This window comes from Barbus barbus (genome assembly GCF_936440315.1).
Source record: "Barbus barbus genome assembly, chromosome: 15".
Classification (NCBI taxonomy): domain Eukaryota; kingdom Metazoa; phylum Chordata; class Actinopteri; order Cypriniformes; family Cyprinidae; genus Barbus; species Barbus barbus.
The window spans coordinates 16367019-16511197 of NC_136743.1; the positions used below are offsets into that span (position 1 = coordinate 16367019).

The 144179-nt window shown below is 38.6% G+C and overlaps 1 protein-coding gene across 1 annotated transcript; it reads right to left on the minus strand.

The window, feature by feature from the left end:
- Positions 1-17520: 17520 nt before the first annotated feature.
- LOC306881471 (cadherin-7-like) lies at positions 17521-81177 on the minus strand. The gene is made up of 12 exons (XM_079435589.1): positions 81003-81177; positions 73650-74117; positions 55024-55318; positions 48712-48831; positions 47180-47347; positions 46503-46690; positions 44047-44300; positions 42944-43080; positions 38752-38873; positions 32023-32140; positions 31627-31878; positions 17521-19341 (listed from the first exon to the last, which is right to left on the minus strand). Exons 2-12 carry the CDS (start codon positions 73890-73892, stop codon positions 18833-18835), a joined length of 2406 nt encoding a protein of 801 aa, XP_079291715.1. The 5' UTR covers positions 73893-74117; positions 81003-81177; the 3' UTR covers positions 17521-18832.
- Between the last annotated feature and the right edge of the window lie 63002 nt (positions 81178-144179).

The window sequence follows — 144179 nt, forward strand, 5'->3', positions numbered from 1 at the left end:
TCTATCAGAACAGAAAGTTAAAAAGAAAAGCTTTTGGTAGCTGGTTATATTACAGTATGTGTACTTCCCTGGTACATACATGGTAAATATCTTGTAACACAAGGTAATTACCTGAAGTGTATGTGCATGGTAATAAATAAGAAACACGGATGTACTTAACAGTCGTACATGCATGGTAATTAATTTGTACATACAGACAAGTGTGGATAATAATGGTCACTTACAGGTAAATGGTAATTTAGATATTTTACTGTACTTACTAATGTATATACATGGTAAATATGTAGTACTTACAGACAAGTGGGTACAAACAGGCACGTCCTTATAGTATCCATATATGGTAACTAATAAGACACATTACTGTACATACTAATGATATGTACATGGTAAATGTGTAGCACTTACGGAAAAAATGTGGTATTATGCAACCCGGTCTCATCCCAACTTGTCACATATTGACGCTTGGTTTTGGCGTCGCTTTTTGACGCTCAAGGTACCCCTTTAGCGTCACTTTTCGGCATTGATATGCTAACGCGATATTGGTAATTGTATCGTCATAATAAGGTTTCCATTATTGCATATATGTAGGGGTGTGATTTTTCAATGTAAACAGTCAAAATAGTTTTATTTATATGACTTACCCAACACCTGCCCCTAAACCTACCATCTGTGAACAAAACGCAAGATATAGGAGGCAGATGCAACTACTGTCATAATTTATTTAAAAATTATTAATATACGCTAAGTGTTTCCTATTTAAAAAAATGGAGGACCCTTCACGTCGAAAAGTGACGCTAAAGGGGTACCTTGAGCGTCAAAAAGCGATGCCAAAACCAAGCGTCAATATGTGACGAGTTGGGATGAGACTATGTTATATTATGTGGTAACAAACAAGACATGTACTGTATATGGTATACACATGCTAAATATGTAGTACTTACAAACAAGTGTGTGTAATAACGGTCACTTCCAGGTAGTGTCAGTATATGGTAACTAATAAGACACATTACTATACTTACTAATGGTATATACATGGTATATATGTAGCTCCTATGGAAAAATGTGGTATTATATGGTAACAAACAAGACACAATGTACTTGTGTATATATAGCACGCTTGGTAAGTCCATGTACAGTATGGGTCTTGTTTGTTACCACATAATACCACATAATGGGGAAGTCGTGGCCTAATGGTTAGAGAGTCGGACTTGTAATCTAAAAGTTGCGGGTTCGAGTCTCCGGCCGGCAGGGATTGTAGGTGGGGGAGTGAATGTCCAGCGCTCTCTCCACCCTCAATACCACGACTGAGGTGCCCTTGAGCAAGGCACCGAACCCCCAACTGCTCCCCGGGCGCCGCAGCATAAAATGGCTGCCCACTGCTCCGGGTGTGTGTTCACGGTGTGTGTGTGTTCACTGCTGTGTGTGTGCACGTTGGATGGGTTAAATGCAGAGCACGAATTCCGAGTATGGGTCATCACACTTGGCTGAATGTCACTTCATTAATACCACATTTTTCCGTAGGTGCTACTCATTTATCATGTGCATATCATTAGTATGTACTGTAATGTGTCTTATTACTTACCATACACAGATACTGTAAGGACGTGCCTGTTTGTACCCTCTTGTCCATAAGTACTACATATTTACCATGTATATAAATTAGTAAGTACAGTAAAGTATCTAATTAGTAATGTAACGAAGTAATAATACCGAAGTAATAATAGCACTGTAAAACTTTACTGTAAATTTACAGGCATTTTCTAACAGTATTATACTGTATTTTTATAAAACAGTAGCATTCTGTATATTTTACAGAATGTCTGTAAATATACAGAAGTTTTCTGTTTTCAGCCCGCTAAATTTGTAATACAGTACCATACTGTAAACGCATTGCATTGTGGGATATATTTATTTCGCGCTCCAAAGAAGAAGAAATGTGAACAGTGTATTACAGGCAAACTAGATTCGTCAGCGGGAATTAATTGAACAAAATAATTATTCGCGTTATTAAGATAAGCCAGTGGTTTGTGAATCTGTGCGTAGATAAGCTTTGTGAGCTTCGTTTCGCGTTTCAAGCGTTAGTGCCTGTGACGCAGCAAACAATGGACGACGCTGCCTGAGCAGACGCGGAGATAATTTGTCATCTGAATCATCTAACCTGTGCCTGAGATGATGCTAATCGACTGGAGCATGAGAAGATGGATTAATGTTCGACTAAGTATCGATACGGTAAGCTTGTCTTTTTTTCATTCACATTTCTACAGTGTTTCCACGCATGGTTTGATTTTGGGAACGTTAAACTTAACTTAAATCCAGAGTTAGCAATTCACTTGGGTAAAATTGGTTTTATATTCGCACATTCACAACATTCACATATTTCCGCGTTCAATAACTTTCTAATTATCTGTGCAATAAAGTTATTTTTTGCGGACTAAGCCAGAGCGCGCACAGACACGTCACACACCGGATGCGTGCGCGCACTCAGATCACTTGGACATGGTTGTGTACAAGAGGTAAAAAACTGTATAAATACTAGGGGTGGCACGGTACACAGATGTCACGGTTCGGTACGTACCTCGGTTCGGGGGTCACGGTTCGATACAATTTCGGTACAACAGGGGAAAAAAAAGACATCTACTTTGCTCAGTTTCTTTTATTTTGATGTGAAAATGCTAAATATTATTACATGTTATATATATAAAATCTGTTTTGTTTTTATTGTGAGTGTACACAAATAAAAGCAGACCTTTAACTACAAGCAACAGCACAAATAAAAATACAATAGAGTAAAGATACAAATAAAATATCAGTGATTTTCAGGGGTTTTTTTAGGTACAGAAATTGAAGTACGATTAAAGTAATCAAAGGTAAAACAGCATTGCATATTTGACTGTATAAATTAAAGATTACTCTTTATTACAGTTACAAAAGCGACTCAATCAAGAGCAGTGAGTGATTTCTTTGTTGTTGCTGTTTATTTAATATTAACTGTCACTTTAAGAGAAAGCACTGATACTGTACGCCCAGCCGGCTATGTCTGCTATAGGATACTTACCAAGACGGGCATTTTGACAGAATTTTGTGTGAATTTATCCATTAAAACACAATACTCCAGAGAGAGCTTCATATTTGCGCGCGTTCTGAGGCGCAGGTTTGTGCGCTTCTGATGAACGCACGCACAAATCTTCTCACTGCGCGCGCGAGCTCGCGTCCTCTGGCTCTTAAATATTTGAGCTGGCAAAGCTTACATGACTTTAGTCTAAACACCGATATCAACGTGTGCTGTTCAGGTCTCACCTGTGCGCGCGCTATCAGCACCGGGTGATGACGGAATAAATGCTCATATTCCAGCATACGGCACTCGCATTGAACAAGAGTGAATGATTTGTCCACTTATTTTTTTTCTTTTCTTTCTCATCGATGTTGTTATAATGTACTGGGAAGCCAGAATGCGCATCCATTAACAGAAACATACATTAGCCGAACCCTATTTGTTTTACGTGTTATTTATAACAAACCACATGCGTTGTCAGAATTCAGTTGAACCGCGGTCCTAGCGCGTGCCGAACCGTGTGTGGAGAACCGTGCGGTTCGGTTTTTTTCCGCGAACCGTGCCACCCCTAATAAATACTGTTCATTTTCTCACACAAACCGCTCGTTTCGTGTCTTAGGCCATCAATGTGTAGTTACGATGGGGAATTGTTTAATTTTGATTTCTCTGTGCATGTTCTTTTTCCCTCTTATAGAGACAGTGACCTATACCTGCCATTATATGACTGACAAGCTAGAACGATTTGACCTAAACATATCAAAATTGGATCTACTGAAGAAAAAAAGACACCTACATCTTGGATGCCCTTGGGGTAAGCTGATAGATACCAAATTTTAATTTCAAAGTGAACTATCCCTTTTAAGATGTTTATGCACACCTTCCTTTAATCCAACAATCAAAAACAACTCAAATAGCAAATAAGACACACATTCGCATGACCTGCTTCTGATTATAATTTTTTTATTATTATTATTTTTCAGGCTGAACAATCTGATGAAGATCCGGTGCTAATGTAAGTGCTTCCCATTTGTAGTCCATGTTAAAAAAATGTCAGTTCTATGATCGTGCTTTTTAATGTGTTATAATTTTGCCAGCACATGTAAATCCATAGTCATGTTCCTAATGCTTATTTCAAAAGTAGTATTCCTGATTGCTTCCATGTCTTCCATGGTCCTACAGCTGCTCCCACACTTGCAGAAATTAGATGATCTTACCCTTCAAGCAGATGTAAGTAGAGATTACTTAAAGCATGTTGCAAATAAATGTGATTTGTTATGTCTTGGTTCTGTTAGTGATGGTTGTGCTGTCTTCTTAAAAATTGTTTCAGGTATTCACCACTCAATCTGATGTCCAGCAGTGTCTACATTTGCCAGAGAACACAACCTATAATTCTTGGTAAGTAAACAGTAAAGGTTTAGTACACCCTAAAATGAACATTAAGTCATCATTAACGCTATGGAAGCATATGGGTAGCAAAATTCAGTTTGAAATAATTTCAAATTCAGTTAGTAATATGCAAAATGGCAATGCATTTCTGTATTTTAATTGACATTTTACCCTAAATATGTGCAAAATGAAAATGGAAATTCAGTTATATAATTTACATATGATATTTTCTACAATTGTGCATCCTGTTGCCAAGCCCAGCCTTGATGTAGCCTAAAGATTGACAGGTTGGGGGTGTGTTGCATTTTCAAATACATTTCGAATGCATTTTCAAATCCACATTGACTTTATATTCATCATGGGGTATTAAATGAAAATGCAATTGAAACGTCTTATATATGTGTCAATGCATTTAAGAAAAATAAAAGATATTTTAAATTACAATTTTTCTACCTTTTTACTGCACCTTTGGATCAGAATGCATTCTGAAATTACAATTATCATGTGGTATTGTGATGTAAAAACAGTTTTTGCTTGGACATGTTAAACATCTAATCAATTTGGGTAATACATTTTAATTTCCATTTTGCAACTTATAAAGCATTAAAATATGTTTTTAATTTGTGTATTAAAACTAGTGTAGGAAATGGCAAATGTAAATTTTATAATTTAAATAAAATTTATGTGATATACAATAAAATACATATGTGCACTAAATATTGCACATATGTATAAGAAAATGTAAATTGAAATATATCACCATTTTACGTATTGCATTTCAATTGAATTTTGCTACCCATATGCTTCCATGCACCCTGGTGTTGTTCTAATGCCCTATGACCTTCTTTGTTTTTTGGACCACTAAAGGAGAATACAAATTAAAAAAAAAAAAAGCCTGCTCACGCTTGTCCATATAATGGCGGTGATAGTGACCAGCATCAAGATACAATAGTATCTCAGAATGTTCACATGCAACATGTCATGTATTCCAAGTGTTCCGAGGGAATGCAATATTGTTTAATGAAAATCCTGACACTGACATTGGTCTTTTGTGCTCGACTGTGCATTCATGAGATACTATTATTATGCAGTTCACAGCTATAGTTGTGAACCCTGTAAATGGGATTTCCCTGCACATATTTCAGATTTAGTTTAATAGTTATGTTGAGTTGAACTATGTATAGACAACTAAACAGAACTGCAATGGAACCCACAATAGTTTATTTGAAGTATTTTCTTTCTTTTTTTATTTTCAGGTCAATCTCTAAGCAACCAGCGGTAAATGTTGAGCAGCCCAACTTTGTCTCTGGCCTTGCAGTGCTGCTTGTATTACTGTATGATTTCAACCTCCAGTATCAGGAAGAGGTGGCATGCACCCTTGCGACTGAGGTTAGCATATTTGCCATTGATATATATATGATAGAGTGAATTGTCACTAACTTGTTTTGACAGTATTTGTAAAGTACTTAAGTATATTTTAACAAATATTTTATACAGTTGATTAAAGAGCTGAATGACATATTGCATATTTAACATTATCATGTAGTCATGTAATCACATCGTAAGTGTTGCAATTCTCTGTGCTGTCTCACAGAACTCACTTCTGTGAGATGCTGTGTGTATATATATATATATATATATATATATATTAGATATATACATAATGTTCACTTTTTTTCTTTTCTGTCTTTTAGATCCTTTCTCAACATCAACCCTGAATGTGCATCAAAAACCAAGAAAGGAAAAGTGACTTACAAGAAGACTGGACATGTTGTGTAAAAAAAGAACAGTACTGTAAACCCACAGGTTTCCTCTCTTCTGAAAGACTTTTAAAAAATATATTTCTGAAAAACCTTTCCATTCTTTAAAAGTAAATAAGATTACTGTATTTTGAATTACTTGCTAATTGTTAATTGCATTTTACATGTTTTATATTTAAAATTAAAAGGAAAAAAAAAAAACTACAGCTGGCATTTCAGACAGTAAATTCAAGGCAATTGCCTGGTCTTTTCTTCAAAATAAATAAAATGTTTTAAAACTCAGAAAATATAATTTTCTCTATTTTTTTGTGAATACTGTTATGAAAAAGTATATTTTTAATTTTGTAAATCCAAGAGTACTGAAATAAAAGCAGGATTTACAGTATTCCCTGTAAAGAGCACAGTGTAATACTGTAAAAAAAAGTTATATAACAGTATAATACTGTATTTCGTAAATACAGTACAGAACTGTAAATGTTGAGTACAGTAGTAGTACTGTAAAAATACAGTATGTGGCTGGCAACCCAGCTGCCAGTATTTTACTGTAAATTTACAACGAAAAGTTTTACAGTAGGAGTATCTCTACTTGAGTTTTTATATTTCAGCCAACTTTTCCTTTTACTGCACTACATTTCCTAATTAAAATGTATACTTTTACTCCGATACATTTCCCCGAAGCATATTTGTTACTTACAACAAAATAGTCAGAAGTCAGAACATGGACTGCAGGAAAGCAGGTTTGACGAATCAGTGGTCTGGCGCATGCAAGTTAGAAAAACACCTTTGCTCAAGTGCAATCATGTGCGTGCACAACCGGATGATTTCAGTTCCCACTCAAGTCGAGTCAGTTGTGTGCGATATACAGTATATCTTCTGCGATAATATGGTAAGTGTTGTTTTAACGATGTGCGATCTGACATTATTATCAAGTAGGCTATATCACCAAATCACACACAGAGTGCACGGACGTTGATTTATTAGTCTATTAAAACTAAAAATTCCAGGCATCTTAAATTGTAGACTGTGCTTCTGTATGCTTTTTATATTTATATTAGTGCTGTCAAACGATTAATCGCGATTAATCGCATCCAAAATAAAAGTTTCTGTTTACATAATATATGAGTGTGTACTGTGTATATTTATTATGTATATATAAATACAAACACATGCATGCATATATTTTAGAAAAATACATTGTTTATACATTAAATATATTTATATAATATAATAATATAAATATATAAATGTATATACACGTAAATATTTTCAAAATATATACTGAATGTGTGTGTATTTATATATACATAATAAACAAACACATTACACACACATATATTACGTAAACAAAAACTCTTATTTTGGATGCGATTAATCGCGATTAATCGTTTGACAGCACTAATTTATATCATTTAATATAGTTAACTTAATCTATATCACACAAAGAGTACCGCTTTTCTGCATATATCAGCATGATAACAAATTTAATAATCATTGTTCAGTAAAGAAATATGTGACTTACATTTTAGACATAATATTGCTAGTTTTTGCTCAATTTTGCCAACGAAAATAGTTCCAGACAAAGAACACAGCACTGTTTTGCGTCTCTGAGCAAGTAGGTTTACTTGGAGGGTGTTTACTTATTGAATGAATCGGCTTTTTGAAGGAATCAGTTGATAAAAATGATTCAGTGATTCACTTATTAACACAGTCAAATGCTTTGTTCCTGAATGAATCAGCCGTTTAAATGAATCGGTTGAATCTCAATGACTCACTCATTAACAGTCACCTACTGGCGGTTTTAATTTCACATTTCTACTATTTCTACTTTTACCATGCATTTACAACTGTTAAGTACAGCAGTGTTTCTTATTTGTTACCATGCACATTCAGGTACGTACTTTGTGTTACCACTCATTTGCCTGTAGGTACAAGATATTTACCATGTATGTACCAGGTAAGTACACGTACTGTAAAATAAATTGCTATCCTGTCTCTGCACCTTTTGTTCATACCACTGAAACTGATATGGAATTCATTCACCATGTCAGCAAGAGTTTCTTGTCCTACATCTAACGGCAACAATGTTCCATATGAATGTTGATTGTGGTGACGATGGCTCATCGAGTACACTGATGTGATGCAGCGCTCCATACAGAGGAGAACTAATGTGGCAGAACTTATGTTGCTTGTGTCTGAACAAGTTACCGCAGCTGTATTTCACCCTGCATAGTCACGCACGCCTTAAGACTGGCTCCCCATGCACAGATTAACCTGATTATGGCCATTCTACTATAATCCTGTATGGTGGGGTGGGAGCATAGAACCGTTCTGGGATGATAAACAGAGCTGCAGTCGTTCGACAACAGGAGCCCATTTGTAGACAATAGGGTGGTGATTGGTGCTACTCAGCATTAGCAGTGAGAAAGCTCTTGAGTATGACAGGCACTAAGAGGACCTGAAAAAAACTGACAGTGTGTATTAAAGTCAATATTCATTCTCACCGAGGGCTAATGAAGGGCCGCTCGCCTTTATTTCTGTAGCGATCCAATCAAAGTGACTTTGCGGAGGGTCTTTTTCTCTACAATGTCATTTGCACTGCAGATAGAAGGTAAGATTTAGAAGGAGACATATGGCATCACAGTTGAGAGGCTTCTGTAACAAAAATAAGAAATAGTATAGCATCACGTTGTTATGCATCTAGTCCGCTGCTGCCTGCCCATTCTTAAATATTGTCATCCACCATCTTTGAGGGTGATTAAACTCTAAGGGTTTTTGAATTCCTGTAGGAGGCTTCAGTCTGGCCGGCTAATCCATCAGACCAGTCTAGATGAGTCGTGTGGATCTGTGCCCTAATCAGAATGAATGATGCTGCAGTGATCAAGGATGCAGGTCAATCTCTTTCCAAACTTCATTTACATGAAATGTTCCAGCCTCCGGTATGGCATTCAAACGCCTGGCTACAAGCACAGTTTACCAAATATCTTGTGCCCTTGAGATGTTGTCCCTGTAGATGAAGATGCAGAATTCAGCAGAACGCCCCCTGGATCATTAAAATTTTGGCATTTGATTATGGTACTACACATTATTGCATGGTTTCTAAAGTATAAGAGACCACCCTATATATGACAATGAAATTACTTAATATCCTAATGATTTTTGGCATAAAAGAAAAATAGATAATTTTGACCCATACAATATATTGACAGCTATTGCTTAAGCTATTGTAAATTCCCTACCGTAAATATATTAAAACCTAATTTGTGATTAGTAATATGCACTGCTACGAACTTCATTTGGACAACTTTAAAGGCGATTTTCTCAGTATTTGGATTTTTTTGCACCCTTAGACTCCAGATATTCAAATAGTTGTTTCTGCTAAATATTGTCCTATCCTAGCAAAGCATACATCAATGGAAAGGGTATTTATTCAGCTTTTAGATTATGTATTCTATGTGCTCTATCATTGAAAAGTCTGGGTGAATATGATTATTTAGTAAGAATGCATTAAAAATATCAAAAGTGTCAGTAAAGTGTTTTATATCATTACAAAAGATTTATATTTTAAATAAATGCTGTTCTTTTGAACATTTGCAGCAGGTTTATCACAAAAACAAAGGCAGCTCAACTGTTTTCAACAAGGATACAAAAAAAAATGTTTCATCAAATCAGCATAGAATGATTTCTGAAGGATCATGTGACATTGAAGACTGGAATAGTGGCTGCTTTGCATTTACATTAAAACTTATTTCAAATAGTAATAATTTTTCACTGCAACTTTGGTCAAATAAATACAGTCTTGGTGAAGAGACTTCCTGCAAATATATTAATAGCAAATTTTATTAAGCACAAACTTTTGAACTTAAAATTACATGTTTAAAAATACTATAGCAGTAAATAACATCACTGTCTCCATCAGCAGTACTTTCACACCTGTTACATTAGACCTGATTGATCACTTCTAAGTTTGAAGGGTTCGTATATGACATCATTGCTTGTGGGAAGAGCCTCAACTCAGCGATTACATGTGCCCCAAAGATTTGCAGTAGACCGCAGGAAGAAGTCTCTTCCCCAACTGATTGGTTTTAAACTGCTTGCAGGCTGTGTTTTAATTCCAGGAAACAGAATAAGTAGGAGCTCAGAGTCTGCATAGGATGTGAATTGGTATGACAATGTTCACATTCTCTTGTGGCTTGCCGACAATATTCTTCACAAAAGAATGGTCCATTTTGTGGTATGGCACTTTTCACTTAACATCTCTTTTGAAGATGCAAGAAGATGTATCGTATAATGACACGCTTTTGATATGAAGTGGCAACATTTAACAGAAGGAAAGCAAGAGATCTGGTTGAAGAATGATGACAGAGTATCAAAGCAGATAGAGCACTTAAGACTCAACTATAAATGAGAGCCTCTTACAGCTCTCATCAGATGAGCCATGATCTAGATATGACATTCCTGCCCGCTGCCCCTCATAAAAGTTTTCTGCCAGCCAACACAAAACTCTGCAACTGTGACACACAGCTTGGCGGCCTATCTCCAAAGATAATTGAAAGAGTTTTACGAGGTTCGAAAACTAGTCTTGCTCTGGCAGTGTAGAGAACTCATTTTCTGAGTGGCAATTTACAGTTGATTTGCGGACACTTAAGAAAGGCATAGACGGTCTGTTTTATCCTAAAGTTGTGCAGCCTGAGGCCTGTCTGTCCTAATCTGCAGATTGAGGTTCTGATAGCTCTATGTGTGTCTGATTGCTCTCGGTTTCCCAGAGGGAAGCTGCCCTCCCCTAAGTTACGCCCCCTGCTCTTGATTGGCTATTTTTTATTTTTTTTCCCAGTCGCTGTTCAAGCACCCTATTTTGATCATAACAATTGACTGAGAAAAAATAAAATAAAAAATAGAAGGCAACCACAAGGCAAAAACCGGTAGCTGTTCCTTTTGTCCTCAAGTAAACCTGTGAAATTGAAGTGTGTGTTAATGATTTGCTGTTTTTAAAGCAAATACAAGAACTTCTCCCAGCTCTGTGCTGTACTGTGTTCTTGTGAGATGTGAAATGTGCAAATGTAGCTGCAGCCTTAATAACAGGCACCGAGAGCAGCTCTGGGACTGTTTTGGTTAGATTCACACTATCAAATATATTTAATGTAAAAATAAATAAATAAAAACAGCCAATAACTTTAAAACATTTCCAGAGATGTATAATATCTTATTTATTCATCAAAAGGACGCAAATGTATGCAGTAAGATTGCCAGCTTCCCATTGGAAAACAGATAATTCTGTCAATAGCAGCATATTGTCTCAGCTTTAGAGTGAAGAAAAAAATTGAAATATACATACATATATAAAATACTATTGAATATGAGAAAGATCTACTTTTCAGGAGCGAATACTCCAGTCTTCACTGCCATAATATCCTTCAGAAATCATTCCAATATGCAATATATATTGTTTTATGTTAGAAAACATGAAAAGGCCAACTACTGTGAATGATCTACAGCATTTAGCAGCTCTGAATGGAGTCAAGGTGCACTAGTCAATCACATAATGAATTCTGTAGAACACTGACTATGGAGCTTATAATATGACAAAACGATTTGAATTTGAATTGTGTAAATTTGAATTATTGACAGGTGTCATTTAACAAAACTGAATATAATGTGGCATTTAACATAGTTCTGAATTTGAATTTTTTAAACTTGAATAATGAACATTTGAAATTAAACAACTGAATTTTTTTATGGCAGATTTTTTAATAGACATATTGTTTGAATGCAAATATCCAGTTTTAAAAAATACAGCTTCAAGTTTTCAAGATGAAGAAGAAATTCGGAACATTAAATTCAATATTTAAAATTCAAAGCGAAGAAATTCAGATCGTAAAGAAAGTAGGTCAGAGGTCATCCACAGGAAAAATTAGATGATCTCCGAAAAGTCGAACGAAGCATTTACTGCGACCAGGGGATTTGTTCGGTTCACTTAGGCTAGTTTTGTCATGGCCACAACATATTAACTCGTGGGAGTGTGATAATACGTTGGGGCCACCATATATACAGTATATATGTATGTCTATGGAGGGAACAACCATAGATATACTAAATGCCTCATTAGCGACTGTTTCTATGGGCCACTATACGTAAGCCGTCCGCCATATTGTAGCGGTATACTTAACATCATTCACCATAGTAATAACTGAATATTTGAAAGGTGCCACAATCATATACAGAACGGCTCAACGGCTCTGTGCGAACCCACAGTACGGTGAATGATGTCAAAATACCGTTCCAAGATGGCGGCCGCATCTACGTGCCTGGAGCAGTCTTTTAGGGCGTCTATCTATGTCTATGGGAACAACATCCATTTTTCGTGGCCACGAGTTTAATGTGTATAATGTGGTCAGAAGTTACAGTTTTAATTTCTTTCTGCTTTAACAAAATGATCGAAATGACAGAATCTATCATTTTCCTGTCAGATTTCATTTCCTGTCAGATTTTTATTTCATTCAGTTGTTTAATTTCAAATGTTCATTATTCAAGTTTAAAAAAATTCTAATTCAGAAATGCCACATTATATTCAGTTTTGTTAAATGACACCTGTCAATAATTCAAATTTACACAATTCAAATTCAAATCGTTTTGTCATATTATAAGCTCCATAACTGACCTGTATATAGGAAAGTGGCACAAAAGGCACCATTACAGGCACATCTGAAGATTGTCAAAAAGCATAATAGAGACTACATTGCAGTGTAAAACGATTTCATGGTTAAATCACACCTAGATAGAGCTTCCCAGCCAAAATTCAAAGCCATGCATGTGGTGCTAATATAACACTGCCCACACCTCCAAAAAGCACCATACCTTCAGAGAAGTGTGCTGGTGGGGGTGCATCATACTGTGAGACTGATTTTTATCAGCAGGACTGGGCAGCTTGTTAAACTAAAGAGAACAATAGATGGTGCAAAATGCAGAAAAATACAGATACGTATTTCAGCCTGCTAAAATTCATGAGAGCATTTTTCAACATGACAAAAAATTTACAGAAATGAGGCAAAATTAACATTGGAGTGGCTAAAGAACAAACAAATTCAATGTTGAAATTGGCCAGTCAAAGCCCTGATCTCACTCCAATTGAGAATCTGTCAGGCTACTTGAAAATTGCAGAGCACAAGCATCATCCAACCAATTTGAACAAGCAAATCTGGCCGTAAGAAATGCTGAAATAGCACTTGAACTGTGCGCACAGCTGTCAACTGCTGCAAAAGTATTTTTTTAAATATGCTTTTTTATAAAATATTAAACAGCAAAGTTCCTTCAAAGTTGTTTTTTACAATAAACAATGTTGTAATTTATACTGTGTATAATGAAGACAAAGCACTGTATATAGACAGAAAGCGAGCAAGAGAAGGACCAACACAAAGGAGAGGTTTTTATGTATGTGTATATGACTGTTTTGACAGAATCAACACTTCAAAGCGGAGCATCACAGTCATCCCAAGGTCAGCTCAAAGCAAATAAAAAGCACACTCAGCAATGTGAAGATATGTGCATGGGACTACAGCATACTACATTAAGCATACACAAGCCACAGAGTCAACACTCAACCTAGGGCTCAGCTTTAGAGGACAAACCCCCGCGAATGTCAATAGACGACTTGAAAACAGCAGTCAGATCTACATTTGGCCGGCACTGGATGTGCCTGATTGTGAATACAGATCTAAGACGTGCTCTTTAAAATTATCGATCAGAACACCATTAGAAGAGCCCTTAAAGGCTTTGCTTTGCATATCTCTCTTATTATTTTATTATTATAACCTAGTTTTAAAAACAATATTACGTGGTATTCAATCTCATCCTGAATCCCGGATGTTTTCATAACATTTGCGAATTCTTCGTTTGCCTTTTGCTTGGTTTAAACCAGCCATTGCTTGCATAATTATCCTGGCTGTTTTAATGAGTTTTCCACTGGCTTGAAGCGGTAATTGGATTTTTCTTGGAGCAATCTTGTTAAATGCATAAAATCGTATATTTAATTTAGAGAGGAAATCGATGGTGAAGTGAGTGTCGTTGGCAGCGATCGTGCCGTTGTGGACATACAATGAGCGCCGCTGAAGAGAAGGAGGCGGCAATATATTAACACTCACACTAACATCTCGTTACTGTAATGAAAGCTGTAAATCCAAAGCGTGAGCTTTATAAGTGTTTCATGGGAACCGTATAAGCAAGAATCGAGTATTCTGTTGTAAAGGGAGACTTTATTAATGTTGTTAATTTTCTAAATGGACCGCAATTTTTCACAGAATGCCTGAAGCCATCATATTTTAGTCAAACAAGAACGGACATTTCCAATCAATATTGCTGTGCTCTGTCTCTGACATTTGTGTCTGTCAAACTGATTTAAAATCTGTGAGGGCAGTGAGTTGGAAAGCTGAGGTGGTTTGACTCACAGCTGCAAACACCTCACAAGTGCTGCGTGAAGATGACATGCTGCTAGCTGTGCTCTTTCAGCTCCAAGTTCAACTGAGTGCAGGCACCTTTTAAAAGACCTCAAGAAATCAAAACGAGTGATGTGAGTTTGTGAAAATGATGACAAATTTTGGGGGGCCCTTGGTCCGTTCGCAACAGGGCCCCCTCAAAGCACGGGGCCCGGTGCGACCGCACCAGTTGCACCGCCCAAAGCATGTTGTAAAGATTATGGATTGTCGACTTAGTCTCTGATACCTGTACATGACTTTCTTTCCAAAAAATCCTGTAGGCTACATATTCTGACAGTATGCGGACACGGCTGTGGTTCATGGCTGACATAGCTAAAGCCCATAGAGTGCAGCAGTCAGGTTCCAGAAGTAAAAATCCCATTCATTTTATCAATAGGAGAATTGATTTTGAAAATGAACTTAAATCATTAAAAATAGACCTACTGTGAGCTACAAGATGGTTAATCGATGGTATATTCTTGTGTGGAAGCCATCATTCCACACTATTTCAACTTATTTTTTAAATAGTCATATTCAACAGAGAAATTCCTGGTGAAATACAACATTACCCAAGAAATCTCCATTAATCAGATAACTGCAAAAAAAGAAATCACACCATAAGAACACTTTAACACCCATAAGCACCGCAAATGATGAATATTTTCCCCACACTCTCAAAATACATGCTTATTTTACAATAAACAAAAAATACATTGTTTATATATACAATCAGCATGTTCAACAGTTTTATTTCTCCACTGTTTTTAATTAGATTTTGTCATTCACAGCGCTTTATGAGGTTGTCGTATTTACTTCCCTCATTAAAACCACCATTAAGGACAGACTTCAAATTTTGCAATGTTGTTATTAACCTTCTAGCTGTTTTTAGTTCATGTCATTTGACTCTTAAACACTTTTTTAAAATCCCTATGGGAAAATTGCTTCCATGTCTGGCAATATCCCTCACTAAAACTTCCTGTTTCATATAAAAACATCACTGCGCTCATCAAGACATTTAATGGTATAAGTGCCATTTCAAAACTACTTGTTAAATCATGCTAATCAACTAAAGTAAGGACTACTTCTATGGTGTTAAACTTATTTTATAAGTCATATTAATTCCAAGTAATCAGCAACTGGACTGGAGTTATCATTATCACACTTTTAAATCAGTCAGCTACTGAGCAGCTGAAATGACCTCGTGCTGTACTCTCATTGAAACAATATCAATTATTTTATAAAAAATTATACATACAAATTGAAGAGGTTTCCTTTACAAACATGAACATGTCCCTCCGTACACTGTCTTTGAGAAGAAGCTGTTGAATATCAGGGCATTGATTGTCTGCCACAATAAAGATAAGGCATTCACTCTCAGCCTGACACTGAGTTCACATTACTTAATGAAAAAAGTATATGAGGCCATTAAGAAAAGACATAACTCAATGTGAAGTAAATAAAAAAGAAACAGAGGACAGGATGAGCAGGCTTTCTATTCAGAGCTGTTCTTATAATTATTCTGAATAAATTATGAATGTCTGCTTGAGATCTTGAAACAGTGAATGAATGATTTTTCTTTTCAGTATGTTTTATTAAGCTCCATTGCGTTCGCCAGCCACATGTTCCTTATGAGATAATTTCCAAATAATGACCGTGATCCTGAATCAAACAGCGTCCAGTTCGGAAAAGTAAACAGAATCAAACTTATGAAAAGAAAAAGGCAACATTGATTTTCAGTCCCTTTGATATGTGTTATAGAGTCTCATGTCTGTAAAGAGAACAATGATGGGGTGACCCTATCCTTCTTTGTTTGCATTATCTGCTCGCTGCAGTGACTTGCTTAATTAAAACTGTATTTATTATTACTTAGTGCCAAGTCAAACGAGATTTCAATTGCCCTTTTAGTTTTCATTTAGCAAGCCAGTTAACAAATAATTAAATTTGCTTTCTGATAGCAGCTTCCCTCTAATGATCACAGACAGTATTCTCAGTCTTTATGACCCTTAGTCAGATAAACAAACAAAATGACAAGTTATCGCTCGAGCTGAAAGCCAAATCCATTATCGACGGCATAAAATGATCACTTTATAATCATCCGGACTTGACATAAGACAATATATCCTATTGAATTCAAACCGAATTTATATTTCCGGCTTTGGCAGGCACAACAGCAGTTGAACAAAGTGACAAATTGAAAGCGTGTATTGTTTGGACACTGAGATTCAATCTCCAAATGCTTATGCCATCAGAAAAAACAGTTTACAGCATCTATCCGAATGCCAGAATTTGTTGGGGAAGAAATCAAAATGGAACATGTTTCATGACAAGATCACAACTATCTCACACTGCGATCGCGGAGGCCAGGCTGCAACAGGCATTTGTGGAAAAACTGTCATCTTAACACGTCAAGCTGTATTCGAGTCCAACAGCGAGACTATGCTCAGTTTGAATGCGCTCATTGGAGGGATCTAACTAGCCTGGGCGAGACAATTTATAGGCTAAGCTTCATGTTGTCGCACACCCAGTCTTCCCGCTTTTAGACGCGTAATCGTATTTCTGGATGTATGCTTGCGTTCACTAACTGAATCATCAATCTGCTCTCTCTGAGGCTAATTTAGCCGAGGCCTTTTAAATGCTCTGACAAGCCTTGTGTCATTCATCAAACTCAAGGCTCCGTTGGCTCCCTCGTCTAGCCTTGATTACACATCATGTCTGTGTGCAAACCACCCTGTTCCACAAACAAAAGCAGACAATTTAGCAGTGAGATCTTCACATCAAAATATGCACCACCGTCTGGCTGTCCGAATGAATAAATGAATGAATGAATGAATGAACGGAAATGGCCACACCATATGTTGCGATTTGTGTGCTTTATTACAAAAATCTGTACAAAATGTCTTCCCAGCTTTAGGACTGAGCATGTGTTACTGTCATTTCATATCGTTACAATTTGAAATCATGATAATAACCTGTCGGACAACAGCTAAACATTGAATATGCTGTAGTAGTAGTAAAGTCTGTGTTGTCCGTATGTTACACCATTTCACACGTCGCCAGATATTATTTAGGATAATGTTTTTACATTCTTTTTTCCCTTAGTTTGCCATTCATATCGACAACAGGCCTGCTTTAAAACAAACAGCTCTCACAAGATATTCAGCAAGAACCACTGCGAAAAAAAGAAAAAAGAAAAAAAAAAAAAACTGTACAAGGGACAGCATAGAGCACTACAAAAACATTTCACCGCTTTGAGTTTCTCCACTGAGACTGAGGTTTTCGAGAAAGGAATAGGCTTAATACAAAAGACTCCCCTTCAAACGCTCGCTGTCATAAGGGTTCTCTCTACAAACTTACAAAATAACATCTCAAAATAACTCAGGTTGACAGCCTCAACTGAAAGGCAAGTACTATACATTTTCAATGATTAAATCCACTCCGGCCTGTCCTGCTCGATACATCAAAGTCTATTCACTACGAGTTTGACTTGTGTTTTGGTCGGCGTAACTGCAGGATACTTCAGAGGTTGTGATACCGATGCGCCTCGACCCAAATTTTGCCATGGAACTAAGGCCTGATAACAGAAGTGAAGCTATGCGTAAAGGATATTTTACAAAGCAACAGTTGCGGTTCCTCGCTAGGCAATGCGTTCGGAAAGGATAGTTGGTTGCTGAATTCGTATTGATTTTTTTCGAAGAACCTATGAGTCATAGAAACATCTGATAGAACAGAAACATTGATCTTTCGAGCATCGCTGCTGTATGGCTAGCTGGATGGCACTGTTCTCATTTATAACCATGGGGAGAGCACTTCAAATGTCTCTTCGAAACAATTGGTATTCCTGGACCAGCTCACATGGCCCTGCAGTCCACTGTCCATTATTCTCTTGGGCCTGAAGATCACTCTTTGGGCGCTTGCAACCACACCCTGTGTCCAGTCTTGGCATCTAACTGCAATTTAAATAGAAGTGCTTCCGACTCGAATCTCAACCGTCTATTGGTTATCAAAACCGCTGCTCTCTGCAGATATAACTCCCCCCTGCGCAATGAATGTTCCCCTTTTTTGCTCCCCTCTTCTGTCAAGCATCAATGAGTCAGTGGTATTCTCTTGATCATTGTTCATTTCCATTATGCCCTTGATTGAGCAGACCTTGGCAGGAATTTTAATCCCAGCTAGGAGGAGAATATATTGCTGCTGTCGGCGTGGCCGTACAGGTCAGCTAGCTTCCTGAAGCGAGGTCCCCAGTCACTCAGATAGTCATAGTTCTGCTCCGAGTCTGTGCTCAGGGAGTCTAGGGAGCTGAGGGATTCGGCCACCGAGCCGCTGCCCTCGAAAGCGTATGTCTGCAGGGAGTCGTAGGGAGGCGCGGAAGGATCGACATCGGCGTCCTTCAGACGGTCCCATATAAACTCCCGGAAGATCCCGTTGTCTGGGGTGATTTTGTAAGGGGGAGGGCGGGAGCAATAAAGGGTGGGCACCTCCGGGGTGACGTCTCGGCGGGTTTTGCTGTCTCTCACTACGTTGAGGTTTCGCAACGCCACCATGTCGAAGGCCTCTGTGTCTTCCTCGCCTCCACCTTCATCGTCGTAGCGCACAATGTTCTCCCGTACGTCTCGGTCTTCATCCAAGATCAGAGGCTCCTTCTTCCTCCTCCTCATTGTCACAATCAGCAGCACCAGCACTGCAAAGACAAAATAATCACATGCTGTTAGTGAGCAAATCAGAGTTATCATCAGTGACACGACATTAGCATTACACTATAGTTCAAAAGTTATTTGTTTGAAGAAATTAATACTTTTATTAAGCAAGGATACATTAAGTTCGTCAAAAAGGGATAGTAAAGACATTTATAATGTTAAAAAAAAGATTTGTATTTCAAATAAAGATGCTTTTCCTTCGAACTTTCTATTCATCAAAGTATCCTGGAAATAAATATCATGATTTTCACAAGAATATTAACCAGCGCAGCAGTTTTAAACACTGATAATAATAAGAAATATTTCTCGAACACTAAATCAGCATATTACAATGATTTCTGCTGAAAATCAATTACCGGTATATGCAATAATTGTCATATATTCATATACACATATTTTATGTCATAAATATATTTTATTACATAATATATCAAAATTGAAAACAGCTAATTTAACTTGTAATAATATTTCATAATACAGCCTTTCTGAGTAGAAAGCGGACTCCAAACATTTGAATGGCAATGTACATATTGCCTTACATATGCATAGCCTACTATTTACTGTATACTCTTTTTTTTATAAGAGTATATATAGTAAAATAGTGTGGGTGTGTGTGTCTACCATTATATCATATGTTTTATAATAACATAGTCTTATGTAATATAATACCACGCACATTGCCTATAATACAATTACTAATAGTATAAATAGTTTGATTTTATTATTAGTATTATATAAATTTATATACACACTGTAACTGTTTAATTTTTTAAAGTTGTAAATAAAAATATTATTTTATTGGTATTTTCAAATAGTATTTTACAAAAAAATAAAAATACTATTTTAGTTTTGTTTCAAAATTTCATGTTTAATTCAGTGTGTCACTTGGCTATTTATTTTACTATACATTTATTTATTTTTCTTTTTAATTATAGAGACAGTAAGAGTAGATACTGGATAGATAAGTTGGTATGTGGAATTACAAGTCAGATTTGAACTTGTGTCACAGAGAAAAAAAAAGAAAGAATTCAAGGCCGCTTCTCTGACAGTGCATTTATTCCTAGTTCTGTCGGTTTCCACCAGACTATTGGGGTTCAAATAGCTGCACAGTGCTGTTTACACCTTGTGCAAATAGTCATTACGATTAAACATTTTGCTAACAATATAAACAAAAAAAACTTTTATATGGGAGTAGAGTGTTTAATAAATTGCTTCATTACAGATTCATGCCCTTGCCACTGTAAACAACAATTCCATGAAATATCAGGCATCAGGTAAGATTTAGAGGCACCAAAGCTTTAAAACACACATACACACACAACCACACACCTCTCAAGCAGTCCATATACCCTCCATTCAAGATAAGCAAAGACATAAAAGGTGTAGAATCAGATAGCACTCGACCATGACCGTATCTCAACAATATTTATGACACTGGACCAAAATATTACTTTCTCATTGTTTTACACTCTATAGAACGATCGCGCCTCAAGGCCTGACACTTTAAGCTACAACATGAAAGATAAGCTGAATTATCTCTACAGTTCAATTAGGGCAGATCTGGTACATTAGTTTTTATCAATAAATTCATCAGATTGGGTTGTAGTGATTTTAATAACGCTGCTGACAAATCCCGAGCAGGAGGTGTTTCATCATGGGAGGTGCTCCTGGGAGCAGGAGGTGTTAAAGGAGTTACAGTCTGATCTAATCTCATCCTGCATGTTTGTTTACAACGGTTTACAACCATATCCACGTAGAAAACACATGCACGGCTGAGAATTAAACGCACGCTAGCACGTTTAGCTCTGTCATGTGTGAACATAAGCAAACAGACAGAGATGAACACATAGATGCACAAAGAGCGAGATTTAGAGCAGGATGTGTGCTGTAAATATAGGGCTTTAACGGGCACTTGCTTCCTTCCCGCTCATACACTAGCTGCTTATTCGGAAAAGGCCAGCATTAAATCCTTTTAATGAGTGCGGCATATGCCTACTGTACGTGTAAAATAAGACCGGATTATATGTCAGTCAGAAAATATCACCCTGCCCTGAAAGCACAGACCCTGTATACAAGCACATCAAAACTATCAACGAGAGGCAAGGCTGCACCGCCACACAAAAGACGTGTGTCTCGGCGATTCAAACCGGGGATCAAATAATGCACAGAAAAAGATGGTGTGAAAGAAATTCTGTCAATACAGAAAAAAGAAAAGGGGAAGCGCACACTAGCGAGAAATAACTAACATAACAAGACACATGCAAAAAAAGGGAAATAAATCAATTTTTTTGTGGTGTGTGGAATGCAAAAACCAATCCTCCGTGTTGCCACTCTCAGACACATGAATGTGAGGGATCTTACAGTACAGCCACAACATAGTCCTCCCACGGGAGTCTATATCTCTCTCTCTCTCAATGTAGATAGCGCATATGTGTATTTGGCTGCCAATACCGAGCTCGAGAGGGAGGGAAGGGAGCAGATAAAGTAGGGAGAGAGAAAGAGGAGGTGTAAGTGGGAGCAGGCTGAAATGAGAGAGAGAAAGATAGAGTGGAGGGAAAAGGGAGGCAAACGTCTAATGATCCATCCTTCAGGCCTGCCACAGCGAGTGTGAAATATGGTGCCAAAGTCTCATACTTCATCCTCAGGCCTAGTGTCGTTTTGCAGGGGCAGACAAGCTGGGTGAGTGGGCTGACGAGGCAGCGGCTGCATGTGTGCAGTCATAATCTCGCACACACACACACACACACACACACACCGGGGATGATATAAACAAAAGAAAAGCCAATATCAACCTTAAATTCAAGAGCAACAGTCTTACAATGTAAAAACAAAGAAAACACTATAAAACTGAAGGTAAAGAAATAGAAAAATTAAAAATGCCATGTCTTTTTTTTTCTTCTGTGGAACACAAAAGGATATTTTATGCAGAATGAAATTGTAGTCTTCTCCTCACATAAAGCTATTGTATAGGCAGTGTCTAGAAAAACAAGTCACTTGAAATAATTGTATGGTGCTTTTTTGCCCTTTTTGAAGCTTGACAAAGACTTTAACTGAAGTAGTTTCATGGATGTTAAATGTTCTTCATAGAACCATAAATTCCATAAAGAACTTTCATATTGAATAGTGTATGCTGTACCAAATACAGACAATTCTGTATGATATGACAATAGCAGAGAAATCTTAAAAATATGGAACAAAATGTTTGGACCAAAGTTTGAGACATCGCTATCAGAGTAAATTTGATATGAAAATTCTGGGATTTTCCAGAAACTGGGAATCGTTTTTTTTTTTTTTTTCTTTTGTAAATCTTGATTGTGATCATTGTTTCAGTAAAAAAAAAAAGCTCAGGTTACTTTGGATATGATTTCTAGGGTGTAACATAGAATATAAAACATGAACTGATGTGCAATAATGAATACACTTTTCATTACTGGGTAATATACTACAGGTGCATCTAAAAAAAGTTCATTTTTTCTTGTAACCTTTTTCAAAAAGTGACAATTTCATATTCTAGGTTTATTACATGTAAAGTAAAACATTTCAAAAGTTTTTTGTTTTAATTTTGATGATTAGAGCTTACAGCTCATGAAAGTCAAAAATCCAGTATCTCAAAATATTAGAATATTTACATTTGAGTTTCAATAAATGACCATCCCTACAGTATACATTCTGGGTATCTCTTGTTCTTTGAAACCACAATAATGGGGAAGACAGCTGACTTGGCAACGGTCCAAAAGACAATCATTGACACCCTCCACAAAAGGGTAAGTCACAGAAGGTCATTACTGAAAGGGGTGGCTGTTCACAGAGTGCTGTATCAAAGCATATTAAATGCAAAGTTGACTGGAAGAAATTGGATAGGAAAAGGTGCACAAGCAACAGGGATGACCGCAAGCGTGAGAATACTGTCAAGCAAAGCTGATTCAAACACTTGGGAGAGCTTCACAAGGAGTGGATTGAAGCTGGAATCATCACGCTCAGACGTCTTCAGGAAAAGGGCTACCAACCAATTGGTAGCCACTTCTGAAATAGAAACAACGTCAGAAGCATCTTACCTGGGCTACGGAGAAAAAGAACTGGACTGTTACTCAGTGGTCCAAAGTCCTCTTTTCAGATAAAAGTAAATTTTGCATTTAATTTGGAAATAAAGGTCTGGGGGTGTATTACAGAAAGATCCTAACTTTAAAATCTTATCTTATCTGTTTGATAACCATGGTAATTTCATTTAGGACCACATTTAGGACAAAAGCTACTACAGAACAACATTTCCTAAGTGCGTTATCTTATCTTAACTACAGAAAGGGGTATTAAGCCTGGTACACACCAAGCCGACGCCGACAAACTAGTGTCGACGAAAGCAGACTGTGGGGTCGGCTCACGTCGGCAGCGTCTGGGTCCAAAGTTGCCCTGACACACCAAGTCGACGCTCGACACCCGATGGTCAAGTAGCACGTCCGTTCTGCGCCTTTCTCACGCACTGGTTCGCCAGCTGAACAGCCAATCAAAATGATCAGATGGCCCGACTGACCGACGAGCTCTGACGCCGATTCAACATGTCGAATCGGCCGAAAAAAAGGCGACGAGGACCAACTTCAGCCGACGGTGCGGAACACACTGAGAAAACTTAGTCGGCCGATGAACAAAAACTGCCCGACGGCCAACCATCGACTTGGTGTGTACCAGGCTTTACAGAAACCTCCTAACTTGACAAAAAACCCTAAAAACTGTCTTAACTTTAGGACAACCCCACAGCTGTCCTAACTTCAAAATTATTTGAAAGCTTATGGAAAAAACACTTACAACTGTGCAGTGCAAGTGAATAATGCCTTAATTCTTTTTTTGTCGCAAAAGGCGATTTTCAAAGTGAAGTAGCTTCCATTATTTTGTTTACCTCATCAGCAGTGGTGGTTGCTGGGTAACAGACCTGAGAGTGGATTGTCGAACTTGATTATGCCATTTAAGATTTCCTAACTAGAGATAAGATACTATTTTGTAAGATAGGATAAGAATCCCAAATCAAGTTAAGATTTGCTTCTGTAATACGAATTTGCGAAAAATCCTAATTTAACATATACCCCCGGTTTCACAGACCAGGCTTAAGCCTAGTCCTAGACTAAAATGTAAGTCTGAGCTGTTTCAAATTAAATAAACTTGCACTGACTGATCTTAAAATATATAAGTGCCTTTGATTTGTCTCAAGATGCACACCAGTAATGCTTTATTCTAAGGCACGTTTATTAAAAGGACTTAAATGTCCTAATTGAACCATGGCCTAATCCTGGCTTAGTCTAATCCATGTCTATGAAACCAGGCCATAATATCTTAAGTTAAGACCTAAGATAAGAAACTTTCTGTAATATGCCCCCTGGAGTCTGGGGGTGTATTACAGAAAGATCCTAACTTTAAAAATCTTATCTATTTGGTAACCATGGTAATTTCAGTTAGGACCACATTTAGGACAGAAGCTACTACAGAACAACATTTCCTAAGTGTGTTATCTTATCTTAACTGCAGATAGGAAAGGGGTATTACAGAAGCCTCCTAATTTGACAAAAAAACCTAAATACTGTCTTAACTTTAGGAAAACCCCACAGCTGTCCTAACTTCAAAATTATTTGAAAGCTTATGGAAATAACGCTTACAACTGTGCTGGCCGACAATGGTATTACATTTATTAATAATTGAAAATGAAGAACGAAGATGTTTAATGGTAGAAAGACTCTTGGAGGACCCTGAAGATGTGTTATATTTTGATGACAAAACACTTATAAGTAGTTACAGACTGCCACACAACATATTACAGTTAGCACAGGAACTGCAACCAGCATTATAGAGACCAATTGTCACAGAGCATTACTGGTTGCAGTGCAAGTGAATAATGCCTTATGTTTTTTTGCAAAAGGCGATTTTCAAAGTGAAGTATCTTCCATTATTTTGTTTACCTCATCAGCAGTGGTGGTTGCTGGGTAACAGACCTGAGAGTGGATTGTCGAACTTGATTATGCCATTTAAGATTTCCTAACTAGAGATAAGATACTATTTTGTAAGATAGGATAAGAATCCCAAATCAAGTTAAGATTTGCTTCTGTAATACGAATTTGCGAAAAATCCTAATTTAACATATCATATCTTAAGTTAAGACCTAAGATAAGAAACGTTCTGTAATATGCCCCCTGGAGTCTGGAGGAAGACTGGAGAGGCACAGAATCCAAGCTATTTCCGAAGTTTCCGAAGTCAGTGATGATTTGGGGTGCCGTGACGTCTGCTAGTGTTGGTCCATTGTGTTTTATCAAACCCAAAGTCAATGCAGCCGTCCAGCAGGAGATTTTGGAGCACTTTATGCTGACAAACTTTATGGAGAAGCTGATTTCCTTTTTCAGCAGGACTTTAACACCTGCCCACAGTGCCAAAACCACTTCCTAGTGGTTTGCTGACCATGATATTACTGTGCTTGACTGGCCAGGCAACATGCCTGACCTGAACCCCATATAGAATCTATGGGATATTTTCAAGAGAAAGATGAGAAACAGTGGATCCAACAATACAGACGAGCTGGAGGCTCAATAGTGCCTCAGCAGAGCCACAGGCTGATCGCTTCCATGCCACACCTCACTGATGCTGGAGTTTGTGCTAAAGCAGCCCCGACCAAGTACCGAGTGCATAAATGAACATACTTTTAAACATACCTTTTCATAACTTGAACTTTTCTGTTTTGCAAATCCTTTTTTGATTGATCTTAGGAAATATTCTAATATTTTGAGATACTGGATTTTTGACTTTCATGAGTTGTGAGCTCTAATCATCAAAATTAAAACAAAAAAAAAAACTTTTGAAATGTTTTACTTTACATGTAATGAATCTAAAATATATAAAAGTTTAACTTTTTGAAATAAGTTACAAGAAAAAAATAACTTTTTCACGATATTCTAATTTTTTGAGATGCACTTGTATAAGTTACTTGATAATGAAATGTTGTATTATGTTTTATAACTTTTTTGATATATTATTTGTGTCAGTATTATTGCTTGTGTAACTGGCATTATTGGGTGAACTATCCATTTATAATGTACACCTGCATATCATTTTTTATGCAGTTGTGTGAATATTTTCTAGGACAAAAACAAAGCATGTTTTCAACATGAAAACATTTCTCTTTTAAACTCAAAACAACTCAGTTAAAGCTAAAACTTATATTTTGCTTAAATCTAATTCTGTGCAAAGCCTTTTTATTAGAAAAAAACCTTATTTACCCCTAAAAGGTGCATATTAGTACCTTTGAGTGGTAATATCTACCCTCAGGGTACTACTATGAACTTTTTAGGGGAAATAAGGTACGAAGAAGTCTCTCTAAGTGCACTGCTGCCGTGACGAGCTGTTGTATCCCTAAAGTGAAAATTTTTTTCAGATTTTTTCTGCAAGGTTTGATTTTTAAGCCACTGTTATGTGATTACAAGGATTTATATATATCTAATGCAGTCTTTAGTCTTAACTGTTACAAACTGCGCCCACTTTAAGGGTTGATTTACCCTCTCTGCAATTTTGACACAAGATGGATGTTCATCGGGAGCAGCAGATCAATTTAACATTATCCTCAATTTGCAGTAATTGGATTGAGAAAACAATCCGTCATCCAGAATCAATTAAACAACAAGTGGGATATTTTGTGGGGCCTCGTTCTCATCGACCTCTTAAAAATGAGGCAGCGACTACTAGATTATGCACTGCCCTTCATTTTCTCTTTCGCTCCCTCCCTCTCTTTCTCTCGCTCGCATGCGTTCCCTTCACATATCTCAACTACTGCCAATAGCCCAGGGCAGTGAAGACTAATCAAGATATACTGGCGATATGCGGATCTATCTGGCTGTTGACATTTATGCCGCTGCCCAACACAAGGTGTTTGTGCTTTATGACACCTGTCTGTCCCTGGGTTTTCACAGTGGCGACATTATCTGCAAAATAAAATATGATTTATTCTGGGTGATGCAAGAGCACACTACATTGCCTTAAGGTGCCCTCATAAGTATTACTGACTGCTGTCCACTTGCACTGTCGGAGGCCATAGGGGAGGCACGCCTGGAAGACAAGATGCCCTGCAATCGGTCGAGCAGAGATTGAAAAGGTGATGTCACCATTGTGAGGGTGACCCATGGACATGAATGTATCAGAGTGCCTCGGGCTTACCTGACCTCTCTGTGTTCCTCCACCTAAGCCTGAAATAATGAGCACAAGGTTTCCCTCAGAACAACTAGAGCGACGCAGCGGCTGTCATCGTGTGATATGCGCTTCTAAAATCCTTTCGATTACTTTATGCAAACACTGATGAATAGCAATGTGTTTTAGGATTTTCAATGGTTTCCTCACACAAAGCTATCATGTGGTTTCAGAAGCCTTGGACTATGTAAGTCATGGACTACTTTTATGATGTCTTTGATGTCCTCTAGGCACCATCTTTCATGCTTCATTAAAAATAAAGGTTCTAAAGGGGGGGTTTCACATTGATGCCACAGAAGAACCATTTTGGGTTCCCTAAAAACCTTTCGTGAACAGTTTTTTTTTTTCTTAGAGTGAAGAATATTTTAATTCTAAAGAACTTATGAAGGTTCTAAAATATTCTTAAGAACCCTTTTGCGCTATAAAGAATCTTTTGTGCAATGGAAAGATTCATATGGACATTAAAGGTGTGAAATAAACAACTCAATTCACGAAACCACTGACACCAACTAAGAACCTTTATTTTTAAAAGTGTATATGCAGCATGAACATTCTTCTAAACATATTTTATGTTCAACGAAAGAAAAACAGTCATGCGGGGTGAAATAACATGAAGCTGAGTAAATAATGACAGTATTTTCATTTCTGGGTGAACAATTCCTTTAATGGAGAAAGTCGTTTGTATGTTGTTAGATTAAAAAAAGACAAGACTCAAAACTGACATGTCCTTGTGTATCATTCATTTCCTGGCATAGTTTTAGTTGTGCGCTGCTTTGATAACTAAAGCAACAGCAGGCAAAAAGGTTGTTGATTCATTACTCCGAAAAAAGATAAAAGCAGAAAAAGAAGATTCTTTTTCCCTCCTCCGTCTCCTCCTCTGAAGCCATCCTCCTCCGTCTCCTCCTCCCCTCAACCATGAGTGAGCAGTCTCAAGCCCCTGGGGCCGGACTCTCTTTGCCAAAAATAACTGCATTGCTCAGATCAGGCAGTGCAGTGGTCTAATCCAACTCATGTAGTTTGGGAAGAAAGGAGGGGTAGGGGTGGCAGTGGAGAACCCGACATTCACATGAGACGGCAAACCACAGGAATGAATATTTCACATCAGTTACAGCTGTTAGTTGAGCTCACATTCAGATGATAAACGCTTAAAGACAAACGATCAATCAACACAAGGATGGAGTCTGTTATTGTGGCCCACAAGCTGTGCTCTTTAGTTTAGATGGCATTTCTCACAGGTTCCTGTTGAACCTGAGGAAGGACCACAACGCAAGAATCAATTTTAAAAACACTTCTTAATGAGTTTTTTGTGTGTGTGTGTGTGTGTGTGTTGTCAAGTGAAAACATTCAAAATGCCTTTCAAAAAGACAAAATGTACGAATTAAGAAGCAAAGCTATGCAAGATAGTAACGTGTTTTCTTATATTCTGAGAATTTCTCTCGAATGACTGTTTAAAAGTTTGGGGTCAACAAGATTAATCAATGCTTTTATTCAGCAAGGACACATCAATTGATCACAAAAGTGACAGTAAAGACATGTATAATGTTAGGAAAGATTTCTATTTCATATAAACAGTGTACTTTTGAACTTTTTTTAACAGTTTCTTTTTGAAAGAATCCAGAAAAAACACAAATCACAGTTCACAATAAAACAAAATAATAATAAAAAAAAGAAGAATAACAAGAAATTGTGAGAGCTTTCTGAAGTATTATGTGACACCGAAGACTGGAGTAATGGCTGCTGAAAATTCAGCTTTGCCATCACTGGAAGAAATTATACATTTTAAATTATATTCAAATAGAAAGGGGTTATTTTAAATTGTACTAATATTTAAAATACTACTGTTTTACTGTATTTTGATCAAATAAATGCAGCCTTGGTGAGTGTCTTTTTTAAGTTTTAAACTGAAGTATACATTTTATTTTTTAACCCATTTATTAAGTTGTTTTTCTTCAGTATGTTTATGCTGAAAACATGCTAAAAAAAAAGCTACTTGCCAGTGGGGTAAGAAAAATAAACTCTGAAATCAAATCTTGTGCAATTTTGCTTCTCTTTTTTTCTTTTTTCCTGGAAAATATATATATATTTTTTTTTTTTGAAGTGATATTATACTGTATATGGTGCTCCAAGTCATGTGTGAGAACAGTAGAGTTCTTAAGGAATGTGAAATTGAAACATATTGCACTTGGCTTCACTGTGGTGTATTATTTCAGATCTACCATTTAGTTGTAACGTCTCTATGGAGATAGAAATGAACTAGTTCATACTTAAATGTAATGGCACCAAGGAAGCAGAAAGAGCTTCCTTTGTTACTTATTCGTCATCTGTGCAGTCAGGAAAAAAAAAATTACTGAGGCTCGGTTCAAGATGTGTGTGTGCACACAAATTCCTGTCTTGCCACAATAACAGCACTCTTTTTCAAAGAAAGAGACAACATCTGTCAGCAAATAGACTTGTGGTTGTGTCCGTGAACAGAACTCCACACTGCCAGCACAGCCAGAGAGACAACCTATCAATGGTATAATCAAGAAATCAATCAAACCAACAGGACTGCATTCACTCCCTCTGTGCAGTCTTCAGGTCAGCAAATCAACACAAAGACATGCCAGTCAACCATTCAGACCAAGTGAATGGTACATATTGGGTAGAGGTCACTCATCAAACAATCAGCTAATAAGGCCTCAAATAATAAGTAATCATACAGACCAGCAGCCTCCCTGGAGAGGGTAAACAAGTCAATTGTGGCCAAGTAGACCTCTCGACGCACGCCGCATCCCAACTGTTGGAGCTGTCGTGCCAACGCTTCTAAAGTAACGGCAGCCTGACTGTGTGCTAAATGTCAGTACGGGGGAGGTGGAAATGCAATAAAGCTCTTCAAAGATGGTTTGGAAAACAATAATAAAAACTGGCCAAATATGCTGTGATTGCAAGCTGCATTCAGAAAGCATAGTAACTTTGTCTTAAAGACAACATGAAATCAAAATCAACCCCATATGCTTTATTAATAAATGTCCCTGGTCCTGCTGTGCATGATTTATCACGTTATTTTAAAGAATAAAAATAAATAAATAAAAATACACTACTGTTCAAAGTTTAGGGGTATTTTTTTGGTTGTTTTGAAAGAAATCTCTGCATTGAGGATGGCAAAGCTGAATTTTCAGCAGCCATTACTCCAGTTTTCAGTATCACATGATCCTTCAGAAATCATTGAAATGTGCTTATTTGAGGCTCAAGCAACATAGTATTTTCTATGTTAAAATCCGTTTTATTTAAAATAGAAATCTTCTTTTGTAAGGATGTAAAAGTATTTACTGTCATTTTGGATCAATTTAATGCATACTTGCTGAACAAAAGTAAAAAACAAAAAAAAAAAAATACTGACTCCAAACATTTGAACAGTAGAGCATTTGAACAGTAGAGCAAAATGTAACGTTTCAGCCCTTGAAACAATTTTCTTTTCTTCACTCAAATCAAACCCTGATGAACACATCAAGCCCCTACATCCTTTCTGGCTGAATATTCAGTTTTTACTCTAAAATAATTCACATTACAAAAGCTGAATGCTGTTTTATAAAAAGCAATTTGCATGTTGATTTGTTCATCTTGACCAGCAGGACAAAGCAACCCTGGTTCAACCAATGGTGTGATTTTGAGGTTGGACTGTCTATTTTTCACATCTATGCCAGACCGAGGAAATGTTTGGCAAGCAAACCAAAAAATGCAGCATTTTGTCAAACTCTGTTCATTTCATTAAACAGGCTTATTAAAGGGATAGTTCTGTCAGCGAAAATTCTGTCATCACTGAAGAATGTGAGTAACCAAACAGGTGACGTGAGCCATTGATTTCCAAAGTATTTTTTTTCAGCATACTATGGAAGTCAATGTCTACATCAACTGTTTAATTACATTATTCAAAATATCTTCTTTTGTGTTCAGCAGAGGAAAGAAACTCAAACAGATTTGGAACAACATGAAGGCGAATAAATGACGACAGAATTTTTATTTTTGGGTGAACTATGCCTTTTAACCATTGCTTCAAAAGGATTAAATGTATTTCCTACCAAGTAAAGTGATGATGCAGGCCAGGATGGCAACGAGAGCTCCAGTGCTGAGTCCAGCTGACAGCGTGAAGGCCTCTGTGCCACATGACTGGGGCGTCCCATCAGGGTCACAGTCACACACTCTAATAGACAGCGTGTTAGTGCTGCTGAGAGCAGGGGTCCCGCTGTCCACTATCAACACCGGCAGTCGATACATAGACTGTTCCCTCCTCTGAAAACCACCCCTCTTAGTTAGAATAGAAGCGGTATTGTCTGTACAGAGAAAGAGAAAGATATCATGTGAAAAGTGAAAAAATTACTTATACGAATAGATAAAATTAAGTCTTTTTGGTCTTATTAGGAGTAAGAACTGAGTTTCAAGGATTCGCTAAAAACTGACTTAATGAAATCACATACCTTTATTGTCTCGGAGGGTGAAGTTCATGTTCCCAGCTGTCTCTGCAGTGAGGGAGAAGAAGAAGCGATGCCCGCTGGGTGGTTCATCTTTATCCACTGCACTTATGGTTTCAATGACCTAAGATAGTGTCGAAGAGGGAGTAAAGAACAGGAAGATGAATACTGATGTTATAGACAAAATAATCCACAGTTTTCTCACTCAAAACACTGCAGTCTTGCCATAATAAAGAATGTTTGAGATTATAGGTAAATCTCAGTATTTCATCACTGGAATTAATTACTTGATATGTTTATTAATTATTTAAAAAAAAATATTGAAATAGCATATATCAGTATTTGATCAGAAAATCCCCAAAAGTAAGATTATTTAAGACATCACAGGTTGAAAGACTGAATAAGCCAATTAATTATGATTATTGAATGAAGTCAATTTTCAAATAAGGAATATTTTATTTCCATTTAATTGAACATACAATGTACAAAGATATTCACAGCTTCTTCAAGTAGCTATATCTATCTGACCTGACCATTACTGCTTTTCTTCATGTAACCTAATGTAATCAAACTGAATCAGTCAAACAAACTAATATTTTTTTACTTGCTTTAATTATTTAAATGATGCTGAATAGTTCTAGATAATTTTGACTATCCACGACAACCTGTTTTGCATTTTTCATTTATTGGTTTATGTATACATACATCGGACAAACATCTTTGGTGGTTGTGTTGTATCTCTCTGGCTTTTTAGCATCTTCTGCCATGAGAGCCACATTTAAAGACAGTGAGACAATTAAAAAAATATCTTTTAAAAATTGACCTCAAGACGCTAGCCACTAAAGGTTTAAAAAGGGTGTTTTGCAGTGATGGAAAAGAACCTTTTCCCCAAAGAACCTTTCAGTGAACAGTTCCTAAAAGAACCATTTTGTAGAACATTTTAGAAATTTAAAGAACCTTTTTTTGACTATAAAGAACCTTTTCTGCATTTTAAAGGTTCCATGGATGTTTAAGGTTCTTTATAGAACCACTGATGCCAATAAAGAACCTTTATTTTTAAGATTGTAATAACGAACTACTTTAACATTTTGAATTGATGCCCACATTTTATGTTTTAACACAGAAAGAATTCAACCATCAGCCGAATTCAAGGTGGTGAACTTAGAGGAAAAAAAATACCCAATTCACAAGTTTAAATCATGCTGAAAACAACATTAGGAGGATAGACCAAGCCCAGGAAGCAATCAGTGTGAGATGACGCTCATGCAGTATCCAGGGATTTAGCAAAGTAGAGGGCCATCCCGGACTAAATCTGGACCGAAACCCCCAAAGCTGGGCAAAGTGCTGCGCTTTAGAGATGAATATCAGGGTGACCCATCAGGTGGTACACTAAGAAGATTCTACTGACACACTGTTGTGGCCTAATCTGTGGGCTTTGGCTGGGTTAAATACTGTGTGCACAGCTCTTCCCTTGCAGTCAGCACAAACTCAATCTGCTTGAAAAATCTCCTAAAACCTTACGCACAGGATAAATTCAGCGGAGCGGTGGCTAACGGACACTCCTGTATTATTTCCTAATTCGTCCGAGGAATATGACCTTGTACTCACCAAAAGCTTTTCAGCGCTTTAATTCTACACTCAGTTATTTTTATTTAACACCACCCTCCATTTACGCTAAGTGAGTATTTGGCAATGGGAACTGTGACGGATTTATCATTTATCTGTAAATATTTTTGAAATCGTAAAACGTTGTGCTATTAAAAACCTGCATAAATGACACAAGCAGAGCAGGATGTTCCCTCAGCACCGAACGCTGATTACAGTAAACTGTGACAAAATTAATTACAGATAGTCCATTAAGGCGAATGCAAAGTGTATTGATTAAATCATTGAGGCAATGGGTTCATTTAAAATGAATAAGAACATCTTGCCAAGGCCAAGCGTCTTAAACCAAACCTGATTCCACATTTACCAACCTGGGAGACGTGGAAAAGTAAATTGTTTTTAGAGTAATAGTGTAAAAACACAAAATGTCTCTTGTGCAGCCAAGAAGCGCATTATATGGAAAAATATGGGTGATTTAAGCCTTTTTGCAGTACATGTAAAAATGGCTGGAGGGCAAGGAATGTCTCCTGCACCATCTGATTTTACAGAGGGGAAAATCTTCACCGTAGTGAGACCGCCCGTGGAGAGTTAGCAGTCACGAGAGCTTTAAAACACCAGTCTTTCAGCCTGCCACTGCTGACCATGTCTCTGAGGCATAAAGAAACAAGACAGAATATAGACGACCTTAAAGAGATAAAAACCCCTGGGAAAACACTCACTCCTCATAATCTAATCTGCTAAATCACCTGTAACAAATCACCTGGCTCATTTAGAGACCGCAGCTTCAATTCATATTAAGGTTCTATTAAATTCAAAAAGTCATATTAGGAACAAAAGAGAAACCAAGGGCACAGAGAAAAGAGCTTTGCGCTAGGAAACGAAGGTGAAGACATACGTTTGGTGCCTGTGACCCCATTACAGGCACTTGTTGGATGGGGATCTGGGGACCTTTTTCAACAAGCCATCTGTTTTAGACTCGTATGCAATGATGGGTAATATTCCCTCTCGCATCATGTACATCGGGGATGGGTGATTATCATCGCCTAGTCATCCAACAACTGACTTCATCTAGATATTTTTAGAGTTTTCAGAATTTTAGAGGCTAAAATACTTTAAATGCTAAGGAATCATCAACAACAGCGAAGACACCAATGCACTAATTAAACAATACTGATAAGGAAAATAAGATATTAATAATGCACTAACAATGTTTTCAAATAGAAATAATTTGATTACTATGATTTAAATAATCTAGCCATAAGTAATCAAATCAAATTTTCTATTTAAATTAATTTAATAAAGTTAAAAATATTTTTAAAAATGTACCAATTAAAAAAAAAAAAAAAAAAAAAAAATGCATGCTAAGACCCCTGCATTCTGGTTTGTTACACTGTGGTAATTGCTTTTTAATGCAAGAACACATGGCTGATTGGGATCAAGTGAACACAAAACTATTTGACTGATTTGTTGACTAGTTATGGATGCAACCCCTTCTTTGAAATAATGTAGTTTTTGCTCTCTCTGTGTAGGAAAGAAGTGAAAAGAAATTGCACTCAAAAACTGGTTGCATTTGCTCTCAAAACCTGGCAACAGGTTTTCCACGCAACTATATGCAACGATTCATTCTTCCTCCAGGCAATTCTGAAGAGTTCATTCAAATTCAAGAGCTCCATACAGTCTTTTTCAGAGCGTCTGGCTTCTTGATGGAGCAGGTGTGAAGCTCTAAATATACAAATGTGCAGATGAGCCGTATAAAAACAACGAAATGGAGATACACCCGTAGATAACAGTGTAACAACAGGCACGAAGGCTGGCTGAAAAAGAGCCTATTTCGCCTCAGATGCAAATACGCAAACAGCATTTGCGACTATTTTGCAAGGCACTGAAGTGACAAAGAGCGTAAAAGTGCCATCACTGTTTGTTGATGATATTGTGCCTCACGGCAAACATTCTGTCTGATCAAAATTCTTTGTCTAACAGCTCCAGAACGCCTCACTCAAAGGCTTTGACTTTCAGATCCAGTCTCCAAAAGCACTTCAGGATGTCTGAGAGCCTATGTTTTGGAGGTACAACGCTTTAAGGGCCGTTAGAAGGACAGACTCATCGTGCTAAGAATCACAAGAGAGATCTGCGCTATCGAGACAGCATTTGACTATCACTGCAGCATCGCTCAAGTGCTCCCATGGCTGAAGATATGGAAGTGAACATGAATCACAGGGAAACTAAATCATTATGAAAACATACAGGCGCTTTCATCTCTATTCAGAGAAAGAGAGACCACTCTACTGTTCCTCGGAGAGGTGGGAAAGTAATTTAGCCTCTAATATGAGAGAGAGCTCTGAAAGTTAGAAGTGATGGAAGTCTGGGGTGTCCAAAACACATAGAGAGTGTTCTTGAGGGACTATGGTAATGTGTTTCAAGGCTGAGATAGCATTTGTGAAAAGAGCCCACCAGCACCTTTTCACTTAGGCAAAACAAACACGGTTCCCTGTGACTCTGGGACACAGGCAGGCCAGGACTAATTGTTATGGCTCAGACAATCATGCCACTACAGGGGATTGTATCTCATGCTCAGTAAACCCTGTAGCCTTGTTCTGTTCTCTCTTTGTTTTGAGAGCTCTTGTGGGAGGGATTATTTTTCTTAAGAAAAAGAAAAACATCCTTCAGTACTCTTTCACTGCTCCCAAAAGAAATGATCAGATCAAGTCAATTTCTGATACACTAATAAAAACAACACTGTAATTGAGTGAGTAGGAATTTCAAACACCTCTGCAAATGCTTGACTATTAACTCTCCTCTAAACAAACACCGTCTGTCAAAGATCTAATGAAATAATTACAATTACTAAGTAGGATTTCTATGGAAGCTTGTTTCTTACTCTGTTTCTGATGTTTAAAGTTTACAGTTTAAAAGAAACTCACATTGCAAAATATAGTCACCAATACAAGAAATAATCACAGTTACATACTGTAAACCTGCAGTCTTGAGACAATCGTATTTACAAAATCCATAACCAATAAGTTACAGATTACAAAAAAATAAATTTGTAGTTGCAAGATATTAAATTGGAATTACCAGAAATGGTAAGTGAGTTATGAAATCAGAAATTATGAAAATCAGAATTATGAGAAGTAGTCACAACTGTGAGATATGAAGTCGCAATTGTGAGATAAAGTCAGAATTATGAGCCAGTCACAACTGTGAGATATTAAATCGCAAGCGTGAGATAAAGTCTGAATTATGAGAAATTGTCACAACTGAGATATTAAGTCGCAAGCGTGAGATAAAGTCAGAATTATGAGAAATTGTCACAACTTAGATGTTAAGTCGTAATTGTGAGATAAAGTCAGAATTATGGGAAATAGTCACACTTAGCGATATTACGTTGCAATTGTGAGAAAGTTGGAATTATGAGAAATATTCACAAATATGATGAGACATGCAATTGTGAGATAAAGTCAGCATTATGAGAAATAGTCACAACTGTGAGATATTAAGTTGCAACTTTGAGATAAAGTTGGAATTACTGTGTAAGAAATAGTCACAACGGTGTGATATTAAGTCGCAATTGTGAGAAAAAAAAAATCAGAATTATGAGAAAAAGTCAAAACTGGGAGATATTAAGTCGCAATTGTGAGATAAAGTCAGAATTATGTCAAATAGTCACAACTGGGAGATACGGAGTCACTATAGTGATCACATCTGAAATGTGCAAAATACTAGGAGATATGAAGTTGCAAATTAAGAGAAACAAGTTATGAGATATGAAGTCAGATATAAGATATATGTGAAATATAAGTTAAAATTACAAGACAATAAATTCTGAATTAAAAAATAAATTGGAGTATTTGAACAAAAATGTACTTCTTTCCATGTAGCTTTTATAGAATACCAGTGGTAATGCAGCAGATGCTCTCAAAAGGAAAGGCACCTCTAGTTGAGTAAAATCAGTCATGTTTTCACTACAGGTGTTGGTCCTCTGACATTACCCAGCGCTTTCAAGATCAATGGTGCATCATGTCATAGAATTTGTCAGTGGCTTTTATCATTCCCATTAGGACTAAGGTCCAGACTGTTTCCTCCACGCACTCATAGCAAGTGTTTAGTATGTGGCATTCGTATTGCCCTTTATACCACATTCATCTTAGTAATGACGTTCTGACAAACATTGGAATATGAATGCGACAAAAAATGTGTTTGAATCAGGGCATGTTGCTGACTCGAAAATGAGGAACCCATCGGTTTGCTTTTGTTTGTGTGTTCTGCAATTGCCTGCTGAAGGACTTCACATTTGGCTACTTGACACAATGCCACGCTACCCAACAAACCAATTTCATGCCACAGTCACCTCTGTCTCATTTGCATCGGTGTAAAGCTTTTTCTGCATGAGCGCACAATGTTTTGATCCCCTGATTAGAGTGATCTGCAGCAGAAAGCCAGTAGAATCCTGTTGTTATCATTTTGTCCATCTGTGGCTCTCACTGCTCTTTACTGGCTATGGATCCAGGCCCAGAATCTTTCTAGTTGAGCTTCTGATGAAGGACAGCGACAGATATTCATATAAACTAATGAAAATAAATAAATAAATAAATGCAGTACTATAACCTTGGTTCAAATCAACAAGCTGCACACTGCAGTACATAATCTGAAAATGAGATCTATTCTCATTTATTAGGTGCTTCCAACAGTAATACTGCACAATTAATTTCATCCAGTATCAGAAATGTTGAGAAGAATAATTATTTCAGTTCCCTTTCAGTCGCTCACGTTCGACGTAACGTCGAAGTGACGACGTAATTGGGATCACTTCAGAGAGCCCTATCCACTTCGATTATCTACAGAACAAGCCAATGAACGTTGGCGTGCGTGAACGCGTCACGCGCCCCCGCCCCGCCGCGCGGGTATAAACAGGAAGCGGGCGCACGCACACATTGTTTTTCGCTGAGGAGCCGAGATTTGTGACGGCCATGCAGCGATGGTCAGCAACAGTGGCGACGGGACGTTACGTCTCCCGTTCCCTCCTTCAGGGAACGAGGGTTACATTAGTAACCGAGACGTTTTTTTGTACTATACAGGTTTGAAACATTTGATATGAAAGCCTTTCTGATGAAGAATCAAGAGCCACAATACCTGTCCTGGTCCAACACTTTCACACAGGAAGGTCTCATACTCTATGGCAAAGACTGGCGCGTTGTCATTAATGTCCATCACTGTGATCAGAGCCACTCCTTTCCCAACCTGCAATGGATCCACTGAAATCACAGAGAAAAAATATGCATGCATGAACAGGCTAATAGATGAAAAAACATGAGGGCACCAACACATTTATTTCAATATGTTTTATTTATTTAAATGTGTTACATTATTTAATAGGTTGCATTAATTTCCTTGCCATCGTTCCGGCCACTGTTGGCTTGCTCACTGGGAGCATTTAATCATCATTTTCTGTAATTCTGAATTGAAATGATTTGTATTATGAAAAGATTTTACTTCACAAAGCAAAACAAAGTTGATCTGAATACGTAAAAAATATTTGACATAAATATTACAATGAAGTACATACATTATGTATAATAAAGGTAGAGATCGGGGGTGGGGGGGGACTGAAGCAGTTGTCACAAAAATGATCTAAGTAGCCGTTTAGCTACATTTGCATTGAGACTGACAGGATTAGACGAACATGCTCCTCCTGAACTTTAGAGCTCAACTTAAATATTCCCATTGATGTTCTTACAAGTGATTGCAAATATGCTTCTTCTACTGCGGCTGCCTAAACTTTGTTCACTCGGCTCATTTTATCCAGAGAAATAAATCAGAAATCATTTATATCTGACAACTGTTCAGAAGCTGGAGTTACATTAACAATTTCACCCTTTGTATGCATAAAAGGACAAAGCCACAATGAGAAGTAAATCTTAGAAATGAAAGTCACAACGATTGATGCAATACAGGAAACTGAAGTAGGAATTAGCTGCTGGGGTTTTTTTTGTGTTGCTCTCTGTTCCAATGAGTGCCGAGGACCATAAAAACACTCCGGGAAATTTACTGCCGCAATACATGCAATAGAGTTTTATGTGACTTTGAATCAAATTTGAGCTGTCAAAATAAACAGGCCGATCGCAGTAACATCCCATTTATCAGCAATCTGATCCAAAACAGCAGATGTGAGGGCCTTTCTGGTAAGACCCGGGTATAATATAAGCGTTTTAAACACACATCTGATTTCTGTTTTCATTCTATTTTTTTAGCAAATAAGGTGATATTTTCAACCACTAGGCATGCTGCACTTGGCAATCAACAAATTAACAGACTGCACAAGGACGTGAGGTTATTTTTGTTGTGTAACTATGCAATGTAGATATTTCAAATGGTATTGGCGCTTAAGCACAAGCCAACAGCAAACACCTGTTGAGGGCATACTGCCTCTAGTCAACCAGAACAGACACAGCTGCTAATATTCTTTGAGTAGAATGACTGCTGTTTGCTAGTACATTCGGTGCATGCTCACAATGCACTACAAAACCAATTAAGAGCATTTCAGTTGTGAGCTAATCGGCAAAATCTCTGAATTTTTGCAAGCTGTCCTGTCATTATGAGCTTTCCATAATTTTGGCAGCGGCGATGATATCGAGGGCATTGAGAAGGACAAAACGCGATCATGGTCTTCATCCAAATTAGTTGATGGAGAGCAAAAATAAATCTATTCTGCAGGTGTGAACATGCAGCAGCAGTGGGCTGGAAATATGCTGGCTCATTCGAAGTTGATTTCCATCGAAAACCCAGTGATTTATTGTACGTTCCACACTAGCTTGACTCTTTACGTGGCTAGCAGAATTCAGCTTAACTGTCTAATCCAAACGGTGCTCTGGTTTAGAGAAAACGCATATCCCAACAAAACCGCACTAGTAAATATATGACTCACGCCTCCCAGTATCTTCCGCCCAAGATATATAGAGCCCAGCTGCCTCCGTGCCATACACACCTGCAGGAAACCTGCTGAGTTGCAGGCGGGGAGAGAGAAACGGCGTGCACTTTGAGCTAATTCATCTATTAATTTGACTTTTTAGAGGATGAGGGATCTACCGTGAATTAAACTCAGGCAGACTGCCATCGCTGAATGAGTATCATAACTTGCTTTACAATGCTCTAAACAATAAAACGGGTAATAAGTTACCTCAGCGTCGATGGCACGGACAGTGGCTGTTAAGCACATTGTCATGGCGGTGACTATAATGTCACAACTGACGCCCCTGGGCACTGGCTCATAATTCGCCATGTTAAGTGCAGTCACAAATGTAATAGCGCCACACTTTTTTGACCAATGAATTTCCTTGACCTTTCCAAGACCTTACCAGTCATTTGTGATTACTAGATAAAGACAAATCATTTTAGAGAGGTTACTGGGTTCCTTCCAGGTACTCAGATTTGTCAGGAAGCAATGTTGTGGACTAACAGTAAATATGTACTGATATTAAATGTCTGGTCAAGGTAATGCACGTTGCTTTTATAAATACAGTGCTAAAACCAATCTTAAACATTTAAAGGTATAAGTAATAATTAATGCTGCACAACATATTTCTTTTTTTTACTTTAGAGTAATAGTAATAGTATTATTACAGTATATTTCTTTTTTATTTAATAACTGTGTTTAATAATAATGACTATTTGTTTTAGATTTATATCGAATGGGTCAAAACAGTGAGAACATGGCCTATGATACCCCAAGTGGACAAGTTTTTTTTTTTTTTTTTTTCTTTTTTTACTCTGTATGTATGCACGCATTTCTTTCTTTCTTTCTTTCTTTCTTTCTTTCTTTCTTTCTTTCTTTCTTTCTTTCTTTCTTTCTTTCTTTCTTTCTTTCTTTGCCTATCTATCTATCTATCTATCTATCTATCTATCTATCTATCTATATATATATATATATATATATATATATATAGTCTGTGCAGATGCACCCCCTAATTAATTATTTCCTGAAAAAAAATCATAATGCAGTATGTATTACAGAAAAACAAAACATTGCAATGTAAGTTTTTCCAATATTGTGCAGCTCTAGGAAGAATTAATAAACAGTGCTTCTGTAATATAGTCAATTCTCCTAACTTTAGGCTGTTTACAGTAACTAATATAGCAAATTGCACATCAATATAGCTTATGTGGGCACATTTATAGTCATTTCTCTTAAGCTTCTGAAGAGATCCTGGCACACATAGAAACTTTATTCTGAATGTGCCTTTCAAATATGGTTGCCCTTAGAATCTAAAATATCCATTTTCAGAAACTGAGATTTCCTCCTTTATGATTTTCAGGGCCATTAACACTTTACCTAACATTGCGCAAAGACAAATGACTTTGAGGCTACCTTTTGGTAGCTAGCAAGCCTCTGTCTCATTCTTACAGACAAATAGAAGAGGACATTTCAATCTTCTCTGCCAAAACCCATTTTAGAGACTGTGGATGCCTCTGACAATGACTGATTGTCTATGAGGGTAAACCTGCAAACTTTGGTTAAGTGCGTCCACGTTTATGGATATGGGTTAAAAATGTAACTACATGATGGATATTATTCCCCTCTATCACTCAAGTCAATATGGTTATGGCTGTCTGTGCGAAGACTGCAGGGGATCAAGAGAACAGATGCACTTGAGTGAAGGTCAGGGTGAAAATCAGCATCAAAAGTTAGGCAGGCAGTTCTGCCCATCGGCTACAATCAGGACAAGACTCGATCAAGCTACACGGATTCTGGAGATGCCAGTGGACAGCGGTCACCTCAGCGGTGCAGCATCTGTTCACAGCCTGGCCAGAGCTCTCGTGCAGATTGAATGCTTATGCTATATGTGCCGTGCGGCAATATAGACAGACACGTCATGCACGAGGGGCACGATTTGAAATATTGTTCACCAAGAGCAGTGCTAACTATTAGCCCCAGCAGTCTTGGGATAATGATATTTATTGTGAAATTAAAGGCTCAAATTTTATGAAGGATTTCATCCTAATAGAATTTGAGCAAAAAACAAAATGCAGCTGCTCAAAAAAATCTTTCAATAAAAGATCCCTCTGAATGGTTCACTTATGAAGGGCAAATCAAGCAGTAGCAGTTTCTGTAACTGACAGACCTTGTTGGACAATAAAAAAAGAACACCACAGCATATCTACTGCAAATAAATCAGGCCTCTTTCACATTTCGTATTTTGTGTTTAATTCTTTGTTTCAGCCAAAAAACATAATTATTGTCAGTGTAACCTTCACAAAATTTCATAAGACCTTCAAACCATAACAGCAACCATATAAACAAGTTCAACAATAATTTGAGGTCACTCACAGCTTTCAATAGCCAGGATGGTAATGTTGTGTACAGCATTAGCTTCTCTGTCTAAAGGCTTAGCCGTGCTGATGACTCCTGTTGTTGCCTCAATGTTGAAAAATCGCTCCAAGTCTGTGTTTCTGTCTATTGAATACCTGGGAAAAAAGTTTTAATGAATTTCAAGCTTTGACTTTTAAATGTATTCTATAGATATGACCTGAAGTCACAGCCCCAACAGCAATCATTATTTTCAGTGGCTCTCACAGAACTACTTAATTATGAGCATTTGTCTTTCAGCACAAAACAGCTGAGTCCCACAACTCATTTACAGTCAACATTTGCATCCACTCCCACGTAAACAAATAAAAGAATTTAATGCAATAATAATAGCACTAATGAATTGCATATGTATTATCTTAGGCCTGTTTTACATTAACATGCATTTATGTGATTGGCTTGAAATCCGATAGCACTTGACCCTATTAAATGTGTAATGTAATGTGGAAATATACTCGAGACACACTGTGACGCATTTGCTTTATTCACATGTAACTATGTGAATAATATTATGTTCACTACTGTATGAAAGTTTAGGATCAGTAAGGTTTTTGTTTTTTTTCAACATTGATAATAATAATAATAACAAATGTTTCCTGAAGGATCATGTGACACTGAGTAATGATGCTGAAAATTCAGCTTTGACATCAAAATAGAAAACAATTATTTAAAATTGCAACAGTATTTCATAATATTACCAGCTTTATTGTATTTTTTATCAAATAAATGCAGCGTTGGTAAGCATAAGGGTCAAAAACATGAAATCTCACCAACCCCAAACCTTTAAACAGCAGTGTATGTGACTTTGCAAGCTTTTTGCAAGCCATTTTGCACAGATAACTGTGATCAGATTTCTATCCGTATATATTAGACTGCAAGGGGAGAATGCAATACAGTTAAAGTCTGACTAGATATTATCTTGATACCAAAATTTGGTATTATTTTTTTATTAAGGTTTAAAAACTTTAATTAAAAATGATGTAGTCTTTCTCAAGATTTAATCTTGCCTTCATAAAAACCAGTATCACTGCGGTGTAAAGTCATTCCACGAGGCCATGTCCTACCTAATGGGGCTATTGGTGGAGTCTGGGTCCAGAGCAGAGACGGTCCCTATGATGGTTCCCACTTTAGCAGCTTCAGAGACGACCATTTTGCTGAGCGGAGAGGAGAAGATAGGAGGCTCATCTACATTCTCCACAGTCAGCCTCACCATCGTCGTATCACTGAACGGTCCTTGAGACAAGAACCGTGGGTCTATGTTCCTGTTGGATGCCTCAATTTTCAGAGTGTAGCTCGACTTTGTTTCAAAGTCAAGATTCTGAGGTAAAGAGCACAAAAGGAGGGAGGGAGAGCAGAAGAGAAAGTTTAGAAATAGTTCTGAAATTATAAACAAGGACAGAGAATATGTGGTAAGCATCCAGGCAAGTCATGAACAGGGTTCACATTTGAAATCTAGCTGTGATGTGTGTACGTAAATAATGCATCCAAGAACCCTTGATCCACTCCTTTTAGCTCTCATATTTCATTTAAGTATTGTTATCGATTGACAGGACAGAAAAGAACAGCAGTACATTGATTTTAAGACAGAGATACATGATGCCGAAAATGTCTTGTGGAATACTTTCGCATATAATCATTTATCACTCCTGTCTGCTGTAATATGCAGCACATTGAAAACTACCTTCCGAGCCTCCTTCATATCACTGACAAAACATAACTTCCCTGAGGGTGCAACAAAGCCAAATCCAGCACCTGTGAACGTTTAGCTGTAGTTTTAAAATGAGAAGTCAATTCTATCCTATATAGTTTCCCTGGAAACCACAGTGCAAATATAAAACACTGTACTGTATATACAATATACAGAGTTCAAAATGTAAGTTTTCAAAAAAGATTATCTTTTTTTTTCATGCTCATTGCATATTTTTTAGAGAACGTTTTCTACAAATATTTCAATCTAATTTCTCTGTGTAAATGTCAAGTGGTGTAACCAAGTAAAAGTAATAAAATACTTTCTTTATAGCTTACACTTGAGTGCACACATCTGTTCCAGATATTCCAAAATGCTGTTTTAATTTAACTAAAAATAATATTTTTCAAGATATTAAAAAAAAAATGTTTTTAAATCATTGTGTTTTCTTGGGATTTTAGAGTTTATTCATATTTTACATTTTATTATATATTAATATTTTCAAACAGAACTGATGCATACTAATGCATATTTGTAAAGAAACAATAATAAATGACGCATCATTGACGCATATAAAAATATATACATGCATATATGCTAGAATCAAAACACATTACACTATAATAGTAAAAATGAAACATTATGCAGGGGATAGTTGGAAAATCTATTTGGCTTGAAGTTAAAGCAGCAAACTTAATATAAAACCCCCCTAAATGTACAATACGCCTGAAAGAAATTCCTCCGTATGAATTTTTATATCCATAACATATGATACATAAGCATGGGGGATGGGTGGGAGTGAGGTGGGTCAAAGCAGTTGAGGAGCATGATCGCCTGTGGGAAGAAACTGTTCCCAGGTCCAGTAGTTCAGGAGTGTATATACTCCTGAGGCTTCTCCCAGAAGGAAGAGAGGAAGAAAAAGCTGAAGGTCAAAGTATTGTCCTTCATTCTGTTACCGACTTTCTTTAGACACTGCTTCGGGGGAAATAACATGCTGAGCAGTCTGCACTGTAGGGGCTTCCAGTGAGAGGAAGAGCAGTTTCCAAACACTGTTGATTTCCTGAAGTCAACAATTATCTCTTTTGTCTTGTTGACATTAAGAGATGGTTGTTGACTCCTCAACATTTTTCTAGGTCTCTCATCTCCTCTCTGCATGCTATCTCATCATTGTTGTTGATGAGCCCTGCGATGTCATCTCTAAAGTTGATGATATGGTTGCCGGGGAGGTCTGGTCATGGATCCTGGCTGCCCAAGGTCTGTTTGTCAGGAAATTTGACAAACAGCTGTGATGTTTATTTTTGAAGAAAAAACCTTCTATTCGATATCTGTTATCCAAAAAAAATATATATATATCAATAAATAATGATTTGTAAGATAAGTGTTATTCATGCTGGACAGTTTTGCCTTTAAGCAAAATGTCAGGAGTCAAGTGTAGGTGGGCTGGAGGTCTTGGGTCATGACCAGCCGCTAACAGCACTTCATTACCATGTGTGTGAAAGCGTCAGGATGCTAGCCATTAATATGCTAGCCATTAATGCATGTTACTGTTGAGTTCTTCAGCGTTCTTTCGCCAGACAGGCACAGAGTAAATGACTCTGACAGGAACTCAAAGCGGTCATATATTAGAAATGATCCCAGTGGTTGTTAGCATCTTCTATACGCATAGCCTGAGATTAACCTCTGACTACATCTAAAGATACATGCTTTTTACATCTAGCACATTTTCTTATCGCACCCCCTTTACAGGCATGAAAAATTTATCGCCTTCAATTATTTCCTGTCATAGCAATGGAGCCAAAAGTACATATAAGGTTTAACCTGTCTCTGGCCTACCTTCTGTAGAGTTATGACTCCTTCCTGGGTATCTTTGTCTGGCACGACCCTGAACACCCCAAGGCCGTCGCCCTCTATAATTCTGTAGTCCATCTCAGCATTTGGTCCGATGTCAGAATCCAAGGCTTTTATCTTGGCCACCACCGATGCCACAGGCAGGGATTCAGGCACAGCAAACTGATAGGATTCTGCAAAAGAGGCCCGGCAAACACACACACCCACACGCAGAGGTTATTGATGATTCTATTTCTCTTTTTTCCTTCCTTATCACCCAGCTGTTAGGGCCAGGTCTGAACTAATAATGTATCTCTCTGCTCCGTAGCAGTTAAGACACTCTATAGATATAGCAAGCATGAGGACAGACTAAGCTCCACACACTCCCGGACACATACTGATGCAGATGATGGTATCATGCAGCTAAAAATAGGGACAGAAATAACTATGACAATGATCTAAAAAATCCTCTATTATAAAATAAGATTGTTAATTTCTATTCAAAAGATCATCTACCTAATAATTACACAGCAACTACAGTGAGCGCTTGATCTCTATAATACAAGATCAGCCTGAGCCATTAAAAATCTCAGCTTACTCGCATGCAAATTAAATGGGAAGGCAGCATGTATTAATGATGGATCGGGTCCATATTTGCTTTATAGCCAGTGGAAGAATCATACTCCGTGAAAAACGGGGCGGGTTGTTGTTAACATCCGTCAGCATGACCGTCACCAACGTTGTGCCTGAGAGTCCTCCCATCTGACCAACCATGTCTTTGGCCTGGATTACCAGCAGATATTGGTTCCGTGCTTCTCTATCCATGTTGGGCAGAGCCGTCCTCACAATGCCTGCACAGAAAAAATGTTTAATTGTTTTCCTACACGTAGTGTTAATTAAGTTGTAAGAAACATGGAGGGTTGTTGATGCATGAAATGTACTGTGTAATGATAACATCCTCCTGGCCTGTAAAAGCTGTGAAAAAGCATCTAGATTACAATATGGATCACTTCCCTTCTACATTATAGGGAGATGGAGTGTGCATCAATTAAAATAGGATTACCATTTAGTAAACTAAATAGCAAGGACCTTTTCCAGATTTGTTAGGCCATATCATAATGGATCTTTCATCGATGAGTCAAATTCACTGAAGCCAGTACATGACTGCAAATCAATTTCCTCTCGAAGTCATTGTTGTTTTGGAATTATCATTGCTTGGCACATTCGAGAGTGATTAAATAGTACCTACTTCCCTTTTGCACACAGGAAGCTATGATAAGTCCTATTCAATAAGCACTGCTATTTGCTATATCTGGCTTCATTTTCCTCCACATGTTGTGGTGGCGTCTCTAAAATTAGCCGCATAATTTAAAAAAACAAGGAGAAAAAGTTTAATCCAGGTTTGTAATTTACCCTGTTGATTGAGTCCATATGTGGAAATGACCTCAGTTACAGCTAGAGTGCTGATTACATTAAGGATTTCATTCCCTGTAATCAGGAGGTAATGTGCGCCAGTAACTTCATCACAAGTCCCATCAACTTTTTCTATCTTTAAGTGAGTCAATCAAAACAGCGGTCTCTTGACGTTTGCATGTTTCCATTACAGGAATTGGTGGTTACCACATCATAGCTTTGAAAAGACTTGTCGCTCAAGTGACAGCAGAAAGTGTGTGGTGCTTTTCGTTTTTAGAAATGAATCTGAATTAGATATTGTACACTGAAAGTGAAAAAAGTCGTGACGTATTGTCAAGTATGGTGACCCATACTCGAAATTGGTGCTCTGCGTTTAACCCATCCAAGTGCACACACACAGCAGTGAGTAGTGAACAAATGCACACACACACACACACACACACACACCGTGAACACACACCCGGAGCAGTGGGCAGCCATGCTGCGGCGCCCGGGGAGCAATTGGGGGTTCGGTGCCTTGCTCAAGGGCACCTCAGTCGTGGTATTGAGGGTGGAGAGAGCGCTGGACATTCACTCCCCCCACCTACAATCCCTGCCGGCCAGGGACTCGAACCCGCAACCTTTCGATTACGAGTCCGACTCTCTAACCATTAGGCTAACCATTAGGCTCTAACCACGACTCCCCCCACTGTTTACCTAAAGAGCTTGATTGGAGAGAATGACTCAAAATCTTCCTGCTGGATAAGATTTTAGTGCTTAAATATTTTGCTGCAATGTTTTAACATTTGTAATTTGTGCGTACCTGTTTTTGGTTCCACTGAGAAGTAGGGTTGTCCTTCAAGGATGCTGTACACGACTCTGGCACTGTTTCCATATGTGGGATCATCTGCGTCAGTCGCCTTAACCTCAACTACAGATGTGCCTGGAACAAATTATCCACGCAATTTGGTCAAATGGTACCAGACATGCATTGGCATTGAGCCTCACTTGATTACAGAACTGAAATCTGATGAAACCTATCAAGAAAACATGGACAGGCTCAAGTAAACCAATAAAGAAACATTAGGATGCACATAAGTAGATGTCTATTGTTCTGTTCCAGCAGATTGTTCTTTTTTTCTTTTAAATAAGTCTCTCCAAGGCTGTATTTACGTGATCAAAAATTTGATAAAAACAATAATATGGAAATATTATTACAACTTTAGATAAATATTTTCCATTTTTTATATAGTATATAAAATGAAATGTATTCCTGTGATATGCATTAAAAGAAGCCTCTCTTGCCTCCCTGAACAATCTGACACGCTGTCAGTCACAGAAACGAGGCATCTGCCTCTGATCACTAGCATACATGAAGCTCATTAGAGCATTTTATAAGTAATTACATTTAATAAAAGAGCCACGTAGCCACGAGTGACAACAACTTTCATTTCCATTGTGTGTCAATTTCCCCAGAAATTACGATTATGTTATCTGGAACACATGGGATGGAAACGCTGCTTTATCCGTAAATTATTTTCACGATTGTTTTTCACATTTTTTGGCATAAATTAAAAACGTAACTCAGATAGAAACATATCTTGTGTTGGCTTCTGCAGTATTGTGTATTCTTGTGCCTGTTTTGATTACAGAGTACAGAGCTGGTGTTGCCTCAGTTCTCATTAAGCCATGCATCCTTGCAAAAAGCCCAGAAGGACAAAACAAATCTAATCGGAAACCAAAGACACATTTTAAACAAAATTCTGTATGTGGCCTGCACTTGCTTTTCTTTATCTTATATTGGCTTTCTATTGTTTTATAGCTTTTGTCACAGTGATAGAAACTGGAGAACATACACTATCGTTAAAAAAGTTTTGGGGACAGTAAGATTTTTATTGTTTTGAAAGAAGTCTCTTATGCTCACCAGAGCTTATTTGATATTTGACCAAGAACACAGTAAAACAGTGATATTCTAAAATATAATTACAATTTCAATGAACTGTTTTATATTATAATATATTTTAAAATTTAATGTGCAATGCTGAATTTTCAGTAACCATGACTCAAGACTTCAGTGTCACATTATCCTTCAGAAATAATTTTAATATGCTGATTTAGCATTCAAGAACATTTCTTATTATCAAAATTGAAATCAGTTGTGCTGCTAGAAATTTTGTGGAAAAGTGATACATTAAAGAATATTAACGAATAGAAAAAACAGCAGTTAGTATTTTGTTATTATAATTATTTTTATTTTAAAGTGTTTTAATGCATCATAGCTAAATATAAGTAATAATTTCTTTCAAAAACTTAAAAGGTAGTGTTGATTCTGTACCATTTATTCTTTAGAACTGGAGCATGAAGGGAAGTTTAGCTCTGCTTTACTGGCTTACTGATATTTCCCAGATTTGATTTAAACTTTAAAATGGCTAATGAAAAGTGTCAGGCCTTCATTTGAGCGCAATTTACAGACCACTCCAGACTGCGGTGTTCCTCAGAAATGCAGATTATCCTTAAATGCGTTTGCTTGTAAAAACGTAAAGGAGACATTTGGGGACAGGCCCAGATGTTGTCATATTGGTAACCTAAGCATCTGGAGGCACAGCTGAGTGTATGCAATGCAACACCAATGGCAACACCTCACCGCAGGGACCGAGGCCAAATGAGTGTTACTCTTTATCTGATGGCACGATGTGATTTCATCTCTTATAGGTAACCTTGTACCTCTGCAGAATCATTTCAGACTCTTTAGATTCAATAGGCTGGCACATTTATAGCCAGTTAAGGAAACCGGCATATGGTCAGCCCTTAAATACACATCATAGCGAAACCGCAATGTGTGAAAATGATTGGATGGGAGTATAAGGCATATGTTGTGAATTTCCATTCGGCCTCATGCTGACGTCTGGCTTGAGGGAGAGGTGTCTGGGTCAGGTTGTGGTCCTCACACTTGCAAACAATCTCCTGTTTCTTAATTACCAAATTAAATTAATAATTTTCTCGTTAATCAAATCCATTCATCACCGGTTGACTGCTAATGAATTTAAATGGATCTATAAAGCAGTCATTGAGAACAAGGGTCGCTTGCATTCACAGAGGCTAATGGCTTTGTTCACGCCGGCGGACAGACAGTGGCAGCCAGCATGTTAATTGCTCTTATAAAAAAGCATGTCAATGCTTGCGTGATTGTCAGCTACTACGCTCTGCGTGGTCGAACTGACAAACAAGGGTCTCGTACCGAGGGCATTCATTATGTATATCACTGTTCTTATGTGATCCGCAGAAAACCCCAATATCTAAACAAATACATGACACAATTACCAATAATCATCATGAAATTGAATGTCAAAATATCTCTTATGGATGCACCAATATTTATAACCTGGCTGATATGATAAGATGATATTTGTTTAATCTTTTCATCTGATTACTGATAAATGTTATACTATTTTGTCCATTTACAGTCATTTAAAACTTAAAGAGTAAAAAAAAGTTATTCATTTTGAGATTTGCTAAAGATAAACTTAACAGCTATTGTTATTAAGGTAAGACACCCCAGGTGAATATGGTATTTTTTTTTTTACTAATAGGTATCATCTTCTTCAGCTGATTGATTACATTAAAAACTGCAAAACAATTTTTTGTTTTGCAAGTTTTCTGAAATGGAACGTTTAAAAATGCAAATGAGGCATTATCTAATTAAATATATAGTAATTTGGATACATTTCCAAAACAGAAATCTCAACATTTGATAAAGCCAAAAATCTAGCTTTTTTTTTTTTTGACATATTAGAGTCAGGATTTTGGATATCTCTTTTTATCACTCCATAAATCAGAAAAATTTTCTGTCAGCAGCCAGAAAAAAAGGAATAAAGCAATAAAATGTTGTATAAAACCAGGCAATATGATATATGAACAACCCCCTCATTCAAAATCTTCAGAATACAGATAGGAATAAACCTGTAAAGTTTGGTGTTTGTAAGTGCTACTTGTCAGAGAGTCAACACAGTCGTACTCCACCAACGACACTCACCAGATCCCAATCCCCTCATTTCTCATCACCGCCACCTGTCAGCACTAATCATCAGCACTATATCCCTGCGCTCCTTCCATTCACTCACTGTCTGGTCTCAAACTTTCCATGTTGACTAACCTGACCCACTTACCTTTTGTCTACTTACCAGTTGCTCCAGTGTTCCTATCCCTGTTCTCCGCCGCTCCAGTTCTCCGCTGTCTCCACGCTCCACTGTTACCTCCGGATCCCCTGAAAAAGGAAAAAGGAAAAACGACGTTCACACTCAGATAAGCCCCTAGAGACATTCCCATTCCCCGCCTATTTACCTGGACATTCTGCTCATCTCATTCCCCTCTGCTACTACTCAATAAACCTGTTGATTGTATTGCACTTACCTCTGTGTCCTGTGCCTATCTGCTGACAGAAAACCAGACCAGAACCGACGACCAGAGATGGAGTTCCCGAACTCCACCGCTGCAGATCCCCTCGAAGAGCAGGTCAGTGCTCTTCGAATAGCTCTCTCTCCGGTCACACACCCTCAGTCTGCCTCTGCCAGTCCCATGGCCATCCCTGCAAATTATTCGGGTGAGGCGGTTGAATGTAGCAGTTTTTTACTCCAAGTTACACTCTACATAGAGATGCAATCCCATAAATTTTCCAGCGAACGGGCTAAAGTTGCCTTCCTGATCTCCCTGCAAACCGGACGGGCATTGCTCTGGGTACGAGCCATCTAGAACTCACAGATCACTATAATGAACTCTTTCGATGCTTTCTCTTCCCACTTCAAGGAGGTCTTTGGCCTATCCACCGGCTCGCTCTCCAGACCGTCCTTGTGAGTCCCATCCGGTGGGCCCTGGATGAACAGATCTGCATCACCTCCATCACCGAACCCGCTCCGCTGGGAAGCCCAGAGGGCAAAACCTACATGCCCTCCTCCTTGAGGACTTCCCTTCTGGGCTCCCTGCATGTTTCCCCGGGCTCTGGACACCCAGGCAGCCAGCGTACTCTCTCGCTCCTCCAAGCTCGGTACTGGTGGCCCAGAAAGGCCTGGGATGTCTCCCAGTACGTTCGTGGATGCTCAGTCTGTGCCATCTCCAAGACTCCACATCACTTCCCCAACGGAAAAATAGTCCCATTACCCATTCCACGTCGCCCCTGGTCCCACGTCGGAGTCGACTTCGTCACAGATCTCCCCAAGTCAGAATGTTATACCTGCATACTCGTTGCAGTTGACAGATTCTCCAAAGCCTGCAAGTTAATTCCCCTCAGGGGTTAACCCACAACCCTCGAAACAGCAGAGGCCCTCTTCCATAATCTCTTCCGCACCTTCGGCATCCCGGAAGATGTTGTCTCCGACCGTGGGCCACAGTTTGTCTCCCGTGTCTGGAAGGCATTCTTCAAACTCCTCAATGTCACCGTCAGTCTCTCCTCAGGGTATCACCCCCAGACTAACGGCCTGACTGAGCGAAAGATTCAGGAGATTGGGAGATATCTCCAGGCCTACTGTCATGACAACCAGCACAGCTGGAACCACTTCCTCCTGTGGGCCGAGTATGCACAAAATTCCCTTAAGCAAACCACCACCGGCTTCACCCCTTTCCAGTGCATACTCTGCTACCAACCCCCTCTGTTTCCCTGGACAGAAGAGCCCTCCGACGTTCCAGCTGTTGACCGCTGGTTCCGAACGAGAGAATTTGGGACTCAGCTCATGTCTAACTCCAGCAGGCAGTGCGGAGACACAAGACCTATGCAGATGCCCGTCGGTCTGCCACCCCCGTCTGTCATCCTGGAGATAAGGTCTGGCTCTCCACCTGGGATCTGTGTGTCCGCCTGCCCTGCCTGAAGCTAAGTCCCCGCTATATCGGTCCCTTTTCCATCAAGAGGCAGATAAATGAGGTCACCTTCCGTCAACAACTCCCTGCACGGTATCGTATCCATCCAGCATTCCATGTCTCACTCCTCAAGTCTGTCTCTCCCTCTGTCACAGAACCCGACGAGCCTGCAGTACCTCCTCCTCCCGAGATTATCGCGGAGCCACTAGTCTACAGCATGCGGGACATCTTGGACTCTCGGCGACGGGGTGGTTGCCTGGAATATCTTATTGACTAGGAGGGATACGGGCCGGAGGAAAGATCCTGGGTGGCCCGGGACGATGTGCTGGATCCCTCTCTCCTGGCCGAGTTTCACCAGAACCACCCTGACCGTCCCGCACCCAGAGGCCGTGGCTGACCCCGTCACCATAATAGGGCATCAGGAGCCGCCCCTGGAGGAGGGGGTACTGTCAGAGAGTCAACACAGTGACCACAGTCTCCACCAACGACACTCACCAGATCCCAATCCCCTGATTTCTGATCACCGCCACCTGTCAGCACTAATCAGCAGCACTATATCCCTGCACTACTCCCGTTCACTCACAGTCTGGTCTCAAACTTTCCATGTTGACTAACCTGACCCACTTACTTTTTGTCTACTTACCAGTTGCTCCAGTGTTCCTATCCCTGTTCTCCACCCCCTCCAGTTCTCCACCGTCTCCACGCTCCACTGTTACCTCCGGAAGCCCCTAGAGACATTCCCATTCCCCGCCTGCTTACCTGGACATTCTGCTCATCTCATTCCCCTCTGTTACTACTCCATAAACCTGTTGATTGTATTGCGCTTACCTCTGTGTCCTGTGTCTGCTAACACTACTAAAGTGGATATTTCTGGCTCAGTGTATGCAAAAAAAACAACTTAAATACGTATTGTAATTAAAATCCGCAGGTGTAAATAGACAAAGTGTAATCAAATAAACACTTAAAAGTGTATTTTGAATGTTTTCTTCCCTCTACTAAGAAACAACACATTATGACAAGCCAAAATGTCAAAAGTGACCAGTGAATAAAAAAAAAAAGAAAAGTTTTTGCCTGTAGTGTCTTGCCTTAAGTTTATTAGTGTTTTTCAACATTAATTTACTATGTTTAGAATGCCTTTGCCATCATTTAAAGCAAATGAGCATGCACAATTGAATGTCCAAAATCAACCAATACTAATAAATAATACAAAAAATCTGCAGATATATTATAAATTCCTAACATCCCTCTTTGATGAATTGTTTTGTATAAACAAATCAAAGTCACTTACCAACAGGAGACATTTCGGGTACTTGAGCATTGTAAGGGCCATCCAGGAACTTGGGCTCATTGTCATTGATATCCTGCACTTTGATAACAAATTCTGACTCTGGTTCTACTGGCAGGTTGGTGGCCCGGTCTCTGGCCTGAGCTCGCAGCGTGTAGTAGGCCTGTTCCTCTCGGTCCAGGCGCTTCGTGGCATGTATATCGCCTGTGTTCTCATCGATGGTGAAAATAGATGTTGCACCTTCGCCATTGAGCACGTATTTTACTTTGCCATCACCTTTGTCCACATCGGAATGAAGCTACAGGGAAAGAAGAAATGAGAAAACCGTCATTCATATCCATTATAATTGTAACAGTTGTCTAATTAGCATAGTAATGAATAATGCCAGTAATTGTGTTTATTCATGAGAAAGTACTTTTGCAGTGTTTTAAATAATAAATGGGGATAAACCATCTCCAGCAGATTTGTGCAAGTCAACAAAAGGGAATGGACTGAATAAATGTCAAAATTCACAAGTTATTCTTCCTCACACATCTCAGAACACACGGATGGATTAAAAAAAATCCATCTTTCATTTTTATACAGAATATGGCTTGAGGTGCTGTTGCTGTGAGTTACTTTTCTGACTAAAAAAGACAAAGAAAAAAAAAAAACATGAACGTCAGTGGGAAAATCTCAGAAATCTCACGGTCAGTCGCTCTTTCCTGAATGTTTAGTCAGATTTGCAGGGTATATAGTTGTTTTGTGAGAAGCCTAACAATTATACATGGTTTTATATTAACCATTGTGCTAAAATAGTGCCAAAAATGCACATTTGTAATAAACCATAAAACTGGCCAATTTAGTTCACAGTCCAGAAATCCTCATCATGAGCCCTTTTCTCATGCCGTTACCATTTTATGGCAACTGACTTGGTATTTCCGTCACTAGCAGTGAGTGATTTTATTTACTTGTTTATTTCTTGAAAGACTTTATTTCTCTCTCTGGGGGATTATAAGCCAAGTCCTTAGCGCCTTTTCCTCCCTTTGCTTTTCTTTCCTTTATATAAATCTAACATTTTTTGTCTTCAAATCCACATTTCTCAGGAGCCTGTCTTTCACTGTGGAACAATACTTTCATGTACAGGATCTAGCCTGTATGAAAAGACAACTTGTTTGCTTAATTTAAGCAGTCCTGTCATATCATAAGTCTTTATGATGCTGTTTTTCACAAACAGACTCACAATGATTGGCTGGTGCGTCATATCTGTATTATTTTCACGGGACAAAGTGAACCCACGACTGAATTTGATAAGATGCCAAGCAGTGTCCTGTGGTGTGACATGCTATAATTCATCTAAAACCATTTTAAACAGCATTATTCTAATGATTTTATATTACGCATGCAGTTTATGACCACATTCTCTATACGGAATTGTATTTTTAATTCATTTGTCACACCACAGGACTGCAAAAAGGGAAAAAATAGCTTCCATTTAGTCACATCTGGTTTAGGTTGCTGTTTACTTGCCAATAAAACAGCGTTGCTCCACATATGATGTCAGTTAATCAAAAATTACAATGGTTTCAGTGCAGGAACCGAGTGTGCTAATGACATTTGAGGCTAATTAATCAAAGTAAATGTGTGTTTGGATGTCAGTGCTGGCAATTCTCCAAGGCCAACTCCGGTCTGATGACTGTTGTGTGGCTCGGCACTGCATTTATTTTTTCAAATGTTTGTTCTGACCATAATTCACCGTGATGAAGACTGCAGATCATTAGATTCTGTTTGCTCAGCTATACCGCTCCGGCTCGCAAACTCATCTAAAATGATTACGATAAATGTATATATATCTTTTCATCTGAATAAAGAAGTCAAACGTATTACTATCTTATTACCATTCTCAAAAGTTCAAAAAGTTGTCATATTAACAACATTTATAATGTTACAAAAGATGCCATTTTAAACCAGTGTAATTAATTTGAGTTTTCCATTCATTAATGAATCCTGCAAAAAAAAAAAAAATTTAAATTGTGTTTCCTTCACAATAATAAGCATCACATCATTAAGAATAAAAAAAAAAATATTAATCTTGAGCACCTGAGTAATGAATTCTGAAAATGCAGTTTTGCTATCACAGGAATAAAATACATTTAAAAAATTACAAATATAGAGAACAATTTTTTTAAATAGTAATTAATATTACTGTTTTACTATATTTTTAGTCACATAACTACACCTTTTGTGAGCATAAGAGCATAAGAAAATAAAAAGGAGCAGTGTATTGTACTCCTACAAGTTCACAAAATTGACTTTCAAACACGTGTAAACTTTGAAATTCTGGAAGATCTGAGCAAAAAATACAAACCCGATTCCAAAAAAGTTGGGACACTGTACAAATTACGAATAAAAAAGGAATGCAATAATTTACAAATCTCATAAACTTATATTTTATTCACAATAGAATATAGATAACATATCAAATGTTGAAAGTGAGACATTTTGAAATGTCATGCCAAATATTGGCTCATTTTGGATTTCATGAGAGCTACACATTCCAAAAAAGTTGGGACAGGTAGCAATAAGAGGACGGAAAAGTTAAATGTACATATAAGGAACAGCTGGAGGACCAATTTGCAACTTATTAGGTCAATTGGCAACATGATTGGGTATAAAAAGAGCCTCTCAGAGTCGCAGTGTCTCTCAGAAGTCAAGATGGCAAGAGGATCACCAATTCCCCCAATGCTGCGGCGAAAAATAGTGGAGCAATATCAGAAAGGAGTTTCTCCGAGAAAAATAGCAAAGAGTTTGAAGTTATCATCATCTACAGTGCATAATATCATCCAAAGATTCAGAGAATCTGGAACAATCTCTGTGCACAAGGGTCAAGGCCGGAAAACCATACTGGATGCCCGTGATCTTCAGGCCCTTAGACGGCACTGCATCACATACAGGAATGCTACTGTAATGGAAATCACAACATGGGCTCAGGAATACTTCCAGAAAACATTGTCGGTGAACACAATCCACCGTGCCATTTGCCGTTGTCGGCTAAAACTCTATAGGTCAAAAAAGAAGCCATATCTAAACATGATCCAGAAGCGCAGGCGTTTTCTCTGGGCCAAGGCTTATTTAAAATGGACTGTGGCAAAGTGGAAAACTGTTCTGTGGTCAGACGAATCAAAATTTGAAGTTCTTTTTGGAAAATTGGGACGCCATGTCATCCAGACTAAAGAGGACAAGGATAACCCAAGTTGTTATCAGCGCTCAGTTCAGAAGCCTGCATCTCTGATGGTATGGGGTTGCATGAGTGCATGTGGCATGGACAGCTTACACATCTGGAAAGGCACCATCAATGCTGAAAGGTATATCCAAGTTCTAGAACAACATATGCTCCCATCCAGACGTTGTCTCTTTCAGGGAAGACCTTGCATTTTCCAACATGACAATGCCAGACCACATACTGCATCAATTACAACATCATGGCTGCGTAGAAGGACGATCCAGGTACTGAAATGGCCTGCCTGCAGTCCAGATCTTTCACCCATAGAAAACATTTGGCGCATCATAAAGAGGAAGATGCGACAAAGAAGACCTAAGACAGTTGAGCAACTAGAAGCCTGTATTAGACAAGAATGGGACAACATTCCTATTCCTAAACTTGAGCAATGTGTCTCCTCAGTCCCCAGACGTTTGCAGACTGTTATAAAAAGAAGAGGGGATGCCACACAGTGGTAAACATGGCCTTGTCCCAACTTTTTTTAGATGTGTTGATGCCATGAAATTTAAAATAAACGTATTTTTCCCTTAAAATGATAAATTGTCTCAGTTTAAACATTTGATATGTCATCTATGTTGTATTCTGAATAAAATATTGAAATTTGAAACTTCCACATCATTGCATTCTGTTTTTATTCACAATTTGTGCAGTGTCCCAACTTTTTTGGAATCGGATTTGTATAAAGAAATATAATAATAATTGAAGACCCATTCTGCACTACACAGATTTTTGTCTAATCAAATCTCTCTATTATGAGATTTTCACTCACCCTAACACTAAATGCAACCAACTACCAAGAAGCAAATCGTGATTCATTTCTATGTCGTTACAAAAATACAATTGGTTATTTAAAATAATAATAATAAGTTGTTTCAATAGGAAATACTGCAACACAGGAAAGAAAACAAGATTATAATTCAAAATGACATATTATCCATGTTCTCTGACAGCTCTCTGAGCACAGCTCATTGTATATTTGTGTGCATGTGAATGAGAGGAAAACATGCGAATCATTCTCCTATGCAGGAATGCAACTCTGACGTTGTCTCTAGACTTAGTTGTCTATCTTTTGGCCTTTGGCTCTTTTCAGAGAAAGAGAAAGAGATGAAAAAGAAATAAGAAATGGAGAGAAGGAGAGACGAAAAGGTGCACGTTAATGGGCTGCTGAGAACGAGAACAACTGGCTAAAATAGGAGCGAGAGGTAGGAGGAACCGAGCCTGAGGAAGAAACTACTGGAGGAAGCCAGTTAGGACCGTGAAGTCTTGGGATGAACGCTCACCTTTTCTCTCTCAGCCTTTAGTTAGACTTGCCGGCAATCTTGCCGCCCCTAACGAACTGGCTGAGTCATGCTATGTCTGAGTGTGTAAATCAGCAATGTGGGTTGCTGTTGACGGGGATGATAGCACAACGTAACATTTCCTTCATCTGGACCGGCACCAGTCTCACGCTGCCAACGCATTCCACCACAATAAAAAAGATAAATGAAGACTGTCATTACAACCCTGTCATCTGTCTCTGGTAAACCAGCGAGCCCAATTACGTTGTGAGATTACAAACGCTGCCTGTTTTACACACAGCTAATTTATGTTCATCTGTCTCCTTCTTGGATCCTGCAGGGGTGCCCTTAATATGACGCTCTGTCTCTTATCCACTCTCACTCCCTCCAAATACGGAAAGATTATGGATGTGGCAAATGTGGAAGCGTCTTGCCTGCCAGGGCACATCAATTACTTTCCTCACAATCCCACCTAATGAGTAACTTTCAAACTGAAACGAACTTTGTAATAAATAACACAATTGATATGAGTGCCGTTGCTTGAGTGATCGGCACTGGCAAGGCGTTCTCTCTGATTTAGTGTAATTTCTCCATAGCGATTCAGAAGCTGTGACTAAAATTGCACAGCAAGATATATTACAGATGGTGCCTCCCTTAATTAACTACATCTACTCAATTAAAGCAATGAACATGCCTCTTGTCTGTAAATTAAGCACTGCAAAATAAGCTGCATCATATAGCTGTGCAGATATTACTAGTTTTATAAAATTTCAAATATATACAAATAATAATACAAAATATTAAGCTGCAACATTTAATTTCACACTGATAATAAATGTTTATTAAGCACCAAATCATCATGTCCGAATGATTTCTAAAGGGTCATGTAACACTGAAGACTGGAGTAATGATGCTGAAAATGCATAACAGGAATAAAATATATTTTGTAATACAATAAAATGGAAACACTGTTTAGAAAATTCTAATAATATTTCAATATTTTTACTGTATTTTTGATTAAATAAATACAGACTTCTTTTTTTTATTTAAAAATCTTATCAACCTTAAACTTTTCAGTGGTATTATATACTGTAACGCCACGTCAGCAGAGGGAGCCCGAGTACTGACTGGTACCACTCCCTCTGCTGCTTCTGTGATCACTTCCTGTTTGGCAGCCGTTTAAGCATGGCCAGGCCAAACAGACCTTGCGAAGTATTGCCAGTTTCACTGCCTTACCGAGGGTTTCCATTGTCTTATTTTGTTTGCTACGTGTATGATTTATCGGCTGTTTCTCTGGATTTTTGCCTTGTGGATTACCCTCTTGTTTGTTTGCTGATTGGACTGAATACTGTGATTTCGACTTCTTTGCCTGTGACCACGACTCTGATTTTTGCCTCACGATTTGGATTATTGAATTGTTGCTCATTAAACTTCTGCAAATGGATTCTAACACAGCCTCAGCTTCACCCTCATTACAGAATACTTCGCCTTCTATGAATCCAGCGGAAGTTTCCCAGCTTCAAGCGGCTTTTGCTTATCAAAGTGAAGTGCTCAAGGGTTACCGAGAACAGCTCAACAAGCTTCAGTCTGCAAATGAGCATCTGACCCATTACATTTGATCGCTTCCTCCTCCCACACCACAGACGGTAAGACTGGCTATGCCAGAAAAATTTCATGGCTTAGCTGAGCAATGCCGGGGCTTTATTCGTCAAGTGGAGATTTTTTTTTTGATAACCAGGAAGAACAGTTTTACTCAGATGAAAAGAAATGTGCTTTCCTAATGTCACTGCTTTCTGGTAAAGCGATCGATTGGGCTTCAGCGGTCTGGGAGACCGATCGTTTGTTTCGTACCTCTTTTGAGTATTTTGTTGAACAGTTACATGATGTGTTTGAATATCCCGCTGGGGGCAAGGATATATCTACACAATTGCTTCATATGTCTCAAGGTAACCGCACCGCTGCAGATTACGCTATCGACTTTAGAACGCTCGCTGCTCAAAGTGGATGGAATGACATCTCATTAAAGGCTGTATTTCGACAAAGTTTGAACCTCGACCTACAAACTGAACTGGCTTGCAAGGGTGAAAACTGTTCATTTACTGAATATATAACTCTCGCTATTAAGATCGATAACCTTATGAGGAATGCTCCCAAGAGAGAAATTGTCCAGCAATCACAGGTCAGCGCTCCAGTCACACACCAGCTCTGCCATGTTCCTCAAATGCCTAGCCAGGAGCCCATGCAACTGGGGTTCTCCAGACGCAGAGACTAAGAGGAGAGAACTCGACGACGCCAACTCAATCTGTGCTACTACTGTGGTGAAACAGGCCACCACAGCATAGCATGTCCACACAAAGCCCGGAGAAACACCAAGATTACTACCCGGGTGAGTGTTGAACAATTTTCTTTCCTCCCTACCAAATCATTGACTTTTCCTGTTTGGATATCTACTGAAAGTACTTTCATTGATTTAACAGCACTGATTGATTCTGGAGCTGCCCTGAACCTCATCCACAAGGATATCGTTAGCCAATTCAACATTCTCACTCAACCCTGTGTTCCATCCATCAAGATCACTGCTGTTAACAACACCCTCATAGGAGATGGCATCAACCACCAAACCCAACCACTTCAACTATTTGTTGGACTATTCCATCAAGAGACCATCTCATTCTACGTTATTTACTCCCCCAGACATTAAATTATCCTTGACTATCCCTGGTTGTCTGTTCGTGACCCAGTTCTGTCCTGGCATCATGGTGAACTAACCCATTGGTCTAGATTCTGCCAAACCCATTGCATGCAAACAGCCATCATCAAGCCCTGTTTGATGACAAGCATTGAAAACCCTAACACTACTTAAACCACTAAGATACCTTCCTGTTATGATGAATTTAGTGAAGTTTTTAGTAAAACTAAGGCCACACAGTTACCACCTCATCGACCATGGGACTGTGCTATTGACTTGTTACCCAATGCCATACCTCCTAAAAGCAAAGTCTACCCTCTGTCACGCAACGAGACTCAAGCCATGGAAGACTACATAGAAGAAGCCATGAACTCTGGATTTATTCGTTCCTCCACTTCACCAGCTGCCGCAGGATTTTTCTTTGTGGAAAATAAAGATGGAGGTTTACGGCCGTGCATAGATTACAGATATTTAAATAATGTGGCTGTCAAGTTCCGCTACCCCCTTCCATTGGTTCATTCAGCACTGGAACAACTACGTGAGGCCAGGATCTATACTAAGCTTGACCTCAGAAGTGCATACAACCTGATCAGAATTCGTGAGGGTGATGAATGGAAGACTGCCTTTCTCACCACTAGGGGGCACTATGAGTACCTGGTCATGCCGTATGGACTTGCTAATGCCCCAGACGTCTTCCAGTCTTTCATCAATGAAATCTTCCGAGATATACTGAACCAGTGTGTAGTGGCATACATTGATGACATCTTAATTTACTCCAAGTCTGAACCTGAACATATCCAACATGTCAAGACAGTACTTTCCCGCCTGCTGAATAACCAGCTATATATCAAGGCCGAGAAGTGCGAGTTTAATGTCAAACAAACATCCTTCCTTGGGTACAACATCAGTCATCAAGGTGTCGAAATGGATGACTCTAAGGTCAAAGCAGTCACAGACTGGCCTCAACCCACTAGAGTAAAAGAACTTCAGAGATTTCTCGGCTTTGCAAACTTCTACAGACGCTTCATTCGTAACTACAGTCTGATAGCATCCCCACTAACATCACTGTTAAAAGGCAAACCATCAAAACTCAGATGGACTGAAGAAGCTACCCAAGCCTTCATAAAACTCAAGAACAGTTTTACCACAGCCCCAATTCTCAAGCATCCTGATCCCAACCTTCCCTTCATATTAGAAGTAGATGCGTCTGATTGCGGGATTGGAGCCGTTCTTTCACAGCGTCATGGTCAACCAGGTAAACTCTACCCTTGCGCATTCTTCTCCAGAAAATTGACTTCTGCTGAGTGCAACTATGATGTAGGCAATAAAGAACTTTTATCTATGAAGGCAGCGATAGAAGAATTGAGGCATTGGCTTGAGGGAGCAGTCCATCCGTTCCAAGTTATCACCGACCATAAAAATCTAGAATACATCAAGAGTGCCAAACGCTTGAATCAATGTCAAACCCGTTGGTCGTTATTCTTCACCCGTTTCCAGTTTACCGTCACCTACAGACCTGGCAGCAAGAACAGTAAGGCTGATGCTCTGTCCAGATGTCACGATCGCACAACAGACAATGTCACACCTGAATCTATTCTTCCACCATCTGTTATCATTGCTCCAGTAACCTGGGACATTATGGAAGAGATCCAACGAACCCATCAGCAAGAACCACCACCAGACAACTGTCCCCCAAATAAACACTTTGTGCCTCAAGGCTTACGTCTCCGAGTCATGCAATGGGTTCACACATCTCTGAGCTCAGGACATCCTGGAATTTCACGCACTCTCCGTCTATTACAGAATTCCTTCTGGTGGCCATCGATGACCAAGGATGTGGTAACCTATGTCATTACTATGTCTGTAACGCCACGCCAGCAGAGGGAGCCCTCGCCCGAGTACTGACTGGTACCACTCCCTCTGCTGCTTCTGTGATCACTTCCTGTTTGGCAGCCATTTAAGCATGGCCAGGCCAAACAGACCTTGCGAAGTATTACCAGTTTCACTGCCTTACCGAGCGTTACCATTGTCTTATTTTGTTTGCTACGGGTATGATTTATCGCCTGTTTCTCTGGAATTTTGCCTTGTGGATTACCCTCTTGTTTGTTTGCCGATTGGACTGAATACTGTGATTTCGACTTCTTTGCCTGTGACCACGAATCTAATTTTTGCCTCACGATTTGGATTATTGAATTGTTCCTCATTAAACTTCTGCAAATGGTACAAATAACACAGCCTCAGCTTCACCCTCATTACATATACAAGCAGTATGAACTGTATGGAGACTAATGCACATTTACTATGTTTTACCATACTCATTGCCATGGTGTAGACTCATTTAAAAAAAAAAACTGATTAAGGAAATATACTGTATTTTGCAAACATAGCTTTTAACTTTATTTAGGCTACCAGTTGTCACAAAACAGCAATGCTTACTTAGGCCTATCATAAGAAATAACAGAACTTTTTCCTAGCCTCTCTCTCTCTCTCTCTCTCTCTCTCTATATATATATATATATATATATCTCATTTGTCTACCTTCTCTTTATAAAATGCCACAGTTAGATATATGCAAGACCTGTGGTAAATTATCATAAAATAACTCTGAATGGCAACAGTAGGCCTACTTCATGTTCATGTTTCTAGTTGTATTAGCTTCAAGTACTGGATCAAACAACCTTCATACTTTCTGTCATTTCCTGGAGGAGAGGGTAACCTATTTTTGCAGTGATAGCATGATTAGCTTTGCTCTTTGAGGATGACTGTGCTCTGTTGCAGGCTGATGAACAGGGGAAACTCCCACCACATCAAGGTTAGCACAGTGACTCAGCATCTGGTTTGGAAAACTCATAGAATCATCTATGAGTTTTCCACATGGCTGTTGGTTAGCATTATTGCAATTAGCTTTTGTGCTTCATTAGCATCACCATTCTAAAGCTAAGGGATTTAGGCCTAACTGATAGGAAGCATTAAAATGTCATTATCTATTTTGTATCATAAAATTGTTGGGGGAACGATTAAGAATACATTTTTAGTTTTTAATATCTGATGCCAGTCTGGCTTTATTTCCATGTTGTCTATGAATGAAAAAAGATCATACTGAAAATTGTCTTCAACATGAGTACCACCATGAGTGCTAGGCAAAGCTGTAGCTAGGTAATATCTCAGGAAGGGAAGATGCCACTCCACTGTTTTATTCATATCTTTGTCACCTTGGATTTAGCCCTAAAACTTTAAGTTCCAAAACAGCACTTGCATTTGTCTGCCATAAATGCATTGCAAGACACGCAAAGGATGTCAGCTGTTATCTTGAGACGATCAGAGATGGGAGGAGTTTTAAACTATAATTAGCATGAACAGGAATGTGCAAATTATGCATTAACAGGACTCCATACTGCAACTAAATGGTTACAAGTTTTCTGGAACAGGAGAAACATTGTGCCTTGAATGAACAAATTGGAAGGTTGTTCAATACATAAATCACCAATATTTGTCTACTTAACACTAACTATAACCATGGTATTTTGGAAAAAAAATTGGCATATTCATAATTAATGTTGTTATATTATTGAGACAGTCTTGTATATTGTATTAAATATATAACAGAAGTAAGGGAATATAATTGCAGTATTTAGTTATTAAATAGGTTTTTTGTTTGTTTTTTGTTTTTTACATTTCTTACGGATGTTACTGTTGCTATATACAGCGGGTAAAATAAGTATTGAACACGTCACCATTTTTCCCAGTAAATATGTTTCTAAAAGAGCTGTTGATATTATATTTTCACCAGATGTCGGTAACAACCAAAGGAATCCATACATACAAATAAAACAAAATAAACAAGTTCAGAAATTAAGTTATGTGTAATAAAATGGAATGACACAGAGAAAAAAGGATTGAACTACTGAAATTGATTTAATACTTTGTACAAAAGCCCTTGTTGGTAATGACAGCTTCAAGACGCCTCCTGTATGGAGAAACCAGTCGCATGCATTGCTCAGGTGTGATTTTGGCTCTTTCGTCCACAGAGTCTTCAAATCTTGAAGGTCGTGTAGGTCTCTTCTATGAACTCTGATCTTTAGTTCTTATTTTCTATTGGATTCAAGTCAGGTGATTGGCTGGGCCATTTTAACAAATTTATTTTCTTTCTCTGAAACCAATTGGGAGTTCCCTTGGCTGTGTTTGGGATCATTGTCTTGCTGAAATGTTTCCCTTGTTTCATCTTCACCATCCTGGTACTGTAGGTGTTGGGACTGAACCAGCTAATATTAATTTCCACTGACGAGGGGCAGGATTGCTTTCTAAATACTGATATATTTCAGCTGGTGTGTTGGCTTTCCATGCCTTTTTGCACCTCCCTTTCTTCATGTGTTCAATATTTTTTTCCCTGTGTCATTCCATTTTATTACACAACTTAATTTCTGAACTTATTTGCTTTGTTTACTCTGTATACATGGATTACTCAGGTTGTTATGGACATCTGGTGAAAATTTCAAGTCAACAGCACCTTTAGAAATATATTTACTGAGAAAAATGGTGACGTGTTTAATACTTATTTTACCCACTGTGTATTATTCTACAATATATAATTAAATTTACCTTATCTGCACTCCAAATTAAAAACCTTAAGTGTTTCACTGTCAAATGTGTATTTTTGACTAATGCAATATTAATAGCATCTGCACTTATGTTTGAAATAAAATATTAACATTGTGAGCATAATTTGTTTTTGTCTCTACCCCTACCCTACAAAATCAGGTGCAAATGATAGTCTGCATCAATCAATAATCAAAAAATTATTGGGACGAATTTAGATTAAGAAAAGAGCATTCACACCAACCAACTAAACCAAACTTTGATTCGTGTTCACACCAAAAGCTCTTAACACAAACCTCTAGCATTAAGGACTGAAGGGGAGGCATGTTACAAGTTTGTCAGCTGTCATTAATCGCTGTGTAAGCACATAAGCATAGACCCGCGCGGTCTCATTAAAACGACAATTGCCTTAGAGATACCCTTGGCTCACCGTTTAAAGGTGAAAGAAACCCAGCTTGGCATTCTGGAGCCGTTCGTACGTCAATGCTTTTTGTTTGTGACTTCTAACGGCCAACGACAGAGCCGGGACGCCCATTGTCTTCCCTTTTCCAGGCTCAAGTGATGTACTGCTTTCCAATGTCATTTTCCTTTGCTTTTAAAACCATCTTACCACCCCGGGTAATCAAGAGCCGGGCTAAAATCCGCTCTATAATAAAGGCAAACGACTGAATCTGTGAGGAAAGGCAGTCATTTGTACTTGATAGCTTTTTACATACTGGATCTATTTGCCAGTGCCTTTCATCTCTTGTGATATGGGATTTTTTCCCCCTGTTGTAATATTTCACCTGAATCAACACCTGCAGAGTGCTATATAAATGCAAATGGTATTTTATTGTGTTGCCGAGCTGCTCTTCGCTGAGGAAGTGTGAGCCACATCTCGGCCTTATTGTGGAGGATTCCTTATTCCCTGTCATTAGATTCAGTGGTGTCAGCTCATATCACTCTCCATAAGAGAAAGACTCAGCCGGATTCTATTAAAAAGCACCTCTGTGACTAGACACCCTCAATGCCCTCAGCCTTAATTATCTGAAAAGACACGATTCACTTTCTTCACCATCTCCATTTGTGGGCGTTCAGGTGCAAACCCGCACTCAGCGAGCATATATGCGCGCACACGCACTCGCAAAGTTGGCACCGGAGCCAGGGCCATGACTGCCAACCCAATGACTTTCATCTGCACTGATGACAAATGGCCATGGCATGGACCAGTACGGACTGGAAGCAGATGAAAAGCATCCCATCTTCTCCAGCGCTGCATTTAATTACCCAGCATATGTTAGAAATCACACCAAAGAGGATTTGGGGAACGCTTGTTGATCCGCAACATGAAAAGAGCTCTTTCTCTTCTGTTTCATTTTGTTTAATTCAGTTTGCGCAAATCATTGATGTGGTGGGAGGGTCTGCGTGATGGAGGGCGCGTTTAATCTGCTCGGCCTGGCTGACGAAAAGCTTCCCGGTGGCCAGAAGGGGAGAGAAGTGTGGATCTCTCATCCTCGCCGCGGGGTTACAACGGCACTCCTGGTCTGCTTCTCATTAAGTGCACATTTAGAAGGTGAGCTACGAGTTGTTTTTGGCAGGCTAGGAAAAAGGAAATGCAAATGGGATGCGACGGAAGTCGGCCTGGGAATGCTCCCCCCCTTGTGCTATTACACAGACTGCACCATCAAAGGATCCCCCGCAATTAAGGCTGAATTCAAAACTTTTTCTCTGGCGCACTCAGTGAATATAGGCAGAATCTGATCGGACATTCAACGCCCAGCTGAGGGATTCAAACCGACGGGCCCTGCACATCTTATGAAGCTCAAATGCGGCGATAGGAGGACAGCAAACAGCTGAGAGGCCTTGATACAGTATGGTGGATAATCAGAGATGCATTCCTGTGATTCCGAACTAGAGGTGAGATTTTTAATTGCGTAGCGGGATACAAGTCCAGGTAACTTAGTGCGACGGAACTATTAACGACATCGGACACTTGTTTATGCTTATTCCGAAATGAACTCGCATGGAAGTACTGTAATGAATGTGTACTTTCAGTGGAGACACTGGGGTCATTTCTAATAATTGTTGATATTACTGAACTCACCCCGGAGAACAGATATGCATTATTCATCGTGCTCTCTTTGACATCCCTCTCGTTTCAGCATTTTATTCAAGCTGGACCTATCATATCCATATTCATCAGGCTGCAAAGAGGTCACCATGGGCAATAATCCCAGTCGCTGATGGTACGATATCAAGATGGCAAAGACATATTCATTAAATTCATTCTGGTATAATTTTGCAGATAATAACGGGTGAGCAGATTGGTCTTCGGTATGTTCAACCGCATGTTTTGTTGAGAATAAGCCTCTCCGTTCACTTCTCTGCTCTTTGTTCAGAGTAAAAAAAAAAAAAATCTTGTTTTCCAGCATGAATTGCAAGTGAAAGCAATCGATAAAGCATAAAACCAAGTGCAGAAATTGTTATTTCAAGTGTTGATTAGAGATGGAAATTAAAGGTGTCTTATGTTTCCTGCAAAGAGAGTCTGAAGCCAAAAAAACGATGTAAATGACAAGATTGTGTATGATGAGATTGTTGATGTGAAAATTGCTTCAAAGGGTTCTTCTCTTTTACTCTCAGGAAGCATCAAAGTCCTTCTTCAATCAGCCTGGAGTCTCAAATTTCTGCCTGGAAAGTATGTTTGTCTCATGTATATGAGAGCACACCTTCTCTTTTTAACTTTTAACTTTCGGCATGAACATAAAAATGAGGTTGTTAGAAGTTTAGGGTATGATTAAGCCAACTGTCTCAAAAGGTCAGGATAATCCACACACAACTTACTCCTACCAGTGTGCACATCTACCTAATGTGTGTAACATTCTCATGATATGTTTTTGCAATATGCATGAAACTGTGTATTGAAGATAAACCTTTGGATCCCAAACTTCATCTCCTGCTCTTCTACTTACCTCTAAATTTGACCTTGGCTAGCAAAAACCTCAAGAATGTGACAGCTATTCAGTCGTGTAATTGTGGTAATTGCACTGGTGTCCATACTGTTCAAATGTTTGAGGACAGTAAAATGTTTATGTTTTTAAAAGAAAGTTCAGTTATGCTCAACAAGACATTTATTTACATTTATTTCATAAAAAAATAGAGTAAACCCAGTAAAAGTGCAAAATGTTACTGTCTAAAATAAATTATTTATTCCTGTGATGACAAGACTGAATTTTCAGCATCATTACTCCAGTCTTCAGTGTCACATGATCCTTCAGAAATCATTCTGATATGCTAATTTGGTAAGAAACCTTTCTTATTATTATCAATGTTGAAAAAAGCTGTACTGCTTACCATTTTTATGGAAACCGAGATACTTTTTGCAGGATTCTTTGATGACTAGAAAAGAACAAAAGAACAGCATTTATTTGAAATATAAATCTTTTGTAATATTAGAAATTCCTTTACTGTCACTTTTGGTTGATTTAATGCCAAGTCCTTGCAGTTTTTGAGATGCAACTAATTGATTATTTTGTCTAGTAGGGTATATTTTCAAAAATAATATTGATTTGATATATTTTTGCCCATTTACGTTATCTTGAAGTAGTTCAAAATTCTGTCAAATATGAGCTCATTCAGCTTTTTAGCTCAACTTTGCATACATCTCATAATTTAATTATAATTAATAAAATATGTATTAACAAAATATCTAAATATAAATCAACATATCAACTTCTCTGCCCCCTGGATATCAGCATCAGTCATGAAAAAAAAACCCATCTTGGTCAACCACTACTCATATATGTATTGTTTTGCTGTTGATACCATGAAAAGGGGCATAGGCATAAAAAGTAATAGAATATGAAAATGGTCTATAAGATCTCATGGTAAGTTATTTGTGAGGACTCTTTTATGTCTTTTATGTCTGTATTATGCAACCCTTATCCTGATGAATAAGGCCATATTTCATGCTCACTGGTGATCAAAGGATGGATGTCTACATAAAAGCCAAGAAAGGAGAACAAGCAGTCAGCCAATGACCCTCATACAGAATACTTTCAGCACTTGAGACGCCAAAGATAAAGAAATTTAAAAGAGAAACCAAGAGGAAAATGTTATTGCTCAGATGTTGCTCTTAATGGAGTTCTCAGTTCTGCCTAATGAACTTTGTCTCAGATGTTTCTCCTAGAATTCCTGAAAATAAAAGGAATTAGGGGAATTAAAGGAAGTCACAAATCTGTCAGATGGTGACATAACAGGAGTTTAGAGCTATAAAATTAAGTTGTTTTTTTTCTGAAATTAATCTGAGAAATAAAAATCTCTTTAAATTCCAGGAGAAACATTTGAGAGCTTTGAGAGATTTCATTTGTGGCTTCTCAGCTTCCAATAGGAAGATAGGCCACCCTGTACTGTACATTACTCCGCTGATCATCATTCAGTCCGGGGGAAACATTTGTGTTCAGTCACTTCTCTTTTGCCCGGATCCCTCCGGCAAGAGTGAATTGGAGATGAGCCAAAATCTAATAAGGTTCAACCTGGCTGTCAGGGTTTGAGTGTGTGATGGTAGAGAGGTGTGTGTGTGTGTGTGTGTGTGTGTGTGTGTGTGTGTGTGTGTGTGTGTGTGTGTGTGATGTAGCTGAGATATAACGCATTGTAAAAGCCAAGGATAGTAGAGCAGGTGGCATGCTGGAGTCTCTGGCTCATTATCTTTAAAATGGGAAAGTGTTTGGCTGTCTTTGCGTTTAGCATTGAGCTAACTACTTGCAAGCCTTTGCGTATGAGGCAATCACATTGCTAGCAGACTGGAGCCAATACATAAAAGAAATGATGCTTCCTATTGTGACAATACTTTTTTCCCCTCTTTGTGTGGCTCATTTACTGTAGCTCAAAGGATGACTATAAAATCCACATTGTATCAAAGAGGTCTGATCAAACGCTACATGTGATTTTCATTAAACACACGATCATCAAGCTACGCATGTTCATCTACACGCTGGCATTAATGAGAGGAGAATTGATGGCTAAAACACTTTAAAAGCCCAGGTTGATTGGACAGTATACGTCAACCTCCATTCTCCAGTGCTTTCATTTAAAGTGTCTGAAAATGGACATCAGACAAAGCTTTTAAAATAGCCTAAGAGTAATGTTATATTACTGATTCAAATATTCACATGTAGGAAATATGCAAGCAGAGCATCTGTTCTTCACATGCACTTCATTAAGAGCTTGATTGACACATTTTCACAAAGTATTACTAAACCTCATCATGACAGAAACATGAGGGATGTGCATGTGAGGTTTGTTGTGATTTCACTTGGCATTAATGAAAAGGAACACTTTCTAATTGGCTGCTATTTCAAAACATCAGTTCAGTAAATGTGACAATCAAAAGTGTTTAAACTTTATATTCATAACATCATATTTCAATTTTTAATGGCAAGTATTCTCACTCACTTTGATGTGCCGATACATTCAACATGCCGCCTTTGCAGCTTTTCTACTTTTCCAAATTCAATAAATGTTTTTTATGGACTGAAGAGAAGCGTTTTAGTTCTGTTAGAGTACACATATATTCGTAGCACATATATCAAAAGATCAAGGATAATTGTATTCCTTATGATATGACTTCTTTAAAGTGAAAATTATTAGCAAGGTCCCTGTATGGCAAGTCTTTGCACAAAAGCTAGTCATGTTTAATCAGCATCATATGTTTAACAGAAATGGCAATCATGTGCGGCTGAGGCACAAGAATTTGCCAGACACTCCAGAGAAATAAGTCTCTAGTGGCTTCTAGGCGCCCCAAGTACATTATCTAAATAAACATGTCAGCTCAGTTAACAGGCAAGCACTGGATGAGATCTAAGACCCCGTTTACACCTGGCATTAAGATTCATTTCAGGTGATTTGTTTGAAACAGGACAGCGCTAAATGCAAGTGAAAACATTTTAAGATTGTGCAACTTCAACTACATTCAGAGGTGATCGGAAATGTGACCACACTATATCTGACCAAAAGTAGTCAAATGAGATGGACACCACCATTCAAAAGTGTAAGGATAGTATGTTTTTTTCTGAAAGAAATTCATGCTTTTATTGACAAAGGATGCATTATGTTGATCATATGTTGACATTTGTAATATATATATATATATATATATATATTTCTATTTAAAAAAAATGTTTTTGAATTTCTATTCATCAAAGAATAATTTTTAAAAAGCTTTGTGGTTCCCACAAAAAATTTAGGCAGCATAACTGTTTTCAGGATTGATAATAATAAGAAATTCTTTTGAGCAGCAAATCAGCATATTAGAACGATTTCTGAAGGATCATGTGACACTGAAGACTGGAGAAATGGCTGCTGAAAATTCAGCTTTGCCATCACTGGAATAAATGACATCTTAAAATATAATAAAATAGAAAATAGATTGTAAATTATGATAATATTTAACAATATTACTGTATTTTTGTATCAAATAATTGCAGCCTTGGTGAGCATAAGCGACTTCTTTCAAAAACATTAAACAATCTTTTGAATGGTTTGTTGTTTTAGTATCAATTGCAGTGTGCCTCATCTGACCACTTGTGAAAGGATCATAAGCAGGATCTAAAACCACATCATGACAACAAGCACAGCAAGCCAAGGTTTTAGTACAGAAAATGTACATGTCATTTGGTCTGGGTGAGATATATATATCAACAAACATCATCAAAAGGTGCCTTTTGATAATTCCTACATTTATATGTTTCCCTTTATGTGTTTCCCTATTTGTCATAATAAATGACCTCAGTGCACTTGATACATATAAAATATCAGAGCAATTTCGCTTTACCTTGCCAACATAAAGAGGGTCATCTCCCGTGTACTCCTCCAGGACGAAGAATTGGTTCCACACCCAGTTGCGCTTGTGTCTTTGAAGGGATGCACCCACACTAGTTCTGAAGGGCCTGAGGGAAGCCGGGCGGAGCGGGATAGAGTTCAGAGTCATCCCCAAGCAGCCCACGTCCCACTGGGCTAACAGCAACATAGTCATTACAGTCAGTCCAGTCCACACTGCAGAGCCTATGTGCATCATTTGGATTAAAGGATGAAAGTAAAAAAAACCCGAAGGAAATAAGAAAAAATACACTCCTCCGTATTGAACAGGCACCAAAGATCTTGAGGCTATGAGGTGGCTCCTGGGAAACTGCGCACCACCTTCAGCACTGGCGTGGGTAGCGTGATAGAGCAGACCGTCTGACCGGTGATTGATGGGAAAGACCACAGGAATGAACGATGATTGTAGCTGAAGCTTTCAAACCTGTGGTGAGAACAGACATCAGGGGGAGAGGTTGAAGAAAATCAGAGAGAGCGAAAAGAGTCAAAGAAATAAACAAAAAGAGAGTCTGTCAGCACGGATGCAGGCTTGATTTACTGTCATTTTTATAATACCACTTCACATTAGAACCCCAGATTAAAGACAACATGACTTTTGGCATTTCAGAGGTTGCCGTCTGAGATGCAGGTGCAGGCAGAGCGCTACAGGTGAGCAAAACGGACATGCGGCTCTTTCCTTTGGATGGGTATTTGACAGTGCTGCTGAAAGTGGAGCACATTAATCTTTAGGGCTGAAGGAAAGCGAGAAGGGAGGGGGAAACAGACAGAGGGAGAAGGGTAGAAATAAATGGTTTGGTGCAATGGTTTGGTGAAATAAAGCAAATATGTACCATCTCAAGTTCCAACAAAGGAAAGAGTAGCTCCATTATCATACTTGGCTTATGCAAGACAGCATATGGGTCAATGTCAAGTAAAAGTTTCCAAAGAAACCCAGTTTAAAACGCATGTACTTTGTATTCATTTTGGTTTTATATGGTTTTGAAAAATATTTAGACCATTTGAAAAAAAGAGTTTTAATTACTAATAATGTTGTGGTCTGACCTTCAAGTTAAGCATCAGAAATGCAATAAAAAAAATTCTGTATTTCTTGAATGCGAGTCTACACATCTAAATCATTTTCAGGATACCAAAATAATAATAATAAAAATAATAATAATAAATAAATAAAAGATTTTAATATATTATACATATACTGTATTAAGTTGACTTTAAAAAAAACTAAAGTAGTAAATTAACATCCTGTTTGATAGCTTATCCATGCCTTGTCATAAAAAAATATTAATAAATATTAATAAGTAGATTTTTTAAGAATTTTTCTTAATTTTAAAGAAATAATACTAAACTCACTGTTTTAATGAGCCTTTTTCTTCATTATGTTATGAGGGCAGCTGTATTAAACATACATACACACACACACACACACACACACACACACATATATGTATATATTTGGAAATTCATAGAAGTGGTGTTGTGTTTCAGGTGTGTTCGTATGAACTGCATTTGTGCAATTTGTAATTGTATTTGTTTTTGTAATAAAAGAATTAATAGATTCAGACGAAAAAAAATAGCATAATTTCATTGGCCCACAGCTTGTCATCATCATACAGTATATCACAAGTATGCTACTAAATTATTATTTAGTAGTAGTAGTTACTTTCCAATCCAATGTGACTTATGGTATTTTTGTACTGTCTGAAACTCACACAGTTAAGCACTTTGCTCAAGAGCACAATGGCAGTGGCTCGTGAATGGCCCCATCTGGGGTTTGAACCTACAACCTCTAGCTTAAGACCTGCTACTAAGAACAACAAAGCCTCACCATACCATAAAAGTGTGTTATGTAAGTGACACTAGATTTTTATAGTGTATAAAAAAACCTTCATGCTCCAAATTCCAATGGAGAGCTACAATTTAAAAGTGTGCACTCTAAGTTGAAGTGACAAAATTCCAGGCACAAATTTCTCCTAAGGGGTCCCTGGAGCTTCTCGGTCAGAGTGAGCCTTTTAGGTGTTTCTAACATCCTTTTAAAGTCAAACACTTACAAGTCTGGAAAAAAATAGTTCAAAAGGGATTTGGATAGAGCACATATACGTTCTCTGGAGAAATCTGTCCTTCCAGCAGTTCAAACCCAGAGCAGCAGGATTCACGCCCCAACAGCTTATTTTGATGTTGAAGAGGATGTCGAAATCTCCACGGAAATCCCTCGTTGTCCGAGAAAAGATGAGATCTGACCTACGCTTTACAGGCAGAACAACTCCCATATTTGGTTTAGAGTCCATGGCAATTCAAAACCTCACAATTATCGCAGCATGTGCATAAGATTTATAATACAATTTCATTCAGGTTCAGAGGGGCTTCAAACAATACTGCTATATTAAAGCGTTAAAGCATTAGCATTATTAAAATGTGTTGATGGTTATATAAGGTTTAAATAAAAGGTGTTAAACACATCTGAGACATTAAAGCTATATGACAGATGCAGCTGTGCTAAATAACAGCATACGTGAAGCTAAGGCTCTGAGTAAATCACAAAGCATCCCTCAGGGAATCCATTCTCTCCTTGTATCTCCCCTCCAAGCTCAACAGCACCAGCGCAGCTGGAGGAGAACAGAACGTCTTGCGCTTTGCTTCAGAAGACCACAGTGCCAGGACCCCTCAGTGGGGAAAAGTCTCATCTAAAGCCTGTAATCTCTATTGTAAGCTTCACTTTATAGGGGAATTACAAGTGCTTAGCGGCTGATTAGATCTCTACGCGTTTGACTGAGTAGATTCAACAAAAGTTTTCAAAAATGGCTGACAGGTATCAAGAAAATCACAGTTATGGCAAAATAATCTGCGACACGTCTCAATTATCTCTGACCTCGAATAGTTTCATTGAAGTGCTACATGACACCATGGCAAAGTAAAAATAGCGTTGAGTCTGGAATGCTTATAGCGTAGCGCAAGCTAATAAAGAAAGCTGGAAGGTGATATGGATCATTTATCAAACTTGCATTAAAACACGTCAAACAAGGACATAGGAAACAAGCCCTGGGATTTTTTTTATGTGATGAGTCTGAAGCAATATCTCAGGACAAGTTTGCATGACATAGCATTTCTCAAATGTGCCCAAATTGCTTAGGTTGCTTAGACTATAAGGAAAAAATATAGGAAGTTACAACATAACACACAAATAAATACCATCTGATGTTTAAGAATATAATGTAAGGGCAGCATGTCACAGTTTCAGTTAGATCCTTTTGCAACATCGATACAGTTAGTGAACTGAATTGAATCAACATTGAACTGACTTGAGCTGTATAAATGACACTATTGCCTTCTGTAGAGTTGATTAAATCTAAATTTAACTTGATTAATAACTGATGAACTAATGCACTATAGAGTACATTACTGCCTGCTCACTTTTCAGCAGTGTTTCCTCTGTTTGTATTTTCCCCATAGAGTCTGTTAACCATGCCAACCAGCTATGAGGTGAATCACATTACAGACTTTTATTTGACACAAAAAAGTATTTAAAAATATGCAATGGTACAAGGCTATGTACTTAACAGCTTTCCTGAGGGAAAAACTGCAATCCTATGAAGCACTGCGAAGGACACTCAAATTAAAAAGAATGGAGAAAATGTATTTAAAGTTGTGGGTGGAAAGAGTGGGTGTTCCCTACTATTTCCTTAACGACTCTCTGATTGGTGAAATTTTCAGTATAGCATCATAGGTAATGTAATTTTTTGCCATGAATTTTGCTGTTGGACATGATTATTTAAAAAATAAGTTGAAGTTCAAACAGATAGTTTCCACAAAAACATATACAATTGATTAAAAGCTGCAGTCTGTAAGTTTTGCCGCATTGTTGCCACCTCTGTTTGAAACCTGCAATTGCAGTTATTTGTGGAATTATCTTCTTTACGTGGGTTGCGCATCGGCACAGCTTCTCAGCTCGGATGAATAGAATGTTTTGAGGTGTATGTGTGGGCTGTCAGTCAATGCACCAGTGTGGTTATTCACTGTACTTTGGAATTACAGATACTATGTCTTTGCAGTATGTCCAAAATAAGAAGTTTCCCCAGAAAATGTTATCTGAACACGTAACATGTCTGCCAGTTTTGTTCTGACCAACTGAAAAAAAAAGTTTAAAATAAATAAATTGTGCTACCAATGGTGATTAAAACGCAAAGTTAGGTCAGATCACGTCAAATCGTGCAAAGTATTGTTACTTTTATACTTTTTAAATCGTTGTTGTTAACAACATCAACATTGCGCAACATATGCGTGTGTGCATTTAGTGTGCATTAAGGTCATCCATAGATTTCAATTTCTGTACAATCTAATCTCTAATTGTCGTATCATTTGAATGTCATCGGGAAAAAAAAAAATATTTTAACCTTAAAAACAATTTAAGGTTAGTTCCTTAGAACTTGTTCTAAAATTAAAGTGTAATTATTCCAGAAGAGGCTGCAAATGATCCGCCACCTGCAGCATCTACACACACACGTCCACATAGAGCCTACTAGCCAGGACTTCTTCTGTATACAGATGTGACGTAATGAAAGAAAGACTCGAACCACTCAAATTAGAAAACATTATTACAAGCATACCGTTGTGAATCGGGCTAAGGTAAGGAGATAGCTTTGAACACTGATCGGTTATGTACTTGCTCAATAATTGATTTTGGATCATTCTTAACCAAAAGAAAGTTATGGAATGCAGCTTTAACAACCTTGGAGCTCACAAAGGTCTGTTTGCAAAGGTTATGATTCAATGAATCATGAATCATGAATGGAGTTTTTACTTCTGAAATCAGTTAAGAATTTTAACTGTCTACAGAACAGAACATGTACTCTGTCATGTTCTGTAGAGCTCCTTCAGAGCTAAAATGTAATTTGTTTAATAATTGATGAATTTTACAACATCAGCACTGTTATTGACCTGTTTATTAATGTGAAGCTGCTTTGAAACAATCTGTATTGGCACTACATAAAAATGTGACTTGACTATTAAACGCTCAAATCTGTGTGTGTTTTGCATTGGGATCCTTCACAAACCCTTTTTGGTTTCATTCGATTTTTCAGCAATTATTTTAGAGTAATCAAACAATGTATAAAAAAAACAAAATAAACAATTTACTATACATTACATGGTAACTATATGCCATGCTATCAGTGTACAATATTTGTTCCTCTTCTCTTTCCAGCACCCCACTAACATTTTTCCCCGCCCAAATCTACTCGCTGTCGGGCTTGGCTGAGGCCCCGGACTTTGTGTTCAGCACAGATCGCCCAAATGGTCTGGGACAGGATGATGAAGTCTCATTAGCCCCCCATGCCATCTGATGAGAGGAGCTGAGGCTTCAGCGCAGACCGCCCTGTGAGAAAGCGCCCACAGCCACAGCCAGCGATTCAGCTCCAAAAACCCATCTCAGCACACTCTTTAGTCATAGCCCCCCTACGGTGCAAGAGCGATTGTGGCACTCACCAGGGACAGTATGCTCCAATACAGAGCAAAGCAAGGCTCCTGGCATCTGGACATCAAACACAGCACAGTGCGGACTGGTAGCATATGGCCTTCTTATTATGGCTGCCCTTCGCTCTGCAGACTCTTGAGGGTGACTACGACAAGATTACGCAAGGATCTGGGCTGAATATGACTGCCTATGAGCATCCAAGATGAAAAATTCTAATAAAGACTACATTTATAATATATTAAAAGACTATTTTCTTACAGAGTTTCATTACACGCTTCACTAAAAAAAACTCTGTTCATATAAAATTTTTGTAATAAGTTCTTTGTTAATGCACAAAGCTGTCACTTAAATTCGAAAGGCATGGGGCAAAATGTCTATGGGTGGGCCACCCCAAGAAGTGGTCCCTGAAAAATTTGCAGATTATAAATTTCCAACGTACACATATTGTTCTTCTTATCCGGAATATTTTTTAAAGTTGTAAATAAAACAAAGATTACTGAAGTATATTTTACAAGAAATACTGTTTCAGTTTTTCTACTTCAAAAATGCATGTTTAATTTAATGTGTTAATTGTTTTTTTTTTTTTTTTTTTTTTTTTTTAGTGTACAGCATGACTTTGCAAAACTACATTAATCTCATATCTAAAATGACTATTTTTACAACAGTAGGTCCTATTTTCATATCTTTCCTTGGGGCCCAAAAACCAACAAGACAGCCACAGTCTACACCATATAAAATCTTACTGGGACCCCTATATTACAGAACAACATTCTCGGTGATCTTCCCTGACTACAGCCCTGATTATGCATGGGCAAAAACTAAAGTGCAAATAGGCTCCAGCCAGATGTAAAGTCATAACGAATAGTAAGAATTAGGCAACAACACAAGAACAACTAAATATATTCTACAAATAATACTGAAAATCACTCTCACAAATAAAAAACACAAACCCAAAACCACAATTAATTTTTGGATGTAAGCCACATCAAGATGGCCCTCACAGTTCACTCAAAGCGCCACCTAGCGGCCGCTGGCTTCACACTGCAAGCGAAGTTTCTACTACGAGCCTCAGCGCTGTTGTTGTCATTGCAGTGGCGTCCTGACAGGGAGGTATTTGATATCGATACGGAGGTGTGAGGAAAATCTGCACCTCTTGTGATATCCGCACTTGTTTTGGTACAACACTACACACACAAAATAAAAACAAAAACCTCTAACTCTCACTGAGGTATTTTCACATTAAAAAAGTCTTTCACAGTCACACTACAGACGACAGTATTTGCATCACAAATGCGAGTCCCTGGCAAGGTCCCAAGTATTGCTCTTAGGACTGAGAAATCGTACTTCGCAGCGACTCAATTAATATGCTGACTGCCAGACCTTAACTTTTGAACATCACAGATGCTCCTGAGGGAAAAGCGCTGAATATTAAAACATCACAGGCAGTGAGAAAAACTTTCAGAGCGGCTGCTAAAAATCTTAATGCTGACCACACTGTTCGACAATATCTGAAAGTGCATAGCGCGTGAATATATTTATTAACGTTATATTAAGTTGTAGGCTATTGTTCTTCTTTCATTTCATATTTCTCTTTCCATTGTATCGTTTGCCATACTTAACGCAAGTACGTTATTTTAAATAGATCATTTCTAAAAAAAAAAATGAAATAAATAAAAAATAATAACAAATAATTTCACAATAGTATTGCCATTTCTCAACTTTTAGATATAAATATAATATGATTTTGTAGCTTCCTAATGTGTAAACGTGCACCGCAAACAGCCTACACTCAGTCCGTCCGGTAGGCTACTGCACCTCAGCAAATACTGCATAAATCAGACTCACCTTTTCCTTCGTGTTTATAAATTGTGAACGTTCTTGTGAAAATGCAGAAGGATTCGTCACGTCGCATCCGCTCTAGACGCGCTCTTCCCGAGTGAGCGAAGGAAACATATTCAGGAGCATCCCTGCACAGGCGTCTTTCCCTCCGTTCCGCTCAATCACTGCGCTGCTCGCTCACACTCCGCGCGTCTACAATAAGCCCTATTGAGAAGCCACAGCTGCAGCGAACCTCAGCCAGGGGAGAGCACTGTGGAGAGACTCACAAAGGGACCACAACACTGTCGGCCATCCGTGAAGCATGCCTCGGGAGCCTCAGTCCCCACAAACTCTGGGAAAACAGTGGTTACGCGCAACTTATTGTCTCTAGTGAAAGTGGCTGACAAAATGGACAAGTCTTTGTTAGTGTGCTACAGGAGCATCGCTCATCAGGGAAACGTTGCACTGAGGGGAGGTGCCGATGTCAGTCAGCGTATCCAAGGTGCCGCGGCGATTGTAGGATTCTAGGGGGGCCACCGAGGGGCCAAAGCGTGCAGAGAGGGACCAAATTAAAACCTCGTCAAGTTGATTCTGTGTTCTTGAGATGTGGGTTCAACTTAAATGTTTCAAGCTATTTAAGAAAAACAAGTTGACAAACTTAAACTTTATCTATGATTTGAAACAATGAAAAAAATTATCATTTAATTCCCAGATGACAAAGGTTTAAAATAAAGCATTACTACCATAAAATGAATTAACTGAATTAAAGTATTGTTACCATAAAATGAATATATTGAATTAAATCCTTTGACTGGTTATAAGACTCCAAGTGAAGTGAGTGAAGTGACTCACTTGAGTGAAGTGTGTGTGTGTGTGTGTACATATTAGACAGCTTTTGTACCTTTATTTCTGAGTGTATTTATGTGTTATGTATATGTGAATGTGAATGTGTGTGTATATCTATATCTATACCTGCCATATACCTAGAAAAATGCCTGTACCTACTAAATGTTACCTTGGGTTTCTCTACAGCTCACTTGTTTTTGACTAAGGTGCTTTGGAAGCCTGTCTGAAACCATTTTCCGTAAGCGATGCCTTTATACACAAAACACTGCCTGCAAGTGAATGACTGGACAGCCAGGCAACTGCCTTCAGTTTCGGATGCAGCACTGAGATGTTTCACTGTTTTTATCCGTCTGCTTGTCACTGTTCAATGTGTGCAGTGCTGAGAGGAAGCGGATTTGCCTGGAGAGATGAGCGTTTTCTCTCTCTCTCTCTCTCTCTCTCTCTCTCTCTCTCTCCGAAAGTCGGAGCGGTAGCGATTTCTCTCTTGCAATGAAAGTGGAGATGTGTATTTTTGTCCTATAGTGAGGAGGAGCGGGTAGTTAAAAGTTAAATCTTTAGCATTTTTCTATCGCCTCATGATCGCTCGGACCAGGGTTTCTCTTACTGAGAGTAACTGGAAAACATGGAGTGGATCGAGGGCACAGGGCGCTTTGGGCAGACTGGGAAATTCTGTCTCACCGCTCCACTCACATAAAACACTCCAGACCGGACTTCGGTCTGTGCATTGCTGTGTGTTTGCTTCGGCTTATTTTAGAACTATTTTCATTGACCTTTAAGAAATATATATAAGATATATAACAACTAACCAGTTTTTGGCATAAACATTTTTTTACATTTATTCATGCTTTTATCCAAAGCGACTTACAATTGCTATATATGTCAGAGGTCGCACGCCTCTGGAGCAACTAGGGGTTAAGTGTCTTGCTCAGGGACACATTGGTGTCTCACAGTGGATTCAAACCCGGGTCTCTCACACCAAAGGCATATGTCTTATCCACTGCGCCATCACCACCCCGGTTTTTAGCAATACAGTTAAAATATTAATACTGCAAAATAATTACAATATATTTTCGAGTACAAAAGGCAAGTACAAGATAGAATCCAGGGCCTGGAACCATGTTAAAATGTATGTACAGAGTAAGACAAACATTTGGACATGAGCTGCAGTGAGTGTCATAAGAAATATATGCAAATGTTTTTTTTTTGTGGCCTGTGCTTCTGCGCCCTCACCACTAGCCAAGGTGTATTTGCATGCTCTGCTCCCTCATGGATTTAAAAATTCAAGCATGATTTTTGTTCTTTTATTTTGACATATTGGATATTACAGACATAGATTATTATTTGACATTTAATGTTACATTAAGTATGGATATGGCTTATTGGCATGGTTGAATGAAAAGTTACATTAATGCTGAAGACTGCTGTATCTCATCCTTTCCACCCTCTCTTCAAACAGACAGAAATATTCACTGTACCTATTGTAATAATTAGAAATTTCGACCTTCCTTCAAATGTAATAGATTGGTAGTTTTTTTCTGACATTGAATAAGAGAAGAATAAAGTTTGTTTAATGGAATTACAACATGTCCAAAAAAAAAGCTTCCAATAAGAAAGTGTGCTTGTGTCTATCATCCACTCCAGTATAATTTAAGTCACATAGCTGCAAGGCTCCTCAGGCTCAATCCCTCTGTGACCTAAAACAAATAAGATAAACTTTATATTGAAGAGAGTCCTCTAATCCAGCTGCGAGCATTACTTTATGAAAAAGTTAATTAACTGTTGCTGGCTTATGTCACCGTCAATAGACCTATGCTTTCAACAGCAGTGCTGAGCCAGTCAAAACTACACAAATGCAGCAACTCCTCAATTACAGTGGGACACTCTGCGGTGTCACATTGCCCTGGATTAACCAACATGGGCGACAGCTAGAGTCCTGAGCTTCACTGAGCTACTCTGAGTCCAATGTTCTTGCATTTAATCCCACAGTTGAGAAGCGCTGAGGCAGGGGAAGAGTATTTGTTTGAAGCATAGTAGACCAGATCTCTAGTTCGTAAGTGAGGGTGCAGCTGAATAAGTTTAAAACCAAGAGAAGCTGAATCTTTAGACAGGGTTTAATTTTTTGCTGCTGTACAGTTGTGGCAATGTGTGGCATTCACAGAAAGAACCACAGTTTGCCCTTGATTCTAAAGGACACTCTCAATGTGTGGAGGAGTTTGCGATCCAAGTAAGTGGCAGCCTTGTGCTATTGCATTTGCTTTAAGTGCACAATTTAATAAGTATAGCCAGCGAGTGCACAGAGACCTGTATGACTGCACAGAAATAAGAAAACATTTTTAGGGGTTGCCTCAAAGGTGAAATGGTGTTCTGGAGAACATGATCCATACTCCAAAGGCATACACTTGCCTTCTGTCTTCTTGAGCAACCTATAAAAGATCTAAATAAAGCATCCACATAAACTGACATACATTTTTACTATAAATTATTATTTATAGTAATAAAGTTAAATTCATCAAGGCCAGTACTCATAGGAAAAAAGAAAAAGTGAAACAAACTGTCGAAATCACTCTATTCATTTCTTTGTGAAGCGAAAAGGCATGGTCATTCATGCTTTAATGCAAGATACTACACACAAATAGAAAACGTATGTGGTTTAATTACTAATTGTACATTTGTCTTTAAAGAATGGTCAAATAAAATGAATGTTGTAATTGCTTTTCATATCACTTTATGGCTTTTACATGTTCCTTGTGCCTTGTCACAGACCAACAATATCAATAGCTGGAATATCTGGATTACTAGTTCTGGACACATGATGACCCAAAAGCTCCATTCCATCCACCCCAACAGTCAACAACATCTGGATTTTACAACACTAAAGCCAACCAGGACAGCTAGGAAGCTGAGGGTATTGTTTAAAAAAAAGTAATAATGATAATTATAATTAAAAAAAAATATTTTGCTTCCTACATCTCGACGGTCATCTACTGTTGCTTTATAGCATCAACAAGATTGTTTCAAGAGTGGCACTGAAACAGTTCCCTCACTCCTGCAAATGTCCTTTCCCAACTTGAGCGTGTGAAAGTGGCTTTCCAGAACATTCACTCTGTGGTAGAACGAGTTTCCAACCTCCACCCAATCGACTGAGACCATCACAAGAAACAGCTGAAAGCACACAACCTCTGTGAGCACTTAAGTTAAACCACCACCATAATCCAAGGTACTTCCTATAAATAAACTCTATTAGAAATCTCTTTTATTCTTTCTTTTTCTCTCCTATTTTTTAATGTTCAGCCTCTGTACTACTTTAGCTTGCACTTAAAACTTGCCATTTGTGGTACTGAGAGAATTATTGGCTGTTTTACCATAAATTGCTTGTGATGTTTCTTAATGTTCTTCATTTAGATAAATGTATCTGCTAAATGACTAAATGTACACCACTTTTCAAAAGATTTTTTGGGGGGAGGAGAGTCTTTAGTGTCACGTGGTCCTTCAGAAATCATTCTAATATGCTGATTTAGTGCTCAAGAATCATTTTTTATTATCAATGTCGAAAACAATTGCTTACTTTTTTTGTGAAAAACTGTTCCTTTTTTCAGGATTCTTTGATGAACAGAAAGTTTGAAAGAACATAATTTAGTTGAAATGGAAATCTTTTAACAATATAAATGTTTTAATTGTCAATTTTGAGTTTTGAGTTTTTTCAGTTTAATGTGTTCTTGCTAAAAGTTTTTTTTTTTATCTTTATCCTTATCTTACTGACTCCAGTGGTATAGTATTTTATTGTTAAATTGGTTTTTAACCCTGTTCTATCAAATATTGTCTCTAGTGTGAATAATAAGTTGATACAAATCCATTGTTTAAATTTCTTTCAAACTATTGTTCACAGAGAATACTCACTCCAGATGAGTGAATAAACCTTTAGCTTTGTTTAGCAATAGTTAATTAAAAATATTACTAAACCCAGGTAAGACTGTTTGATAAAACTAAATAATGATTGGATGGATGGGTGGATGGATGGATTGAAAGATTGATGGTTGGATGGAAGAATGTATGGATGGATGGATGGGTACGGTGGGTATTTTTGTCTCCTCTAATGGACACATGGGGCCTGCCACCTTGGTCATTTTGGCATCTCTCTGATGATTGATTAATCTTCTAGAAGATCATCTCTGCACTCAAAGCAATGAGTGTAGTTCATACAACATTACAAATCTATATGACTCTCTTTCCCCAAAAATCTTCTTTTGTGTTCCACAGAAGAAAGTCATACATGTTTGTAATGACATTAGAGTGAGACTATTTTCATTTGAGGGTGAACTGTGCCTTTAAAGCATGTAAAGCCTGATATTTTGAAAGTTCAGTTGATGACACTGAAACTAATCCATCAACAACTAATGCTTTCTCCTTGAGGTGTAATAGATGTTGACAAATGTAGGACAGAAAGTAATGCTACTTAAATATATCAAGGATTAGAAGAGTGTACTAAAAATGGCATAATTGAATTTAAGCCAATTTAACAAAGCACCTCCTATGCCAGCGTCAAGTGCTTTTGTTCTAACTTCACTCCATCTCTGTTTAAGTCCTCTTGTGTTTGGCTTGTGCCCCCCTCTAGAGCACCACACCAGAAGCATACGGCACCATGGAAACCCTGTGTTTCCGAGGTTAAGCAACAGAATGAAAATAATGCTTCTTTTGTATCAGTGTGGTTACCGCAGTTCCCTTGCTGGGCTACTTCGAGCTTCCTGATGTGAGGCTCGTATTAGTCCATGGAGTGAGCCTGCACTGGGACAATGAGACTCCATTGAGAGGCAGCTCAGTATTTCAGAACAGGTAATGGGTGTAACGATGTCTGCCATGTCAATCAATTATCTCCTTTCTTCAAGACCTGCTCATAGGCAGCATAAATTACGCCACATTCCTGACTGATAATAGGGAGGCAGCGCTTATATATTCCTGGAAGAACACATTTTGACCACACGTATACTCTATTGTGCTCGGTTTTCACGCTCGCTACGCTACCAGGATCATGATCATTTGCGGTTTTCTGAAAATTATATGGTTCACATTGGCAAAAACGATTAACCTTGGTGCAGATGTTTCGTTCATTTGCTCATACGACCTGTCACCCCATATGGTTATTATTACGGACTGTAATCACACAAAAACACAATAAAAAAAATTAAAAAGACAGAATAAGCACCACAATGTTTTCGCAGGTTTATCAAAACACAATAAAAAAATAAATAAAAAAGACAGAATAAGCACCACAATGTTGTCGCAGGTTTATTAAAACACAATAAAAAAAATAAAAAAGACAGAATAAGCACCACAATGTTTTCGCAGGTTTATCAAAACACAATAAAAAAATAAATAAAAAAGACAGAATAAGCACCACAATGTTGTCGCAGGTTCATCAAAACAACATTTCCACGAGACGGAGGCTAAAAACAGTTTCGTCGCTAGCATTCCACTACAACAGCACCAAACACCAAAGGTGACATAAAGTAATAAGTGCGAAAATATTTAAAAGATGTGTTTATTTGTGTCAAGCAGAGAGATGAACTGGCCAAAGGAAAGAATTCCCTTCAGACCGAGTGTATTAAACTTCATAATTAAATGACGATTCTCTTCTAGTCCATTTCCTTCAGTGTCTGGGGAAGGGGGGCACTCACACGACACTCATCAGTGTCTGAGGAGTGAATGGAGTGGCAGGCAGAACACAATAAACCCCAACCCTACTCTGCTGGCTCTCAAAAGCCAGAAAATTGCATCAATCTCCTCCAATGGTTTAAAAGGAGGAGAACAAAACTGTCACTGCTCTTTTCGGTTATCTCAATGCTTTCTCTCTGGCTTCGCAGTCACTCTAGCCTTCCTCGGGAGACTGGCCGTGTCTTCAATCAATCAGGCTCTTACTGAAGGGTAGCAGATGTCACCAACACAAGGGCACCAACTCAGTGACCCGCCCCCCAAACCGCACACATCTCTCTCCTCTATTGATCAGGAGACGCACAGAGAGAGAGGGCGGATTTTAAGATGGGCGCCTTTGTGCGTCTACGGTTTCATCTCCTGCGGGGCGTGTGCATGTTCACATGCTTCAGCGCTCGTGCTGAAAGACTTGGCGCCCCATCTTGCTCTTATTTACACAGTTGAGCCCGTCATCACGCTTGCAAACAAATCCTCGTCTTTAACCACTCTCTCTCGCAAACAGATGCACTGTGACCAATCAGAGTGGTGCAGGCCACAACTGAAGGTGTGAACATATTTAGCTTCTGTTTCAAAAGAGCTGCAGCTATTCAAGCCACTTTTACACACACTTTGGGTCACTTCAACAAAGCACCATGGGATTGGATTGGATACAGTCAATATGGAGCCATGTTGTACACATAGTTTGAACCAGGCCTGTCAGGGATACAATGAAGTGAGCATCTCTAAATGACAAGAAGATGACGATGGAGGAGGCTACAGAGATTACGCTGATACACCTAATTAGAGCATGAAAATCCATTTCAAGGGGAGAGTCAGAGGAAGGCCGAGATGAAAAGGAACAAGGATAGATTAGTGTTAGGCCAGAAACATGACAAAGCCCAAAAGAATCCATTTTGACAGATCTCTCAAATTTTTATCAGTTGTAATCCAACCCCGAACCCCCACCCAAAAGGAAAACTCCAAGATAAATGGGTGTTTATCTGTCAGGCAACTCGGCATGTCTGCTTTGTGTCTCTCCAGAAGCCTGTCTGCCTACATCAGGAACAAGATTGTTTTGAGTAAACACTCAACACATCTGAAAACACATCTGAAAAGCACTCCCAGATGTTGCTGCTGCTGTCATTGCCTTCGGGCGCTTCGGAATAAGGCGAGTCGTTGTATCTCAGGTGTGCCACTTTTTCAAGTGTGTGAATTAAACACATGGGATTAATACCTCGTGAAATCCATAAGTGCATTTCCATGAAGGGTGAAGAGGAATTTTCCCGCCTCGTTTGTAGAAAAAGAGGAAAAATTGCGGCCAAAAAGACATACAGATTGAAAATCTGTGATTTAAAATAGAATTGAAATCTGTAAAACATAAGATGTAGAAGAAATATTCATGATTCTGCACTATTTTGGGGTCATTATTAAATAAAATAAAAAAGGTTTAAAAAAGTATACTTTTTATACAAATTTCCCAGATTTTATTGAAAAAATACTAACACATTGCAGAATTTATTTTAACCATTCAATTCAGTTTTTCATTCATTGTCAAATTTGTAAAGTTGCATTAATTTAAAAATATGCCATACAGATGCATTTTCCTTTGTGATCTCAAGATGTTTGAACCTTTAGAACAGCTTGTCACTGGAACAGTATTCTAAAAATTAACATCTTACCTAATTTAATTAGCAATTCTCTTATTTATTGTGTAAATGAATGCGGAAAAAATAAACTTAGTATGGAAAAAATATATATATTGTCAGAGACAGAAACGTCACTATTACTATAATCAGTTCACTTAAAGTTATTCATAATATATTTTTTTAAGTTCTGTATTATTTTAGGCCAATTAAAAAAAGAAAAAGCACAAATTTTACTGTAATATTGAATGGCTATATTTGAAAAAAAAACAGGAAAAAAAAAGAAGCATCAGCATAAGTATTGGAATTGATAATACTTGCCTTCATTCATAGTACTTAGTAGTAAAAAAATATGTTGTCTTTATGTTGTTTCTCCATCCAATGTGAAAATCTATTTATAATTTAAAAATAAATTGTGGTAAGCCTGATTAATATGTAATCGACTGACAGCGCTTATATATATAAGCTATGTTGAGTTCATGGTCATGTATTCCCCCTCCTTGTCACTGATAAATGGCACGGGGCAGCAATCTTCTGCTCCCATGAGTAGAATGCCATACCTATGACTGTTTATGCCAAACACATGAGCACACTAATGAGGCATGCAGCAAAGCAGGCATTGTTCTTGTGACAGAAATGCTCTTGAAGGGCCTAGCTGTCCACCTCTTAATGTTATGCATAAAGCCTCATTTGTCCCTGTGGCTTACTACTTTACAGTGCCTGCCAACCATTTGTGTGACTGTGAGCTTGATTCCTGCTTAGAACAAACCAGAACAGATACTACAACCTCTGATACAGAAAACAAAAATGCATAATCTTTCACAGGTCTAAAAATAATTACCATTTATCAAGTGAAAATGCATTCTCTAGTGGGGAGAGAAATGCAGATTGCTCCACTTATCATGCATCAGCCCTCTTTTCTAATGAGTGTTTATTATAAGTCAGCAACAGTGTGCGGAGCAGCAAAATTTGGAATTTAAGAACTGGCTCCTTTTCAATTCATGAGTTGGAATTTTAATGGAAGATCAAATTGGAATTTTAATTGCAGTGACATTCAATGAACTGTGATTTTAAAAGAAAATTATACACACAAAAGTGGAACTTAATTAGTCTAAAACATTTAGAGAAAAAGCTTAAATAGTTCATTAATTGCTACCTATTCCCTAACACTGCATCTAGTGCAGTGCTTCTCAGCCTTTTTGACTTTAAGGCCCCAACACAAAAGCCTTCTGGTGTTTCTGCTGTAATTAAGACAAATCAAAGTTATTCTCTTCATAAACAGAAAAGCAGGAGTGTTGAGATATCAAAATAATGAACCGCGATTCATTAATGTGATTCCAGATGATTTTTTTCAATTTTTTCTCAAATGCTTACACATTTATCCTTTGCATTCAATACTTTTGAATTAACACAGCTTTTAATTTTAATTAACACATATTTTAGTCACATAACTCCACAAACTGCCTTCCACATTTTTAGGCAACTTTACAAAACTTACAAAGAAAAATAATATATTGATGTATATTAATGTTTGACTCCAATTGAATAATTGATTGAACTTTATATAGATTACAGACAAATTTAAAACATTGATTATTTATATTATTATGTATATACCATGTTTATGGGTAATTATGGGAAAAGGTAAATGTGTGATTAAAAACTACACTTACTGCAATTCATTGAATTAAGTTAATTCCATTGTCATTCTACATCCTTAAAATTAAATTAAAATTTTGCATTGTTGTTTGGGACCCTGCTGACTTATTCTTTTTCATTGATGTTATAGATTAATGAAAGCTGTCGAAGGCCAGGTAACTGAGGGGGTAATGTGATAATGGACAAAGCCACTGATCTTATTGAACAAGCCTAGATCAACAAGGTATTAGTCTCTAAAGAGCATGCTGTGGGAAGTGTATTAATGCCACTGCACTTTGTAAAGGGATCACTGAATAAAGTGAGTTTTCATGTAATGGAGTTTGGTCTTCATGAGACTAATCACAAGTTGAAGATGCAATAAGCAAAGCCTTTTCGGTCGACTTTTCTAGGTTTTTGAGAGGGATTGAGTCAAGTTGCATCTGTCAAAAGCGGCAGAAGCGCACATAAACTGCTCTAAACAGTTTTGCTCATCAGTCAACAGCTGAGACGCTTCGCCTTGATTCATTTTTTCAGCTGTGAAGATTTGTCCCCTCATAATTCAATTATTTCTCATTCAATCACGCTCCATTAGATCACGATCACTCCCAGCTCGCCTCGTTACCGCAAGAAACACAATCAGGGTGATTCGGTGGTGACAGTCTCAAGGCTTCACTTTGAAATGACTGCTTGTGTGTTTGGATACATTTCATTATGTGGCATGGCACATCATAATACTCTCTCTGCAGGCTGTGCTGACTGATAGAATACTTTAGTCACAGGGTAGAATGAGCTTTGACGGCATTAATGAGAATCTGATGCCGGGTATATGCAGCAGTGTACCTTACATATATAAAAGACAGCAATAATTTACGTTTATTAGTGAAACAATCTCAAATTAGTTCAAATAAGCATGAATAAGATGATTATGGAAATACTCAATTTTAGATTAGGTATCAAAGAGTTGTGCATTTTCATTCTCAGGAGTCAGCCAGAGGTGCTTCAATTTTACAGCTTGTAGAAAAAACTAACATCTTTTTTCAGCGAAAGAAACATTACAACCCATGAGTTGACCAGAACTACACAGAGCAGCTGTGATTGGCTGAGCTTAATCATCCCTCTGCTACTCCTGAACCTGATGCCTGATAAAAAGGTACAAATAATTGCACACTGGACCTCACTTTGAGTTTGGGACACGTTTTCCATAATTGCCTCATCCCTTATAATCCCTGTGTTGTGTTTAATCCTTTAGTTTTTTTTACAGACATTATAATAATTATAATTTAGGAGCAGATAATTACAGTAACCTTCACAGCTTAAGCAAGGCAACTATTACACAGATGATTCACATGCACATAGGTTTGCACAAAGACTGCATTGGCTTTCTAAAGAGGAACATAAACTGCAAGCACAGTAATCCCATTGTGGAAAAGTTTCATGTAAATTCAAAGGGAAAAAAATGGCTATACACAATGTAATGATCAAAAGCTGCAGGTCACTCTTTGAATGTTAGCTTCGACAAATTCAGTGGGTAAGAAAATAACTTTGAAGCAATGCAGTCTTTGTGAGAGCAGGTCAGGGGTCTGTGAAGTAGGTGTTTAACTGTAGGTACAACAGTCTAAAAAGTTGAGTCATTTGGAGTCATGCAGGCTTGTCATGAGCATTTACTGCCCATGGCCTTTACTCTTATATGGTCAGAGTTTCAGTTTATGGCTACAGGGTGTTTCTTTGCTTCTTGCTAACTTACCACTGTTATTGCTCTATGTTTTTCTGCAATTACTCTTTTAAAAAGCAATATTTTAGGTTAGCTTCGATTTTGAAAGGAGAGAGAATGAGAATAAGGCTACTAAAAAGATACATTTTTGAAAACTTGTTTTATATCTGAGCATACAGAACTTACAGAAATGTCCACACCCAGCTGGTGACGTGCCACCATTTTCACTCTGATCACGAAGTTTGTATCAAACCTTGCTAATTGTCCACTTTCAACATACTGCTCCAAAGCATTTCTCTTGGTAAATATAGTAATTTGTCACATCACATAAACAGTCACAGTATGTAATTTTACCACATGGCCTTTCATGCAGTCCAAATTTCATCTCCCTCCTTATAGCACCAACTACAAACCAACAATTACCAGTCCACACATATACCTCTCTATATATCTGAACCTCAAGAAAATCTGCAGTTCAATTCACATATCATACATTACCTCTCCCAGGGTTTCCTTTGACTCATCATTGAGATGATTAACATGGTTCAAAGAGACAGCAACAAAGCCTCTATCATAAGGCTACCTCAATGAATGCCCAGGTAATAAAACACTCCAGGAGAGGAAGCTATTGATAGTGTGCACCGCAGATAGAAAGTAGCACTATCATGCAAATGGAACACAGTGGCAGAGGTTAGCGAGGTGGGAGACGGGCGGCTGGGAGGCAAATAAAACTATTTAATGAGGACTTTTACAGTGACCTTCCACATCAAAGGATCCCCAAGTTAGTCTCCATCATCTGGTGGGCACACAGAGGCTATTGCACCAGCAGCTAGAGAATTACTACCCCCTCCGTCCAAGTCAATGGACCTCTGACTCCACACAGAGTTTATCACGTAAATCTGCTCACCCACAGTTACTCTCCCAGCTGCTTGTTTTAGCTATCGACATCTGGACGAGAAAAATCCTCTTAACCTTTTATGCAGTGGAGGTCAGCGGTGATTTACAGTCTATAGTTAAAGCTACATAACAACACACTCAAGGATATCAATTTATTACATGCACAAAGGTGGTCGCTGTATGGATTACAAGTCATACACTATTAGGGCATAACATTTTATAAAAAATGACTAGGTAGCAATTTTCTCCTTAATAATTGTTGACAAATTACAGAATTGCCTAATAAAGATGGTTGTTTATAATAATTAATGTTTATTATGAAATAATATGTTTATGTAGTTCATCAAATTATTTAAAATTATTTTTACTGAGAATATTCTTATTAATATTTTAGAATAACTTTTTAAACAATACAGTAAAATGTTCCATGAACTAAGCATAAATAATGTTTTTGTGCTAACCCTTTGAAAATATTCACTGTAAATATTTTTTGTTGTTTTCACAGTAAAGCACTGTATGACCAACAGTTCACTATTGTACAAATTGCATACAGTATGTTAATGTGAATTTTGTTGTTTTCACAGTATTATAACTGTATTCTCAGCAGATTCCTACTGTATACAGTGTGTTACTGTAGATTTTCAATGCATTCTGGGAAAATATTAGTCTACTGTACATCTAAATACAGTAGTACTAAATGGCCACAAAAAGATATGTTACTTCATAAGATATCCAATACAGTAACAGTTCCTGCATTTCAAATTGTACACAAAACCTGGCTTGCATTTTAGTGATGGAGTCAGTTGTGAACTCACATGTAGTGCTCACATGAGTGGCAATCACTATCTGTGAACCGTCAAAGACACAATCTGTGCAAAGTGCCATTGCACCGAGGGATATTTAGCATGTTAAATGTCTACATCTGTGTGCGCTTCAAATCCTGTAATGTGGAATGTGATTTGACTGGAACTGACATTGACAATGACAGACAGTTGTGTAATGTTAAAAGAATTGCAATATGACAGCTTCAAAAGTCAGTGTAGTTAATGGGCAGTATAAGTCTGATTCAAACTACAAGTGAATTTGAGGCTATTTCATAAATATTGTTGTATAGCTCATTAAAAACAATGTTTAAAAGAGTCTATGTTTGTGAATCGGTCAAGCTGTGTTCATTTATGGGCAGGAAATACTAGCATGACCTCAAACAAATCAATATCTGAAACCATCAATAAAACACACACAAATTTGTATTTCTGTTGCATTTACATTTTTAGTCACAGTCTGGAGCACTGCACGATGTAAGACTAATTATTAATCTACACCGTAATATATTGATGAATTGATTGCTTTTGGCTTGTTGTGGGTTAAATAATGTAATGATAAAACATGGTGGCTGTGAGCCTGTGTCCCATAAGAGTGATGTTTAATGGGGACACTGAAATGAATTGGATATACAGCCCAGAGCTCAAGGTCACATAAAACAACCCCCAGGACATCTATACCCTCACACGAGGTCATAAAAGTTCATAATAGTCACAGCGTTTTTGACATCATAGCTCTGCTTGAAATATCAAGCTCCTTGCCTCAATAGAAGTCTTTATTAAATCACATTAGGTCCCTAAAGCCGTAGACAGGGCACTGCTGTTCTGTACTTGAGGGACTGACCTACTGCCACCAGCTCCCCGATCTAATTTATAACTATGTCTGCAAAGTCTTAGAATGCAGATGACACACTGAATAATGCTAAAATGAAAAAGTGACTAAAACCTAGAGATATTCATTGCCTTAAACTCCATGGGATACGGTGTAAGACAACAACAGCTTCTTTGTTCAAAGCCATTATTAAAAGGATTGCGCTATTGAGGCACCTTATTATTAATAGGAATCTGTGTTATTCATGAGATAAGCAATTAAAGGACTAAAAAAGGTCTGGTGTAACACTCTCAGCCCATAATACAAGTGACACGGGTCAAAACACTTATGTGTGACAGCAGCCCGGCATATAAAGACAACCCCCCGTTACGGTACACATCTTCCACACTGAGCACATACTTTCTCTCCGCTGAGGCCTTTGCTTGGTTTTGCCGCAGGAAATGTCTTGGCGCACGTAAAGGTCAATGATATCATGTTTAATAAGACCTACACATCAGCAACTCTCAAAACATTGTCAAGTATTACCCAGATCTCCTCCTGTCTTTTAAAAAAAGGACACTTGATGAAAGCTTTAGCAAAGCTGTTGCTTTAATGTTAACATAATATCAAAATTGACTTTATGTTTACTTTTGGTAACACTTTAGAATACTGATCCTTTGTTAATGAATAACTACACAGGAACAAGTCACTAATGCACTATTAACATTGTAATAACTACTATTACCTAACAAGAAACTTTGATTATTGATTTAGTGAGTAATAGCGCTCAGTTGAAACTGGTAGTTCACTATTAGCTAATCAATAACTACTATTTATTTTATATATCCTGGAGAAATACTAAGAACTACTGTATACAGGTTCATAATTCATGTTAATTATGCATAATTAAGTCGGGGGAAGTCGTGGCCTAATGGTTAGAGTGTCGGACTTGTAATCGAAAGGTTGCGGGTTCGAGTCCCCGGCCGGCAGGAATTGTAGGTGGGGGGAGTGAATGTCCAGCGCTCTCTCCACCCTCAATACCACGACTGAGGTGCCCTTGAGCAAGGCACCGAACCCCCAACTGCTCCCCGGGCGCCGCAGCATGGCTGCCCACTGCTCCGGGTGTGTGTTCACGGTGTGTGTGTGTGTGTGTGTGTGTGTGCATTTGTTCACTACTCACTGCTGTGTGTGTGCACTTGGATGGGTTAAACGCAGAGCACCAATTTCGAGTATGGGTCACCATACTTGACAATACGTCACGACTTTACTTTACTTTTTATAATGTATAATTAATTCTAAAATGAAGATCATGGTAACCCACTAGTAATGACTCAATAATTATTATTTTAAAGGAACTACTAACTACTTGGATCAGTATACTAAAGTGAAAACCATCATAACTCCCTAATATTGACTGACATCATTTTAAGCTTTTGAGATATATGTAATGTAACGTAATAAAAAAAATGTAATATTAATATGTAATTTAAAGAAATAGTTTCATTTAGCTCAAAGGGAATGATTTATGATTTTATAGGGATTTGAACAGAATCACTGTTACGGCGATTCACTGAACGAGCCGTATAACAAACTCTGCACTGGATATTAAAATCCAAAATATAGTGAAAACACTATTTAATAGCACGGTAAAATGATCGGCAGATTAAGACATTAACTTGTGGGCACAAAACACAAGATACTTCTCTTCTCAATATAAATAAGATTTTATTTATATAAACCTAAGGCATAAACTAATATAACACATGAACACAAGCATTCACACGTTGCAGAAAGAGAGAAAGTAAGGAAAGGATGAGTTTAAGAGAATGGAAATGTGATATCCCAAGTTTATAGCAATATGTGCTATTGCATAGACCTGAACAACCATCAATAACTTATTTAACCCTCGCTTTGAGTTTCTCAATGAGGCTAAAATTTATATTAACTGCACCTGATTCAGTTAGAAGCTGGAGGTGTTACTTGCTTGCTTTGCCTGTGTTAAGAGGTTTCCTTTGTGTCGTCGTCGTCGTTGCAGAAAGGGGGTTCCCCAAAGTGTCTGATTGGTTGAGAGTTCAGTAGTCGTGAAGTTGAATTTTTGAGGCGGTTGAACTTGGTTGAACTCGGAGACGAGGCGTGGCGGCAAAACTTAACTGAGGGTGGTGGCAAAAGAGAAGAAGAGGAGAAGGGAGAGAACCAAGAGAGCCAAGAAAGCATTTTTAAGAAGAAGAGCATTATTAAGAAGAAGAGAGAGTTTGATGGTGTCCTGAGTTTTTAAACTTGGCTTCTGGACACATCCCCTCTGGTGTCTTGACCAATTTGATAGGCTATTATCTTAGCTAGGGGTGTTCCTTCCATCATAAATCAGCATGTTATCAGTCACACGGTCCAAATTTGACAGGCTCTTGCAAAGTATACTTTTGGACATGATTTCTATAACAAGACTATGATGCATTTGACAAAGAATTGATTGGAAGAAACATATAAAGCATGATTTTTCACACTCATACATACCAAACACGCATCTGAATCCTTCAGCTATTCAATAGTGATTAAAAAAACATACATAATGTTTGATTAAAACATGATAATCTAATGTTGTCAGAGAACGGCCAGACTCTCCTCTCAACCAATAGCCACGATCCACTTCACCCGAGTTCTAATCACCCGCACCTGCACCTCATCAGCTAACAATCAACACACTCTTAAAAGCACTCTCCTCAATCACAACAGTGTCCGATCTTGTTGTTAACCACAAGGACCGACGCTCTCAAGACTCACAGCTGAGTATACTACCTGACGATACTTACCTGTTGAAACTTACCTATTATTCTGCTTCTCTTCATCTTCCTCATCCTCAGATCCTGACACCAGAAGACGGACACTGTTGTGGACACCGGACACCGAGCACTCCCTTGCACGCTGGATGATCCCTCTACCCGCATCCCTGTCAAGAAAACATACACTGAGTTAGTTCCTGTTCACGGGTCTCCTGTATTCAATTGACGATCACTCACCTCTCAGGAAGACGAACCCTTCAGTACTTCGGAGTCGAGGATTCACTAATAAACACTTTGTTATTCTACTAACCTGCTGTGTCTGACCAGTTCCTAACAAATGTGTGGGTTACAAACATAAAATAGGTTATTTCTATGCAGAGAAATAACTCATAGGTCCTTTTAAGATGATTCTTAGTACATATGAACAGATTGTCTCTAGTGTGTAGTTCTATTGCTAATAAGAGGCATGTTCTGTGATGACCAGAGAGAGTTTAAAAGGTCTCCTATGGAATTCAAGTCTTTGTCTTGTATGGGGGAAGACCTGCCCAAGAGAGTCTGTCGCTCGTGATATTATATCACAGGTTTACATGTGATATAATATCACATGTAATATATATTATGTATAATATATATATGATCAGTCTTGATTACTTGCAACAAATTTGACAGTCTCCTTCCTGAATTGGATTTATCAATAAGTGTTCTTTTGTCTCAAGGTTGTAAGCTATTCTGTGAACGAGGCTTGCTGGACTAGTTGGACTGTCTGATTCAGTCTCTGATATCCTACATATTCCCCCCTTCGATCGGCGAGGTGTTTAGCTGAAGACATCGACGAGCGCTGGAAAAACAAAGGCAGAAGAAGCAGACAAAAACACAGCAAATACCAAGACAACACCTCCATGACAGTTACTGTACTGGTGCAGGGCCTCAGGTTATTTGAGGTACAGACAGTTATATTCAATCAGTCAATATAGTTTAATAAATTGAACAGTTCAATTTGGAAATTGTTGTTCTAATTTGGTTCAATACTTTGATTCTTCGATCAAGTTTGGTGATTAAATTACTTTGTTTCTTCTAAGATGTCTGAACTTAAGAATGTTCACCTTTAGTTTCTGGTGGCATTATTTTTGGTTACTGTTGTGGTGAAGAGTGGCGCTTGTGCTTAGGTTGTCAGTAGCTGTCATACACGCACATAAATGTTTGATGATCACTTGATTGTAAAGGGTAGTAATTCTGATCGTAGGCTGCATTCCAGTCCATTTTTTTATGCCCTTCACTCGCAAACTTTACTCGGATGTACATCACTGATTACATTGCATGAGTGCCTACTACTGGAGGAACCCATACAATGGGCTGAGTCCCCTTATGACTTACAGTATGTTTGGTGCAGCATGCTATATGTATGTAGGTATGGTTGGACTATTATAAATGTAAAGAAAAAAATTATTACAGAGTTATTTGGGGTAGGGATAAATTAAATGCGATCTGCGATTACATTATAATCATACTGCATTGTGGTCTGAGCGGCATGAAGTGTGCATATGAAGCAGACTCGCTCCCTCTGTCAAAATTGAGGGTTCGAGGATCTGTCCATATAAACTTCCATTGTCCACTTCACGAAGTGGAACGCATTTCAAAATGGCAGTGGGGATTCCTCCGAGGGGTAGTGCTTAAGGAAGTTTTAGAGTGTGTGTCTAAAAGTGGAGTGGAACGCAGCCATAGACTGTGTAAATGTGCTGGCCCTCAAACTGATTTATTTTATTTATTCTTATGAGAACTAATAGCCAACTTAACACTTGTTCTCATGCTAAGTATAACTTTTGTAGCATTGTAGCATTTTGTGGCAGATACTGATCAAATAAAATGTTCTCATTATTGACAGTTACAATATTGAGACCAATATCATTTTAGATCATTTTAGCTGGTAACCATAGTAACTATAATAATCATCTATCTATCCATCCATCCATCCAATTAGTTTTCCGTCGCTTTTCAATTAGTTTTAAGTAACTTACATGTGTAAGACTCCACCCATCCGGCCCAAGGAAGGTTTCCGGTGGTGGATGAAGGTTTCCTGCGTGCTCGGTCTTTCCAAATGTGCAAAGTTCTTCAATTTTAATTAAACTTTAATCTGACTCCATTTTATCATTTAATCTGACTCCATTTTAGCTTGACCTCGTATTTAGCTTGAAATACAAATTGATTGCTTGTCCATTTCTAATTTATTATTCTGATATTTGATTATTCTAGTTAACTCTTAACTTTATATTTACTCGTTCATTCGGTTGCTCATGTCTTTAACAAGGATGCAACGTAATCTACTAGAGTCAATAATTACAGAGTAAAACAGAATAAGGTCAAATGTAACAATTTATTATCAGTCAGGTAAATACTGTATGTATTATGTCAATTCCACAGCAATTCAAAGAGATCAAATCATATCAATACAAAACATCGAATTCTCAAAGATAAATCTATGAGTAAAGAATGCATACCTGACTTTATAGTAATACATAGTGTGAGCATTGAGACATACCACACTACGGGCGTCTGGTTACAGAATCGCCCTGATCCTTTTGCCAAATTTCTTTAAGTACTTCAGACCAGAATAAACATCCCCCAAACTCGAGACAGGAACTAACAATTGTAATTTGCAATTTAATCAAGTCGAGTTGGCACCTTTTGGGACAGAAGGTAATTTGCATGAAAACCACTAGGTGTTGGTCCGTCCTCTACAGTATGCAAAATGTCTCTGAACTCTTAGGATTTGTATTACCTTTTAGTTTACTTCTTATAAGAATGAGACCATTGTGCCAGTCGCCCTGAGACAATTCAAATGATACCAAATATGACTGTAAATAACACTTGCATTAATGTAGAATATTACATTCTTCTATTGATCATTCTGAGTGAAGGGAAGGATGGGTGATGGAAAGGAAGGGATGAAAAGGAGTTTATGCATATGCGAGAGAGGCATTTCTTGTATTCTCTCTCAGTGGGGTGTGGAGACAGATGTCTGTATGTTAATGCACTGTGTGTGTGTGTTGTCCATCTCAGGAGTTCAAAGTGTCTGAGGTTCTGTAATCCTTACAGATTCCTCTCTCTGACCACGTGGGTCAATTCCAGATTATTCCCAAAGAGGTCACTTGTCAGACACTTGTTGTGGTCCTTGTGATGTAGTATTTGCAGCTGTGGATGCCTTTAGAAAGGCCTTTGTGTATACCAGTCTCAGCAGGTGCATGTAGCTTGAACTCAGCAGGTAGATGAACGGGTTCAGGGTTTCACCTGTCTGGTTGAGAACAACACGTGTGCATCCTTTCATTTCTTGAGTCGTTCCATCATGGAGAAACCTCTGTCTCTAGTGACACTTTCCCTAGGACTTCCTTGCCTCTTTTGTTGAATCTCGTCACCTTCAATTGTGCAGATGTCTGGGCAGACTCCAATAGGTGAAGGTTTCTCGCTGGTTACATACTGCTTTGTGTGAGACACTTAACAGCATCTTAATGGCTCAATGATTGAACAATGATGAACTCGATGTAGAAAGCTGTGAGATTTGGCACAAGAACATATAACAAAGCAAAAAACATAACATCATGTCAACAAGTGCGAATGGTACATTGGGTCTCTGGTATCTTTTGAGGTCTCATATCATAAGGTGATCTCATTTTAAAACAGCTAATTCCTCACTACCGCTCTGATGGATTTTTAATGGTAGTGGAATTAAAGAATGCTTGGTCTGAGTGGCTTATATGAAGAGTAGCAAAAAGTCAGTGTACCTTACATGTTTATAAAAATGGTATGCATCATTAAAACATATGACAATAATAATAAACATTCAATCTCAATTACAAAGGTGTAGACATACATATAATTCTCCAATGCAAAGTCACCTAAGATTTCAAGGTAGTGATCTGAAGTGTGCTTAGGTACGAGAATGGAGATCCTGGATCCTTTGTAATTGTGTGTGTGTGTGTGTGTGTGTGTGTGTGTGTGTATGTGTATGTGTGTGTTATGCAATCTACGTCACATTCGATGGCATAGTCAAGTTGTAAATTTTGTAGATGATGAACAGAAGTGCCCATACTTCATATTTAATAATTTTGATAATATTTCTGTTATTAGTGATGTGTTGGGAAACCAGCGGGCCCTCTGGTTTGTCAAAACATCCCAATAACAATCAGAAAGTTTAAATCTTTTGAATTTTCATGGCAGATTTGACTCTGCATTCAGAATTATACATCATCGATTTGTGACAGTAGCCATACAGATGTATTATGTTTTCCATGGGTTGGCAGATGGTTGTAAATCATAACTATTATGTGTGTCTTTCTGAGACTGCCATCATGGGATTAACTAAGTCCTATGTGTGAGAATCTATGTGTTTCTGTCAGTGTGAAGATGGACAATAGATCTTTAGTGGGGTACCACATTTGGAATCTAAGCCATCATTGTTTTCTGTGGTGTGCAGTGTTCAGACTGGACAGTCTAGATGAGGTGATGATGCGATGGTGGAGATTTGTGTTCTGTGCTCATGTCTGGGAGATGGGTGAAGTCTAATCTATAACAATCTGTGTTGCAAAAATTTAGTTCCGGTGCTAATCCGGAAAGGCCATGTAGATATTTGTGTGGTAGTGTGCTATTGTGAGATGTGACTGGCCTCTTGAAGTGTTATTGCACCCATCTCCTGCAATTTCAGGTTATTTCTAACAATTCCGCCGTCCTGGCTTGATGCAGCTGGCATCAGGTGCCTTCCTGGTATCTCGCTTTCAAGGAATTGCAGTGGTCAACCTGAAACAGAACCAAATACTGAGAGAACCACAGTTAATTTTGAGTATTTTTCACCTCCCTTTTAGCATTTTTCTAGAAAATTTAGAAGATTGGGTCGTGTTATGTGGCTATATTTAACTGTGGAATATTAATCTTAATCAGTCCTTCTGATCAGATTAAAATTTTGGTTGGTGCTACCCAGCGACGAGTGAATTGGTTTGCATTTGCTTGTGCCACACTTATTAAAATGAAAACCCAACTCCTCCCTCTTGGCACAATAGAATTCACGTGTTAATTCATTTAAATATGGAAAGGCAGGTCAGAGCTGATGCAATGCACAATCACTGTTTTTATGTTTCAAAGGCAAACGGCTAATTGTTGTGACTATTTGCTTCATTTAGTCTTGCTGATCATTTTCATTAAGACAATTGTGAAATCACTCTGTGGCCACATGGCAATTCTATGCTCCTGTATCTGGTTTAACTGCAGCTATATGGAAAATAGCACAGTGTATCACCCAAGAGACAAACAAATTCAACATAAACACACACATGTAACTTAAATTGCAATGCAATTCCAGTATTACAGTTATTCTAATTTCACACAAGAGACACGGTCTAGCATGTATGTAGCATCTACAACCTTAAACCTAAGTGTTTCGTACACTTACAGTGAAGCAGTCATGTGTTTCATAAAGAATAAACTCAACTAGCCTATGTGCACATGTAGTAGCACAAACAACTATAATGTGTGTAACATGTGCACATTGTGTTTAGCACAATTACAAATTTGAAAATTCAAACAAGATCATTGAAACTGGGATGTTTACATATTAAAGTCATCACTATTAAGCTGTTAGCCCACTAGCAAGTGAAGTCAACATCTGGAGGCCTTGCATCAGCAATGCAGTTACCTCACAAAGAGTTTTACATGAGGATGACTTGTTACATGTAAACAATTGGTCTTTACATTTAGAAAGTGAACCTGCTGTCTTCACCATACGGCTGTCTGCTGTGTTCGAATATTTGATTATTCTGTTAAACTCTGATTATATTTTACCCGCTTAGATCAGGAAACTATATCGCTTCGAGTTCCTCACCAGGTCTCCGGCACAATTTCGTCAGTTCCGATGACCCAAAACAGAGGTATTTGGCTAAATATCTGAGAATACTTAGCCCACTTGGATGTCCCTCAGGAACTTAATTCAATCGTTTACTTTATTATAGTTTTCTTTTTGACCACCATTTAAAGACATTAGTCGATCAACTTTACCTTTATCAAAATGGCTTTGTTTTGGCCAAGCTCGTGGCTTGTTCCACGTAAACTTATCTAAAGTAACATTAAATTAGAACAGAGGTCATCGACGCATTCAGATCTAGGCTGATCAAAACAGCATCTGCTGATTCTAGACAGAAACTTACTCATCTCCTCATCCAAGCACACTTGAATCCAGGTATCGGGTATTAGTCGTCACTAATCTCTGACGCAAACTTGTGGAAATATACGAATCCGACAATCTACTTGGGAAAAACAAATCTCAGAGCCGATCAGAATACAATCAAACGTCTACAATTTATTGATCAGGTAATGAATCAATAATTAGAAATTATTTGTCAACAAAACTACACACAGCGTATGTTTCAAACGGCTCATTGTTTCCCTGTTTAATTTCCTCTCAGGTCTATCAGCGCTTCAGGCCACAGGCTCACAAGAGCTCGGCTACGAGTTTCTCTCTGTGGCCTGCATCTTAACGCGGCATCATCATTATCACTCTCATTTTCAACCTATAGCTCAAAGGTTTCTTCCACTGCTGCCTGTTTAACTGCAGCCACTGGAAAACCTGATTTATCGCAGCAATGTTCAAGAGCTGATATGTAATTACTGCCGGTTTGAAGTTTTCTTTGAATTTGGATCAATTGTTGTCGCCATTTCTTCGCGCTGTCTAGCCCACCTCTGTTGTTTGTAGGCAAACGCTTCGACCTGTGCTCTAAGCTTTTGCAATTCATCCGAACGCACTTTCTCGATTTCTTTGATACTCGCTATTGTTCGTTCATTTTCGGCTAATGTTTCCTTTACCACTTAAATGAAGAAAGATATTTTTATATGCGCAGAAAAGCCATGTTTTCCAGCTAATTCTTTTGCCCACCGGATTTTTCGGCTCCGGTTCTAAACAGGGTATTCCGACCCGTTCTAAAAATGTGTCTATATGTGAGATGCAAAAAGCTTTCCCTCAACACAAAAGTAAAATGAAGGAACTTACCGCAGCAGTTGCAGACAGGGAAGAAGAAGCTCAAACCTCATGTCCTCAGTCAGTGAGAATCAAAGCGAAATTCGCGCTGGAAAGACGTTGCTCGTCTGTTGCGAGATCACGGAGGCTGGTCACCACTTTGTAAGGCTCCACCCATCCGGCCCAAAGAAGGTCTCCGGTGGTGGATGAAGGTTTCCTGCGTGTTCGGTCTTTCCAGTGTGCACAGTTCTTCAATTTTAATTAAACTTTAATCTGACTCCATTTTATCATTTAATCTGACTCCATTTTAGCTTGACCTCGTATTTAGCTTGAAATACAAATTGATTGCTTGTCCATTTCTAATTTATTATTCTGATATTTGATTATTCTAGTTAACTCTTAACTTTATATTTACTCGTTCATTCGGTTGCTCATGTCTTTAACAAGGATGCAACGTAATCTACTAGAGTCAATAATTACAGAGTAAAACAGAATAAGGTCAAATGTAACAATTTATTATCAGTCAGGTAAATACTGTATGTATTATGTCAATTCCACAGCAATTCAAAGAGATCAAATCATATCAATACAAAACATCGAATTCTCAAAGATAAATCTATGAGTAAAGAATGCATACCTGACTTTATAGTAATACATAGTGTGAGCATTGAGACATACCACACTACGGGCGTCTGGTTACAGAATCGCCCTGATCCTTTTGCCAAATTTCTTTAAGTACTTCAGACCAGAATAAACATCCCCCAAACTCGAGACAGGAACTAACAATTGTAATTTGCAATTTAATCAAGTCGAGTTGGCACCTTTTGGGACAGAAGGTAATTTGCATGAAAACCACTAGGTGTTGGTCCGTCCTCTACAGTATGCAAAATGTCTCTGAACTCTTAGGATTTGTATTACCTTTTAGTTTACTTCTTATAAGAATGAGACCATTGTGCCAGTCGCCCTGAGACAATTCAAATGATACCAAACATGACTGTAAATAACACTTGCATTAATGTAGAATATTACATTCTTCTATTGATCATTCTGAGTGAAGGGAAGGATGGGTGATGGAAAGGAAGGGATGAAAAGGAGTTTATGCATATGCGAGATAGGCATTTCTTGTATTCTCTCTCAGTGGGGTGTGGAGACAGATGTCTGTATGTTAATGCACTGTGTGTGTGTGTTGTCCATCTCAGGAGTTCAAAGTGTCTGAGGTTCTGTAATCCTTACACATGTATTGCCAGTTACTTGAATGAAATTAATAAAAAATTTGAAAAAAGCTAAAGTTTGTGTAGCTGTTTTCCAACCAAACAATGGTGTCACTTCCTGGAGGATGATTTCAAGGAACTGGCATTTTTGAGGTAATATGTATCGTTTATTGAAGTTCGTATAAGTCACACTCACAATTGTTCTGTTGTTGGTCTGAATATCTGAAACAATAGCATTCTTGTTTGTGTGATATTTCTTAAAAGTAAACCAGTAGCCGAATAGCTATTGTTTCAGCAAACTCACTTTCAGTCTGGATCCATTCTTGTACATTGTATGTAACACCCACTTTTCCAAATGTGATATTAAGGACACAGAAGTATTCTTATTCTTTTAGTCAGTGATGAATATGTATTTTTTTCTGTAATGTGCTCTTTAATATAAAAGTGTTTTTATGTAATATTAGAATCCAAGGTGCCCTGCAGGTGAAATCTGGCGTAAAGTAGATAAGTAGATATGTCCTATATTTAATAGGTAGGTCTGAACTTCTTTCCAGCTGAGCTCAGAAAGGCTATTAAACTAGGGGAAGATAAACCAAACCGACTACAGTGACCTTAATGTTCCACAAAACTTTTCTCAAGCATTATTTTCTATTTCTTGCTACAGTAAACGACCCAAATGATTTAAATATACAGGAGGAAGAAAGGGGGACAGCTCGAGGTGCTCAGACAAAAATCAATTCCCTGCAGATTCTTGGTCATTCTGATGGGAATGCCATCCTCTTCGTTTAAAGCCGTTGGACATTGGAAGCCTCATTGTGGGGATGTCACTTAAAAAGAGTCCCAGGGGGTGATGGGAGTATAGGAGAGGTTGGCCAGGGACAGCATCACTGAGACACACTCTGTCATTGTGTTCTGACTGAGTTAGAGCCAAAATTCAGAGCGGTCTTGCTGCCGAGACCTCATTGTGATTTGCCGTTAAGAGCAATCGATCAACCCGAGCTCACCAAAATGTGTCAATCACCCAGGGGAGTGGCCAAGAAGGACAAGCTTTCACCTCAGCCAGTGAGAACAGATGTGACACTAATGAGTTAGAGCACTTCATCTCACCCTAGATAGGATGGGAGCGCGCCAGACAGAAAGACAGAGAAATTAGACTGAAGAGAAGCATGCTTCAAAATTTCAGGCCTGTGCTGGAGACATTCAATAATCTGACGTCTGAGAAAAAACATTGACCTTTTTTTAGAACCTTCCTTTTATAACCACACTGCAGTAGGGAAGGATCACTGGGTGCAATAGTGTATACAGTCATTTACACTTCTGTTTAAAGAATTAGTTCACTTCCAGAATGAAAACTTCCTGATAATTTACTCACCCCCATGTCATCCAAGATATTCATGTCTTTCTTTCTTCAGTCGAAAATAAATTAAGGTTTTTGAGGAAAACGTTCCAGGATTTTTCTCCATATAGTGAATGGGGATCAACAAGTTGAAGGCCCAATCTGTAGTTTCAATGCAGCTTCAAGGGGCTCAACACGATCCCAGCCAAGGAATAAGGGTCTCACATAGCCAAATAATCGGCCATTTTCTAAAAAGAAAAAACAATTTAATATACTTTTTAACCACAAATGCTCATCTTGCACTAGCTCTGTGATGTGTGTCCACGATTTCACGTATTATGAGGTCACGCGTAACATAAGCAGAAGTAGTACTGAACTCCATCTGATTTCTGACACAGAACAGCTATAGTATCACACCAGCCAATCCCAGCGCACTCCCTCACCAGGGTTCTAATCACATACACCTGTCTCTCATCAGCACACTCATTAGATTGGCTTTATAAGCAGTTCAATGTCCGGTCTCATTCACAAATATTGGACTTCTCTACGCAAGTCTACCTGTTGAGTATTTATCGTCAAGTGTTATTTCCTGTACTTACCTCCTGTGTTTCTCCAGCGTGTATTCCTCGTCCTCCATCGTCTCCTCGTCCTTCAAGTCGACGATTAAGTTCCTGTGGTGGATTCTCACTCCAGTTCAACCTTCCACGATCTCCAGGTTCAGTAATCCACGGATACCATCACCGGTCTCCTCAAATTATACGAAGTTGCATACCCTGAATACTCACCTGAACCACCTGCTCATTCTGCTGTGCCGTTTAAAATCTAACATTCCTTTCTTCGTCCTGGGTATACGTCTGTAACAATTTCCTCCTCCAGCTTCAAAATCATTGTCATTGTTTTACCTATATTTGTAAGTCTTTAGTCTTTGCACATTTGCTTTGTAAACACTGGGTTGGTACTTCCGCCTACGTCACAGAATAACTTCTGCTAATTAATCGGTTTGAGATCAAATTAATGTCATATTATTGCTGTCAACAACAAATATGGCTTCCAATGACTGCTTCATTATTTGGTTCTCCATTGCTTTGCTGTATTTTGTGGGTTCCTCTCTAGTACTAGAGCAGGTATAAATATGCAGACTCTTCAACAATAGCATTCAAGCTGGGCTCACATTGTGCGAAAATTATTTTTTTTTTTTTTAAATAGTCTTTTGCGATTGTTGCTTGTCACACTGTACGAATATGATCCCCATGTCAGACTGTAGGATCTCAGTTGTCTTAATGTCAGACTGTGACAGTCAAGACGCGACAAAAACGGACGTACTCAAAAAGACTTGTCCGGAGTTTTATGTCATCAATACGTGACCCGCGTTCTCTCGCTATAATGGTAGCTAGCAAATAACAGCAACGTGTAGCTTTAGTTTTATTAATTACATGCCTTGATGTTAAAAAAAAAACTACATTATCTAGCACCTTTATACAGTGTGTGTCATCATAAAGGCTGTAAGTTTATCCCTAACTGCTCATTTCATTCATGGTAAATTCAATATGGCTTCTAACCTGATTAAGGTCCGTTCTCTTGACGTACAATAAAGTTTAAGTATGTGTATGGAATGAAAGCTATAGATTGTAATACAGGTTAAACTAAAAGGAAACTATGCTTCCAACCACAGGCAGAGAGTTGTAGTTCCAACCACACAACTATACTCTTTGCAAAAGTTTGATTTTGGAAACACCAAATCGTTGAACACCGGCGACGGTAACGACAGAACTTAGTTGGCTAACGATGCTTTTGGGAAACGCACCCCAGCATAGTGTGCTGTGCCCTTTTTATGCTTTTATTGATTACAATACGAGGTTCAAAAATATTACTTGACCTCATCTGCACTTTGCCTTCAGAAAATTCAGCCGATGGCTGTATTTGCGTCATTGTTAAAAAAATATCTTTCTTTTCTTGTGTCGGGAGTCCATCTGTAGACAACGTATCAATATCAGACAAAGCATTACCTTGCTTACACTGCACTATTTTGATAATTTTTCAGAGTGTATTGCTTTTGCTTTGCTTCATGTACATCATTTCCCCCGCCACAGCACTACCAGCCTTGGCTGCTAATTCTCCAGGGCCGTGCATCATTTTAATTTCTTAATTCTTCCTCTTCTTTCTACCCAGGTCTCCTGGGAGTGCGGAAACAGCCCTGGAGCATGGTTTGAGGGTAGTCCCAGAAGACACAGCCATAATGTGTGCCAGGACTGCATGAGGAACATGACATATGTAACAAATTAATTCTCCCCACACACTCGCCGCCGTGCAGAATACCAATGAGCGTTGTCGGCAGACTGCTATCAGGCTGTTCAAATGCAGCAAGGTTGTCCGGCTACAGTGGGCTGTTGTACTGCTCTGCGTGACATGACCCCTGGGTGGATTAATCGAGAGTTCAGTGGAAGGTTAATAATAAGCAACAACAGGACTATGAAAGGATTCGCTCATTCAGACGGATCTTTTGTTAAACTGAAAAAAACTATATGAACTGAGAAGCAGGTGATGTTTGTTTAGAGCTTAGAGAGCTTCTTTCTGTGACAAAAGGGGTGGACTTAATTGGTTTAATTTCCTCAAACATATGCACAGTCACTGGTTGGCCTCATCCCAGAAAAGTTTAGGAGGCCCCTCAAAGACTTTGGATCTTATGATATTTTTGCAGTTTACGGTACTTTACTTTGGAAAACCACAAGGATTTTTCATATGGGATGTAATGAAATGTAAAATCGTAGCCAAAAATACCAATTTGTCCAAAAAAATAAATGTACCTAAAGGTATAAGAAGTATGTTTAAGAGTTAAAGGATGATTTTATTTTTTTTATTTCCCAATTGTTTTATTTTCATTCACAGCTAAAGTTTCTTAATATCTTTTGGAAGAGTATGCAGAGCGCTAGATACTATATAAAGTACAGCTTAGTTTTAACAGACGTTCCCATGATGTACTAGTGTAGTTCCTGCATCACCATGACTGAGTGGGCCAAGTTTCCAAACAGCAAATTTGCATTGTTGATGTGAAAATGTGGGTGGTCCCTGTTGATGTCTTCACCAGCAGAATAAATTTTAAACAATTTATATTACATTTTAATACTGCGTTGAATTATATCAAAACATAAAGGAATATTTGATTCTTTATGATACAGCCTCTTTAAAGTAATGCAATTAGCTACTGTATAAACACTTAGAATATGTTGGACAAAGAGGCCTTTGGTATCAAGATGTATTTCAACAGGCTGATAGTACTGTGCACAGAAGTATGCAAATTAGGATTTAGCTTTAAATAAACTTCACATAGATTCTAACAAAACTCCTGAATCAGCTTCATGACATATCCATTGCAATGATTATTTATGTTTTTCATATTTTGTTAAGAGGATCATATACTTAAAAGGATATATTCCCAACACAGGAAAAGAGTGAAAGAGAATACACAAAGTACATTCAAAATATACGTAATCTCAGAAACCTCATATTGATGTATCAGTTTCAGGATTGCAGGGTTTTTCTGGATTGTAGACCTTTCCCATTACCTGGTTAATAATAAATGCAGTGAATGAATACCTGGGGTTTTGCAGAATTCTTGGGAATGGTTCCCGTTTCCTTTTTATAATGGACAAATATAATCAAGCATGAAATCTTCAGCTATGATCTGCCTCTGATTGAGAATATCATAACCTTATTCAGAATGATTCATCCCTTCTCAAACTGCGAGTCCTGTTAAGAAAATAATTGAAGCGGGGAATCAGGGCAAATATGCCGCTTTATGAGGAAACGCTGATGCGCCGGCAAAGCCATATTCACCATATTGGTTTGTTATGTGAATTCTGACATGCACAACAATATAAGTGCAAAAATGCAAAATGATATGCTAATTAGGTCTTTGAAGAATTTCATCTACATCAATCTATTTTCAAAATGCAAAATGAGTGCAGTTTTTTAGAGCAGTATATGGGATCCATTCTAGCGAATCATTATGGTGATGTGTAGTGATGAGTTTCACTAATTATCTGATCCTAAATGTGTGACTATAAAACAAAGTAAAAGCCTTAGAAGTAGAACAATAGTGGATTGCGTTCATACTGTATGTTGTATTATGATATGTTGGTAAAACTTTACACTGAGGTTTCATTTGTTAACTTTTCAACATTTATGTAAATTTAACATTTACTACATACATAATACATGTTTAAAATTGAAGGTTGTTTACATGCACTGTGAACTAACATGAACAAACAATGTTTATGTTATTAACTAACAAAAACAAAGATTAATAAATGCTTTGAAATATATTGTTCATTGTTAGTTCATGCTGGCTAATGCATTTATGGTAATACTTTATTTTGGGGACCAATTCTCACTACTAAACTAGCAAACTAGTTGTTTATTAACATGCGTATTATGGCTGTTTATTGCTACTTATAAAGCACATATTAATGCCTTATTCTGCATAACCGTATTCTTTATCCCTTAATCCAACCCCATATCTAAATTTATCAACTACCTTGCTAACTATTAATAATCAGTAATTAAGAGTTTATTCAGGTAAGTCGTAGTTAATAGTTAGTGAGAATTGGTCCCCAATCTAAAGTGTGAAGGCATTTACTAATGTTAACAAATGTGATTAATTTACAAATTTTAACAAAAAGAAAAAAGAAAAAAAAAACTTGATTAATTATAAAAACTAATAAAAAAGGTGTATTACTTGGGATCTGGGATTTTTATTCTTGTATGCAGAATAAGTTGTGTGTTAAGAACAGGATGCACGGTTATACTTGAGGCAGTAATTGGGTAATTCAACATAAGGAAATAGTATCAGGTGATACAAGCATTTTTCACAAGCTACTCCATTTATAGCTTAGTTGTTTCCATGTTACCCTGTATTTTGCCTATTATTTCATAACATTGTTAAGGGTTTCATTGTATAGTAATAAATCTAATGCTATATGAAAGCACACAAATATCTTTAATGTACTTCTTGTTACAAGCTTAGCAAAAATGATAATTTATCAAATACATTGCAGGTCCTTAATTCTAATTTTAGTCAGCGAGTGTTGAATATCATCACACCTCTTTGGCTAAAGTTTTTAAGACGAAAATAACAGGCTAATATCCTAATACGCCTAATTATATTTTAATGAGTGGAGGTTATGGCATTGAATATGCTGTTACTTCTGTGTGTATCTGCGTGCGTGTGTGTGTGTGTGTGTGCATGTGTGTGTGTGTGTTTATGTGGTTTATGAGGACACAAATTTGTATAATGACATGGGTATGACAGAGGTATTACAATATGAAGGTGGTTTATGAGGACACTGCCTATGTCCCCGTAATTCAAAAGGCTTAAAAAAACATACTAAATGGTGTTTTTGTTTTAATCTAAAAATGCACAAAGTCTCCTGTGAGGGCTAAGTTCAGGTGTAGGGTTGGTGTAGGGCAATAGCACACACAGTTTGTTCAGTATAAAAACCATTACGCCTAAGGAGAGTCCCCATAAACCACAAAAAACAACGTGTGTGTGTGTGTGTGTGTGTGTGTGTGTGTGTGTGTGTGTGTGTGTGAGAGAGAGAAGTCTCGGGGCAGAGAGCCTCAGAGAACAACAACTAGACTCAGATCTCACATGGAGAGAGAACTCTGGAAGTGACACCTTGCAATCACACCAAGCCTCACCCTATTAACTACTGAGAGAAGTAATTAAGACCTGTTCCTCATAGGACAAGCTGAGGTGATGGAGAAGGATGGAAAAGTACAGTATCTCTCTTCCTCGCTGCATACTGCCTGCATGAGCAGTTAAAGCATCATCCAAGCCTCAGAAGAGACTGATCTGGAGCACTGTACATGATTAGAAACTCCACACAAATGGCCAACCATACGCAAAATGCACTGGAGACACAACTCAAAATTGATAACAATAGAGTGAAACATGATTGCCACTTTTTCAGTGGCCTTGGCTCTGGAAGTGTTCATACCTCAGGGAAAAAAGTTAGGCCATGAACCAATCCAACCAGCTATGAGGTAAATCACAACATTGTAAACTTTTATTAAAAACATGTAAAACATGTAAATGACATAAAATTTCATACTTGAATAATTTCACATGTATGTGTTTGTTAATGCTGCAAAGCAGTAGTCCTTCCTTATTTGAGATGTGAAAATCGGCTCATTTAAACTGTATTGCAATGTGTGAATGACACAAGAACTTGGCCATAGGGGTAATAAATACGTTTAATGACTTTGTGTTGTCACTTTGAGTTTCATGAGCACAAATTCAGTAGGTCTACAGCATGAAGATCTTATGGATTTATGAATGAATTGCTCATTTTTAAATTATTGCCAGTTAAAATATTCTCTGACATTTGTTATGACATCTGCTTGAAAAATTACTACATTCATGATAACTTTCATTAACTGGACAATAAGTAAATCCAGTTTACCAGCTAATTACTCTTAAAGGGACAGTTCAGCCAACACTATTTCATAGTCTTACCTGTTACCTGTTTTTACGAGTTGGCAAATTCATTCGATTTTGTATGATTTCTGTCACAATTAAGTTTAGGGGTGGGGTTAGGTGTGGTCCTTCTTACAAATTCCTACGAATTTGTCGCCTCATAAAATACATACAAATTTTCACAAATTGTATGAATTCACACAAGTGAGGTTGTATGAGTGAGGTCGTACAAATTTGTACAAATTGGCCACCTTGCTGTAAGATCGAGTTGTTTTACCCAAAAATGAAAATTCTGTCATTATTACTTACCCTCATGTCATTCCAAACCTGTAAGACCTTTGTTCATCTTCGGAACACAAATTAAGATATTTTTGATGAAATCTGAGAGTTTTCTGACCCTGCGTAGACAGCAACACAACTACACTACCACATTCAAGGCCCAGAAAGTTAGCAAGGAGATTGGTTAAATAGTACATGTGACATCAGTGGTTCAACTTTTTGTGTGCAAAGAAAACAAAAATACAGCCTTCATTTAACAATTTCTTCTCTTCCTTGTCAGTTATGCACGTTCACAACAGACGTTTGCTGACACAGGAGCCAGCATTTTTAAATGAAGATGAAGATGAAGTCAGGTCTAACGGATTTGGAACGACATGAGGGTGAGTAATTAATGACAGAATTTTCATTTTTGGGTAAACCATCTTTTTAATCGGTGGTGCCACCGAAGTATGCATGACTACAGAGCTAGCCCAAACACAAAATTCTAAAGATGGTGGTGTGCTTTTTTCTCTGGTGCATAACGTGAATAGCAAGAGTTTGGGGCGGGGCTATCTGTCTGTCTGACCAATGGCAAAAGGGAAGTGTGTTTGAAAGTATTTGATGAATCGGGTGGCACAGATATTACACACTTGTCTTTGAATTATTTCAAATAATGCCATTTTTACAATTATGTTTTATTATTTATATAATATAGCAACAGTATACAAAGATTTTTTAAAATGCACATTGACTTGATTTCACTTCTTATAACTAGTAAAAAAATATATTTTTTGTGAACTGATGAAGAGCCTTCGATACAGCTGTGAGAAGACTTCCATGGCTACATGAAGACTTGCACTCCAAAAGCATTCAATACAAGATAATTACTGATCTATAGAGCAACAGGACTGGAATTAACAGGGATTGTGAACACGGGGTGCATCAATCTTGCTTCAAAAGTTTCTCCCACATGCCTGCTGCTGTTGATTTTTCTCCTGGCTTCAACGAGAGGGGAGGTATATTGATACCAAGTCGATTCCCCCACTGCTAGGGTGTGGGACACACAGTGTTGGAAGTCCTAAATTGTTTCTAGCTTGGACAAGGACGTCCGCGAGAGCTCCTGTTTGTCTCTAAGCATCAGCATTAACAAGTGAATCAATTACAGGGAGCTATACAGTCCCCCGGGACCCCAGCGGGAGGACGAACAACTGGAAGTGCACCTAACCTGAGAGAGGTGAAATTGCAAAATCACAGGCAGGCTTCAAAGAATGCTTTTGTTGTTAAACAAAAGCTTCTTGAAATCAGTCTAAATTTGTGAATGTTAGATTCTCTTTGTTGTTTTACTGCTTTGTGTACTTTTTATAAATTAAAAAATCCCTTTGTTGACTTTTTTTTTTACTTATTATAAGATAAAATATAAAAACAAAAAACAAAACAAAAAAACACACACACACATTTCAAAACCACACCAGAGATACCAAAACATTCATTCTATCCATTTGTATTTTGGGCATTAATTTATCTGTTCATATTTAACGAGACAACAAAAAAAAATGAAGCCTCTTTCAGATTTCTCGTTCAAATTCGTTTTCCGCCATGGCTAAACACAGCCAGTGGAGCTCTGAAGTATTCATTCATTTCAATTTCTGGCAACACATAACACTTGCTTTCAAAGGCATTTGACACTCAGGTACTTCACTGTGAGTTTCAAATGCATGAGAGATGAAATCCATATTTATGTTGGATATTCTTATTGTGTTTATTCCAGGAAACAAGCATAATGTAGCAGTCATTTCAATATTTACTAGTAAGCCTTCCATGTGACAGAACATATTCTCATTGATATTTCTAAGCTGTAAATATGGCTCGAAGTAGCACACAGGTGTCACGTTCCCTCTCGGGATACAAGGAGCGCGGAGACGTGGAGGTATCAATAAACCCTTTTATTGAACACACAATGAGACGAGGAGCTTGGGGAGAGACGAACATCAAATGACGTTAAGACCGGACACAGGGGCTAGGAAACATAGGGCTTATAAACACAGGGAAATTAACGAGGAAGAACAGAAACAGGTGAGGGCTAATCAAACGCAGGGCTGGGGACACATGAACTACTAATTAACGGAACGAGGATGGCCAACTAGGGACACGAGAGGAGGGGAAACACAAGACAAGGACTGACAACAGGCCTGTAATAAAGTAATATGCAATGTAATCCCTCAGGTCATCTGACAGATCACATATACCATATTATGTGTAATCACAGATGGATTAAAATATTCTATGTTTTTCCATAATATGTAGGTCAGTGTAAACATACTGCCATTGCAAGTACGCTCAGAGATGTTTTATGTTCCTTTTAAATTAACCTGGATTTTATGTCTAAAACACAAGATAAATGGAGCTTCTACTGTCTCCTCCATCCATACAAGAACACATGTAAAAGGGGGTCTTCAACAAAAAGGTTGATGTGCCCAGTACTTTACCTGAGGATGTCATTGACAGGTGTTTCATCTCTCAGCTCAAATGCTGAGCTAGACTGTGTCTGTGTGTGTGTGTGTGTGTGTGTGTGCGTGCGTGTGTGTGTGTGTGTGCATGTGCATTTTTGTGATAAATGAGGACTACTTATAAATTATAATGACATGGTTATGACATAGTTATTACAAGGTGAAGGTGACTTATGAGGACATTGCCCCATGTCCCCCCTCAAAACGCTTATATATCATACAGAGAGAGTGTTTTTGGAGGGAAAGTAGAAATTTCCTGTGAGGACTAAATTTAGGTGTATGGTTGGTGTAGGGCAATAGCACATACAGTTAAAACCATTAAAACATAAAAACCATTACGGCTATGGGATGTCCCCACTTTAGACAAAAAAACAAACGTGTGTGTGTGTGTGTGTGAAGTGAGCAGGATGGGATGCTGTAACCTTTTAACGAGCACATCCATTAAAAAAGAAAGAGAATTTATTTGTATTTTGCTGTTCCTTGAGGCAGTTGAGATGTCCATTAATAGTTAAATGCATTGATTCAGTTCATTTACAATGAAATAAAAGGCTTATCTTATAATAAAAACATGCTATTTGCTAAACTTGGTAAATCTTTATGTAGATAAATAAAACTTGCCCACCTATATAATTGTGCAAAACAAATAAAATAAGAATAAATCACAAATAGAACAAAATCAAATCTTTTCATCTGTGTCTTCCCTACCCATATGGTAACCTCAGAACCGACCCGAACACAAACACTAAACATTTCAGTTACTATTAATACAACAATGGAAAACTTTTCCCCTTTTTTGTATGTTGTTGATTTTATCTGCTAAGCAAGCTTCAAAAAAAAAAAAAAAAAATCACATTATGATTTTACTGATCATTTTTCTTTTGTTTAAAATCCTGTAATTATGCTTGTGAAGTGTCAGGATTGTGGACTGTCTTGTGTGTGTTTTGCTCCCCTGTGACCCAGTTTCTCCCCAGTCTGATTGTGTTAATTTGCTCCAGGTGTGTCTCATCGTCTTCCCCAATTACCCAGTGTTTATAAACCCCAGTCCTTTCAGTTAGTGTTTGTCGGATCTTGTACGTCATTCCTCTTGTTTCCTTTGCCTTCCATGCTCCCAGTTGCTGATTAAAAGACTCGTTTGTGAATTCCTCGTCTCCTGGCTTCCTTGTTCCGTGTTCCCTGGCAGAGTGTGACAAGATCCGACCGAAACCATTACCTCCGTTTGTACCCTCCATTTTGTTTTCTGTTTTCCCTCAGTGTTTTTCTTTCCGTTGTGTCCTATGGATCCATTCCTTCGCCCCGAATTCCTCCTCCTCCTGCTGGAGCAGGGGGAGCGTTCGCTTGAGGACCATACCAGACTGTTTCTGGCCCTCGCGGAACTCACCAGCTACCCGGACGACGCGCTGTCATCCGAAGATGGTCCTCGAGCGGAATTCGCCGCCTTCGTGGAGTGGACTCTGGCGAGAAACGGATCGCCCCTCACAGTCTCCCAAGAAGATGATCTCGCCAGATCCACTCCAGACCCAGAGCCCAGCCCACCATCTCCCCGCGGTGCGGAGCACCAGCCCGAGCCCACCGATGATGGAGAGCCATTTCCCGCCGCGATCTACGAGCCAGCGCTAAGCCGAGCGACTGAGCGGATGATCGCCCCGGAAGTTGAGCCCAACCCATCAGACCAGGTGCGAGAGCCGGCGACAGTGCCCATCACGAGGGAGCAAGCCGTGGACGGTGTGAGCACGGAGTGGAGCTCTGCCCCCTGCACCGCGGCTGAGGGTGAGCTGATGAGAGATCTGGGACTGCTGGACAGAGAGGGGGCGTCCGATCCTCCTGTGCCTGCTCCTCGAATGTGCCCCCCAGTGCCCGCTCCTCGAAAATGCCCGCTTTCCCACCCACTCCTGCCTCCTCCACCACTGTCGTCTGGCAGCCCCCCCGCTCGCCTCGGGCTCCTCCACCACCTGCTCCGCCGCCATTGGTCGCCCCCCTGGAGTCGGCGGCCATCCCTCCTCCATGGCTCCTCCCTCCGTCGGCTCCACCGTGGGCCATCTTCACGTCTGTGGCCTGGGTCCAGCTGTGCGCCTCCTACTCCGGGTCCCTCCTGTCTCTTCCCTGGCTCCTCCCTCCTTCGTCGCCTCCCTGGTATCTGTCTGCCGGCCCCCTCCCTGGTGTCCGTCCTCCTACGGAGTCTCCTTAGTTCCCGTCCCTCCCCTTTGGCTGTTTCTACGGTGCAAGGACGCACCTTCCGGGAGGGGGGCGATATGTCAGGATTGTGGACTGTCTTGTGTGTGTTTTGCTCCCCTGTGACCCAGTTTCTCCCCAGTCTGATTGTGTTAATTTGCTCCAGGTGTGTCATCGTCTTCCCCAATTACCCAGTGTTTATAAGCCCCAGTCCTTTCAGTTTGTGTTTGTCGGATCTTGTACGTCATTCCTCTTGTTTCCTGTGCCTTCCATGCTCCCAGATGCTGATTAAAAGACTCGTTTGGGAATTCCTCATCTCCTGGCTTCCTTGTTCCGTGTTCCCTGGCAGAGTGTGACATGAAGATGGTGTTTCCTTGTAAACTACAATATTTTTTTTTTTCACTGAACATACAACAAAGTGATTGGTAGATGCCATAAAACAAAATAAAATATAAATACTTTCACTGCATATTTTAATTTAAAGGATTGTTTACAGTAAATGGTTCAGATGCCTAGTAATGGGGTAATAAATTTAGAAATGTGCATTAAATTCAAAGTTAAAGGTCATATGTTGCTAGTGCGAAATCATACAGTATGTTGGTTTTCTTTTCAAACAAACAAGTCTGATGTACTAACATACTGTTACTTTCAGAACAAACAGCTCACACCAGCTTTCTGATGTCAGACTGATGAATATATATTTGGTGTTCAAAAACTTTGCCCGCCCAGTGGAGCCACAGTGGGGTGACATAGAACAAGTCGAATAGATGCTATCATTCCTAAACACCATAATGATGATCAAAAATGATAAAAGAACAATGTGGGAACGTCTGTTAAACCTTGTGTTGTTTCTAACCATACTTAGCTCTTGCATAAACGTCGAACCAATGGCTCGGCAGCGGCGCTGAGGGAGCCTATGTCTATGCAGCCCGCCATAGCCTGCCAGAATGGGCGGGGCCTCTGGCTATATAAGCGGGCCGCTTCGCCGCTGCATCTCAGAATTCTTCTCTTCAGCGATGAAGATTCTTCCTCGCTGACTCTTCGCTGATGCCGAGATTCGCCGTTGAAACATCTCAGCAGCCAGATTGGACCTCTCTGCAGCGTGCAGCGCACAGCCCTAGCATACTCCTCCTTGGGCTTGCAGTGCCCCATTGGAGTCAGAGCCCATTCCACCAGAGGCATTGCCTTCTTCTGGGCATGGTCCAGCAGGGTGTCCATTTTGGAAATTTGTGAGGCGGCCGGCTGGTCCTCGTCGTCCACATTTGTAAGGTATTACAACCTGGACATCCCTGCCTTACAGGCCAGAGTCCTTTCTGCTTAATTTGCTGCCTCCGGCTAGCTAAACAGTCTAATGAGTTCACTTGACCAACATTGCTCAAGTCCCTCCTTCACTTGGACGGTCCACATTGAATCATGTGATGAATCATGGTTTAGAGTCGTTCCTCGTCATAGCACGGCATGATTGTACTGGTTCCCATACAAGCATCTTACAGACGCAGTACCAGAATATCGAAAGGGAACGTACTCGGTTACTATCGTAACCTCGGTTCCCTGAGATATGGGAACGAGTATTGCGTTCCCGGCCGTGCTATGAGCTGCACGTATTTATAGCACTGCACGAACCAATGGATGTGCAGTTTCACTGCGTGATTGAAAAGGCTTCAGTTGAAGAGGAAAAAAGAGTTTTTCCCATACAAGCGTCTTACAGACGCAGTATTCGTTCCCATATCTCAGGGAACCGAGGTTACGATAGTAACCGAGTACGTTACTGTATATTCAACTCACCAGATGGTCAGTAATTGCAACAAAGTTTTAAGAGACCCTTTAGCCTTTATATATATAATAGCCCACGTCTACATCCAAAATCAATGCTGGAAATGCAGAGCTTCCCAGTTGGATGCATTATGTTACACTTACGTTTATATACTGTATACATACAGTACAGCTTTAGAGAGGTCTTTCCATGCAGGCAAACAGTTACAAAAAAAAATGCAATCGATACTGAAAGTGCATTCATGAAATTAACACTTACAAGAAACATGAAGTTCCACAGCAACCAATATATTGATTGATTAGTCCAATTATGAAAATATTTGATAATTCCACAGCTACACATTTTAGACATCAAATCTCGATAAGGTAAGAGCACACTGTATTGCATGAGCCATCAAAACACAGCCATCTGTTATTTAAAGAGTAAATTAGATTTTACACCAGCTAATGTACAGTAACACACTTTCTTGTCACTAACCTCAGAAAGTTTACACCAGCTAATGTACAGTAACACACTTTCTTGTCACTAATCTCAGAAAGTAAACAGGAAAGACAGTTCAGTATGCCCTTAGCATAAGTCAAGATCAGTGTGCCCCTGCCAACATCTCAGTCTGGTTCCCACAAAATTTACATCTGCTTATTGAAAACCTTGTTTGCATATATAAAAGAAAAAAAGCATCCACTTTTGACTTTAAGTTTTACATGAAAGAAAAATTGCTATTTACCCAAAATATTTGTTCATAAAAATCAACCTTGGCATTAGTTTGAATTCAACCTCTCAAATTGATTTTACCGCTGACAAAGTCTTACTAATACAGGAAGACCTCGTGCATGTCCTCTGCCTCATTAGTAAACAAAATCATTGAATTCTAATTCATGTTTATTTCAGATCTTAGCTCACAGGACTCGACCCAATAACCAGAGCCCTGAAAAAAATGACAAATTGGTCTGCATTTCTGATTGAGGCAGAGTTGTTGAAGCAGATATATCCTTCTGTTATTAAAGTCTACTGCAGGGTCTCTTTCATAACTGAAATGTCACACAGATAAGTGGGATAATACAGACTCTGTGACACATCTACAACACTATCCTTCCATCGCAGTAGAGATTTGTGTGAATGCAAAAATTAACAGGGCAAAAGCCAGATTTTTATTAAAATGGTTGGATGTCACACAGAACGTGCACAGAAAATGGATCATAAAATCATATTTTCAGAGTCAACTGGTGTATACAGGTAAATGTAAAATATTTACATTGTATCTAGTTATAAGCAGCATATTTTAATATAAATTATATAATTGCAAAGTATAAAATACTGCATGAAAAAATTAACTGAACCACAGTATACAAGCATGAAACACTATTTTGAAAGATGCTATTGTTTTGACAGGTTATTCTGTCTATTCATGTTTTCCATAGATTATTCATGCATTGGAAGTAGACAAACATACATAGGAATATTGAAGAGTTGACATATAGCAATCAGCTCACCGTATAGTTACCTACACGTCAATCAGACAAAACCATCTTGTGGTACTGGAGAACCATACATAAATAGTCAGAAAACAGGTCTCATCACATCTGCTTGTCAGATAAAATGTTAACAGCCGAATGAACTGATGACGATATCTATGGACTTTTAAGGTCTTTTTAAGGTCTTTTTAAAAAGACTTTTAAGCCGTTTTATTAATATCAGAATGTAGTGAGACGAGGAAAAATAAGAAAGTTGTAGATAGGATTGGTTATGATAATTTTTGGTATCTCGAAGGCATTGACTAAAACAGCTCCATATTTAATATTATGGCCTGTTTTACAGAATACAGTATTGTTATGTATAACCACCATTAGTACATTTTTCACGTAAGGGTAAATACTTGTCATTATATGAAAAATGTTATATTAAAGGAACAAAGAACTGTAATCATGTACTGTATTAGTTGCTGAACCCAATAGCCTTTGGTTCATACGTCTCGTCTCCAAAAAATACAATAGTTTGACATTGCTTCAAGACAGTAAATTACAGTAAATTGATTAGTCTACAGCAATTTGTGGAAAGACAATAATTGGCCATACACATTGGACCATAAATGTATTTTTTAGAAATCAACAAAAGACTGTCTTTTCATGTCATAGCTATTTGGGGGAAAAATAGCTATTATTCCCCTTTTCAGGGATTGTGAGTATATTCTGCAGAATTTCCATGTCAACATAATGGGTATATGGGTAAGTCCACTGCAATATGTGTTTTAAAACTGAATACTGAGGGAAAGGGGCTTTTGAGTATTTTTTTCACAAAGGAAAAGAGACTAGGCTTATTTGAGTTGTCGAGCTCCTCGCCTTGAATGTAGACATGAGTAGGCGGTTGCAGTCAAGGAAGGGATCAAAAAAGAGCTGTTGAGACCGACAAACCCCTCTTCTTTTAGTGGACCAGCAATCTAAACAAGCAAAGGCAGATATTACATTTGTGTTCCTAGTTGCTGATGAAGTGAATGGCTCTGATATACTGCTGCTTTTACATGAAAATGGATCAAGAATCAGTAGTCCAAAAATCATTAATGATCATCCATGTTCAACTCATTTAAGATATGAATTCAGATAAATTATAATTCAATTATGTTTACAAAGATCGTAAGGAATTTTCACACAAATCAATGTGAAAGACATCAGATTCGTTTTTATAAACAATCCAACAAACAGGAAATGGTTTAAAAAATAAATTTAAATAAGAACACAATTAACCAATTGCGATTTTACTGTAAGCACGAGGCTACAGGTAACAATGTTATATCAGTTCCACAGGAAAACAAAGCAGGACCTACAGTACTATCACGACTCTCAGAAACAAACATGTCACTCAAATCGGTTATTTGAATGATTCAATAATTCACTCATAATAAACAGAAAGTCACTTGTTGCCACCCCCTCTGGCGTTATTCTGTATTTATGTAAAGCAGGAGTACTAAAAAAAATATGACAGTGTTTTTCAACAGCTTACACACATTTTTAAAACTTTGCCTCTTTTTTCTAAACTTTACACACAAATCCAAGAATTGCACACACAAAATGCAAAATACCTCACATCTCTTGCAAAATGAAGCACTGCATTCAAAATATCACAAACACATCTCAAAAGCAAATATTTGCAAACACATTTGTCATAATAGTAACTCCAGTTAGATTGTGTGTGTTACACAGAGTCAAAGGCCAGGAATTAGTGTATGGTTTTGCAAATTTGGAGTGTAGTTCTGGTGTTTGAGTGTCAGGTTTCAGAAATTGTGTGACAAGTAAAGATTTTGTGTGTAAGCAGTTGAAAAAACTGTAAGCTTTAAAAAAAAAAATCTCCTTTAAGAAACTAGTGGTTGTAGACTACAATAAAACATTTATTACAAAACAATCATTTCACCAGAATACACAACTAGTTTTAAATCATCTGTTTGTATGTTTGTTTTTATTTTTACCTTGAAATATCAGTTTCGCAATAAAACATGAACTGATCAGGAAGGAACCTGTTGATTTATTACCTGTTGTATTATTTGACAATGTTGTATGTCTGTTCTTTCTACTTATATTTATTTATATCATTGTTTTTCTTTGTCTTTGAGTCACTACTGCTATCAAGGAATGTTTAGTTCATTATTTTAGTTCAAGGAATGTTTAGTTCATAATTGGCTTTAATGTATAAAAAAAAGAAAATTAAAAAGAAAAAGAAAAGAAATACCAGTTTGAAAATCATTCTGATTGTACACTGACTTCTAAAAAGGGAATGGCTTCTGTTTCTTTCCCATGCCCCCTTTAAACACCTGCTTTGGGAGTAAGTATTCTGAGCCAGTATGAAATTCTATTAAAAGGGTGGATTTCTTTACGGCAACAACAAATGCAAGTGTACAGTGATTACGACAGTAAACTCCAAACTGTAGGGGGCTTCTAAGTTACAAAATAGCTAATGCAAAGCTACATTCAGCTGTTTTAATGACTGTTATTTTTAGTGTTTTGCTTGCAGACAGGAAGCGAAGTACTGGAGAGAGAGAAAGGGCAGGACTCGGGACACCCGTTATATGTCAGCGCACTTTCCCACTAGGCTATCGGCACAGCTCTTTTAAATGGCCGTCAACGGAGACATGCTGTCAGTTATTTCCTGCAATATTTTAGTTTCTCTGGTTCTGAACAGTGTCATTTCACAGTTTGTAACACACCTCGGCATGACATTACATCAAATGGGACAGTGTTTGTATTGTAATCCGCATGCATCTGGCAGCGATCAGTCCTGAACTTAATCTCAAACGATCCTGTTGCTGAAAACTTTTACATGAACTTTAAGAGCGGATGGCAACATTAGTATTCATCTCATGATATAAATGCGTTCCCTCAGGTGTTAGAGAAGATGTATAATGAACATCAAGACAAATAATATTCATGGTAGTCTCCGGCTGTTATTACGCACTAAAGGAAAGCAAACAAACCTCTCCAAAGTGAGGACAATGACTGCTGAAGGATTGTAGAAGGTATGTGTCGGAGGCCTCTGTGGAGTCTCAGACGCCGTCTTTTGGGGTCTGTCTCAGATCTCAGAGTTGTTTCACATCATACATTAGGAGCATTAAAGGCCTTCTCTGCCGGTGTTCCTCAACCCGACTTGATACATCTTGAGGTAAGAGCCTTCTTTACATCTGAATTTGCACACAGTCTCAGGTGACTCCAGTCATGTCCTTCAACCTTAACCCTATAAACCCTCATTTGATACATGCATTTCTTAGGCCTCCAAATTATCAACACGATCAATACTTTGCTTAAAAAAACTGTTGTACGCAACCTATGCCTTCTGCACTCTGATTAATAGTTCATATTTTAGCAAGTAAAATTCCTTTTAGTATGAATCTAAAAATGTTGTGGTGTACATGTCTTTTTGCAGTGAATATTAATGATAAAGTAAACGTAATAATAAAGCAAATCAAAACTACAGAGCATTAGTCACAAAACTAAAAATTTTAATATCTTACCAAGACATATTATTTAGATATAGCATGACAACTGGTATTTAAATGTAAATTGTCTGCTACATTGTAACATGTCTGGTTTTCTGTTTTCCCCTGTGACCTAGTTTTCCCCATTCAGTTTAATTAGTCATTCAGTTCACCTGTGTTTGCAATTATCTCATTAGTCTCCTATGTTTGGTCCATCCTTTATAAGTCTTCAGTTCTCCCTGTGTATTCGTCCGTTCTCGTCTATGTAAGCTTGATTTATGGTCTACCTTTTGATATTCTGATTAAAATACCTTTTGTTTGTATCACCGTCGTCTGCCTGCAGTTGTGCCTCATCAGCCCGTGACAGAAGAACGGACCAATACAGATTTTTGCGGCATTTTTTGTTCCCCTATTTTTTCCTCCCCCTTTCCCATGGATAATCCCAACATTGCCCTGCTATGCCTGGAGCAGAGGGACCGCTCCCTAGAAGATTACACCAGGGATTTTGTGGAATTGGCGTGCCTAACGCACTATCCTGACCGCTCGCTTTGTGTATTTTACATCGCCAGCCTTAGCGAGCGGTCTAAGGCACGCCTCCCTGGGAGCGGTCCTCGGAACAACTTTGCCGCATGTGTGGAGTGGGTGCTGGAGAACAATGGACTATTCTTCTCCGTCTGCCCCGCTGATGAGGACTTCTCCAGCCTCACTCCCAAACCAGTGACCAGCCAGCCTTTCTCCTACTGCACGGAGATTTCGCCGGAGCCCACTCCAGATGGAGAGCCTGTGCCTGCCGTGACACGTGAGCCTGATCCGAGACCCGTGATCGAGCCTATCGTCACCCCGGAGCCTGAGCCCCAGGAGTGGTCTGACCAAGTGCGTGAGCCGGCAACATCGTCCGTCCCCGAGGGAATCCTAGTGGAGATCGAGGGCTTGGAGGGAAGCCCCGCCCAAGCTGAGGGTGAGCTGCAACTGGCCACTGGCAATTATTCCGAAGAACTTAAGGACATCTTCATGTGGGATCTTATTGACTGGTTTGGGGAGGCATTACCCAGCCCTGTATCTCCTGTGTCTCCGCTGGTTCCGTCCAGCCCTGAATCTTCTGTGTCTCCGCTGGTTCCGTCCAGCCCTGAATCTCCTGTGCCTCCGCTGGTTCCGTCCAGCCTGGAATCTTCTGTGTCTCCGCTGGTTCCGTCCAGCTCGAATCCTCTTGTGTTCCCTCCCAGCCTCCCTCTCCCGCCTCCTCTCAAGCCAGTCAGTTCCTCTACCCTAGTCCCGCTGGTGCCTGTCAGCCCCTCAGCTCACCCTCAGTCTGCGCCAGCTGGGCGCCCTGAGCCATCGCCTCGGGACTTTCACCTGCCAGCTCTGCCAAGGTGTGAGGATTTCCTGTCTCCACCTCCAGCCTCCGAACCCCGGACTCCATCTCGGCCCTCCGAACCATCGGCTCCACCTTGGCTCATAGCTCCATCACCTCCACCGGGGCCCGTCCTCCCACCTGCTCCACCGGGCTCCCTCGTCCCTCCGGCTCCGCCTTGGTCAGTCGTCGACCATCCGCCGCCTTGGGGCTCCATTCCTGCGGCTACACCTAGTCACTCCTCCCCTTCGGCGCTGTCAGGCTCCTCCTTCCCGTCAGCGTCACCTTCATCCTCCGTCACTCCGGCTCCGCCGCGGCATTCCGGTTCCCCGCCTCCACCTCAGTCGCCTGAGCCTCGGACTCCGCCTTGGCCCTCCGGATCCTTAATGTCACCCTGGCTCTCCATCTGCTCGGTTCCATCCTGGGCTCCCCTTCCATCGGCTCCATCTCCGTCAGTCGTCCCCAGGGTGTCGTCAAGGCCTTCTCCACCCTGGCTCCTCCCTCCCTCGACTCCGCCCTGGGGCCTCTTCCTGGCTGGTCTCTGGATTTTCATCGGACTCCTCCTGCTCCTGGCTTCCCCTTGGCTCCTCCCACCCTCCACTCCCCCATGGACTTCTTTTTTGGACTCTCTCGTTGTTTTTTTTGTTTTTTTTTTCTGCCACCCTCCTGCTCCGCATCCTCCTCCAGAGCCCCCACCCTCCCTCCTCAGTTATTATATGACGGCGTGGGGTCACGCCTTGCCGGGAGGGGGCGAACTGTAACATGTCTGGTTTTCTGTTTTCCCCTGTGACCTAGTTTTCCCCATTCAGTTTAATTAGTCATTCAGTTCACCTGTGTTTGCAATTATCTCATTAGTCTCCTATGTTTGGTCCATCCTTTATAAGTCTTCAGTTCTCCCTGTGTATTCGTCCGTTCTCGTCTATGTAAGCTTGATTTATGGTCTACCTTTTGATATTCTGATTAAAATACCTTTTGTTTGTATCACCGTCGTCTGCCTGCAGTTGTGCCTCATCAGCCCGTGACATACATGTTATAAAAATCTAATTGATTTACATGACAAGCTAATGATGCCGTCACAATTTTGTTTTAATTTATGACCATATAAATTACAACCAATGCTCCACATTGCATATTTTTGCATTGTTTGTGGCTCTGATGTTTCAAATATGATACAAACAAAAAAAAAAACACATTTATTTTTTTATTTTTGTCTGACCGTTATTTTATGTTAGGGTTAAGTGTGCTAGCTTCGAAAAGAAGTTTGAATACATTTGGTTTGATTTTGGACACTATACTTTTCAAATTACATAAATTTACATATTTTAACGATTTCATGGAATGTTTAGATGTTGTTGTTTTTTCAGGTGCATATTCACTGTACCATCAAATGAGTATTTAAAGCAAGTATAAGTATGTGTAAGTAAAACAGGGCAATATGTGTGGATGCGCGGGTCTGGTCTTGCCTGCATTTGGACAAAATGCTCCCACGAGGATAGTAAAACTTAAAATCACCAACACTGAGGGGAACACAATGGCTCCCAAGAGGAACATAGTTTAATAAACATACAAAATAATGTCTTAAGGAAAAAGTAAGCATGCAAAAAGGCTTCTGTGAGGGTAGAAAATGTCATTACCTCAGTGTAACAACAACAAAAGTCAAAGGAAAGTTCTCACTAGGACAGAAAGCACTTGTGTGGGTGGGTGTGTTTATTTCTTCCTTTTGTCAAAATGATGTGGTGGCCCTTCAGAGTGGTTTGATAGATATGTTGGTAATATCGGTCAGCAGGTGTGAATGTGTCTTCCCTGCCGTGGAGGACTCCCAGGATGCATGTAAAGTAAAGTGATATGCTTGACTGGCCAGATGAAACAATATCAGCCCCCAAAGATACACAGCGCACCTCAGCTCATTCTTGTGTTTTCTTTGTCCAGTCACAGATAGAGAGAGAGATATTGCCAAACACTTGTTCAGTCCGCTGAGCGATCAGGAACATCCAGACTATGTGAAATTCAATCAAAAATGAAATCAAACTCCCGGGATTGTCTCTTATGTCGCAGGTTGTTTACAACAGAAGTTCATTTTAGAATGTCATAGATGCGGACTTGTAAAGGTGCACTTTTTGTCCCTCAAGTTTTACATATGAAGAGTATTTACGGCACTGAGTCCCTGGTTCGAATCCTGGCTGTCATGACAATTTGCTCCATGTCATTTCTTCACTCTCTTTCCGGTCTTTGACTATCAAATAAAGTTGTACAATTGTCAAAAAAAAAAAAAAATGAAATGAATAATACTTTTGATTAGTATGCTTAAAATGAGATAAGACTACATAAGATGAAGACTCTAGTCATTTTAGTAGACTGGTTATGACCTAAAAATAAGGCATCTCAGACACATCACAAGGGGAAAAACAATGCTAAATGCAAATAATAGGCTGTTCCCAAACATACAGTCTTGCATAATTAGCATAGAAAAATAAACAGGCTTATCAACTTTTAAAAGGAAGGAGAAAATGCTTTCCATGTCATGTTGACTCTGTTGTATTTTGGCACATTTTCATTTGTCACTTGGTAGGAGTAGCCAAAATAGACAGATGCCAGCATGGACAGGTTGCATGACATGCCCTCAACCTTGGAAACCATAAACAAAACTTTGCAAGGTTAAAGAAAACTCAGAATAAATTATGCAGTATATAGGTTCACTTGTACTAAAGAAAAACATAGTTTGTGCCAACCACATTTTTTTCCCGTGAATTATTGGCTTCCGAAAAATGTATACACTTTGGGGATGAGTATGAGCCAGAGAAACAAATCCTTACTTTAGTTTAGATAAAAACAACTTACAAAATATATTTAGTATTGAATGTATTACAAGTTTTTAAATCATTATGATAACTTTTTAACTTTGTTTGTCCAAAGGCATGATTGTTTATTCAATTACTGATCACATTGACAGGTCAGTAATCTGAGAAATAGGATCTTCAATGAGGTCATCAATAGCACCACCATTATGTTTACTAATGAGTTTTATCAACATGCTTAACGAGTTTCTCAGTGAGCTCAACAATTACTTGGCTATAGAAAATCTGTGTATAGAACAGAGGCATATGGTAATCTCCTGAAATAAGGCAGCAAAGTCCCTCACTGAATTTAGTTTTAGTGTAAATGCAGGTTGCATTTGGTTTTTTAAACAGGTTTATACACCATTTACCCTTATCAACAAGCAGCCAGTACTATGATATTTTTATGTTTAAATCAGCATGCAAGTTATTTTAACTAACTTGAATTCAAGGCTTATCAAATTTATGTTTTATATGTAAACATTTTTAACTTTGTAAATAATGTAAATACTCAGTAAATAATGTTTACTGGCACGTAGGTTTAGTGATCTGCCGAGGACAAAAAGTAGTGATTTATAGATTATTTGATCTCATATTTCATGACTTTTTTGCTATAATTTTGTACAATCAATTATTTTCTCATCTCAGTTTTTTAGAGGAGGCCTCCCCAGGCAAAATACCCCTGCTATAGAAGTTCTGTCAGATCTTCGGGGATTGTGCGCTCACCTCCCTCAAACTACAGGCAACCTGTGGGGTGAGAAACCACAGCCAAGCTGACAAATATCAACCCCCTCTGTTTCCTCAACAGAAGCCTTTCCACAAGTCTGAGGCCTGCTGACGTTAAATGCTTGCCTCCTCTGACATTCATCGGCCCCTCACTGGGATCAGGATACTGCTCCAGAGTCCTCACTGTGCTCCATTACCTCACATATCTCTCTCCAGTGGAGAGGAGCAGACTGGAATGACTTCTGTAACTCTGTGTGTGTGAAAACCATGTGAGCGCCGATCAACATCTCCTACCTTCTCCCTCGTGTTTCTTTTGTCCACAGTTAGTCACAACGGCGGTATATTTAGCGTTGGCATGATATTTTTAATATGTGTTAATCCTATCACTGGGTTTGTCACAAAAGTTCCAAATTCTATCTGGAATGTTGCTATGACATCCTACCAGGGATATTACTCTCTCAATGTGATGTCCTTATTTATGTGACACTAAGCATATCTTCTTTTGCTTATATACTCATAGGACAATCAGACAGTGAATACATTTCCTTTGTCTTTAAACCATAATGCACTTCTAGCTTTTGCATGTCCTCTTGTGCTCATTTCAAATAATCAGAACTGTTTGAACTTTGAGGTGCACTCATTAAGATTAATCCAATGTATCAGTTGTCTATTTAAGTTGATTTATACTAAATAACTGGCCTGTTTAATAAACCTGCAATGGGGAAAAAAAAAAAAAAACAATATTGCTTGTATATAAGCACTTATATAGTCATATGAAGTGAAGTGACATTCAGCCAAGTATGGTGACCCATACTCGGAATTCGTGTTCTGCATTTAACCCATCCAACGTGCACACACACAGCAGTGAACACACACACACCGTGGACACACACCCGGAGCAGTGGGCAGCCATTTATGCTGCGGCGCCCGGGGAGCAGTTGGGGGTTCGGTGCCTTGCTCAAGGGAACCTCAGTCGTGGTATTGAGGGTGGAGAGAGCGCTGGACATTCACTCCCCCCACCTACAATTCCTGCCGGCCGGAGACTCGAACCCGCAACCTTTGGATCACGAGTCCAACTCTCTAACCATTAGGCCACGACTTCCCCCCATCCATATGCATATCAGAGCAACATTCAAATTTATAACTTTAACTGAGGAACCTGCAATTTGGGCATTTGACCTTATTTATTAGTTGAAATCAAATGCTGAAGATCAAGCCATTGATTGACAGTTCTTGAGAATAGTTTTTGTTACCAGCAGCATCCAAAATTCAATTAATTTACACTGCCATAATTCACCATTAATTTGTTGTCTGCCTGTTTGACCTGCATAACTACTCTGAGGTCAAGACGTAACTTACACTTTAGATTTTATTTGTGTCTTCAAAATTTATGTTGTACAACCTCTAATTAAAATTATGCTCATACATTTGAGTGGGAGAATCTACAAGGCGTTGTCGCCTGACTGGTAATTAATTTGATATCTGCCTTTAGTTAAAAATTACCTTTGGGACTATCATTTAAACAAATACATTGACAAGGTGGGATGTTAATCATATTATTTCTGATGTAAGAATTTAACTTAATTTGAAATATTACGTTTCAAAAATATGACTTTATTGCATTTTAATGAAACCAAAATCAGTTATCCAGTTGTTTATAAGATGCTCATAATATAATAATCAGTTTCATTTAAGATGAAAACCCTTTTTTATAAACAAAAATATGCATACATATAAAATATATAAATTATTTATAATATAAATATGTAAAGTACAAAAAGACATTGTAAAAACAATCCATATGTATCAAGCGATTTAATTAAAGTCTTCTTATGTGTCTTATGTGTCTAAGTTGAACATCCATGTTTACCATATTTGATGTGGTCTTTTTACTGTATGTTAATGAATTGAGTGTGAATTTAAAGCCTAAATGAAATCTGTTCATTACATAAAGCAATCATGTCTCTTCAGACAACTTGTATGACATGGATTCATGTCATACATCTCTTTTTGCCCTTTTTGATGTATCAAAATTTTGGATTTGTGGTCTCTCAGTGGATGGACAAAAATGCTGTGAGAATATTAAAAATATCTTCATCTCTGTTCCGGAGATGAACAGAAGTCTTATGGGTTTGTAAAAACCAGGAAATGTAATGTTTTCCTAAACTATCCCTAAAATGGAGTATACAAAAAGAAATAGGTACAATTATGTACATTATTGCATGTTCGTAATAATTTATCTGTTAGGAAGTCTGCAACAGAAAATTTCTAAGCCATTATATGTTGAGCGATGTTCATTAAACTCTCTGTGTGTCTGACCTAAGTCAATCTCCCACATATATGAAAGAACACAAGGGAGCTGTTCTAACACTTCCTCTCTTTCCTGATTAATCCCAGCACAGCACGACTCCTGTCACACCACAACCTCTCAAACACTCAAATTCACCAGCCCAGAATAGATGCATACAAACTCTCTCGCTCTCAGCCCTGGCTTTTCTCCTGAGCTTTGGCAAATATCTACAAGACATAAAAAGAGGCCAGCAGTCACCGTTTCCTTGTCAGATTGTATAAGACTGTGACACAGAAAACAATGAATCGATGACAGCTGTTTCTGTGCTCTCTGTGACATAGCTGTTTACTGAGTAGAAGTGCTGTCACCTTTAATTGAGCTAATGATATTGTGCAAAGAGAAATCAGTTTAAAAATAACATTTGCTTTTTGCGTCCCTTAAGCTTTTTTGTTCACACATGCCAAATTGTGAGAAGATTGTTTATAACCGCATTAACAGTCTTCAGTGAAGTTTTAAACTTTAATAAATAGATAGTGAAGCCCATTATGAGAGTGACAGGTCTAAATTGTTAGCATCCACTGCTGTCTGACTGATCCATCAACCTTCGTTTACCACTTCTGAATGCTTGCTAGCATGTTTTGTGGCTGGGTGAGTTCAGACTAGGTTTAGGTTAAATTACTCAAAGAGACTGTACATTTAGGTGAAATACATTAGAAATATGTTCTTTGTTAGTAAAAAGTGTGATATTGTGTGATATTACTGTTGAGTAAAAAGAGTAATGCCGGCTTGCTGGCCTTTTTCAGTAATTTGATATTTGCCCTTATATAGTTAAAAAATATATATATTTAAACAATAAGCTGACAAATGATGGGATGGGATATTTATATAATATAAATATGATATTTTATTTATATAGTCTTTTTTTTATTTAATGTATACATTTTCGAAGCAGAAAATAGGTGAAATTATGTGGATTTTTGTATTTTCATAATGATTTATCAGATTTATCAGAAATCTTCTACAACTTCCTTTGCTTGATTGGTGTTGCAATACATGATGTATAAGCGTAAAATCATCATCAAGATTCTAAAGGGAATAATTTACTTACTTTTATGTTGTTCCAAGCTTGAATTTTCTTCTATGAAGCAGAGGAGGTCAATTTAAAAAAATGTCCTGGGTACTTAATTAAAGAGAATTGGGCTCTCAAAAAACTCAAACTCATAAAAGTTGAATGACTTATGCTCTAAATGTTTAGCCATATGATAGCTTTGTCTTTATTCATGGGAAATCTGTTCAGGAATCAAATGCTTTTGTTATGAAATGTATTGTTCAAATTCATACAAACCTATCATATGGTTTTAGATCACTTGAAACATAGTGCATTACGCTGTAAAAAAAAAAAAAAGTTGAGCCAACTGAAATTTTTAAGGCAACTGGCTTCAGCAGAGTTTTGAGTTTTTTCAACTTGTTTAAAGTTTATACAACAAAAAGTTGAGAATCTCCTACAAAAATAAGTTTGAATAACTCAAAAATCTACTGAAGCTGGTTGCCTTAAAATTTTAAGTTGGCTCAAATTTTTTGCAGCAATATGGACTACTCTCGTTATGCTTTTTTTTTTTTACATTTTGGAGCTTCACTATTCTCATTCATTGTCACTATAAGGCCAGTACATTTGCCAACATTGCTCCTTTGTGTTCTACGAAAGAAAAGTAATTTCTGAATAAACTCTTCTTTAAAAAATGTGGGCCAAGAATTGCAAAGCAAAAGTCATTCCACCTCCAGCTCACTCAGCACTGACCTTTGGCTTCCAGGATCAGCATATGCTGCTCATTAGCTTGGTAAATGAATGCATAATTAATTCTAGATACAAGGAAATGTGACTGCAATGCAATCCACTGTCGGTCATAGAGTCTCTTCTGAGAGAAGTGGAGATTGACCACGTGAGCTCGGCCGTGGTTGGGTCAGCATGGAATGACGGAGGAAGAGATGGAGGGAAGGAGGGAGGGAGCCCACTGCTCTCATTACTCATCACACTGAATTTACGAGCATGGCAGTGTGCTGGGGTGATGCTGTGTATTTTACCCTGAGCAGTGCTGCCTTGGCAGAAGGGTAGGAAATGCGATTTATGACTGTATACTTGGGACTGTGTACTGTATATTAAAGTAAATGTGTATGTGTGGTGAACGTGAACATGTGCACAGCAACATATCAACTGCACATCACTTATATTCTGATGCTATTAAATTGTTAACCTTTAGATTACGATTTGCATCTGTTCTGTCAAAAGGAAACATGCAAAGCTGTGAAACATTTCATTTCTGCCTTAGGCCAATCATATTTTTCAGAACTGATTTAAATACACTGAGAGAATTAATAAAAAGTATTGAATAGATTTACATGCATAACCTTTGATTTTTGCCTGCGGCAGATCTGCAGTAATGACTTAACTTTTTGGCCCAATCGAAACTCCCATCTTCGGTATTAATTATGTACAAATTTTAACCAGAACAATTCCTTTCTGTCTTAAAATATCAAAATTGTGCGTTTACACTGGTGCGGAGTGAACAGAGCAGATTGGGTGCTTTCTGTTCTTTCCTATGTGCAGCAAGTAACAAGCTAATGCAGTGAATTGTGGGATTGACAGCAGATTAGAGAAAGCGTTGTGTGCGTTCGATAGTGCTGAAAAACTCTTCGGAAATGTCAATTGAATTACACCAGGTGGAAGTCAGTTGTTGTAACGTACATGTCATGAGCATTTAAAAATATGCAGGTTGTGCAGGAGCTTCTGCTGGAATTAGTGCAAAAATAATATTGTTTACATATCGGAGGATTTTCAGTTGTTACTTATGTTAAATATTGCAGTTTGAATTTACAAACATTTATTAAATTGACATTACTTTGGCCATTTTTAAACAAACTTGCGTCTTTTCAATTGTTAAGGCAAGTTCACACCAAGAATGATAACTTTAACTATTAGCGCCCATACTAACACATTAATTATAAGCACACTTTACAGTTATTGTCCTCTGATGATTTAAATAAGCAAACTCTTAAACTCTGTCACTGTTAAAGTTTTTAAGGTTCATCAGCTGGAGAAAAAAAAGAGAAGTCTGAGAGTAATTGCCTTTTTCTGTTTTACAGTTGTGTGGACATCCCTACACTCATATAATTATAATGATTATAAAAACTCATTATAGTTATCATCTTTGGTGTGATGCAGCCTTCATTATGTGTATACATGATCATGCAGTGCATTTAATATAATAAGCACACCTCAAAGTGGAGAATTTATAGTGCTTTGAGTGGAGTTTTAGAGCTTTACTCTAACTGTTGTGCCTGTGAGTGTGATGTCCCCCGCCCCAATGTTTAAATGAAGCCAGTGCCTCTGGGCTCATCAAACAGTCGCTCTTCTGTCCACACTCTTTCGTGAGAGTTGATGAGATGAGGGAGAGATTGCTACTGTAGGTGGAGAGATTCAGCGGGGAGGGAGTTAATGTCTTGGGTGTCCTCTGGTCTTCCAGCCCCATCTTGACCTCCTCCAGAGCAATCACATTCCACCTTGGGTCACCAGCATGGGTCAATGTTTCAATAACGTTATTTCAGCAGTATTATGCTGGTGGCCATACTTAAATTGATAAACATTATCGAGGTTAATAGGATATGGTGTCGAGGGCAAAAAGAGCCTGGGCCAAGGTGCATTATTCTCCCATAAATCTGCAGAGCGCACTGCCACGTCGGCCCTGGATCCTCTGTCCTTAGCAGGGCTAATAAGGCCCATAAAAAGCTGGTTTGTTGGCCCAATCAATCTAAACTATTATCCTCTGGCAGATCGTTAATGTGAGACTCTTTTTACGGCTTTATTTCCTAATAGATGAATTACTCGAGGAGATCAATGCATCTGATGTTTTACTCAAACATAATTAAAGGGGCATAAGCTTTCGGTCGAACTTTCCATTTCAAAGACCAGATTATGGCTTTGATGATGTACAGACTGATGCCCTCCGCTGATGTCTCTGTTTATGAGGATATTCATTTATGTGATGGAATGAATTTGATGTGGTGCAAAAAACAAACTGATTGCCATAATAGTGTAGATACTTTGTAACTGGGAAATATGTGGCTGTTAATTCCTTTCCCTGCTGTGCTGAATAAAAATCGAAGCACGGGCAATTGTGTTACATTACGCTGTGTACATTGCAAGCAATTTGTCTGTACACCCTGAATGCAAGAGTGTAGCATGGCGTGACAAGCCAATCGGAGGAGATTTGATGCTGTTATGCACTGTTATGAGAGTCCACAGTGGACCAATGAGATTTCACAATGGGCAGGGCTACACAGTGCAAAATATGCCGCCTTCATGCCATAAATTATTAGACAATTACCGTTAACTGTGAGCTGGACCTCATACTTGGAATTGTGTTTCTGTGGCAACACTATAAACACCAAAATGAATCTGTATAATTTATGCAATCAATAGTTAAAACCACAATGCAACAAGCCATTATGAAAATAGACTCATAGCTTATTTAGCAGGACACAAGATATTAAATCTGCTAGCTATGTTAAATTACATTATACTGTATGTTTATTTTCCAATTTGTCTTGCATTATTGAGACATTACCAATAGTCATTCATAGGAATTAATACAAATAAATATATATATATTTTTTAATATATATATTCTGCTGCCATTTTGAGTGTTTCTGCGTGATGCTCTAGTGGTCAGGTGGTATAAGTTTACAGAGTTTACAAGTTGTAATTACCAGTTCAACGTTGGCGTTAGTGCTTTTTGTAAGTTGTACTGAAAAAAAAAATCCATAAAAATTATGGTACAAAAAAATGACTGCTGTGGTTGCCAGAATATTAAATATGGTAGCAACATTTTAGATTTTATGGATTTAACTTAAATTTACATTTAAATACCATAATTTCATTAACTGATAGTGGATAAGACACATGCCTTTGGTGTGAGAGACCCGGGTTCGAATCCACTGTGAGACACCAATGTGTCCCTGAGCAAGACACTTAACCCCTAGTTGCTCCAGAGGCGTGCGACCTCTGACATGTATAGCAATTGTAAGTCGCTTTGGATAAAAGCGTCAGCTAAATGAATAAATGTAATGTAAATGTAAAAGTCACATGATGAACCAAAGCCCATGACAAGCAGCTTTTAAATATTGACATATATAAAAGGTGCACAGTATCATTCACACAAACACCAAACACCATCATGGTAACCCATGAAACTGAAATAATGCAATAAGCATTAATTTAACGACATTATATTTAACATATTAGATTTAACAGTACAACCCTAATGTACACAACTGATAAGAAAAAGAAGAAACATAGTTATTTCAACAACAACAAAAAAAACACATACATTTTTGGAAACTGGTTATTCACTATAAATTATACATTCTTTTTCACTTCCAAAAACAGTATACTACTGTGAAATTACATGTAATGTCCAATACAGTTTCTCACCGTATATAGTACGGGGAATGTACCGTTAACCATTTAACAGGTTAAAGAGGGCTTTTACAATTAAATTCACTGTCATTTTTTATAGTGTGGAATCTCATAATTAAAGTAACCCCGACATGGCGTGAACACACAAAATCTAGCAAATCCAAATAATACCTAAATCTACACTCGTAATTTGATGACATGCATCAAAGTACCACGAGAGCAATTTGAAAACATAAGAAGCCATCTGCTCTCTATAGCTCTCACGGTACTTTGATATCATAAACCGATTGGTCTGCACAGCGCTAGTCTCAGCCTCAGACGTCACGCCCACAGAACGTCTGATATATATGGCATACTTATCGGTTTCTCTGTAGATCCCACCTTCTCGTGAGCCACAATTGGCTGATTTTGTAAAATGCCTGTATGTTATTAGTCAAACTACTTTTCGATCATTACCTTCAAGTCGTGACGTATTGTCAAGTATGGTGACCCATACTCGAAATTGGTGCTCTGCGTTTAACCCATCCAAGTGCACACACACAGCAGTGAGTAGTGAACAAATGCACACACACACACACACCGTGAACACACACCCGGAGCAGTGGGCAGCCATGCTGCGGCGCCCGGGGAGCAATTGGGGGTTCGGTGCCTTGCTCAAGGGCACCTCAGTCGTGGTATTGAGGGTGGAGAGAGCGCTGTACATTCACTCCCCCCACCTACAATCCCTGCCGGCCGGGGACTCGAACCCGCAACCTTTCGATTACGAGTCCGACTCTCTAACCATTAGGCCACGACTTCCCCAAAGAAGTATGAAAACAAAAAAGCAAAGCCAAAAACATGGATATTTTAGGCAATATAGAAATCCTGGTCAGGGGTAGAAAAAAAAAAAAGTTCAAAATTTCTTTGCAATTGTATACTGTTAGCTAACCGTCTGTAGCAAGCAGTCTAATTGGTTAATGTTATGCTAAGTTAGTACACTGAGTGGTATAGCCTGTAAGATAACAACGAATGGGCTTAGGTTATAGACTATTATTCTTATAACATTAAATTTAAAATGCATTATTGTCATAATACACTAGCATGATAAATATTATAAAGGGATTTTATAGATTTTTAATCAGGCTCTAAACTTAACAGGTAGAAATATGGGTAAAAGATATAATGCCTTAATAATGTCTGCATTGAATAAACGGAATTGATTTGGCTATGGCCATTTTGCCTTCAAAGAATTTAAGATTACTACTACAGTTTGAGATGCAAATGACCATGGCGATAATTATCTAAATTTATGTGACTTTGAGTGTATATGCATGTGCGCAAGGTGCGAGGCGTGTGCCTGTGTCCGTGTGTGAATTTGTTTGTGCTGCGCGGGCTTGTCTTTACACTGGGGATTTGGGATCTGTCTGCTCTGATGAAGACTGATAAATGTGACATCACTCTGTCTAAAGATCATTAAATGTCAAGTCCTGCAGTAGCAGCAAAATGTGCTGGCAGAAAGTCAATGGCGTGAAGTGCTTTGTGTGTGTGTGTGTGTGTGTGTGTGTGTGTGTGTGTGTAGTAAGTGTGTAGTGCATGGAAGTGCACACAAATGTTGCATCGTTTGCTGTCCATTCAGTCCTTCATTTTCATGCGTATATATAGAATTAGTTGCACGTAAAATTCCCATCATACTCTATCAGTGTGTCTTTGTTAAAGATAGAGCCGTAAACAAAAAGGCTTTGGCATAAAAACCTCCAAGCTAGCTTCAGGCAGGAGACGACAGGAAAACAAATACTCAACCCGAGAAATGTTTGCTCGGCTCAGACCCTGAATTGCAAAAAATGAAGGTAAAATACAAAATTTGTTCTTTTCTACTTTACTCCAGTGGCATTCCTCAGTATTTGAGACCTGCCGTCTGAATTAATGGAGCATTGAAGTCTTACAATATGAACTAATGGGCAATCGCAGTGCTATATAGCTAATAACATTCCAGAGACTTTCATTTCAATATTACACCATGTCAGCAGAGAAATAGTCCTTTCTAACGAATACCTGCTAGAACGGCTAAACAAAACCTGATTAAACAGGCTTGCACATGCTTTTATTGCATGCATAATGCACTATTAATATTCGAATAATGAGGTGCTTGAGACTTTCTTTAACGTCTGGTAAAGGCTGGAAAATTGAAAGCGGGTAACTGTTTATAGCATTAGAAAGCACCAAGGTCGAGTTAAGTTAATTGGATCTTAATTGTGGTGTTTAGTCAAGCATTGAATGCCAGCCCTTTGTCATGAATATCTTACATGGCCTTCCTGAGTGGTAAGGGGTGTGAATGAGAAGACAAAACTAGGGCACAGACATTGTTTTTGACTTTCATCTGAAGACCACATGATGACAAGAATCTGTTTTGCCTTCCTTGAATCACTTTGTCGATGTGTTGTCTTCCACCAGTCCTCTGGGACAGGCCCGCCTGTCAATCAAACGGAGACAGAGATCACATTAACAGGAGATTTGATGTAGCCTTCAGTGCTGGAGAAAGACTCACGAGTGTCCAGATTTGGGAGGAACAGCCAGCTCTGCGTGAGGAAAGACACACAACTGTTCTCAAGTGCAAGGCAACAAATGTGAGACATACGCCGGTGACGCGTGCCAAGCCGTAACAGATGTCTGAATAACAAAACATGGGGAAAGACAATCATTTCCTTAGTGATCATAATCTGTGGCGTTATCTTATAATCAGTCGTAGCGTGCTTCAAATAAACAGGCGAAGCAATTATTCAGGCTGCTTATTACCCAAGGGGAAAATGAATAAGAATATCAAATTGCTAATTTATTAATATGTCAACAACCAACAAATCATAATTAATATCATACGATCTGAATTAAACATTTTTAGACCGGCCTCAATTAGAAAATCAGCTTCCTGTACCGATCAGCCATTCATGCCAGCGTCCTCCTTCAATTGCCAGAAAGCAGCAGGAGGTTTGGTTGCCACGGCAGCAGCACCATGCACACTGAATATGGTGGTGTGGTGAGTGGGCACTAGCTGGGAGAAGATTTGTACAGACCGCAAAGTCAAGGCTGAACACATACAATAAGATTCCCACAGGGGACAGTGGAGAAAAAGTGCTGTAGTGCCTTTGTTACATGCGCTGAATATATTCCTTGTTCACATCTGATTTGGGGTGGAGTTAGGCTCTAAATTGGACTCCTCAACAACAAAATGATAGAGGTTGACAATGTTAAACCATGATTTAAAGGCTTTCTTCATAAATTTGCATTTTAAGATTACCTAAATTAATCCAAGGCTGATGATGAACCTAAGAATTGGGTCTTCTTCTTGTATCATTTTTTGTATCATTTGATGTCCTTTTTTGCTTTTCAAAAGCTAATGTGCTGCTGAGTTAAGAATTGTGACCTACAATTCCATTATCATGGTTTTCATAAACACCATCCAAAAGGAGTTCCATCTACAGTACAGCAAAATGTTAGCAAGAAAATAGATAAATTGTTGTTTGTCTGTCATGCATCTAAAGGCCCATTTCTGCCACATAAGAAAAGAATCATGCTTTGGTAGATCATAATTATGACAACAACAAAAAAAAGTCAAAATGATGAGATGCTAGGTCATATTTATGAGATTTTAAAAAAATAAGTCAAAATAATAAAAGTCAAAATTATACCAAAAGTCGAAATTGTGAGAAAAAAAAAACATAATTATGCATCATAATTGACTTATCTCAGGTTTGACATGATTGCCATAATTTTAAGTTTTATTATGTTTTGGTAAATCATATTATGACATCATGGGATCATATCATAATTATGACATACAAAGTCAATGTTAAGAGAGAAAATGTAAAAGAAAAGAAAAAATTGAGATACTATACCTAGTAGATTTTCCAAAACATGTTTTGTTTTGTTTTGTTTTGTTTTTCTCATGTGGTGAAAATTTTCATCTGACATTGATACAGATTCTACACTGGAGGTTTTCAGTGCAGACTGACCATAAAGTTTGGTTTGTTTGATTAGTGTGAAAGTTGTCTTCTGAACTATTTGTCTCCAATCGACAGTGATAAACAGCTTTCCCTCATCTTGATAACAGTAGTGTTTTGCTTTAACACTGTGGTTCGGAACATCATAACACTGGTTGAATTTCAATTTGCATTCTATCTATAAAATACAGTGTGCCAGATTAAGATTAGAATTGAAGCTTTTCTCAACTGTTCCATTCAGAAGTGACCAAGCCCTATTCTTTTTAAGTAAGACCTTCAGACATTTACAGTGTTTAGGAGCTAAAGGGGGTAGTTCAGCCAAAAATGAAAACTCTGTCATGGAAGAAAATACCATGGAAGTCAAAGCTACTGTAAACTGTTGTTCTTCAAAATATCTTATTTTGTGTTCAACAGAAGAATGTAACTCATACAAATTTGAGGGTGAATAAATGATGATAGAATTTTTGTTTTGGGGTGAACTAACTCTTTAGTCGTAATTCAGAACATACTTCAATTGCATTTCCAAACCAAATAAACTGCAGCTCCCATCTCACAATATCTGGGGTAGCATAAAAAATCTTGACCAATATGAAAACACTGGTTTAAAAGGCCCTTAGAAACAAGTATTGACCCCAGCCGCAAAACACGCTGGGTGACAGTGAAGTGCATTCAGTAATTGTACTGAATGTGCACTCATAGTGTACTTCAAATCTTTAAAAAAATATATTTAAAATAAAAACTGTACTTGCAGATAATACAATATTAATGGAATAAAAGGACATTTCAGTGCAGGGGCTGAGAATCATTTCCTATAATATTTCAGCAATCAAGTCGTGTGTTTTCTGTCAGCTGTTTAGAATAAGAACTAGCAATCGAGGATTCTAGAATGAATCAGTCTTTTGTTTATGATTCAGTTTGATTTATTCAGACAGTTCACTCATGTGATTGTTTTCAGCAGTTTATTGCCACGAGTCCGGGTCCTGCGCTTCTCCCTGTCGCCACAGGAGGCCGCCATCTCCCGTCCTCCCGGACTCATCTCCCGTAAATACATACACCTGTCACATCTCACACACCTGTCCCACTCATTACACCCACAGCTGTTCCCAATTGCCACGGACTATTTAGTCTCCCCTGTCCCACCACTCTGCCTGGTTGCGTTATATGATATTTGATAATTGTTATTTGTGAATGTGTTTTTGGTTTCTAGTGTCTGCTCTGGGCTGGGATACACGCACCTCATTGCCGTTTTTGTATCCCAGTCCTTTTCTGTTTTGTTTTGTGCCGTGTTGGCCTTTTTGTTTTGATTAAAGAGCCTTACCTGCACTTGGACCCTGACCTCCTCGTTTCCGTGTTTCCTGTGTCCTCCCTGCTGTGTGCACCGTGACAGAAGACCAGACCAGTACAGTAAGTGTCGTCCCTTCACCGCGTTTTGTTTTGTCCGGTTTCTAGTGTTTAGTTTTTGTGTTTTGCCCGCCATTCGCGGGTCTCACGCCGCGGTCCGTGGGGAAAGCACACCCACTGTCCGAGGCTCCCCCGAGTCATGCCGGCCGCTCACTCCAGCCTGCCGTTCGTGGATCACCAAGCCCGCCGGTCGCTGGAGAGGAGGCTGCCGTTCACGGGAGTCAAGCCCGCCGGATCGCCGCTGAGTCAATGCCCGCCGGATCGCCGCTGACACCGTTCGCGGGGTATGATGCCGCCGTCCGCGGCTCACCGTCCCCGCCGTTCGCGGGGTATCACGCCGCCGTCCACGGCTCACCGTCCCCGCTGTTCGCGGGAGATCACGCCGCCGTTCGCGGCTCACCTAGCCCACTGTTTCGCAGGGAAGGCCAACCCGCCGTCCGAAGTCACTCGGCCCGACACCGGTTGGGGCTGCCTCCAGCCCACCGGTCCCTGCCGTTGGGATGGTCAGCCGGCTGCTGCCGTGATGACCAGTGACTAAGGTCTTTTTAACTTGTGTCTAGCCCCGGAGGGCTCCTGATACCCCCAACGTCCCCAGGGAAATTTGTTTGGGGGATAGTAGGGTTCCGGCTGTAGGGGCCGGGCCGA

Coding starts and splice junctions, on each gene's coding strand:
- LOC306881471 (XM_079435589.1), bottom strand. CDS start 73,892: ATGATGCACATAGGCTCTGCAGTGTGGACTGGACTGACTGTAATGACT. Junction 38,874..42,943: donor CATCCTGGCTATTGAAAGCT/GTGAGTGACCTC, acceptor CTGTGATTTCAG/TGGATCCATTGCAGGTTGGG. Junction 31,879..32,022: donor CACCCTCCGAGACAATAAAG/GTATGTGATTTC, acceptor TTCTCTGTACAG/ACAATACCGCTTCTATTCTA.